This window comes from Ceratotherium simum, chromosome 15 (genome assembly GCF_057802395.1).
Source record: "Ceratotherium simum simum isolate JZ-2026a chromosome 15, ASM5780239v1, whole genome shotgun sequence".
Lineage (NCBI taxonomy): Eukaryota > Metazoa > Chordata > Mammalia > Perissodactyla > Rhinocerotidae > Ceratotherium > Ceratotherium simum.
The window spans coordinates 42,340,823-42,462,718 of record NC_141914.1 but is presented as its reverse complement, the minus strand read 5'-3'; the positions used below and the strand labels follow the sequence as shown (position 1 = coordinate 42,462,718).

The 121,896-nt window shown below is 38.0% G+C and overlaps 1 protein-coding gene and 1 long non-coding RNA gene across 2 annotated transcripts; one reads left to right on the top strand and one right to left on the bottom strand.

Moving 5' to 3' along the window:
- Window positions 1–5,201: 5,201 nt before the first annotated feature.
- Window positions 5,202–91,564, bottom strand: PEX5L (peroxisomal biogenesis factor 5 like). The gene is made up of 13 exons (XM_014783161.2): window positions 91,466–91,564; window positions 81,583–81,694; window positions 73,536–73,730; window positions 70,466–70,589; window positions 69,445–69,541; window positions 59,180–59,275; window positions 20,751–20,867; window positions 18,077–18,220; window positions 14,969–15,039; window positions 13,493–13,690; window positions 12,644–12,809; window positions 12,095–12,252; window positions 5,202–7,016 (listed from the first exon to the last, which is right to left on the bottom strand). The coding sequence occupies exons 1-13, from the start codon at window positions 91,532–91,534 to the stop codon at window positions 6,812–6,814; spliced, it is 1,752 nt and encodes a 583-aa protein (XP_014638647.2). The 5' UTR covers window positions 91,535–91,564; the 3' UTR covers window positions 5,202–6,811.
- LOC147915190 (uncharacterized) lies at window positions 50,865–106,961 on the top strand. The gene is made up of 4 exons (XR_015554495.1): window positions 50,865–50,950; window positions 56,196–56,277; window positions 57,331–57,489; window positions 105,880–106,961. It is a non-coding gene; the product is annotated as an uncharacterized LOC147915190 (long non-coding RNA).
- The last annotated feature ends 14,935 nt before the right edge of the window (window positions 106,962–121,896 follow it).

Below are 121,896 nucleotides of genomic sequence, written 5' to 3'. Positions count from 1 at the left end.
CACCTGTAGGTGGAGGCCCCAGTCAACTCATAATACCTGATTTGCCTTGTTCTTCTAGCACTTTGCGACACATGACGTTCTTATTTGTGAAAGCATTTGTTGGTCTCTCACAGAAATCTAAGCTCTTCAAGAACAGGTTTGATTTGATTTACTTACCACCGTCCCACATGAGAACAGTACCCGCACATAGTAGGTGCTCAAATGTGTACTGACCGACCCAAAAAGAAAAAATAAAACAGACCCTAAAACTGAAATATATTTTAATACTTTTATTCTAAAAAAAAAATCACAAAATCCAATTTCAGGTTAAATAATATTTTAGTCTTAAAAAATTAACAAAGGAGGAAGATTTTAAAGTTTTGTTTTATATCTAAAAATGCATTCCTGATTTCCAGATAACTCATGCAAAATCATATCTAGTGATATTCAATAAAAGGACCTTTTAGCCAGTAGTACAAATTGGATTCTATTTGATTTGAAGCAATTCTGATCTCCAAATCCCATTTTGAAAGATTCCTGAAAAGACCTTGAAGCCGCAAAGTTTATTTGAAAACATAGTTTAAAATTGCACAAATATAAATACAATTTAATAATGTGAAAAAGGGAAGGCATGCTTCAATAATAGTACAAAAATACTACCTTAATCTTGGTACTTTGCAAATTATAAGCCGACTGAGTAAATTAAACACATCAATATGATAAGAGGTTATTTTTATGGTTGTAATTTTATTTCAAAGAGCAATGCAGAGAAATACCAAGATGAAGCTTTAATACCCAATAGAGTTGTGCTATGATACATAATATTTCACTAAATACACAGATACATTATCACCTAGTATGCCAATAACTTTTATACCTCCTTCCCCCATTGCCATGAATTTACTATTGGTCACTTAATTTGGGTTGGTTTTAATTTAGAAACTCAATGTAAACATTTAAAGGTAAATTTTTTCTTTGTTATTTGCTTCAGCTTAAAAATGAAATCCCAAGATTTTAAACATTATTGAGCATGACAAGGAAGCATCACAGAAGAATTTGTCTCAAAACAACATTTTTAGATTAGACTAGATATGCAATATTCACAGATATACAAAATATATAGAAACGTCTTTTCTAAATAGTTAATAAATGCTTGTTATAGTTTGTAAAAAGTTTACTAAATTAATCAGGTTTTTTTTTTTCCAATCAATGTAAATAAACTTGGACAATGAAAATTGAAGAGTGTTTGGGTTCGATGATATGGGGGAAATCAAAAGGAAGTGGGTAAAAATTTAGGTTTGCTGTATTTCCTTTAACTACTGGTAACATATTCAATCATGAACACATTGCTCACACGGCACAATTCTTTCATAGTATCTCTGCAAAACTTTTATATATCTGAGCGAAAATCTAGCCAAACTACCTAGTTGAGTATTTGCTTTAGTCCTTTTTGTGTCACACCATTTCCCTCTTCAAGAAATTCAAAGAAAAAAAAAAACTGCACCCATTTTATTGTTAAGCGAAGAACTGGCTCCGTGTCCTTTTTTTCATCTTTGTTATTTTGAGTGCAGGTTTCTCACAGTGTCCCACTGAGCCCCTCAGGATTTTGCTGCGACTCTGCCACATTGCAAGTTAGTCTTCTCCTGGAGAGAAGGTCCTGAGAAAACAGCTCTGAGATCGGGGCGCTTGTTTCTAGAGCGTGTTATTTTGGGATTGCTGCAGAGGCTGCACATAGTGGAAACTTTATTCAAGGCAAAATGCCACATGAGAGTTTGTTAAGCCTCATACTTTAATTTTCTGTTCTTCTCCTCTTTACTGTTTAATGCGTCCACACAATGGTCTTGGCTGTGTCTTGGGGGAATCCTGTCCTTGAGCTCGTGTGTGTGTGTGTGTGTGTGTGTGTGTGTGTGTGTGTGTGTGTGGCGTGTAGGGAGTGGTGGCAAAGCTGGTAGTAACCTAAGACCCGCCCCGTCTTGCCGAGCTTTGCTCCTTCATTTCTCCTTGGGTTTGTCTTTGTTTTTCCGTAAAGCAGGGGTCACAGCAAAAGGCAATGAGAGGACTTCCGAGTTGGTTCTGAGGGATCATGAAGTCACCTCATCACCCCTGAATTTCAATGTTTTTAGACATATTGACCAAGTCAAATTTCTCAAGTTTCCCAAGAAACTCACCCACCATACAAATGGGACCGTGTTGAGGACAATGGTGTGACACCCACACTGTCACTATGTGACATTTGTGGAAATTAAGTCCCCGTGACCACTTTGCCTAATCATGGTTTTCATGTGCCTGACATTTATCTCCCCATCTTATTCAGAATGTCAGTGTTTCTGATTTATTCCTGAACTTTTAGAAAAATTTGAAATGCGCTATTCAGAATTTAGAACCCAAAAGTGTGCTGAGGCAGTCAACATGATTTTGTTTAGTAGCATTCAGACAGGTGGGTTTTGTTTTAGTTTTGGATCTGTTGTGCCTCAAGTGGTTTTTAAAAATCATTTGGAAGTCTAAGTACCTGGGTTCCTCATAGGATTAGTTCAGCACTGGCTGCAATACTGCATAAACCAGACGTGTGAATATCTGTAAAGTTCAGTGTGATGGCATGAAAACAATCTTAAGGATAGGATATTAAAAGCAAATAGAAAAACTAACACAAAGTTCATGAAAATGCTTCCTTATTCAGAAGCAAGGAAAAATAAGCTAACCTATGAGACTTAGTCATGCACTGGGTAAATTTACATTCAGTGAAGTTATCTTGCATGCTTTGGTTAATATTTGAGTAGGCAGATTTGCAAGTACTAATGCATGCATTATTTTTGTACCTGAGGTTATATGTTTTACTTTTTAAAAATCACCTTTTTACAAACCTTATGCCAGAGTTCATCTGCTAACACTCTTTAAAAATATATATATATATCTCTACTTCTTAGTTCAAAACAGTTTAATTTCAACCAGTTCTATAAATACTGAGATGATAGGGAAACTGCAGTAAAATCTGGAGAGGGAATGAATTTGAAATTATTTTACAAAGTTAAATCATGTGTGTGCATGTGTAATAATTTCTAAAATAGGAGGCCTCAAAAAGATGGCACATGAATTAAGCCTTCAGAATACCCTGTTTCTAGAATGCTTTTAGAAGCATTTCAAGGTATAAAACAACAGCAGCAACAACTAACTTAAAGTACAGTCCAGTCTTGTGGAACTGATTCAAGGCCAATGAGGAAGGGACCCAAAATGACCATCTTGCTCTCTCTGTATTCCCAAGATCATCACCAAATTTATGGTACAGAATTTGGGAGCTCCTGTTATAAGTGGGACGAGCTACAATTGTGTTCAAGTCTTGCTTGTAGAGCAAGAATATACTAGAAAGATTTATCTAGTATCAATATCTAGACAGGGACCTAAGATTCAACGTAATAGTTCCCTTTAAAGAAAAGAATAAGGGAAGTGGCATCAAACTCTGAAAGTGAGTGTGTCCTGGACCTTCCAACCCAGTTAAGTATCATGAGTTTGGTGTTTTGTTGAAATGCAGATTGGCTGAGAAAGCATGGCTCATAGTTTTCTATTCAAGTTTTCTGGTGGACAAGATTGGCCTTTCTTTCAAGGAGTCATGGGGAGTGATCTTGGGAGAAAGCAAAGGGAATGATGACTTAATACGACTGGCCGGTAAGTGGATGCTTTACTCCTTCTCCTCTCCCCTATCGCTCCACCTCTTCCTCACTGTTAAGGTACAGCAGCACGTAGAAATAGCCCACTAGATACAATTATAACATATTTTGAAATTTAGCAATGCTCACCAGCTTTCCCTGCATTTTCATCCAATCTACTGGTGAAATTGGTCCTTGAAAGTCACGTCTATGCAATTGAGTGGCCATTCTAGTAAAATAGTACCATCCTCTAAGAGATCTTTGGCTATTACGCAGTAATGCAAGAAAAAAGAAACTCAAAGCCTTCCCAGAGTGCCTCAGAAAAGAACCAAGGACACTCTACCCTTTTAAATGGAAAGAGTAATTTAAATGACAATTTCACAGCCAAAACCAGTTCTGCCTTAAAAAAAATGTGTATTTGCTTAAAAAAAAGATGTATACAATAAAGACCATTCTAAAATCTTGCTACTTAATTTCTCGTGGTGCTCTGATTTCTATAAACTTTCACTTGCTTTTTAGTAACTGTTTTTACTTAATTTTATTAAAAAATATTATTGAAAAATGTCTTGGGCAATAATTCTATACTTCCTGACAGGCAACAGCCTATGAAAATCTTGGTTCTGATGGACACTAGATGGATTGGAGAAAGTCCTACCAAATCCTCTGCAAATTACCAAAGTATGATGGGAATAGAAAATTGTCTATTCTCCTCTAACACAACTCTTTGGAGTTTAAAGTTACGTTGTATTTCAACAGCAAAATAAAACATAGGCAGCAAAATTTGCCACCACTTAGCAACAATCAAATTAAATCAAGGTATCCTGCATTTATCCTACTGTCAGGCTTTAAATTGTTACTGATCTCATATATGAAGTGCCAGCAAAGCTAAGAAAACAGCTTACCATTATTATTGCAAATTCAGTAACTGTTGAAAGTACAGAATGACATCATAAACAGAACACCTGTAAAGTTTGCTTTGAATCCTTTGTTCAGAGGCTCTTAATGGACTATGACGGATGCAAGTCAGCTGGCCAGCCAGTGAATGCACAGGGATTGGGAGGAGGAAGGAACATGCAGAGAATGGATGCTATTCTATCAGGAATATTCAAGCAGGCAGCTACCATGGTTGGAGGCTGGCCCCAAGAGTCCTTCCCAGACTGAGTTTCTAGCATTCTAAAATTCTAAAGAGTACCATTCTTGAAAATATTCTTGAGCTTTACTTTTTTTCTGAGACTGTAGGGAAGTAGGCCAGGACTGGGCTGTCACTATTGCCCAACGATGGGTGAATGCCTTAATGTGTCTGCCTCCTGCTGCCCAGCTGCAGGCATCACCTTGCCCACATGAGCTTTGAAAATGAATATCAAAACCTCCACCACAGTGCCCTCAAGTCTGTGTCTTTATAAACTAGAATAGCTTGTGATACATGTAAGCCTCAAGTACTTGTGGTTTCATGTTTACTTGAGGCTCCTTCCTACTCCAGGGACGTCAAATGTAACAGGAGAGGACTTCTACCTGAGTTCGATTTCTCAGCATGTGTGCACATTCCCGCCCCCCCACCGCTCTCCCAGTAGAAGCTAACTCCCCAATTAAACTGTTCTGACCCAAATGCTGTTTTGCTTGGTAACTCTAATCATGAAAGTAATCAGCTATTACTAACCAAAGAACATGAAGAAACAGTTGGGATCAGATTACGTTGGGAAGATTGTGGAGGAAGGAAGGAGAAAAGATGAAGGAGATTGGGACAACTTACTAGGACAATCACTAGAATTGGACATTGGTGAAATTATATTTTGATTAGCACTTTGCAAACAATTTTTCTAAATCTTTAAAAAATGAATTTTCAAATAATCACCAAGTCCCCAACAGGCACAAAACATTCTGAAGAACTGAGCGCAATGTAACCAATGAGATAAAACACCACTGCCAACAGAAAATTCCTGATATGTGATACATATGCAAAATGAGAGCCAAAGGGGCATGCATCTTTCTTATTAAACCACTGACATTCAGTGAGATTCAGCTAGAAAATATTGATCTTCTATCACTTAGAATGCAAAAGGGTGAGCAGTGCACATTATTATGGCCTAAGAAAACACATAATTTTTAGGAAAAATGTATTTATCACTCTTAAGAAATACTATTTAAAATATTAACAGTTTAAAAGGAATATTGGTGTGCAGGGCAGTTAGAAAGCAAGTAAACTATGACATTTAAGCAAGTTAATGTCAACTCCATAGAAATCACAATCTCATCAAACTTTCTCCCTGCAGAGAATGCATGAAGAGACGGTACCTCATCTCTTGCTTAAGTTCATACAGTCCCAGAAAGCACGTGAATAAGAAGCACGTGTGTTTGACATATTTACATCCTATGTCATATCTGCTTTAAGAAAAACACTCCTTCAAAACCCTACACTATGAAAACTATTTTCAGGAATTTTTATTTGGTCCATTGATCTAACAAGGCTGAGTTCTCAAATCTTTCACCCCCAAGTTAAAAATTGGAGCAACAAAACAAAACTCCAGCAAGGCATAAATAAGATATTAAAGTGCATATATACAGTCCCAGAAAAGTTTTGATTTGGGACAGCAGAAATTTCTAGTGCAAAAACTGCTTTTGCCAGCAAAGCTCCCTCTCTGGAATCAAAGAGCTACAGTAAAAGTTAAAATTGGAACAGGCTTAAGCAATGCCTCTCTTTAGTCAAGAGTTAGTATATGTGCATGCACCTTGGCCCAACCTATGGTCAATCTTGTAAAAGGGAGAATTTCAGGGGAAAGTTCAGAAATAGTCGGAATTCCCTGATCTGAGGCAGTGCTTTCTCCAGGGGTCCCACGAGCAAGTTCCTTAGATGTGCCATCTGCTGCAAGTGGGGACAAAACCCCCAAAGAACATGTTTTGCAATATGCTTGCAGCTTGTGAAAAGAGTATTCACAAACAGTTACTTTATCTTGGCTTGTCTTGAGTCTGTCAATTCTTCTTTCGAGCGCGACCTTGACTCTACAGACAACATTTTGTGCTTTTGGGTCTGAGCAGAGACTGGGCATTGTCTGTAGGAATTCCCTTGGGTTCTATCACCCTGGCCTTTTGAACATCTGGTTTATCCTTTTTGAAATTCATAATAAAATAGTTTTGCATTTCTCAGTACAATTACTCAGATGAGGGATTATTGTTTTTAATTTTTTTCTTTTCCTTCAAGGATCCAAGTTGAAAGCTCTTAAGAGGACATCCAGGTCACCGAGGTTAGCCGCCTGGAAGAGTTCTGGTTGGTCCATCAGAGAAAGTGCGATTCTGAGGGCAGCCCAGATATTCCCAGAGATGGCAGGATGAGGAACTTGCTGTTGATTCCTGCTCTTTCTTTGCAAACTGAGGGCAGTGAGGAAATTGCTGACCGCTTCTCTAAGAGGGTAGAACAACAGACATTTTAAAATGCAACAAACTTCACAGTTAGCAAACTTAAAAAAAAAAATGCATTAAAATCCTAAATCACCTCTCTGTGGTGTTTTGGATCATCAGATGAACAACTTTCTGATTCTCTCATTATTCTTTAGAGAAAAATCATTGTTAAATACAGAGAAATCAGAAAGAAAAAAGGAAAGCAAATTTTATTTTAGGAATGTCATGTGGGAGAGGAAGAGTAACAGCAAAACCATTGCTAACTCATTAATGCATTCGGTTTTCCCCCATTCCAGGAATGATGTGAAGATTTAATCCATTTGCAGATGTGATTTATATAACTAGAGTTGAAGACGAAGAATCTGGAGCCACTCAGAAACCAAGTGGTCTAACTTTTCCTATTAGTGATAGAAAGATAGGGAACAGCCAGGCCTGAGTTGAGTTTGTTATCAGGGCACCTCGGCTTAACTCCCAGTCATCTCACCTTAGGCAAATTTCTTATCTTCTCTGAGCTTCAGTTTCCCCTACTGTATAATCGGGAGAATAGAACTCATTTTTAAACCTTGTTGTGAGGTGCAGTTGAATCAATTTATACGAAAGCCCTTATCATTAAGTTAAATCAATAGTTCTCAAAGTGTGATCTGGGGAACCCTGGGGAGCAGTGAGGTCAAAATTATTTTTATCATTTTACCTTTTCACTCTCATTTTCTCACAAGTGTACAATGGAATTCTCCAGTCTCTATATGATGTGTGATATCCCAAGAGACTGAAGGCAGAAGGAGATAATGAGTCTGTCTTCTACTAAGCAAGATATTAAAGAAATTTGCAAAAATAACAAAAGAATGCCACTCTTCTCACTAAACATCTTTTTTGTTTGGAAAAATAATTATTTTTCATAAAATACATAATTTATATTAACCTGTAATTAGTTTATTATTAATTTTAAAAGAATCTTTGAAGCTTTTCTCAGTTTAATTTCTAACATGGTAAAAACTGATAGATCATAGCCCACCTAAACAAAAGCCCTTTGAGGTTCTCAACAGCTGTCAAAAGTGTCACGGGGTCCTGAGAATGCAGTTTGTGAGCCGCTGAGTCAGATGCTGTCCAAAGGCCTTCTAGTTCCTCCAGTTGGGGTACCTGCGGGGTCTGCCCTCTTCAGCACCCCATGTCACCTGAAGTGTGTATTGTGTATCTCCCAAACTGGTCTTTGCTAGGAATAATGATGCCACTTTAATTTGTAGCGGCTTCACTCTTCTTAAACGCTTTTCACAAACTTGATCTCATTTCATACTGCAAGGTGGTCATTCTTAAGCATCTGGTAAGAATCCTTAAAGAAAGTAAGGCTAGATTTCTGATTCCATGTACATGATCCAGGCATTTGCTCATCTATATAGTTTGATCTGCCTGGAAATGAAAGGCAATTGGGAAATGGTTGGGCTGTATGTGACAACTTCGGTAATGGAAGGGCGTGGGTGTTCTAATCACTCCCTCTTCTGGATGTCTTGTAACCAAGCAAGAGAGGAGGATTTATAAACAGATGCACATGGAGAGTCTACTTTAGAATCCCTTTCTGGCTTCCTTGTTACAGGGTGGCAGCTCGAATGCCAACCACTCCATTTCCTCTCATCATCCTAGGCCTGTAAGAACTCTGGGAGAAGGAAGATCTCGGGATCACCTCCTGTGCAGGCTGTTCCTAGCCCCTGAGTGTGTGGCGGTGGTCTCTGAGGGACATGAAGAGTAATAGAAGAATACTGTAAATGGTAGCCTCATCAAGTAACTCGAGGTTTTTCCCACGAAGATGGTCTTCACTTGTTCCCCGACTTGGGAACTCAGAGTCCTTTTGGGGGACTCAGAAGATTGTACATGTGTATGTGTGAATAACTTTCAAATGTTTCACATATATATGTATGAATAAGTTTAAATTGTTCGTGTATGTCATGATTAATAAAAAATACATTCATTTAAAAGCATTCTTCATTTTATAGTAGCTTTCCCTCATTATACTACTACTAAACGTGTTACTATCAAAGGGGTTGAGATTTCTTCTTTTATTAAAAAGTGGTCCTCACTTTTGAAATGGTTAAGATTCTTTGGTCAAAGTTCTACTCTGGAGCTCCTACTGACAAAGGGGCAGCATTTTAAGCTCTGCAAAGTTTCATGCCAACAGTTTCCTCTCCTAATTTCAATTGTATACAGGCCTAGGGTAGGACTTGCCTTTGACCTGTTATAGAAAACATGAGATGACAAGCAGCAGTGCTATAGCTAAGACACCTGCGGTTCTTTAGGAGAGGTCCCAAGACTTCGGTGGATACAGAAGTATTTGTACCAGCTCCTGGCTTTCTTCTGAGCCACATCTCTATTGAGGGTTGTTATTTCCTAAGCATACACTTACACTTCAAGTTAAACTTATTTTCAGAATTCATTTAAGGTTTATGTCTCCCTTGATGGTCTTTTATCTCAGGAAAAAAAATGCAAGATATTTATCACTTCACAAGATTTCCCACACCCAGCGTGACAATAAAAGACCCACAAAGCTTAGCTGAGATGTTCCAAAGGAGATGATTGATCAAGATGGACAGATATAGCAAATAAGAATACAGAATACACAGTTAAATTTGAATTTCAGATAAACAGTGAATAATTTTCAATACAGTTCTCCCTCCATATTCATAGGGCATTTGTTCTAAGACCCCCACAGATACCAAAATCTGAGGATTCTCAAGTCCCTTATATAAAATGCCATAGTATTTGCATATAATCTACGGACATCCTTCCGTATACTTTAAATCATCTCTAGATTACTCAATACTTAATATAACGTAAATGCTATGTAAATAGTTGTTATACTGTACTGTTTACATAATAATGACAAGAAAATAAAGTCTGTACATGTTCAGTACAGACACAACTATCATAGGCCTTTTGATCTGCGGTTGGTTGAATCCACAAATACTGAGGGCTGAATGTATAAGTATGTCCCATGCAATATTTGGGAGATATTCTAAAAACATTTGCTGTTTCTCTGGGATTCAAATTTAACCGGGCATTCTATATTTTATCTGGCATCCCTGAAATTGACTTTCTCCTGTACAAGAGATTTTCTGCTTGAGGATTAAAAATTCACATCTCAACAGAGTTGCCCATTGCTACCTGTCACAGACTTTCATGGCCTCCTGCAAATAGTTGCCCTACTGAGTCTTACATCTGTGAATGCCAAGAAAGTATTTTTTTTTCTGAGGAAGAGTCGCCTTGAGCTAACATCTGTTGCCAATCTTCCTCTATTTTGTATGTGAGCCGCTGCCACAGCATGGCCACCAACTAGTGGTGTAGGTTCATGCCCAGAATCCGAACCCAGGCCGCTGAAGCAGATCACGCTGAACTTAACCGCTAGGCCACAGGGGCTGGCCCAAGAAAGTATTTTATTGGCCCCTCAAGTATTGTTTTCTACGCTAAGAAGTTACAGTTAAGAAAAACTCATCCAGAAGCTCTATAAAAGACTCTTTTAATGGAATTCAATGTGTCTACACGCACATATGTATTTATTTACATCTCTCCTTGTTCCAAAAAAAGGACCTAACGTGTCTCATAAAATACACGTGCACCACATACCTAGAAAATAAGTGAAAAAAAGGAGTAATGATAAAATCAGGTTAGGGAAATCAGACGAAGCCAGGACTGAAGTTAGTGTACAAAGTGGACATCGTCAGGCTCAGACAGCTGGTGTGCAGGGAGGTGGCACAGATTCAACTCTGGCCTTTTGCACAGCTGATGTACAGAGGACCTCTGTGTCAGCGCATTTCACAATGTCCACAAAATAAAACAAACCAGTTGCTCAGGAGTCACACAGCTATTCCTGGTTTTGACCTGAGCAAGATCCTCTTAGAGGACAGAGTGTAATCCAGTGACTAATGTTCTCTCTAAGATCCTTTTAGCATAAATGTAGCAGCTCGTTTCTAAAGGTTCAATATTTGCCAATGGCACAAGGCTCTAATGCATTTCAGAGGCAGCAATTCTTCAAATGTCAAAAGAATGTGATCCAGTTATGTAGCTCTCTGATGACTTATCTAAATAATAATTATAATAAGGATACTGATGATGATGGCAATGATAATAATCATAACAATAATGCCTACTAGGTATTGAACATCTGCTCTGTGCTAGGCAATTACATTTAACCTGCACAATAATCCTGCAAGATGGATATTATTACCTCTTTTTTTTTTAAGCAGGTGAAGAAATTGAGGGTCCAAGTTATGTGCCCAGAGTCATAAAACCAGGAAATGGCAGAATGGTGATTTGAACCCAAGCTTGTCTGATTCTAAAAGCCTGTTTCTTTTTGAGTTATGAGAAAGGGTTTACATCTTTTGCGGGGTTTAAAACTAACATTTAGTTCTCTTTTTTCCAGTTATGAAAATAATACCTGTTTATTTAGAAAATAGAAAAAGAAAAAAATCACCCAAACTTTCATTACCCCAAAGAAATAAAGGTCATTTATGGTCCTTGTTGATGTGGAAAAGATAGAGAGGATATAGACCAGAATGATAATGAAGAATCACGAGAGAAGGAGAAAGACATTTCAAACTATAAACCCATCATTTTAAAATTAGGTTTAGAAAACCTGGATTCTTGGCTCTGCTTTGCCAAAGGCTGGCCTTGGGAGCTTCTTAAGCCATTTTCTGGGTCCTCCAGCCCCGCCCCTTAAGGTTCTTTTTCCCTTAGCTGGAAGACGAAAGGTTGGACTGTTCATGTTTCTCAAAGAGTTGCCTTTGGGGGTGTTAAAAACCCTGATAATTTCTCCCAACCCAAGTCAACTGAATCAAAATCTCTGGGGGAGGGGCCTGGGAATCTACATTTCTCAAGATGCCCATATGATTGCTGCTTTCTAAAGACTGAGAAACACTGAAGAAAACTGTTCCTCCTTCAAGAGGCCTCAAGATCTGAAAGTTCCAAGTTTACCCTTAACAGGAGGAGGAAGACTACTCCTACAAAAGGAGATAGTTTTATTGGGAAACCACCTATCAGGTTACTGGACCTCAGCCCTGAGCATGACTCTTGGCTCTCAGCCTGCTGCCATACGTCACCTGTAGGCGCCCAGGTTGATGCAGCTTATTCCCAGATTGTATCTGGATCGGATGAAGCCTGGCTGAATCTCCAGTGCTCGCGTGTAGGCCTCCACTGCTTCCTCGCTGCGGTCTCCATTCGCCAAGGTTGCCCCGAGACGGTTCCACAATGAATAGTCCTGATGACAAAATTAGAGCTCTCTAACAATCAGCAGAGCCACAATGACAGAGTATTCCTATATCCCCTGCAGAAGAAGGATGATGGCTAAAAATTTATCCAGTGCTCACGGATGAGGACTGTGACGTGGTGCATGACTCAAAAATCTTTATGGAGAACTTTGTAAAATGACTTTCATTCATCACAGAGCAGCTACCATTTGATGCTGTCAGGCAATTCCTGTTTCTATTTTAGGGACTTTAAGCATTAACAGCCACAGTAGCATATCATTAGAACTGATCACTTTAAACCATTGGATGCAGAAAAATAAAGTGTAGCAGAAATGTACAAAGTATAGCTTGTGAAAACTTATTTTTAACAGAGAACCTCATGGTTTCTTGCTGTGCGCTTACCTCTGGCCGAACAGTTAAGGCAGCATTAAATGCATCTATTGCTCTGTTAAATTCTCCGCTCAGGTGGAACAGTACTCCGAGACCTGTCTGCAGGTCTGGGTCGATCATATCTCCATTTTGGTGGGCAGCTTCCAGATACAATTCCTTTACTCCTTCCAGAACAGAACTACAAGGGAAAAAAATTAGATTTGTAATCCAAATAGTCTGAACATGACTGATGTTACTATTATGTTCTCTGTTCCAAGAGAACATTACAGACTAGAAAAATCTTGCTTAAAATATCTTAGCTTAATGAAAGGACTATTAATACCGCATGTTAAAAAATACCTGCTGATTTTCATGAAATATTTTGTCGCACACAGATGCAGACTGTGCTAAGTAAGGTTTCACAAGCAGAGTTCCACTGACCCTGAGTGCCAATGTCAAAAACCCCAGGGCTGAGTTTCCCAAGGCCTCGTAAGAAAGAATTTAAAATCATGATTTATTGTTGACAGAAACAAAATTCCCAGAAGAAAGGACTTCCATTTTTCCCCAGACCTAATTCTCAGGTGTTATAAAACTTGCCACATTGGTACTTAATTACAATTTATTTCAGGTTAATTATATGTGCAAAGCATTTGGCTTCAAAATGTGGTACTCAGATAAATGTCTGGGAGTACCCACAATGTAGACCACATGTCCAAAGATTGGCTCTGATCTCAGCATCAATCTTTTTAATCAGTGTTGCTCTTCTAGCAGACTGCTGTCCTATAAACCATTCTGGGATGGGTGGTGGTGGGGACCTGAGGCTCATTAATTCCCTTAAGGTGATGAATTGTGTCTATGGGTGTAATTTAAGGAGAAGGATACCTATCAACTGGAGATTTAGACATTCGCCGGCTGAGGCCTGGAGATCCTTTCTTGCTCTTCACAAGGTATTTGTACTTTGGATTTTGCTTAATCCAATTCTTTAGAGCTTCACAGGCATCCTGCTGATGGCCCGTGTTAGTGTAACTCACAGCCAGAGCCATCAAAGCTTTCAAGTTGTTGGGCTGCAATTCTAAGCACCTGAAAAAAGGCAAAAAAAAAAAAAAAAGAGGCAATTTCAGATTCTTTTGGAACCAGAGTCTGAACAGTTCTCTAGAAAATTCGAAATCTTTATTAACTAAATGGTGCAAAAACATTGCTAAGTTTATGTTAAGTCCCTGGAAAATACACGAAAATTGGGACCTACGCATATTTTTAAGAAAGTTAAAACTCATCCTATGAGTGCTAGGTTTGGTAATTTTAATAAATGGTTTTAAAACTATAGAATGTGGCTAATCCTTGCACATAATTTATTAGTAGTTAATCTAATGAAAAGCAGGGGATATCATTATTTTAACACTGCTCTACTATCAATATATTAAATATACCTTATCTGTAAAGCAAACTGACTTGAACTAAATTTGAACATCCAAAGATAAAAGATTGTACAGTGTTTGTAAAGGAGAGGGAAATTCCTGTGTTTGCAGACTACTGATATGGGTTTATAGGAGGCACAGGCTACAGCTGCTCCCCTCATGCTATTCCACTGTCTCCAGCAAGGGCTTTTCAAACTTCAATGTACGTGAGAATCATCTGGGGATCTGGTAAAATGCAGATTCTCATACGGTAGGCCCAGGTGGGCCCGAGGCTGTGCAGGTCTGATGAGCTCCCAGGTGGTGATGATGCTGGCAGTGCCTGGATAAGACTTTGAGCAGGAAGACCTAGTTAGTACCTATATCAGTGCTTTAGGAAGAGATTCTATTTATTTATTTATTTACCTATTTATTTATAAGAAAGAGTAGGGCAAGTGGAAGTTTATTTGGTAGGGGCTATTTTTCTAGGGTTTAAATAGGGGCTCTAATCAAATAAGATGTGGTGCTACACCCACCCAAAGTAATCTAGACCTTTTGTCAGGGGCTCAGAAGTTAGACTTTGAGGTTGCTGAAACTATCTCAGGAGATTCTTCAGAGACACAAAGAGCTAAAATTACATTGGAATTATTTTGAGTATGTTTTTTCCTGTAGAAAAGTCAGATGCTGCAGAAGGCTAGAAAGTTAAAAGGAACTATTTATTGAATGAGTCTATTTTATGACTGCTCTTGTCACACTCTTTCATGCCAATGAAGGTCAATTGATTTGTAGATGGCAAAACATTGCGATTTAGGAACATTATTTCCTCATAAGTTCCTGTTTTCCAGAGCTAAGTGTAAGTAATAAGTGGCATCTCAGCACTGATCCTGGCACAATTCTTTACAATGTACTTAAGGGTCAAAAGACCAGTGTCCACCAGGCCCGTGGTTTTGCACTTAGCTGCATCTACCTCTGGAGGGCGACAATAGCTGCTTGTTCGTTTTCGTTCTCTGCCTGGGTGATCCCGAGGAACTGCCATGCCTATGAAAAACAACTGATGTCAGCATTGCAAGAGGAAGCGGAATCACTCATGTGCTTTAGTTGGTTGCTCACCTGTGACAGATCTCTCTATGCAGAGCAACCTGTCTCAGAAGTGAAAGTCTTGTTAAAGGGAAAAATATCACATGCATTCTTCGTTCAAACTCTTGTGACACCTGGGTCAAGATCCCCTGTCATTATTTACAAACTCTCAGTATTTATTCTCTCATGCGACCCATGGAAACCTCTCAGTTTCTGAGATTTCATGGTATTAAGGATCTTCAAACCAAAAGATAAACATATAAAATTAAGCAATTGTGAGGAAAAGAGGTAGAAAAATAACCCAGAAATGTAGCTAAGTAGTCTAAAGTTTATAATAAGGAAACTCAAGACGTACAAAATGAAATTAGCTTGTGTAAATGAAAGTCAAGCAGTTATTAGAAGAGGTAACAGGAAATTTAGGAACTAGGGAAAACAAAACAAAAACAAAGCTCCTACAATGTGCTCACTGCTCTAATATAATCATTGTTAAAATGCATGAAACACATATAAATGCAATGTAATGTATATATATTATTTTACAGCCTACACTTACACTTTATATTGTATCATAAGTACTTTTTCATGTTTTTACAAAATCCCCCTACTTATAATTTTTAATTTAAATTTTGTTGAATGGATATCTCATTATTTACTCAACCAATTCCCTTATTGCTCTAAGGCTGTTTCCAAGCCTTTGCTATTGTCAATAATGTGAAGAATATCTTCAAGAAGATGACATTTTTCATATCTAGAATGAAAGTTTATAGTATAACAAATTTCTATTTGTATACTTATAAGAATAATAATTCTCACACCATTACAAGAGCAATATACATCAACAAAACCTCTCATTGTCCTCAGATTTGCTGGGGATGGGGCTGTATCAGAGTCCTAGGGATTTAAAAAGGTATGGGAAATGTATAACTCTCCCACATTTGAGAATGAATGCTATGGACATTTTAAAACAAAACTGTATGAAAACACATAGAGTCATCTCAAAGTGCTGTAAAAAAGTAAAGTGCTATATTGGCTTTTCCCCTCATGGGTTATTATTACACATACCATATAAACTCATAAAAAATACTGATTATTTTCCCCTAGAGTATCAAGGATTCTTTTTAATCTTTCAAATGTACATTTGGCAGCCTCTATTTTGATTTCACCTTCCACACACCTTAGAATGCTTCTTAAGAAAAGATAGATGAAACAATCTTTCTCTGGGGGCTTCTTCCTAGCCTTTGGGTGTGCTGTCATTTTCACTGTCCCCATATCTTAGCCTTGGGGTCGCCAGATTCAGAAGCCCTGGGTCTTTGTCTAGGATCCATTAGTTACTAAGTGTCCTAATTTTCTCATTTATGAATCTGGAATAATAATGTATACTTTTTTTTTTTTTTTTACCTCTGCTGGCTGTTACGTCAAATGATATAATATACATGAAAACACAGAGCATTTAGAAATGTAAGATGACAATACTATTTTTTGGAGGGTGGCCTGTAGTTTTCTATTAATGCAATGACTTTCTCTTCTACAAGATTCATGTATCTTTTTAAAAATTCCAGTATTTGGTTCAGAATTCCAGCTCTCAGTTCAATCTCATTCACTGTCAAGGTTTTGACTAACAGGATACCAGGGGCTTTAACTAGTGATAAGTTTATTTGTTCTTTCTATACAAACTAAGTACAACCAATAATAATAATGAAGGTTAAATATTGATGTGCCAGGCACTGAACTGAGCACTGTATTTGTATGAATTCAATCAATCTTCACAACACCCAATGAAATAGTTATTATAATCGTGATTTCCATTTTACATCTGAGGGAACTGAAGCTTAGAGGGTTGAAATGACTTGTCCTAGATCACAAGGGCCTTGGCTGACCAGCGGTAGAGCAGGGATTTGAACCTACACAGTTAGGACAGCAGAGTCTAGAAGCTTAACCACTGTTATGTACTGCCTTCTCAGCACTGTATACATCCAACCCTAAAATTCCTACAAATTACTCTGGGAATATCCCTTACAAGATGTTTCCTGAAAATTACTCACAAACTAAAAAAGAAGCCTTTATACCTGCCACTATCTTATTACAGGCCTTCGCAAGTTTGGAAACGTAACGTACACCAAGATAGGGTGGCAGAAGCCACTTTGGTGGTCTCTCAGCCTCTGTCTCCAATCACCCTCCACATCTCGGAGAAAGGGGTTTTTCTAACATGCAAATCAGATCTAGTCTCTCTTCCTAGTGGTTCCCCATGGCTTTCAGGATAAAGGTCAAGCTCTTGCCTACCTCTTCCTGCCTCCTCTCCTACTGTTCTCTCCTCCTCTCTCCCCACCAACCTGGTTTCATGCCCGTCTGCCCACCCAGGAACCAATTCCTCTTAATAACAACTGGACTCTCCTGCTGTCTTTAGTTAATCCTCTCTCCTTCAAAACAGGGCTTTGGATTCACTAGGAGGGGAAGGCTGGGTTGGGAGCCCTGCTCTCTGCTCTCCTAGCATCCTGTGCATTATCTGACATTACTTTTATTACAGTGCATTGATTTATTTACTTGCCTCTCCAGATAGACCACAAATGTGTCTTTTCAACTGTTTTATCTTTCCAGCTCTTCAATATTTTAAGCTAGTGCTTGGCACGATTCTTGGGACATAGTTAATGTGCTCTACAAATGTTGAGTGAGTCAAGGAAGGGTAAGAGATGTCGTGGCTGTAGATCCAGACGACACTGTACACTGCCCCCTGAACACTGGTGAGCTTCCAGGTTGGCGATTTTGGTTTGTCATTTCCTGTGGCCACCCTTTCTTTGTGGGCACCACAGATACTGCAGATTTGGTTAGAAAACAGGTACCTGTTTGTAACTTTCAAATGTCAGACTAAGCCAGGTTAACCCCTTGGGGAACCTTTACTTGATGAAAATGCAACCCAGCAGAGAGAGCTCTGTCACCCTCTGTCCCTCATTAGCACATGCAACCACTTTTTGAGCCTGGCAGGATGAAGGGGAAATGATACCTCTGCATCTCCGGGGTCCTGAAGAATCGCTGCCTCCATGAACAGGATGGTGACTGGCAGGTCCCCTTCCTTCAGCCTTTTTAAACCTTCTTCAAATGCTCCAGGCCAGTCCTTGAAGGGGTTTTCAGTGTGGAAGTAATAGCCCTACAACACAGAGAAGGGCCAAGACAAGATTCATGGACTTATCTCTTCATTCTTCCATTCAATAAGTTCTTTTTGAATTTTAATTCATTTATTTAAATTGTTTAATTAACTTAATTTCAATTAAATTTTAATTACTGTTTTTTCCTTATTATGAATGTAGTACATTTTCATTATATAAATTTTAGATAATGTTATTTTGTTATCAAATAATATAAAAAGAAACAAAAAGTTACCCATAACGCTGCAACCTAAATATGATCTCTGCTGATATTTTGGAGTTTGTTTTCCTTCTGATATTTCTTTTGTTCTTTTTGTTTTAACCATTTCCCCCCAAGATTTTAAAAATACTGACTTTTTGTGGCCGGCCCGGTGGCGCAAGTGGTTAAGTGCGCGCACTCCGCTGCGGCGGCCCGGGGTTCGCCGGTTCGGATCCTGGGCATGCACCGATGCACCGCTTGTCAAGCCATGCTGTGGCCGTGTCCCACATAAAGTGGAGGAAGATGGGCACGGATGTTAGCCCAGGGCCAGTCTTCCTCAGCAAAAAGAGGAGGATTGGCAGATGTTAGCTCAGGGCCGATCTTCCTCACAAAAAAACAACAACAACAAAACTGACTTTTTGGTCATATTTTTGCTAAGTGCTGCCACCCACCCCCTGAAATATTGATACCATGTACTGTACATCTGTTTTTGTTCTGTGGCCCTCTGGAGGGCTATAAACCATCTAATATTTAAGATTTTTTTCACCCTCCCATTCCTCAAACCAGTTTTTGCCTCATTGGTGGCTACATTGTCCCATTGAGAATGCATGTTTTAAAGTTATAGGTCTTTTATGGGAAAAATTTAAACAATATAGAATGTACAAATAATCTTCTATTATTTTTTTATGAGTATACAAATTAAACAAATAAGCTCTTACTATACATGCAGTTTTATAGCTTGAGCCCCACTTAGTTTTAGTTATTAAGATTATTGATATTATACTAAAATTTCTTTAATCAATCCCCTATTGATGGACATTCAGGTTACCTTCAATTTTTTTGTGATTATAAGTAAGCTACAGTGAAAGCCTCAAGCTCAAATCTTTGTCTGCTTTGATTATTACCTTAGGACAGAATTCTAGAGGGATTTATTAGGCTAAAGGCTATGAACTGTTTTGAGGCCCTTGATATGTGTAGCTGAATTGTTTTTGAGAAAGTGTGTCCCAGCTTAAACTCTCATCAGAATTATCTGAGAGACGTTATTTTTGCAACCTTACTAGCATAGATTATCATAAGATCCTTCTAATTTGATGGATACAAATAAGCTAGTCTGTTGATGACGTTACTAAGGTTTCAAAATAGATCAAATGGAGACCTTCATCCTCCACAGGTGCTTCGAGAGACAAAACCCTTTATCAAAAGCCACAGGGTGTGACCAGCCTCTGTAGTGGTGTTATGGATGTGGGATCTCGGGATTGAGGAGCTCAGGGCCCCAGCCATGCCTCAGGTGCATGGATTACAACCCAGAGTCTGACGATCTACATCAATGTTCTCTCTTCTTGCTTAGTTTTTATAACTTTGTGGAAAAGACAGTTATTTTTAATGAGATAGTTGTTCTGATTTATGAGATTGCCTGGCCTACTGTGGGACAGAGAATATTGAGAAGAGGAAGACATTTTAATGACTATGTGGATTGCAAATCTCCTAAGATCAGAGGCTATTAATCATCATTTCTCCAGTATCTAGTGCAGAGTAGGCACTCAATAAATATTTGTTGGATTGAATTAAATATCATGGAAGTTATCCAGAACCGAATATTATTGAGACTTCCTCCATCACAACAAGACCCATAATGTAAACATAGATATATATATTTTTTTCTCTCCTGTGTAAGAAAATTCCACATCTCTTTCAAGTCATTTAAACTTATTTCTCAAGTGTTTTTTTTTTTTTCCTAAGTGTTTTCAAAAGCGTAAATCCTATGGCAACTGGGACTTCACAGGTAATTTGGCTGATTGTTCACTGTACTCACACGTTTGCCGGGGCTCCTATCGGGGACCATCTCTGAGGAATCCTCTTGGGACTTGACCTGGCTGTGTGAAGGGTATCTTTTCCACCGAGTTTCTCTGGTAGCTGTGTAATGACCACCTATGAAATACAGTCCTAAGCCCTACTTCACTGATCTTGTTGCATATCGACATGGCTCATGCGACTGACTGATGAAAAGCATTATGGGATTAGCCCAGTTCTTGTTCCAATGTCAGTTAGTTCAGTAACTGGCCAGCAGTCAGGATCCAAACTCTCGTTGGCTGCCAAACTGTCTGTCTTAACATTGATAAAAATGAGGATGTTTCATTCCAGCTCTGCTGCCTTCACACACTGGAAGATGATATTATTTTTATCTACTAGAATTTCTTCTAGGTCAGATTGACATTAAATTGTCTCTTTAACTATTGGATGTTTTCACAAAATAGTTATCAACTAATTTATAAAAATATGATCCAAAGAGGCTGAGAAAACTGGTCAGCATATATAAGAAGAGAACTGGTCACCTTCTCGCTAGCTGAGATTGTAACTTGGTTCTGGGCTTCTTGGTTGTCGGATATCCAGTTCCTCCGCGCCATTTCTTCCCATTCTGCTTGCATCTTATCCCAAAACTCTGTATCTGACTAGGAGACAGAAGAAATGAAGCGAGATGGATTTAAGAACATGCTATATCATCTGGTTTATTTCCACAGAGACAGTTTTCCTCACAGATCAAGATGAGTTCTGAGAAGGAATAAAATGTTTAAACTGTCCACATTCAATGACACTCATGGTTGAAGAGTTTCTAGAGGGTACTCAGTGGTCAAAGTGTTGAAATGGATTAGTTGTGATTTTCTCTGGCAGGAAAATAGCTACCATCCGAATGACCAGGATCATGTATACCAAATTCAGCTAAAAATCCATTACATGAACAGTTTCAAATGGGAGTGCCAGGCACACATTTTGGGAAGGACAGCCTTTCCTAGAGTTGCTCCTAGGATATGAGGAATTAGAGCCACAGCTTTGGGTCTGGCTGCGCAGTGGCTTGGGGAGGCAGCTGGCCATGGACAAGGGAAAATAACATTAGTTGATCCTACTCTGTGCCAAGCACTGTGCTAGGAGAAAACTGAGCCTAGAAGGTTATGATCACAAAGCTAGGACTGCACATGACCTGACTCCAATCTGGCTTCTAAGCCCATGCTCATCACTCATGGCAAACACAGCCTCCGGGTGCTAAAGAAGGAAGGACCCCGGCTTTGGGTATGACCCTGACTGAGTCCTATTCAAGGTCTTTTCTATGGGAGGATGATCTTTTGAAAAATATTACATTGTGTTTTTCTCCTTATAATTTTCCTTTACATCTTCCAAAAGGGAAATCAGGCCATTTGCTTTCCTTTACTTCAGGGCAGTCCAGTTCCTGGACTGAAGCAGAATTTTTCTCTAAGACCTCTTGCTGGTTGGCTTCTATTTTATTAAGCCTGAAGAAAGTACTTTAGGTGTCCTGCAGGGAGGAAAAAGGGGCAAGTATCCTAAAGAACTTAAGAGAGGAGGGGGAACTTTCCAGGGGTGGGAAAAGAGAAGGAGGGTGGTGGGTTCTGATGAGAAGAAGCCTGGTGCTTAGCTTTTAGGTATTTCCCTGGCAAATTGGCCTGACCTCCAAAAGGACGACAAAAGGTGTGACTGAGGGGGCTGACTTGAACTCTGACTCCCACATTGCTGGGAAATAGAGAGAAGCTGGATTTCAAGGAACCACTTGGGGCTTGGTTGGCTCTTAGCAGTCAGCATGATAGACAAGAGGGTGGAGACTCTGCCCTCGTTTTCTGGTACCACATAAGCCTTCCATATTTGGCGCCTGACACTAAGTTATCTGCCAGTTTGGTAAGAGAGATACTTGGAAACCACTTCATTTTCTTTTAAGAAAGCAAAGAAATGAGTATTCCTTGAACACCTGAGTCTGAGACTGAGATTATACACTTTACTTGCAAATCTCAATTTCTATGATTATAAGTCCTTTTTTTTTTTTTTAAATTTTTTTTTTTTTTAATTTTTTATTTATTTTTCCCCCAAAGCCCCAGTAGATAGTTGTATGTCATAGCTGCACATCCTTCTAGTTGCTGTACGTGGGACGTGGCCTCAGCATGGCCGGAGAAGCGGTGCGTCGGTGCGTGCCCAGGATCCGAACCCGGGCCGCCAGCTGCGGAGCCCACGCACTTGACCGCTACGCCACGGGGCCGGCCCTGATTATAAGTCCTTGACTTGTTGACACACCATCAAGGTTGCCCTTCACCTTTTAATCCTCCCAGTCTCACCCTCTATACTCCACCCTCATGCCTGGGTGGTGGTTGTTCTGTGGTGAAAACTCTTCTTCAAAGTTTCTCTGAATGATAATTATAAGCATATTTCTTCTGGATACAAATGTTCAGGGAATAAGGGCCAGCCCAATGTGATTAATCCCAGGCTACTAAATAAATAGTAGGAGTGTTCTTCTCCTTTATGTCCAGGATACTCATTCCTACCACGAAATGGGTCCTGTCCCTTCAGCGGAGGCCTCCCCTCAATGAAGGCTCAGGGAAGCAGGCATCTTGACAATCTGTGTCTGAGATGCTAGAAGCACATGGAATGGCCACCACTTACCTAGGTTAAGGTTAGGAATAAAATTCAACATTTCTTTTTCTATGAGTCTTTCTAGTAGAATACCAAATTGTGCAAATAGAATGATGTCAGATGGACAATGGCTAGATAAAAGACTAGAAAGAAATATGCTACCATGTTAAGAGTAATCCGTCTTTGAATGAAGGGATGATGGGTGATGTTTTTCCTGCTTCTTTATGCTTTTCCATACATCCTGAATTTTCCTCGAGTATGCATTGCTTTTATAATTTGAAAAAAGGTTAAAAGCCACAGTAAAAAGAAAAATAAATTATCTTTTCATTTTTTGATACCATGAAATCTGAACATTTAGATACTGAGGAGTTTGGAGAAAATTTTTGGAGATTCATTTTCTTGAATAGCTTTACAAAGTCACAGGTTCAGCTTGTCTGCATAGAAACTAAGAGAAATCTATCAAGTGAATTTTATAATGTTTACTGACTTTCCCAAGCCCCCTGGTGTGTGATGTGAAATGCTAATGACTTCAAGTACTTTCTAAGGCAATTACATTCCCCCAGTGAGATTCCTTGGGATCTAAAGCTATTTCAAGTCTTCTCAATGAAAGAATGAGGAAGATTTTATAATGTGTACATCTGGGTCACCAAAGGACACATCACCGTTCCTGCAGTTTCAAATTAGAGCAGTAGATGCATAAATAAGACTGCTGCGGAAAACAGGCTGAACCTCAGCTGAGGTGGGGCTGCCACGCTCTCGTTTAATGAGATACGCCAGGACTTACTGTTACCACTTAGAATTAGTTCTGCCGACTAATTAATGTGCACAGCACAGTTTCACTTAATTACAGAAGACTATTTTTAGCACAATCAATTTTCATCCAGTCTCAGAATCCAGACTTCATTCACGTAACTGCAATTAACGCTGCTTCTTTTTTCTATTTCTAATCAATTTCAGAGAAACCTGAAACATATTTGAATTTTAAACATTTTAGACATGACTGAGGGGACTTTAGGTATTGACTATGTTCTTAGCTGTTGTGGGGTTTTGGTAGATTGTTTTTTATACTCCACAGGTAATAAGTTATCTGCTTTCACCAGAAATGAGCTATTGTTTGCAATCTATTTTCATTTTTAAAAATAGTTTTTTGATGGTAACAACGGTAAATATTTGTAAAAAACTTGGGATACGCAGTATTGTGGCTAAGAACAGCTGCTTTCTCCTCAGACAGACCTGGGAACAAATGCTGCCTCTACCACTGAACTTCCGCAAGTCTCTTACTTCTCTCGGTCTCATCTTCCTTATCTTTAAAGTGAAGATACCATAGTGATCTTGGTCGTCATTATGAGGAATAAATAAGAAAGCGTATCTGTGGCATAAAGTACATGGTAAATGCTCAATAAAAGTACGTGTGCGTATTAGTGTCTTTGTACCATTGAGAAAAATACAAAGAATGAAACAAAAATCACCCACAACCTCAAAGCTCAAATACACATCTGGAGGTATTTTGGTGTTTTAATTTGCTGTAAATACATATGCTCTTCCAGATATCTTTCCTCTTTTCATTTAAATCTTTCCCTCTACCAAATTATTCAAAAATAGGAGCAAAGTTAAAAAGATTATGGTGAAAATGGACTGTTATGTACCAATTAAAATGGTATTTATGAAGAGTTTATTACAACATGGAACAGGCCTTGAGTTATAATGTTCCTCGATAAGTAGTATGTTCACAATGATAGAAAACAACAACAAATAATGTGCCGGGGAAAAAAGGACGGCAGAGAAATGCACCAATCGCACTGCTTTCATGGGTTAGCATTACGAGTAATGGCTCCATCACCTTTCCTTGTACTTTTCAGCATTTCCCCAATTTTCTATTGCTAGCCTGTGTTATTTTGGTGACAAAGTAAGATTTGGTTAAAAAATGCTTACTTCTTTTCAATTTCAAATCCTCCATGATGTTTTCTCCAAGACCCCACACTACAGCAATCTCCCGCCTCTCTGAATTCCTTCAAAACGATATTCTGTATCAATGGTTTAGAAGAAGAGAGACGTGTGCTAGAAGCTGCCGTTATCCATGTGAACTTAAGCAAGTCATTTTAACCCATCTGTACATTATTTTCCATCATTTGTAAAGTGAGAAGACTGGGTTCATTGGACAGTAGCTCAGGCTTCTTTGTCTATGCAGATCGACTCAGAAAATCAGAATAAGAAGGAAGAAAGATCTTAGCCCAGGATCATTCTTCTTTTTTGTGAGGGGGCATCTAACCTGTTCACTGATCTCCAAAAATTGTACTTTAAAGCGTTTTCCCCAAAGTATATTTGACATTTTCCCTTTGCTTTTCGATTGTAAAACTAGAAAATAAAAATTTCTATAAGAATCATGACAAAACTAAATATTAATTAAAACATAAAGAATAAGAAAACAAGCAATTTAATTTAAACCAGGGAATTTTAAGGGCTAGCAGCATATTATCAGTTTCCATTCACCCATTTATTTTGGTCATCCTTGAGTTAAAATAGAGATACTTTCACTTTTGTGTCAAACCTAATTGTCGATTAGAAAGATCCTGGGGTTGTGTTGTAAAAGAACTGGCTAATGTGAGATTACATGCTAATTCTGCCTGTGAGGAGTCCGACTTTCCTTTGCCTCTTTAGACATCCATTGATTAACCATCACGGAATCAAAACTTCAAAAAAAAAAAAAAACCCAAACAGACAACCAACCCATTCCGCGTATGCAAAAGAAAAGAGAGTACCCCTTTACATGATGAGGAATGAAAATCACTATGCAAGTTTGGATGAAGTATTTGCCACAACAAACAATTTTTGTTGAAGTGAAGTTATGTGCAGATCAGTTAGCGACCTCATTGGCCGGGGATCCGGTACCCCAGGCTGGAGAAGAGTGGCTGAAATGTCCCCACTTACCACATTTCTTGTTGACTAAGAGCTCAATATTAGTCGAAGATTCCATGTGGCTGCCCAAAGAACATATTCAACCTGGGGCTGCAGTCATAGATGTGCAGCACCTTGATAAAGGATGTGGTTGAATTTTGATTGGTCAGAATTAGTTTGAGCTCTGGGCACAGTCTTGCGTGCCCCAGGTAGTGAGGGTCATTGACAAACTGGAGTCTATTCAGGCAAGAGTGTACAGGCAAGAGTAACCCTGTTTATGAAGCAAATCGCCTGGTAAAGCAAGGCTCAGAGGGGTGATGAGAGCTGAGCAAGCCAGCTTAGCCTTGTTTTGCAGACAGCAGAACTAGGATGAATGAATTGCAGTTCCAGGGAGGCAGATTTTTATCAAATGCAACATGAAGCTGCCTGAAAATGGAATGGATGGCTTCCTCCTCAGAAGGATGGGTTCCCCAACATCAGAAGTCTTCAAACAGACACAGAATAGCCAGTGTGAGGAGTGCTATATAGACGATTCACAGATCAGTTTGACCTAATAAATTCTATGGTCTCTTACAACCCTGAGTTGCAATGTTATTAATGAATTGATTTATTGAGTCAAACAGGAAGGCTCAAAATTAATAAAATCTCTATGAGATAAGAAATGGATCTGTCATGTATGCCCCTTTCTCAGTCTAAATGTATAGGGAAGAAAACACATGGGCTTTGGCATTAGGTAGAAGAGGCTGCAATCCTGGCTATGCCCTTTGTCACATGACCTTTGGCAATTTAGTTCACGTCTTTTAACTCAGTTTCCTCATCCGTAAAATGTAAAAAGTCTCTTAGGGTGGTTGTGTGGATTAAGTGAAACAATGTATGTGCAGTGCTTAGAATTTATAACATACAAGAACTAAGGAACTGGCAGTTAATGTCATTTTATATTCATAAATGAAAAATAACATTTCTCTGATAGACAGAGGATGCAATCCCACAAACTATAAATTGGTTGGTTCAGAAGTGTTGAAAAACAAACATATTGGTACTAGCACTCGACAGATTTTCCAGTTGCCTCTGGGTTAGACAGGCTTCTTGTTTAATGGAGTCACCCATCGCTGCCGAGGTTGGCAGGCACCTGGGTAAACAGCCTGAGGCTCTCACCAAACAACATACCAGCAGGTTAGCTGCAGAAACGTGGGAAGGAAAAATAGGAAATGATGGGAAGGAGAGGAGAGGGCGCAGGAAGCTGGAAATAATGCAATACAAGGCTTGAGGATGATGTCAGAAGGCAACCAAGAGCCATTTCTAACAGAGAATCTAAGATAGTTTCCCGTTATTTCCTTTCTATTCTTCTTCACCTGGCAAGTGGCAAAGAGAAATGGAGTATGAAAGCACAATGAGCAAAAGGTGTTCAAATGGGCAGGAGTCCTTTTTGAAAGGGCTCTCAGGATATTCATTAGCAAATGAATGCCTCTGCAGAACCTGAAATTTCACGTGATTATATGTGGGTTTGTGGCTTCAGTGGTATTTGTATTCACAACAAAGAACAGCTCTGAAGTGCACCAGAGTGAGGTTTGGAGACTAAGCCTGGGATGTGCTGCCGCTTTGGGGGTAAGGTTTTGTGGGGCCAATTTTTTAGAGGCTGTTTACTTCTTGCAGGCCTCCTGGTGCTCTTTGCAAAACTAGTGGCGGGAGACTATAGGGCTCCTTTACCACAGGCACGAGGAGATGGGGCTGGCCCTTGGGTTTGAGCCTTGTCTCATGTTCCAAATGACAACAAGTCATGTGATAAAGGAAGTGACATGTGGACAGTTGTAGTGTGAGCCCTGACAGTCAGCTTTTCTTTTTGTAAGGCAAGTGCCTGACTTAAGCTTTGCTTGCCAAGCCATCCACTTCAGAGAGGCATCTACTTCAAAGATGGCTATCTCGAATAAACACACTGCCAGCCACTCGACTAGACAGACCCCCTACCTTCCCCCCAGGATCCTCTGTTTTAGAGATCTTGGTTGATTTTGATAACTGACCATTGGACCCAATTGTTTTTTCTCTTCCCACACTTTAAATTCCCACTCTTAGGTTTTAAATTCAGCAATAAAGAGTGAGACCTCAAAACTCTAGGCCTCCACCTTCGACCCCAATAAAAGCAGAACCTCAGGCCCTCTCTCTCTCTCCACTCCTGTCTCACTGTGTGGCCCCAGGTGGGCCATGTAAATTCCAGGATTTGTAAGTAATAAACTTCTTTTTTTTTTTCAAAGTTTCCTGATGGTTATTGCTAAGGGCATCTTGCAATCATAATAAGAACCACAAGGGCTGGTCCAGCCACAACATTGGTTATCGATAGGCTGAGACTAGCACAGAGCAATAGTGAACTACAAGCAGTGTGACTCAATTTCAGAGGGGATTTCTTTTCCTTTAGCCATGTCTACAAGTCATGAAATTTACTAGGAAACTCCCTACTAGTTTTTTTTTTGGTGAGGAAGAGTGGCACTGAGCTAACATCTGTGCCAATCTTCTTCCACTTTATAGGTGGGATGCTGCCATAGCATGGCTTGATGAGAGGTATGTAGGTCTATGCCTGGGATCCGAACTCGCGAGCCCCGGGCTGCCAAAGCAGAGTGCGTGAACTTAACCACTATGCCACTGGGCCAGCCCTCCTACTAGTTTTAAAAAATAAGGTTTTAGAAATATTTACTAAACCCAAACTATGTGTTTGTGCTTTGCATTATAGGACTATTAACAAAACAAAACACCTAGATGTGGATGCTATTCTCAAAAGGCTCACTATCCCATGATAAAATAAAAATAGAGGCAATTGTAATTCAGGATAGGGTGAACAAATGATACAAAAAGAGATGAAGTTGCTTGCTCAAAGTCACACTATTATTGGTAAATAAAAGAGCCAGAATTCAAGATATTTCACTCTTTCCTTTTATGACAGATTGCATCTTCCAAAAATGGCTACAACAGTATTTCTAGTTTCCCATCCTCTTCAGAACCTTGCAACACTCCATTAAGAGATGGAGGCTATTGCCCTGTCTTTGAATGCTTGCCTTGACAAATAGAATACAATGGAAGTGACAGTGTGACTTTTGAGGCTAGATCCTAAAAGGTGATACAGATTCTGCCTGCCTCTCTCCTTTCTCTCCAGACACTCACCCTTGGAATCTAGTTCCCATGTTGGAAGGAAGCCCAGGCCTCAAAGAAAGGCCACATGTAGGTGTTTCAGCCATCTACTGCAGCTAAGGTCTCAGGTGACTACCAGCATCAGCCATCTGACACATGAGTGAGAGTGTCTTCAGATGGTTCCCACCCCTTGCCATCGCTGCTAGCCTTCAAGCCACATTGACACCTAGTGAAACAAAGATGAGCCATTTTCTCTGAGCCCTACAAATTACAGATTTCTGAGCAAAATAAATATTGTTGTTTTAAGCCACAACTGTTGGAGTAATTTATTACACAGAGTAAGTGGAACATACTTTAGGTCAGCGGACTGGAGCAGGGAAGGAAGACTAGGTGTAGAGAAGGGACCTTATGACTGGGGCGTCCTTAAAGGGTTGGCAGGATAATGAAGTGTGGTAGTATTTCCCCAAAGAGTGTTCTAGAAACAAAGAGTTCTGTGGTCAAATGAGCTTGAGAAACTTTAGGTTAAACAAAAGGCTGCAAATTGGTGGCCTGTAGGCCAGATCTAGACATGTTTCTCCCCCTGCATTCTGGATGCGAAATTTCACATCAAAACTCAGATTTCAGACATTTCATGAAGATCTGTTAATATTAGGCCCACATGTCTAGAAGCAGCAACTCTCAAGTGATAGACGTGGTCTCCACTTCATCACAGTCCCCACTAGATCATTATCTTTACCTGCCTGAATCCTGGTAACTAAGTTTGCAACTTCTGGACAAAAGTGGACAGATTCCTTACTGCCTGACTTCCCAGGATCTTCATATGCTAATGTACATTTTAAATCCCTAAGAGGAGCATATAAGCAATAGTCCCTAAATGTATTTACCTTGTAACTCTGAGTGTGTGTGTGTGTGTGTGTGTGGTTAGGGTTTTCCAGAACACAGCCTGGAAAATGCTCATATAGAGACCCAGGGCATGAGCATCTGCAGTTCCACAGAGCTCTTTGGTGAGATAAATTTGGTGCATCCTGAGAAGCTATCAGGGATAGGAATTTACCAGACATCGTTTGTTTCTGTATGATTGTTTCCAGTGAAACTCATCTCCAATTAGCCAGCAGGTTCTCTAATACTCACATCTGTTGTGTGAATCAGATTTCTTCAAGATTTTGTTGTTGTTATTGTTCCAGAAAAGGAAATGAAACCAAGAATGTGGAGGGTAGAATTAAAATAATTTTTGTATGTTTTTGAGGAGACAACTCATTTGATGTATTTATCTTTTCAATACTAACTAGTCATTTAAAATGGCCTTTGAAGCTATGTATAATTATGCATACAGATTGGACAAAGACTGAGAGAAACATGAAAAACTGATAACAGTTAATTTATTAGTGTAGTGAGATTTCTGGGTAGTTCCTGGCCTTTCCTCCCCCAACTTTTTGATTTCCCTTATTGTTGTTGGTTTTAAAATAAATAAGAGACAATCTTTGATAAAGGAATCATTTTCTGATGACCAACAACTTTGAAGTGCTATAGTTGGTTCACGGCCTGCAAAACATGCAAACATTCTTCATATTAGGAACAGCAATGAAAAGCAGGAGTTTTGGAGTTAGATCCGGTCAGAATCCCAGCTCCACCACTTAATCATGGTGTGACCTTGGACAAGTGACTGAATTTCTCTCTGTCCCAATTTCCCCACGTTAAATGGGAGTGACACTCACCTAACAGGGCTGCTGTGAGCACTGAGGGAAATGATCAAAGTACCGCACTGGGCTTAGAACATCAAGCCTGCCAGGGTAGCATTTATAGCTACAACTAAAGCAACCTTAGGATGTCTGGGCATGTAAACAGGTTCTTTCCTCCTCCCCTTTCCTTTGCTGCAGGGCAAGGTCAACAGAGGGATTGGTTTAGAAGCAGTTTCCTTTGTAACATTTTTTCCTGGTGATCAAGAATTTAACTTGTTATATCTAATACTCATGAGGACACCGCCTTCTGTGGTGGAAATCCCCCACCCCTGGGCCCATCCCTTAGAGGTATTTAAGAAGAAAAAAAGAAACTGGGTCAGTCATTTTGGCAGGAAAATTCAGATAGAAAAATCACTCATATTGTATTGAGCATATTGTACTGCAATTTTGACTTTCTCCCTTTATCTTTTTGACTATTTGATTGTCACCATGGTTGACCAGGTGTGAAGACAGAGTCTAGATCCTGTTTGTTATCTTATGAGGGTATTGGGAAGGAAACTGGTTGAAGCTGCTTTCTTCGACACTGAAATCAAACTGGCTAACTCAACGGCAAGGCGAGGATGCTGAAAAGCCACCGGGAGCTCCCAGGGTGGTGGGATCACGTGGGAAGGGGGCCATGTGCATGCTCCCTTGAGCTAATACCCAGCTGTTCATAGCTACTCTAGAGCTAGGTAGTCTCTGTTACACCTACCAATGCCTTAAAAAATTCCAGATGGTCAAAATCATCACACATTCTCCTTGTATATGGATTTATTGGCCTGTGAAGATTAATTTGGATAGAACTGGAGAAATATTTTCTCTGCCAAGAATGCTCGGCGTTGGATCTAGTTTCTTGGCAGCAGCTGCCTCATTCCCAGTATCAAAACACAGAAGAGAAGCCCAATAAAAATGCCAGGCCAGAGACTCCACCAGCCTGGGAGAAAATTTACTATAGGAGCGCTCTTTTCCACAGAACCTAGCAAACAATGGAGAGGAGGCTGTGATGGATTGGCATTCTTCTATTTTCAGTTATTGGACTATACTGGCAAGCTTTGCTGCACTTTCACAAATGATATACATAGCTTCACTGCTCTCAGGAGCTATTATGTAGTCAGGAACACATTGTGAAAGGCCAGGCACAACATTTTAAAAAAGAAATACTTAGATGTACAAGATAGCAATGCCTTTCTAATGTCTTTATGAAATACATCTTTATAAAATGCTGTCTTTATAAAATGGATTTTTTTTCATACAGAACCTCTTTTATTGAGGTGATTGTAAAATCTGAAGGGTAGTATCTTCTTAAAGTAATTTACTATATATACTTGCACATTTAATTCACTCATTTAGCAAAATTATTGACAAGCCTACTATGTAGCATGCAATGCTCTAGCCATTGTACAGCAATGAACAAGACAGATGCTGATCCTGCCACTGGAGTGTGCAGTCTAGTGGGGGCACAGACAAATGCAATACAGAACTGTAAGATAAGGCGAGAAAAGGTGCTCTGGGAGCAAAGAGGAAGGGAACCCAACCTAGCCTTGGGAGTTCAGGCATCTTCCTGGAAGCAGTAAAAGCTAACCAAGACTCTAAGAGTGAACAGTTAGCCAAGTAACGGATAACGGTGAGGAAAGGACATTTCTGATAGGAGGAACAGCATGTGCAAAAGCTGGAGGAAGATTACGTGGCCTATTCTGGGAACTGACAATTTATTATGACGTCAGTGTAGACATCAAGGTGGAAGTCAGAGTTGAGGATTAGAGGCAAGAATGGTCCAGATCATGAAGAATCTTACAGAGCTAGGTCAATGAGTTTGGACTTTATTCTAAGGAGAAGTGGGAAGTCATTATTTAGATCTGTGTTTTAGAAAGATTACTCTGACTGAAATGAAGAGAATAGAGTAAGTAAAGCATTCCATTCTCCACTCTGGAGGCAGCGAGATCAGTTACACGGCTGTTAGAGTTGTCTGTATAAGAGACGACGGTGACCAGAGCAGGGTGTTGGCAGTGGAGATGGAGAGAAATGGGTGGATTTAAGAGACGTTTAGTAGAATCAACAGCTCTTGGTATTTGACTAGATGTTGGGGGAGATATAGATGTTGCAGGGACAAAGAGAGAGAGAAAGAGACAGAGATATGAGGCTTTTCGCTTGGGGGATCCTATTCTTGAGGTAGAGAACAGAAAAGGCGCAGCAGGGTGATGGTGAAGAGCTCAGATCTGGATGTGTTCAGTTTGAGGCGCCTTTAGTATGTTCGGGCATAGATGTTGAGTAGGCTGTGGGCTACGTGGGTTTGGTCTCAGGAGGAAAATCAGAGCCAGAGATGTAGATTTTGAGTCATCAGCATCTGAGTAGTGACTGGAACCACACAAGGGGATGCGTTCAATCAGTGAGAGTGTGTCAGGAGAGGCGAGCAGGCTGCCTGGCGTTGCACTCCAGGGAACATCAGCAACAAGGAATAGGCAGAGGAGGAAGAACTCACTTGAGAGGAAGAAAATCACTCACTTGAGCGTGGGGTCAGAAAATCCAATGGGAGAGAATCCTTAAGTGGAGGAAATGTTTCACAGTGTCGAATGCTGTGGAGATGTTAAATTAGGCTGAAGCGCATCTGTGACCGTGAACGGTAGTGGAGATGTGGTGATTTTGTCCAGAGCAATGTCCATGGAATAGGAGTGGCAGCCAAACTGCCATGGATTGAGAGCAAATAAGAATAAAAAGACACACACACTGTCATACATTGTAACGATAAACACAACCATCTTTGGAGTGTTGTGGAGTTATCGAAACTACTATGAAGTAGCTGAAAAATCCTGATCTTCATTTAATTTGCTTTTTTCCCCTAAATTTCATGCATTTATACCTACCCACCCACCCATCTACCCACCTACCTAGCTACTTATCTATCTATCTCTATATCTATCTATCTCTATATCCATCTATCTATCTATCCATCTATCTATCTATCTATCTATCTATCTATCTATCTATCTATCTATCTATCTATCTATCATCTTTAACTGTTAAGCCAAATGCCTTATTTGAATCGTAGCCAAGGCTAAGAATGAGAGTTGGGGTAGGGAAAGGAACAGCTATGTTTTCTTCTCCTGTTTATTGTCTCATAGAATCTGAGCATCACACCAAGAAGGAAGAAGCCTTAGGAGTATCTAGCCCAACCCTTCCCTATGGGGATGAATTGTGGGGGCTGGGGCAGAACAGAGAGAAATTAGGAGGCTATTGCAGTAATCTGGGTTGGGATCAGGATGATTACAATGGGAATAGAGAGGAAAGAGGAAATCAGAGATTTTTCTAAGTGAAGAAATAAGAGGATTTAGTGACAAAACTGCATTGCTTCTTACTAACAGCAACAATATTGTCACCTTGAATATGTATAATTTTTAAAGAGCTTTCAAGTGTGTTAACTTATTTGACCTTCATAAGCGACTTGTCCAAGGTCACTAGCTTAATAACCGAATCAGAGCCAGACCCACATCACCTAATTCCTACTCTTACATCCTTTTCATTAATGTAATCTGGTTTCCCTCATCCTACTCTGCAGTTCTAACCTGTCCTTAGCATTAAGGATCAGTCAATGTTGCTTGGCAAATGCCATCTTGGTTGGAGGAAAAAGCAGAACAGAGCCCTTCTGCTTGTCTCTTGTCATTTAATTTTCTGAGACAAACCAAGTTCATTCTGTTTAGAAATATAAGGTCACTGATACTGCACTCAGCTTCTTTTCTATCAGGAATGAAGGAAACTACAATGGAATGTTAAAATGGGATTCTCTCAGTCTGAGTTTCAGCTGCAGTTTCAAAAAAAGGAGAGAAAAAACAATGAAACAGAAGGTGATTGACTACCTATGCAGGACTTGCAAAAGGAATGGTTATATATATATATAATATTTATTATATTTATATTATATATATATTTTTTCTCCAACATTTAGCCTATAATCTTTATACAAGGGGTAGAGTTGAAGGGGCCAGGGGAGAGCATTCTATGAAGTGAATGGTCAAGGACGTGTGTTTCTCAAAACCAGGGTTGGGCCACCCAGGGGTGAGCCAACCTGTAGCCATCTTGAATTTTATCCAAGAGGACTTCTTGGAAGGGTGAGGATTGGTGACTGTCTTACTGGAACTGTAGTTGGCTATTCCCAGTACGAATCTCTGAGAGACCCACAAAACCAGAACGTGAGAGAATGTACTCGTGTTAAATATTCCATGGAGCTCGGAGAACACTTATGCCAGGCCGTGACTGTACCTGCCACACAGGGCTGGGCTCCTTACTCTCCTCCTCGCTGCTCTGGTCCCACCCTGGAGGGCTCAGAAACTGTGACTATTGAGTGGAGGGGGAGGAAGTGGAGCCAGGAGAGAGAAGGTTCACCTGGTGGCTTCCCCACTACAGAGGATCAGGTCTAAACGCGCTCCTAACTTGGGGAGGTAAAAAGCTCTAAACTATGAATATGGAAGGAGTCATGTCATTATTATAGAGAATTGGATATCTCAGTTATTGAAACAACACTGTCCTTGAGACCAAAAGTATCTGGAGTACTTTGTATTATCTTAGTGTGATTAGAATAGCTATGGGACTCTTATGGGTTGAATTGTGTTCCCCCAAAAGATATGATGAAGTCCTATCCTCTGGTATTTGTGAATGTGATCTTATTTGAAAATAGGGTCTTTGCAGATATAAGCAAATTCATATGAGGTTCTTATGGTGCGCCCTTAATCCAGTATCACTGGTGTCCTTATAAGAAGAAGGGAATTTGGACACAGACACAAGGGGAAGACAGCCATGTGTGGATGGAGGAGAGATTGGAGTGACGCTGCCACAAGACAAGGACCACCTGGGGCTACCATAAACTGGAAGAGGCAAGGAACGATCCTCCCCTAGAGGCTTTGGAGAGAGCAAGGTCCTGCCAACACCTTGATTTCTGATTTCTAGCCTCCAGAACTGTGAGACAACAAATTTCTTCTGTTTTAAGCCTCGCAGTCTGTGGTGCTTTGTTACGATGCCGCAGGAAACTAATACAAGGGACCAACCTGTGATTTCAGTCAGAGGCTTGGATAAAACTAGCTCACAAATGGGGTTTGAATGGGCAGAAGAGAAAATGGAGTTTTCCTTTACACTTACCCTATCAAGTTCTGCCCATGAAATGAGATGATAGCCAAGACCCAGTGCCTGGCAGGTGCTCCACAAATACCTGTTGAAGGAATGGTTTCCCGAGCTTACTGGGATTTACACTTTCTTGCACCCTCTTTCATTTAATTCCTCAAATGGGCTTAAGCACAAGATTTTCATTTTTATAAATGAGGAAGCTGATGTCACAGAGATTAAATAACTTGCCCAAAGAGAATGGCTTATAGTGCAGAACTGAGATTTGAATGTAGGTCTCCCTGACTCCAATCTGTCCTTTTCCCCTCCATTATCATTAGATTAGTCCAGAAAAAATTAGGTAGATGTTCAATGGCCTCTGTCCTCTTATAGTTCACGTTCAGAGAACTATACCTCATTTGAAATGATTTCTTAGAATCTGGATGCAAGAATATATTTTCTTGGTAATTTTGGTTCTAAAAAGACTAAGTGAAAAGTCTATCTATAGGAAAACAGGCAGAGAATAATGTTGTGAAGCTCAAATGAATTCGACATGTATTAAACCCTACATTCTATGTCCGTGCTATATTCTTGGATCATGAAGCTGAAAAAGACAGTTCTTGACTTCAAGGAACTCACAGTCACCTGGAAGGAATTTTTGGGGGTGTTGAAAAGTATTCTGGACCAGAAGTTAGAAGACATGGACTCTTGTCCTGGTGCCGTTACTCCTTAGGAGTGTGGTCTCAGCCAAACCAAATAACCTTTTGTCATTTCCAAATGTTTGGAAAATTTTTCTGTAAACTGTGAAGAGTTACACCAGAGTCAAGTGATGTTATTGTTTTTCATAAAAACACTTTTCTTGTATGATTTGAATGTCCAAAGAGATACGACACAATTTATCAGTCAATAATGGATGCTGCTAACTAGCTGAGCACAAACAATGTTATTAAAGGTCTGTGAGGACAAAACCACATTAGGGACTATTTTTTTCCTTGGAGACAGAGCCTGTGATTTATTTTTTAAAAGGATATTTAGAATCTGAAGAACATTGCTGACTCAAGAGGAATGTAAAGGTCAATCGTTGCATCTAAGCTATGCTGTCATGACTTTTGAATAATTAAAAGGTTGTTTTCAGAGATAATTGCCGTCCCACATTTTAGCTAAGTATTTAATGACAATAAACTATAAACATGCTCTATTTTCATATGGGGAACTCCTCAGAGCCTATTAACTGTCCAGATGTAGGGAATAGAAGGATTAAAATGAATTTAAATTAGAGATCACCCAAATCTTTCAAACTATACTAAAGTGGGTGTTAGATCATATTTCAGAGACTTCCTAAAACCCATTCAAAATATGAGAGGAGAGGATTTTTATTTCATTTAGTCATTTTTATTTGGGTTGATATTTTTTGATAAAATATTTAAAAATTAAAAATTTATGTAAGGCTCTTCCTTATAGACACATTAGAAAAAAATAGATAAACAAAAAGAAAAAAGAACTCTCTTAATTTTACTACCTAGATATAATAACTGGGAGCACTTTGGTAAATCTTATTTTAGGCTTTCCTCCTATGTCGACATATAAAAACTACTGCTCAGGAACTCTGAGTCTCAGGGCCAGTTACTTTCTTCTCTGAGCTCTAGTTTTTTAACCTATAAAAAGGAGTTAAAATACTTACCTCATAGGGTCGTCATGAGGAGTAAATTTCTTTTTTTTTTTTATTTTATTTATTTATTTATTTTTTAATTTTTTGTTTATTGCAGTAACATGGGTTTATAACATTGTAAAAATTTCAGGTGTACATCATTGTACTTCTATTTCTGCATAGATTACATCATGTTCACCACCAAAATACTAATTACAACCCATCACCACACACATGTACCCAATTATCCCTTTCACCCTATGAGGAGTAAATTTCATCATACTTATAAAATATTTAGCAGAGCAGCTGGAGCATAATGAATGCTCAATAAATGTTAGTTATGATTATTTTATTATTTATTTGTGAAAATGGAACCTTACTGTACATGTGGTTGTGTAGCCTTTTATTATGGACATATTTACATGTCAATAAATATACAACTATTATATCATTTTAATGACCCCGTAGTATCCCATTATATAGATTTATCTTAATACATTCCACCTTTTCCTATTATTGCTATTAAAAAATTTGCGTCATATATCCTTGGGCATGTATCTTTATGCACATGAGTGATTATTTCTTTAGGATTATTAAGGAACTGCTGGGTCAAAAGGCACGAATATCTTGATGCCTTTGATATTTATTGCGAAATTGCCTTTCAGAAATATTTTACAAGTCCATTCTTCCACTATCGGTATTAATATTTTGAAAAATTCTTTGCCACAGTGGCCACTAATGAGGCAGAATATTTTTTTTTTCACATATGTATTCCTCGTTGCTGGGAAATTTGTAAAACTGTCTCTAGCTGGTGGGAAGACTTTCAGTGATTCAATTTATTTTATGGTCATAGGGCTACTCAGTTTGCATATTTCTTCTTGAGTCAGTACTGGTAAATCATATTCTACAAAGAATTTATCCATTACTCTAAATTTTTCAACTTTTGACATTTTTTTTTACTACCTTTAAATTGGTTTTATCATTAGATATGGCTCCTTTTTCACTTCTAATAATATTTATTTGTGCCTTTTCTCTTTTTTCTTAACATTATCAGAAGTTGGTCAATTTTACTAGTCTTAAAAAAAAACTCAAGCTTTTGGCTTTGTTGTTCCTCTCTATTATAGCTTTGTTTTCCAGTTTATTAATTTCTGCTCTTATTGTTATTGTTTTCTTAGTCTCATTTTCTTTGGGTTAATTGTTCTTTCTCTAACTTTTTTGATGTCTTAAGTTGATGCTTTATCTCCCAATGTTGAGTCTTCTCTCCAAATTAAGTATTTAAGAGTATCTAGTACCCTTGAAATATTGCTTTATCTACCTTCTACAAGTTTCGTTTTGTAACATTTTGGTATTATTCAGTTGTAAGAATTTATTAATTTCCATTATGATTTCTTTTGAGGCCAATAACATTCAGTTATTCTGAAGTGTGTTTAAACGACCAAATATATGGAGTTTTGCATGTGGTCAGAGAACATGATTTACATGAAACGAATCCTTTGAAATGTGTTCAGACTTGTCGTATGGCATGATCGAATTAGGTAACTATTCCAGGTGTGCTTGGAAAGAATGTATATTCTGCAATTGTTGTGTGCAGCATTTTATGTATGTCCACTAGATTAAATCTTCTGTATCTTTACTGATCTCTTTCTGCATGATATCAGTTTCTTAGAGAGGCATATTATAATATCCATTATGATGGTAGATTTATTCATTTCTCCTTGTAGTTTTGTCCATTTTTGCTTTATATATTTTGAATAGATCTTTTTAGTTGTACACAAGTTTGGAATGGTTTTATCTTCCTGTGCATTGAACTTTATTATATTAGTTAGAAATCCTTTTTGCCTTTAGAAATGCTTTTTGCCTTGAGGTTTTTTTTTTTTGCCGGATACCAATAGCTATGTCAGCTTTCTTTTGGTGTGGTGTATATTTGCGTAGCGTATATTTTCCATGATTCTTCTTTCAGACTTTTGGTGTCCTTATGTTTTAGGTGTCTTTTATAAATAGTCTAGAATTAGTTTTATTTTAAATCTAGTCTTCTAATCTTTGCCATTTAATTGGAGAGATAGGTTAATTTACACAATAACTGATATATCTGGATTTATTTTCCATCTTATTTTGTGCTTTCTATTTGTCCTACCTTTTAAAAGGTATGACTTTAATAAGTCATATATTCCATTTCTATCATTTTTGTGGTTACGCTTAAAAATATAACATGTATATTTAAAAGTCTAAAATTAATAAATGTATTTATATTCCTCCTGAATAACACAAAACTTTAGACTCTAATTGCAATTATTACTATAGTTTTTCTAAAAGTTCTATTTTTTCCAAGCTTGCCTGGTTACTTTTGATAGTCATTTGTCCTTTACTTATGTTTTCAATTCCTTCTTTTATTTATTTAAATATGTGAAACATTCTTCTTTTATAATCTATATCTGATAATTCTCAAGTTATTGAAATATGATCTTTTTGTTTGTTGTTTCTGCTGACTCTCATTCATGGTCTCCTTTCTTATGTGTTTTAGGATACCTGATTTTGAACATATATATTTTTGGAAATTTATCTGTGAAAATTTCTTGAGGCTTGGCAAGAAGCATTCCTTTAGAGAGAATGTGTGTGCGTGTTTACGCAACTGTGCGTATGCGTGTGTGTATGTATGAGTTTATGCATGTATTTTAAGGATGTATGTGTGTTTATGTATGTGTCTTAATGTACATATGTATACGTATTTCTGTATGTTTATATATGTATTTATGTGTATGTATGTTTATATATGTGTGTGTTTAAGTATGTGTGTCTGTTTATGTGTGTGCACGTATGCATGTTTGGCAGGCAGTGGTGGTGCTACCACAAGGGGCCACTTTACATTGAATTCTTGGCTTGATATTTTTAGGACTGTGCAGGTTGTGTGAATTACAGCCTAACTTGCATGAAGACTGCTTATTGTTCCAGATTCTCTTAGGAGACTCCTCCCTGCTCAATACTGTATTTTTTTAGAACTCCTCAAAGTTTCTGGTCTGTTAATGTATCCTTTTTTTAAATAATTTTATTTATTTATTTATTTATTTTTTCCCCCCAAGCCCCAGTAGATAGTTGTATGTCATAGCTGCACATCCTTCTAGTTGCTGTATGCGGGACGCGGCCTCAGCATGGCCAGAGAAGCAGTGTGTCGGCGCGCGCCCGGGATCCGAACCCGGGCTGCCAGCAGCGGAGTGAGCGCACCCAACCGCTAAGCCACGGGGCCTGCCCTGTTAATGCATCCTTATCTATTACTAATAACTGATACACATTTCCCTTCTAGTTTATCCTTCATTGAAGTGTGGCCCTTCAAGTTCCTTGCCTTTTTAAAAACTTAACTCCCCACTTTTTTGGGGCCCAAGATTTTATTATCACCGGTGTGACTGTTGAAATCCATAGCTGCAGATAAATGGGATTAGCAGATAATTTAAGGTAGCTGCTAGCATTAGTGCTTGCTCATACTCTGAATTTATGTTCCTACTTCATATTTCTGCCCTCTAAGGACTTCTCTTACTCTATTTCAAGCTAATCCACACATTTAAAAAGATGGTTTTAATATTTAACATTTTATTTAAATATTAGTATTTATAATACAAGAGTTGAAGGGTACCTATTCTACCATATTGCAGAACTTTTATTGTACTTCTACCTTTTCATTTTCTATGTTTTGAGTATATATTCCATGCACAAAGATTCATAATTATTATATCTTCAGTGTAAAATTTACCTTTAATCAGTATAAACTTTCGCTTATTCCATTTAACCCTTTTTGGTTTAAATTCTCCTTTATCCAGTAATGTGTCTTGTATAGCTTTGCCCATCTCATTACTATAACTTTTCTGGATAATTTTGTTTAATTTTATGTATAATTTTGTTTTCTGTATCATTTTGTTTATTTGTATTTCTTTTAAAAACACTTAGTTGTATTTTATTTTTGAAACTGTGAAGAGTGTCTTTGTTTTCCAATGGAATAATTTAACTCATATTTATTGTGAAAATTGAGATAAGACGACTTACTTTTCTCTTCCCCCCATCATTTGCCATATGGATAAGCTTCTCTTTCTCTTTGTCCTTTATTAATTAGGAAGTATTACATTAATTTTTATTGTATTAGTAGTTAATATTCAATTAAAAATAATTTTGACCTTTTATTTCTCTACCAATTCAACCACAAATATAATATTGAATTCCTTCATTTAAGGTGAGAGATTTATAATCCCTTTTACTCCTTTCTACTTCTACCTTGGCTTTCCGGTGTTTGCTGAAAAATCAAGTTTTTAGACTTCGATTGTTAATAAAGACATTATGTGTGTTTTCTTTCAAGAATAGTTTTAGAATATTTTTAGAAATTCTTCAAAGTTTCTGGCATTTTAGTGGTATCCATTTCTATTATCCAGTACTCATAAAGATTTTTTCCACCTGTGTTTTGTTTCTTTGATTATTTCAATAATAAGTCAGAACAGAGGAATTAAAAATAGGTTAAAATCAGAGAAATAAAGTTTGTAATTAAGAAAATTAAATTTCCCTTAAATTGTGTTTAACTTGGATGTACCAGGGCTGCCTCTACATATTGATACATCCTTAAAACACATGAATCCAACTTCGAGTGTATTAAAGAATAATGGAGATGTTTATCATAGCTTTTCTTGAAGAAATGTTAACAGTCTCTTTTCTTAAAGCCATAAATTCTTTTACTTCCGATGTTATGTAAGTTTCACTGGGATTTAAAAGATTTAGATTCTAGCTCCACTTCTGTTATTAGATTTGGGAAATTTTACTTAAAATCTCTGGAGAAGGCAACACTATACACAGAAAAATCTCTGTCTTGGAGCTGTAAGGCTTGGGTTTGAATCCCGAATGTACCTGCTTACTAATGTGTTACTCTGCGCTTTTGAGTAATTTCTTCATCTGCAAATGGATTACTACTATTTAGCTCAGGATTATTTTGAGAATTAAGTGAGATAGCATATGTGCAAAACCTAGTACAAGCTTGACAAATAATAGATGTTTAATAATGTCATAGCATGGTAGAATAACAGGAAATAAAGATATCTTGAAATAAGGGATTTGAAAAATAAATAATTGAACCAATATATTGATTCATTTCACTAACTAGAAAATACTTTATACATATTTTTTAAAGTATTATTTCCCTCCTTCAGTGTTGTGATGTAGCTTGCTCTCTAATGACAGGCTTTTAAGGAGGAAAAAAGTTTCCAACACAGGCTGTGAAATGTATTGGTTGTTATGGAGACCATAGTCTCTAAACTAATCAGCAAATCTAGAATCTGATAATCTTCTGGAAGAGGCTTTCTCCTTTAAGAAGAGAAAATCTCCTCTTTCTGGTAGAAGAGGTGGGGATTCATTCTGGCAGGTGATATATTATGATGTAATGCTACTGCTTTGTCTTTCTCTTTGGCCTTGAGGTAAAGAAACATAAACATTCAGGAAAAATTCCAGTTTCAAGAAGATTATTCAAATCTGTTTACAAAATCAGGTATAGATTAAAGAGCCATTGCCATAAATTAATAGTTTTTGAGTAAAGACTTAATTGTTCCTAGGCTTTTGTACTGTTTTTTTTCTTTGAATATACTGTAAGTCAGCATCATGGTTTTGAAATGGTGATAAACAATACTGGCTGTATTCTTTAGCTAAAAATTACATTAAAAATATAAGTGGGACACACCCCCCAGTCGAGCTTTTGCAAAGTCATAAACATTGCCACTTGGTCAAGTTTTCCTAAAGCAAATGGGGCAGAAATGTCCAAATGAGTGCTAAGCTATCAAATTATGCTATTGTGATAATAGCTCTATTGTGCTAATGTCTTATACTGAAGACAATAAATAGGATTCACTGGGTACATTTAACTGAAGGTTGAATTCTACTTTTCAATGCCACATAAACTCACATAACTTCTATACTTTTCCTTCATTTGCACTGAGCACAGTTTGTGATTATGTATCTGTGCACCATTTTAGAGAGTGGAGACACAACAGTAGACAAGACAAAGTCCCCAATCTCATGGAGTTTCCAGTCTAGTGGAAGGCTATAATAATAAAAAATATATAAATAATGAATACTATAATTTCAGATAGTTATTAGCACTGTAAGAAATATATAGGATAATTATAGGAGACTTCTTTCAGCAAAGGTGATCAAGGAAGACCTCTTAAAGAGGGTGACATGTGAGCTGAGACCTAAACAACCCAGGTCAGAGCATTCTAGGCAGAGGACATGGAGATGGGAATGAGATTGGAGGGGTGAAAGGGGAGAAAACCCAGTGTGGCTGGAATGTCCTATGGAGTTGGGAGGAGGGACGAGAGGGAAAGATAGCAGGGGCCAGATCATGTCCTATGGGCCATAAGTAAAGACTTTGGATCTCATTTTATTTGTGATGTGAAACTATTGGCAGATTTTAAGTGCCATTATTGGCAGGGAAGTAATAGAATCGAATGTATCCTTTAAGAAGAGAACTTGGTGTTCCCTGGGGGAACAAGACTGGAAGCAGGGAGACAAGGAGGAGGCTGTGGCAGTGGTTTGGTCCAGGGATGCTGCTGGTGTGGAGGAAGGGTTGAGCAAGGGAGATAATAAATGCAGTTGGATTCCTTTAGTTTGGACATTGTTCCAACAGGACCTCCTGCTGGATCAGCTGTGAGGCTGTAGGGAAAAGAAGGTTATCTTCTAGGATTTGGGTTTGAGCAGACTGTGGTGCTATTACTGAACTGGGGGAGGGACTGGTCTGGGATAGGAAATCAAGAGTTCGATTTAGTACACAATGGATATTAGAACCCAAGTGACAGCATCAGTAGGCAATTGGATATTCAATTTCAGGTCTCTGGGGAAAGGTCAAGGTTGAAAAATCAGACTGAGAGCCATCAGGGTATAGGTGGCATTTAAATCTATGGGACTGAAAGAGATGGCTATGGAGAAAATGTAGATGGAGAAGGGATTAGGAGCAAGGGCTGTGTCTGAGGCTCTGTATATTTAGAAGACAGACACAAGTGGAGCAGCCTGCAAAGGAGACTGGGGAGGAACGGCCTGGGAGGCGGCAGAAAATCAGTATCTTACACAGCCCATTGCTTGGTACACGGTATACATTCCATACAAATCTGTTGAAGGAAAACATGAAGCATCTGGCTTCTGCCTCCCCTGCATGTCTCTTCGCCTCATCTCCCAGCACTCCTCTGTCCCCACCCTATGTTCTAACCATACCCAATGACACCTGCAGGTCCTCAGATACAACAGACACTCATCTATGCCTCTGTGCATTTGCATGTATTCTTCCCTCTGCTTCGAATGCCTTCCTCCTTCTGCTCCCACTCCCTCTTCCAACTGTGAGTGTGATGCCAGCTCTTGGGAAACCTCTGTGCCTGCCAGGCAGGGTTAGCCCCCTTCAATATGCACTCAGAGGACCAGGGGCTTACTTGTATTATAGTACTGATTACATTGCATTAGGATTCTTAGTTATCTTTATCTTTCACTGAATTTTGAGCAAGTTGCGGGCAGGCATGGTATCTCTCATTTCGATATCTCTATTACCTAATGTAGGGTCTGACAATAATAGTCACTTAACAAGTGTAATGTCTTTTAAACAAATAAATGAATTCATGATTCGATTTGTGAGGATCAGTGCAACTTCCTAAACAACTTTAAGTTGAGTTAACCCTCAAATTCTACGAGAAGGTTTCTGGTTAGTTTACCAACCCCACAGAACAAGGTGGCACAATGCTCAGAGCTCTTTACTCGTGCTTATTTTACTGAAATAGAAGATGTCTTCTGTTCTGTCTGTATCACATCCATATTTTATACAAGAGAAGCCTCCTTTGATAGAGGTTTAGAAATGTCACCATTTCACCGCAGAAACAATTTAGGTATCACTGGTGTAGAGGAGATAAAAAACATACTGCATGGTTCATGTCATGTCATAAAAGTTCCTTAGCAGTCAGCATCATTCAGTGGATTTATGTAAAATGCTGCTGCTCTTTTGAAAATATTTCAAAGATCCTGTAAAAATCATGAAGAAGTCCAATGAATTGGAATAATTTTGCTGGATCACAATGCTGTTCAATCAATCTCATGTTTAACAATGAGGCAATATGACACATGCACCATCGACTTTTCAAAGCTGCTGCATTCTTGCCTGCTGCTGCTAAAACACAGATGTGACACAGCCGTGATGTGGAACCAAGACCTTCCATGCAGTCCAGATTTCATTAGGGCTCTGTAACCAGAGTTCTGTAACCAGGACAGGTAAGTACTTCTGTTTTCATTTGCAAATAAATGGGCATAGCAAGACGTCAGAAAGGTTCACACTGAATGGAACATATACAAAGAACAAATTGAGCCTTGGAGCTAGTGTGAAGAGCTAAAAGAGGAACTTATTCAAGAAAAATTAAATAAAGGGCTCATGTTCATGTCATTCATCCTTCCTAAATCCTGGTACAACTGTAAAGAGCATCAAACCATCTTTTTTCAGTGTGGGAAAGAATTATTTTATAAATGGCACAGTGTCTTCAGTTGTTTTAGTTGAACCTTGGGCATCCACCCAGAACGTGTCTTGTGATATGTCCCTTGTAATTAGTTTTGTTGAAATCTGTTAACTTCAATAAGTATACTAATAAAGGGAAGAAAAACACTGAGGAGTGATAGAGAAAATCTGGGAAGAGGCTAAGGAAAGCAATAACAAACATTAAAGGATTGAAAACATATTATTCTTAAGAACTTCACAGGAACTTAGATCTAGGAATGATTTTGGCAGAAACTGGAAAATATACTCTAGGCAATATACCAGTAAGAAATCTTGCATTTTCTCCTCTCTATTAGAACCTTGACAAGGAATTTGTTAAAGAATTAGGTAAAGATTTGTAATGAGAGAATTTAGTTAAGAGTGAAAAACGAGTGAAGCTGGTGATGTAAGTTCATGCAAGGAATTCAACAACCAATCCAATCTTTTCCCATCATGGCCTAAATTGCTGCAGCAGGAATTTAGATTAGACATAAAGAAAATATATTCTGATGGGAATGATTTGAAGACATTGAAATGGGTCACTTGGGAAAGTTTTGGAATATTCTTTCTTAGCAATTGCTAAAAATAGAACTGATACTTAGGCATGGCCCTAGGCAAAAGCGAAGAATCATAGACTCACAGACCATCACAGCAGAAGACAGCCTCAGAAATCATCAAATCCAGAGGTTCCCAAATTTGTCTGCATATCGAATCACCTGGGGATCTTTTCAAAATTCCAAAACCCAGGCCACAGCCAACACCAACGAAATCACAGTCTCTGGGGGTGGGACACAGGCAAGAGGATTTTTGGAAGCTCCTCAGGTAGTTCCAATGGGCAGCCTAGTTAGGGTACCATGGTTCTAACTGAATAGTCTCAGTTTACAGATGAAGAAATTTGAGGCCCAGAGAGGGCAAAAGACTTTTCTAAGCCTGTCAGGGCAGGAAGTGGCAGAGGAGAACTAGATCCCAAGTCTCCTAACCCTGATCTGATACACGGCATGTTTGGAATTAGCCTGAGAAACAAGTGCATTCAGGATGGGCTATGTAAGTTCTTCCTGAGTGCTGATGCAAAGCCCAAGTGTAAAAGGCCTGCCGTGTGGAGTTAGTGTCACCAACAGCTGCACACCCATAATAGGGACTCTAGAGGAAGCTCAACAGGGAAGCTGTATCTGTTTCCACTTGTGTGGCCACTTCACCTCCATCACGCCTGGGATCTTTGCCTGAATAAGTCAGGACCTCACCTAAATTTATAGTGGTCTCTGTATATTTCTGTGTATGTGTGTGCACGTGTGTGTGTGTGTGTGTTCTCGCCCATCCCAGGCAACCTGAAGGATGCAAAGCTGTTATTTTAAATGGGATATATCTTTATTATTGATCCAAATAATCACTGTGATTTGGTGGATCCATAAAATCAAACTTCACTAATGAAAGAAATAATTCCAGTTTTGAAGACCATACTGTATCATTGCCACTTGGCCGGTTAAAATTAAACCTATTTTATGAGGTGATTCTTAAATCTGATGCTCACAATTCAGTGTCTGTTCACCATAGGTAGAGAATGAATGCTTTATATCACAAAACAGCTTATTTTGAAAAGGAAGACTATCTTTAGAATACCAAATGAGTCATACGAAATGATTTAGACAAGGAAGTGGTGAATTTCAAATGTAGCTTTCTCAAGTGTGGCCTTTACTTTGGGGGCTACATCAATGGCTTCAATAATCACCCTGTTACCACAGCAGAAAGACATCTGAGTTTAACTGGGGGAAACACACTCAGATTGGTTTTATTTATTCTGTGAAAAGGAAATCTTTTTTCGCATTTAGGTTTAAGGATAGAGTGATTGATCTACTTCCCCTCTGCAGTCAGATCAGGTAATCAATCCTGAATATGTCTGCATTTTTATTTCAGAGACGTGCAGGACACAGAAATAGAATATTTGACTATTCATCCCTTTTCTAAGACTACCCAGGCTTTTTTTCTTTTTTTTGCTTCTTTTTAAAAATTTAATTAAATTTAATTTTTTTATTGAAGTATAATTGACATACAATATTATATTAGTTTCGAGTATACAACATAGTGATTTGATATTTTTATACAATACAAAATGATCATTATGCTAAGTCTAGTTACCATCTGTCGCCATACAATGTTATTGCAATGTTATTGACTCTATTCCCTATGCTATACATTACATCCCTGTGACTTATTTATTTTATAACTGGAAGTTTTTACCTATTGATCCCCTTCATCTATTTCTCCCATTCCCCCACTCCTCTCCCCTCTGGTGACTACTAGTTTGTTGTCTGTATCTATGAGTCTGTTTCTGTTAGGCTGTGTTTGTTTGTTTTATTTTTTATATTTCAAGCTTTTTGAATGTAGGAAGCAAATGGATTTAACAAACATAATATTCTGATTTTGCGGTTTGACTTGAGGTTTTTATTTATCCATTTTCACTCTTTGGATACAGGTTAACTAAGATAGGATATCCCTGTAAACCTTTTATTCTCAGATTTTAGCATGCAATTCAGCTTTTCACAGGAAATCAAATTAGTCTCCAATTATTTGCACGTGGCTCCCGTATGGTACTGATAATTTCCAGCTATGTTTTAATACCTCTCTGCCTTTTACTTACTCTCTCTCCATGCCACCAGCCCTCTTGGTCCATTAAAGGTAGCTGCCCTTGGCAGGTGTTAATGTGTATTTCAAAGAATACCAAGTAATTTTAATATAAATTAAAATCAAAATATTAAGTAAAGAAATCTGATGTAAGGAAAGAAATACACATCTCCAAACCAAATTTCAAGTTCAAATAATTTTCAATATTGTTTACTATCTGAATTCAGAAATTTCTGCCTTTATCGACAGCTCCAAGGGAATGTGCAAACGTGGGTTCTAGTTCTGCATGCCAGTAATCCTCAGTGTGTGCTTGGGCAAGTCCCTTAGCATCTCTGGATTTCAGCCCCTTCTCTGTGGTGATGCGGTGGGTCCTATGAATCCCTGGTATAAGGCACAAATTCTAAGACGGCCTGCGACATCTCTTACAGGACAGTACCAGAGGTTGCAGAGAAGACTGGGGACCTCTGGGAATGTCATTAAGACCTGTGATGGTTAATTTTATGTGTCAGTTTGACTGGGTCATGGCGCGCCCAGAGATTTGGTTAACATTATTTCTGGTGTGTCTGTGAGGGTGTTTCTAGATGAGATTAACATTTGAATGGGTGGACTGAGTAAAGCAGATGGCCCTCTCCAATGCGGATGGGCATCTTCTAATCTGCTGAGTGCCTGAGAGAATAAACAGTCAGAGGAAGGGAGAGAGAATTCGTTGTCTCTGCCTGTCAGCTTGAGCCAGGACTTTGGTCTTTTCCTGTCCTCAGACTGGGACTTACACCATCGGCTCTCCTGGTCTTCAGGCCTTTGGATTTGGACTGGAATTACACTACCAGCTTTCCTGGGTCTCCAGCTTGCAGATGGCAGACTGTGGGACTTTCCAGCCTCCATAATCATGTGAGCAAATTCCTTATAATAAAAATCAATCTCTCTCTGTCTCTGTCTCTATCTCTCTCTCTATCCTTCTCCACCTATATATCCTACTCACTCTGTTTCTCTGGAGAACCCTGACTAATACAAGATCTACGAGACTGACAACTGATCATGTGAGAGGAAGAGGTAGAACTGGTTACCCTCATGGAAAATGACCACTTTCTTAATCAATAGGAAGTATTTCTGTATTGAACGTCAACTATGTACCCATCACGGTAAGGTATATTATATGCCCTAGTCAAATGAATAAAGGAAATTCAGGATGCCACTTTGCCCACAGGGAGTTTACTGATTCTCCACTGAACTCTGTACTATTGTGTGTTTGACATTTTACTTATTAAACTAATGAGCAGTTTGAGTGTTTGTCGTCAGAAAAGAGATGTCTCTCATCATACAGTATTTTGATTTTATTTTATAAAAAGTCATTCAAAACCAAAGTAGGCAGATAGCTCTACTAACTTGAACTAAAGACTAAAACTATTTTAATCCCTGACTTCACTATTTGACACAAATAGGGTACTTAACCTGCAGATCTCATTGTTGTTCCTTTTTAATCAACGGGGAATAATAATATTTAATATTACAGGAAGTTTTATAGAATACTGATGATTGGTTTATATGGCACAGCATTGTTAATTAGGAGATGGGGTTTTGAATGCTTCAGATAAGTAGATTTATATCAGAGCTGGAAGGTGCCTGTGGCAGAGACTGCTAGCTGTCAATCAAAACACACTCTCTCCTTTCTTCTGTGGTGATAGAGCTGTGGCCATTTCCCAGCCTCCCTTGCGGTTTGGGGCAAGGGCAGTGGTGGTGGTGTGATATGCTTCACTAAGCTCCAGCCAATGGAGTATGAGCAGCTGAGATCCGGGCCAGAGCTTTTAGGAAGGCGTGCCTGCCTCCTGTAAGCTCTCTTTCCCCTGGTGGGAGCTAGAGCAACAGCACACTAGCAACTTGGCTTCGACCATGCAGGTGAGGATAACACTCTAAAGGATAGAGAACAAGCAAGTTGCAAGGAGCCTGGGACTCTGAATGATGGCATGGAACAGATCTGCCTGCTATTCTGGGACTTTTATTATTACACAAAGGAAACTATTTTGTTTGAGCAATTGCATTTTGGGGAATATTTTATAGCTGCTAGTGTTACCTTAAATAATCCTGGACCTCAAAATCATCAATCCCAGTGTTTCCTAAACTTGAGTCATTTGATCCTAACTATAACTTTTGTCATTTCTGTGCTTCTATTATTAATTACTTAACATATCTTATAATTGATACAATGCTTTTACTTAAATAGGTGAAGTCTACTCTAGCCTTGCCTAAATTATGTCCATGAAATCACCAGTTTGAAGTGCTAGTTATATTTTTCTACTATATACTAAAATAAACGCACAATTATTAAAATAAAATATTCATTCATTTTCCACCTAATCTTATAGACCAAGTACATCAAATTTAATCCCATTCAAATTTCTCATTTTACAGATGAGAAAGCTGGGGCCCAAATGGCAAGATAGTGGCGAAGTCAGAACCAGGACCCCTGTCTGGTTGGAGACTCTTCCCATATATGTTATTATGCTACCTCGCTTTTTTTATGTAAGTTTAACATGTGATTCCTGGGTACAGAGCCTTCTAACAAATGGTTTAAATTACTTCCAACTATAGTCTCATGATCTTTAAAGAATCTCTTTGGAGAGGAAAGGATAAAAATTATTGTCTTGGTCTTGCCAGTGGACAAAGAGATGCACAGAGCAGTCTGTAACTGTTCAAGGCTGGCTCAGATAGAGTTTACATCTCTTCATGTTCACCTTCCTCTCCCTTGATTTGCTCAGTATGTGTTTGTTGATGAGATCATGTCCAGAATGCAGACCCTGTATTTCCCAGATTTGAAGTTAATGGAATTTATCCAAGCTACTTTTTGGTCTGGAGCTTGTCTACAAATATGATGGTCTAGAAAACTGATCTGTGGATAACTGAGGTTTTGTTCAAACGGGTCAATTCAAAGATTTTATGACTTTAGTATTTATACAGTGGATATCAAGGGACAGTGAAAGACTTTAAAAAATTAGAGTTGGACTCTAAATATCTCTCTTCCTTTAAGTAGATCACTTATCCATAAATTTATCTAAGGCTATCTTATACCTCTTTATACTTTCACCCATATCACCTATGAAGGTTTATCACAAGTCACATTGATAATTCTTATCGCTGCTTCATATTGTTTTTGGAAATCAATTTTTGTTTGTTTAAAATGGAAGGAAATTGAATGAAGATGAGAGTAAAGTTGCCAGTTTCCCAATGAACTCACAACACATCTTTATGTGATCTATCTACAATTTGATGTGGGAAGCATGTTAGCTAGCATGACATGCTAAGCTTTAGGAAATCTGTATCTTGAGCAGTTAACCTCAAGATTCCTTCAATATTGCCCAAAGAATGTTTTCATATATTTTCAGAACATTTTTTCTTTTTGGGATGTTGAATTGAAGTCAGAATGATTTAAGTAGTGTTTAATCCATTAATCTCTTCCACCTACTTCAAAGAAGTGACACTGTCAATAGAAAGCAAGAGGAAATGTGAGGGGGTGGTACAGACAGATAATCTTCTTGGTAGGAGGGCACCCAAATCATCAGTTTCTTACATAATCCTATATTAATAAAAGCAGCTCAAGAATGGTCTCCAATTTCCTTCAACCATTTAATATTTCTGAGGTGCCTATCAGATCTATGGTATATACACAGAGAATAACTTCAGGTGAAAACAAAATTTCTATATGGAAACAATTTTTAAGCTTATGTCACCAGAGCTGGGTTTATGTTGTGTTGTTTTGAATATGACATTTCCTAGTTAAACTTAACAGAGGGATACAGAAGGTCACCCACATTTCCAGAACAGGAATTATTAGTATTAAATTCTTTCACCACCCATGTTCTCAAACAGTAATTACCAATTTGCCTGTGATGTTTCATATGGTGCTGCTGGAGGGAAAGTTAGCCTGAAGCCTGAAGAGGAGTTATCTTGAGGGCTGACTCCTTTGAGATTGAACATAGAAATGGAAAGTTAGGAGGTAGTTTTCAATGAGGCTCAATGAAGAGAGGTCTAGGTGTTGTGAGGAAGAAAAGGCAATTCCTGACCAGATCCTTGGTGAAGGGATGAATGTGCCCCTAAGGAACAGGGATTATCACAAAAAGGTCTTTCTTCATTCACCCTCGGGGATCAGAGAAGGTAGACTGAAGACCAGTAGAAGTGGGAGGGGGGATAGTTTGAAAAATTACATTCTAGAATGAATGAATACCTTGTTTCTGTGCTGCTAGGGTAATCTCCCCATTTTTGTAGTACGTGTTGGGGATGGAGACGGGGAAGAGAGTAGTGGAGTAGAATAAGTCTGGGGGTGGCAGAAGCAGAGCAAAGCAATAACTATGTATCTGCTTAGCAAATTACCCCAACACATAGAAAACATTTAAAAAAACAAACATCTACTATTTCATGCAATTTCTGAGGGTCAGGAACTTGGGAGTAGCTTAGCTGGGGTTCTGACTTGGGGTCTCTCATGAGGTTGGAATTAAGCTGCTGGCTGGGGCTGCAGTCATCTCAAGACTCAATGGGGTTGGGGGACCCACTTACAAGATGGCTCATTCATGCGGCTGTTGACAGGAGGCCTCAGGTCCTCGCTGGCTGTTGGTAGAAGGCCTTGGTTCCTTACCTGCTAAGGGTTCTTATGACATGGCAGCTGGTCTTCCCCCAGAGCAAGTGATCCGAGAGAGAGAGCAGCAAGAAGGTCATAAACTACCTTTTGTGACCTAATCTGTAAAGTCATATACCGTGACTTCCACTTTATTCTATTTACTAGAAGTGAATCACTAAAGCCCAGCCCACACTCAAGGGGAGGAGAATTAAGCTCCGTATTTTGAAGGGAGTATCAAAGAATTTGTGGACATTTTAAACTACTTACAAGCAATATCCCAAGTGAAGCTCAAACGGAAGAGAACTGGGGCATGAGAAGAGTTCAGAGCTCCAGAATTTAAAGGTTTTAGTAGAATTTAATGGGCTCAATTAATTAGCCAAAAGGATTTAAAGTTACACTTCCTATTCTTTTTCTTGCCTCTGACCACTGCAGTTACCTTTGCCCATGCAAGTTCATTTTTCCTCATTCATATATTTTATTGTGTCTTTTCAAAATCTGCTCACAGGAATACCGCCCACAGGGTGAAAGTCGGTCTGTGTAAATATGGATTAAAATCCACACGACAAGCATTATAAGACTATTGGAGCCAAGTGAAACGTGACTTTGATTCCAGGGACACAAAGTTCATCTTCTATTAGTCAGAAAGTTTGTGATATTTCTTAAGCACCCGTTAGAGAAGAGATGCTTAGATGAAATAGATGCATTAGAGGAATAAATTGCTAATTTGTTCTTTTATTTATCCAGCAAAAATTTGTGGGGCCTTGTTCTGCACCAGCCTCTCTGACAGGTGCTGAGAACATAAAGAAGAATGATTCACGGTCCTGCCTGTCAGAGGTCCAAGTCTAGTGGGGAGGTGGATGTGTAAACCCAGACTACGTGACAAGCTCTACTTGAGTGATCTCTGAGCTGTTTATACCTGTGATTCTTCAAGCTCTTTAAGGGCAGACACCATCTTATTCAATTTTCTATTCTTAGCACTCAGCACAGTGCCCAGCCCATAGAAGAAGCTTAACCGTGTCTGACGAATTGGTTGCTAAATCCAGTTTATTATGAAGGCCGAGGCACCTAGAGAGACTAACCAGCTAAACATAACACCAGATGCTGGCGGGCTCTCTCCCTCCCTGCTAACGGTGATAAAGGAGGTATTTTTGGTGTGGGGTTGCAGGTGTACTGGCTGCCCGAGTGACCTTCTCTGTCCTCTGCAGAGGCAGCATTGCTCTCCCTAGGGAGCTCGGTTCCTGGAAGGCAGTTTCAGGCCTCACTGAGCTCCGGGGCTCCTTCCCTGCTTCTCACTTCTGTGCCTCCCTGTGCATTGCTCCTAGGGGCCCCTTGTAGCTGACAGTGCATTTAGGATGCTGACTTGGAAGAAAATCCAGGAGGAAACATGGAGGAAGCTCCTCTCCCTTCTTGTTCAGAGAAGATGCATTTTTTTTTTAAAAAGCCCAGAATAGGCATATTTGGCTCTTTGTCCTAAAATTATAACACTTCAAGCAGAGATGAATTTGCAGTGATTTTTCAATAAAATGTAAGCTATGGAGGCAAAGAGCCTCACCTAGCAAGGCCTTGCTAGATCTAACAGTTCAATTTGAGCTTGAGCAATGTCAGCCTTTGCACATAAACAGATTCCCAGGTCATTTACAATATGCAATAACTGTGCATGTGGTGTTAGTTGTCTTTTGTCCAGCAGAAGATATTGTATTTTAGGGCATGTTAACTCAAACATTAGTTGAATTGCATGTTGTCAGGTATTAGTATAAGTAAAAACTAGTTCGTACCATGCAAAATACAAAACATGCCCATTGTTACTCCATGGCAAGATTGGCTGGTGCTGCCTGCATTCTTATAAGTGTGTTCTTATCACTGACTGACATTGAGACCAAGACAACCACAGAGGACACTTCAGCACAGTCCCTGGCAGAAACCTGTATGCCATAGACAGAATTGTTTGTTTACAACAGCTATGAAAATGCAGATACTAAATTATATTAGGAGGTGATATGGCACTTTGTATGCAACAAGAGATAGAAACAAGTGTTGCCCATATTAGGTGATTAACAATCAGCCAATCATCCATTAATTCAACAAACATTTATTGAATACTTACTAGGTACCAGTCATAGTTCTATATATTGGGTTACAGTGGTAAATAAGAGACAAGGCCCCTTTTCTCATGGAGGTTATATTTTCAAGTGGAAAGACAGACAGCAAAAACACAAATAAATAGAAACAGTCAAGAAAAGACCAAGTGATAAATATAAGGATGAAAAATAAAACTCCAGGTGCTGTGATAGCAACTGGGTGGTCAGGGTCACCTTTTCTGAGGTGTCAACGCTCAAGCTAAAACTTGAATGACAAGAAGGAACCTGCCACATGAGGACCTGGGGGAAGAGTGTTCCCCGCAGAGGAAAGACAGAGTGGGGACAGCGGGCAATGAGGTTGTCATGCGAGAGGAAAAGAGAGAACGGCAGTGCCCCTGGAGCTCATGAGGGGACTGAGGAGCAGAAGGAGCTGGAAAAGGGACCAGGTGCCAGGTCATGAGGCAGGATGAGGACAAAAGGAATTAGGGTTAAGAATGGAACAGAATGTGAAATAGAAGAAATATTGGAATCAGAGGATATAAAAATATAAGACGGAGACTTTGGAAAAATTCAACTTGCTCCAGGCATGATTTTCATCTGGGTGTTACTAGTGTTTAGAACTGTCTCTGACGAAGCCAATCTGCAGTGCCATTCCTTATTTGTCGTGAAGTGAAGAATGAGGCACTCACAGTTCTTTTAAGAGTCTTATATCCCACTAGTGTGTCTATTATTTACCACTTTTTCCTTGATTCTCAACATAATACATGTTTATGATGGAACATTTGGAAAATACAGATAAGTTAATGGAAGAAATAAAATCACTCCAAATCTAGCCACCCAAGAATAACTACTGTTAACATTTGGGCACAAACTCTCTTTGTGCTTATATAGTGCAGTGATTCAGAATATGGGCCCTGGAGTCTGAGGGAAAATCAGGCTTTGTAACTTGCTAAATGAGGTTGTTCATTTTTCAATCTATCTTAAATGCTTATAAAATGCCACATAACTGTCTAAAATCTCTTTAAGCCTCAATTTTCTCATCTGCAAAATGGCAATACTTATACTACCTTCTTCACAGGACTGTTGTGAGGATTAAATGAAGATCCATGTAACGCTCCTGACTTAGTGGCTGGCACACAGTACATACTTGAACATGCGAGGTATTATGCTATCATCATTTTACGAAGTTAGGATCATACTGTAAAGCTGTCAGTGTATAAATTATTATTCTAATTATCACTAGACATTTTTACATGATCTTAAATATTTTTCTATATTTTAGTTTTTAATGGTTATATAGCATTTTACTGTAGAGATATAATTTAGTTAATTCTCTATTATGGGACACTCGGGCTGTTCCCAAATTTTCACTATTTAAAAAAATTCTATGGATAAAACATTGTGAATTTTCATGATTATTTCTCTAGGACAAATTCTAATAAGTGGCTGAGTAAAAGGGCATGTATATTTCCAAGACTCTTTGATGCATTTTATTATGTCTTCTACTATGAATTTAGATTATACCTGCATAAGAAGAATGTTGGGAAGTAAACAGCCCACATACATGTGCAGTTTTGTAGGTCTGATTTACCATCAGCTTAGGGAAATATTCCCTCCCCTCTACACACCTTTTTTCTTCACACCTGTTCACACCTTCTGGTCTGCATCATCCTCCCTCATTCCTTAAGGGAGCTTCTCAGTTCCAGGTTTCCGGCTGAGCAAATTTGCTTACCATTTTCTGATTTGCTGGGAATGCTGTACTTACTATTTATTTCTCTTGAAGCCATACACTCATAAGGTTTTAATGTATTAGAAATCCAAGGCCTTCACCTTACACATGAGGAAACAAAAGTAGAGGGAGCAAGTGGGGAGCAAGTGATTTGTCCATGTTGGTCCTCTGGCCCATGCTATTGTTAGACAGCTAATCAAGGCTAGCTCATTTCTTTGTCTCAAGGCTGGCTCATTTCTTTGTCTCTAGTACCTGGTTCATGTACATGTACCTGCACATGACTACATGTGCAGTCAGCACATGTAGGCAGATAGCAATATTTGCTGAATGAATGACCACTTGAAGTAACTTAGAGCCTCCTAGGATTTTGTAGCTGGAAAGGACAATAGAGTTGAGGAAACTGAGGCCTATATTGATTGATAAGATGTATGTTGTCATTTAGCTACTAGTGACAAGTTGGAATAACAGATCTCTCAATCCCCAGAAGAGACAAGGAGAAGCCAGGAGAAGACAAGACTTCGTGGGGTGAGGTTGGTGTCATGGAGAGAAGGCTTCCAACCAATTCTGCCTTGTTCCAGAGAGGGCAAAGCCAAGACTAAGCAAAACTGGAAGTTGCTAGTTGGCCAATTTTAGGATAATACAGGTAAGAGCTTCTTAATAGGTAGGATTGTCCAAAACTGAAATAGATTTTCTTGAAAATAAGTGAGTTTTCCTTAGTTGGAAGTCTTCAAGTAGAAATAAGGTATGTTTGAATAGAAAAAAATTTTGCTTTGTGTGCCTGGTTGGGATAGATGATTTCTAAGGTCTCCACCAAAACTAAGATGAAATGATTTGTGAATATATATACATACACACATACACATGCACATAGATAGACAGATAAATGCATAATTTTTTCCTTGTTGATATGTTACTTTGTAATTCTTTTGAGTGTGAACCCATTGTCTTTCTCATTATAAATCAGACTAGATAAATTCTAATGTCTTTTCTGACCCAAGATTCTATGATTCTAAATAATCTTCTTTTTAGCACTAATTCAGTGTGCTACACACAGTAGGAAGTCAAAAGATAAATTTAAATCAGCTGTTATGTCTGGAAAAAATTACATTTAAGATAAATTGAACTGCAGGCTCCATGCAGTTGAACAATTGGATTAAACTCAGCTGCGCTCAATCAAATATATCAGTTGATCACATTCAAGATCACTAAATATGCATTAACTTTTTTTTTTAACTAAAAAAGGCTAAAATTAAAAGAAGAAATTTAGGTGGATTGTATTGTGATGAGATAAAACTGTTCCCTTATTGGGTTTCTGAATAATGATATGAAATTATGGCTGAAATTATTTCCTAGAATATGAAGAATCCTTTTAATAATATACTGCAAATATGATTTAATTGCACTTCAAGTATGAAGTTACTGAAAGACTGCCCATAGTACAATAATTTCATCCAAATTCTAGTGGTAAGAGAGACACATAAATGAACCGTATTACAGGAATACTTTCAATTTTCAAGATTTCATATCAGTAATAGAAATGGAGGTCCTAACAAGTTCATACTTAGGTTCAGTGAAAAGCTTCACTCTCAAATAGCAATCAAGCAAAGCTTTGATGAGTATCATAGATGGCATCTGTGAGGGACTCTGCAATTCCAGCCAGGAAGGAAATGGATAAAAAATAGCAAAGGTTACTTTTTTGGGGGCTTCCCTTTCTCCTCTCTTTCTTCTTCTATCTCTTTCTCTTTCTCTCTCCTTTCTTTCTCATTAGAAGGCTAAATAAGGAAATTAATGTTCAAATTAAGTATTTCATTTGATTTATCAACATTGTCATTGTTTCGGACACTTTTAACAGTGAAAAATTATGGCTCAAGTCAAGATGGGCTATCCATTGGCTAGAAATCTCAGCCATGCCTTTTCTCCCACCCAGTTAGGAAAATGTATAATATTTTAGAGGCAGCAAGACCTTCTATGTTTCAGATATTGTTCTAGATGCTAGAGAGATAAAAACGTCAGGCATGAAGCTTGGCTCCTCACAAAGGCACAGCAAATGCATAGCATAGGTTCCTCATGGAACCCAGACAAGGCTCAGAGTTCTCTCTGACCGAGGACTCCAGTCACTGCTAGTCTATCACAGAATTGGCATACAAGGGAATCTGTCAGTCACCCCTGGTGGGTCGTCAAATGCTCTGGTAACAAGTCTCATTCTAACCATCATAATCATGGTTATTTCATGTCTGTAAAGTAAGACCCATTTCATATGTATCCTGCTGAAGTCTGATTTCTTGAATTCCCCTCAGAAACATGACACAGGAAAACAAGCAAAAAAAAGTTACCTCCACTGCTGCTTTTGCCCTTTCAAATTCCTCTTCTAAGGAGTGGTTTCTGGAAAGCAATGCACTTCCCCAGCGCTGTTCTTTGGTCAGTCGAGCCTGAAATAAACCAAACACATGGTGTTATAATATTGGAATCACATAATACAGAAATACAAATATTTATCCTTTTCCCATATTCCCCTAGATTTAAAGACATACCTACAACTGATGTCATTTTTGGAGTACTTTGCAAGCATGATGTTGCCCAAACTGGGATGGTGACAAAATGTGTGTGAGCGCACATGCATGATTCTTCTAACAGTGGGTCATAGTAAAACAAATGCTCAGGCCTGACCTGAGCATTTAATTGGTCATGCTTCCAGGCGTTCATATTTTAGTATGCCTCCTCATCTGACTCTAATATGCAGCTAGGATGAGGAACTTCCGTTAGAAGCTAGACCTAGAAACTGATATTCAAGCTTTCAGCTTATTAGGAGGACCAGCCTCAGGTAAAACTGTGAAAGCTGCAGAGATGGAAGGTGACTGTTATGTCTTTCTCCTTATAAATGCAGCAGGTCCTCATGCTGAATTCTCTTTCCTTTGTCTTCCCTCTTTGGCACACGCCTGTCTCATATACCATGTCCCATTTCCTCAGGACATTGCTTTCCGTTAAATAATAGTCAGATAAAATCATGTCTGATAACGCCAACTGCTTTGTCACAATTAATAGGCAATGTGATATACATCTTAATTTAGCTAAATGCAAATATTTCCAGAAGATCCTTCCCCCAGCAAAGAGTCTGCTGGAATTTAAAAAATGTTATTAATTTTTAATTTCACAAACAATACATACATTCTTTTTGAAAAAAAATTAATCATGGAAAACAAGAGGTGTGCCTCTAGATCTTCTTTCTTTGCAGTTGCATATATATTTATGCACCCATAGCTAGAATATTGTAATGTGTTTCAAAAATTTTTTGAAACATAAACCTTATGCTGTTCTGTAGTTTACTTTTTTCTACTCAACAATCTATCTGGAAGAGTCTCCACATTTAGTATTTACAGATCTACCTCATTCTTTTCCCCGATTTTCCTAGTAAGTATATACTGTAGTTTGTTCAGACCTCTCTCCATGAGCATTCAGAGTGTTTTTGATTTTTCTCTCTGTAATTGCTTATTTTCTTGTTTACCTCCCTGCTTTACTGTGGGATCCATGGCGGTAGGATTTTGGCTGGTAATTTTTGCACTCCCTTGTACCTAAGCCCATGGCCTGACAGGTGATGTGTGCCTCAGTGGTGCCTACAGACTAGGCACCACTCCCACAGGATGAGCGAGTGCACTGACAAGGCAGCTAGGCCTCGGGGAGTAGCAGGAGAGACGCTTGGGAATTACGCCCCCCCGTCCCCGCCCCCATCTTTAATTGCAGAACAGAGCGTGGTTCCTTGGCCCATGTGTTAGATTGCTCTCCTGTAGGGATGCTCAACCTGGCTTCTATGGGGATTACTTGAACAGGCCTGGGCCCCACCCCAGATCAATTAAATAAACATCTCTGGGTATGGGGCCCAGACAAAAATGTTTAAAAGCCTGGAGTGATTTTGAAAAGCAGTCATGTTTAAAAACCACTGTTCTATAGCAACTTTGGCTTTCACTCAGCACTTACCATCTACACAACTCAGCTGCTGTTCATTCTTTCTCCACCATCACTGGTCCTCAGGAGGACCCCCCCTCTTTATTATTACACAGTGGTAATACCAGGGCTCACGACATGCCAGATGCTGCTCCAAGTCCTTTAGATACTATAACTCATTTTGTCTTTTGAACAACCCATGAGGTAGGTATTATCATCAACCCCATGACATTGAGGCACAGAGACATTAATTAACTCGCCCAAAGTCACCTAGCTAGTAAGTAGTAGGGCTGGTGCCTCGAGGCCAACCTCATAACCACTGCACCATACTGCCTTTCACTGGGTGGGGGTGCTGTGCTCAACTTGCCATTTTAAGATGTTGCAAAATATAGAAACGTTCTTCGAAGGTTCATGCATGTTGAGAGAGTCAACCAAGAAGCCCTCAAGAATATTGTGGGCTGAAAACAATAATGAAGTAATTATTATGAACACGTCTGAGCATAAACAACAGTCTGAGACTGTGTCTTGCGTTAATGAACGTAGAAGGTTAATTTATTGAAACATTAATTTATGTATTCTCCTCCATGTGTTCACTGCTGTATCCCTGCTATCCCCTGCAAACAGTAGGTGCTCTATAAACAGTTAGTCAATATTTGTTGAAAACAGGCTGTCAGGGTATATGAATGAATGAATGAAAGGTGTTTCTCTCTCCTACACCCAGAAGGTAGCTATGTTCTCAGTCAAGGTTTCTTGGCCAATCCAGGATGCTAACGGGGGTTTACAGGAATTGAGGGGGGACTTGTTTTTTTGTCCTGTGCCTGGAGTGGCAGAGGTCTATGCTCGCAAAGCCCTACTGCCCTGGTTTTGGGGGTGGGGAATGGCTGCTGGATGCCTTAGTGGGGTGCCTAGTAAAGAGCAAGACCCGTGAGCAGCACAGGGATGAGACCCCTGGAGGGATGCCCACAGTCAGAAGAGGGAGGGCGATGAGGACATGTCCAGGCCTTAAGCCTTGCTCTTGGGTCGGCCAGGCTTAAGAGCCACCATGAACAAGCATCCTCTCTTATTCTCTGGGCCCTGTGAAAGCTACTAGTTTCTCTCAACCCAGACATTAGAGAGAGGGTTGCCGGGGGAGATCTCCAAAAACATAAGTGAGATTGACTATCACAGGTTCCAGGGATTGGGATGTGGACATATCTTTTCTGGGGATACCATTCAGCCCACTACAACCCTCATCTGACACTCTTGTGTCACAATATATTTGATCAACAAATATAAAGGTGCAGATGGTTTACAACCTTTTAAAATTGTTAAGTTGTTAGGATGTTACAGCCTGGTAGAGGACTTAACCCCAAAGGTGATATGATCTTATTGTCTTGTGGAAAGTTAACCAATCTTGTATCAAACTTGGCAAACTTATTTCGGTAGTTCTTTCCTAACTGGCTATATAAATCTCTGTTCCTTAATCTTTTGCTTTTGGAACCAACTCTTTTGTTTTCTTGCTGGTTCACTCATTAGTGAAATAAACAAACAAATAAATTTTAAAAATGTGGACAGGGTAAGAAATAAACTTTGTGCATTTATCTAATAATGTCAGGAACGACCCATGAATGGCATGAGGAGAAGAAAGAGAAAGCACTAATTTTCTTGTCCCAAGGCACCACCTTTCACTAGAGACACTTATCACCAGTGAAATACGAGCTGTCTTTCCTGTGAAGCCTGACCTAACAGAACTCCATTACTGTCACCAGCTTCCCTTCATCAATGTTTCATGACCCAAGTGGATTATGAATCACAGGATGCAAAGGGCACCATATATCAGGAAGAAGAAGCAAAATCTCTCTCACGATTCTAGACTACAGTTCATATTCTCTTTACCGCTTAAAACAGCAAGTGTGAATAGAATCTTACTGTGCAAATGAAATTTTATCTTGCTAGTTCAATTACTCTAGGTAAGTGCTATTTTCCCTGTTGTTAGAAAGGCCCTAGGTTATTACTAACTCAAGCGTTATCTACCTCACATTTTAAAGACATTGATTTTGCCCAGGAAAGCATAAGATAAATGTTATAAAATACGGGTAAATATTGAATGTAAGCAGAGGCAGTTTTCAAACTGAGGGTAGTATGCAACTAAAGATTCTGAAACTTTTCAGCAGCACAGCAGCGTGCTCAGACATGCTGATTTAGAACTGAGGATGAAATACAGATTATAATACGTAGTAAAGATCAGGCTTCCTTTCAACCAAGATATTTTTTTTTTACATCTAATTTCATTATAGGCAAAAACTGTAATATGGGAAAATATATGAATGCAGTAATGCCTGTAAACTGCAGATATTGCTCAGTACTTGAACTAGAGGAATGGTCAACAAGACAATTACACCGGTAAGACTGAGTTGCAGCTGTTCTGGCAGCACAATGGCTCTATCAGTAGTTCTCAAGCTTTAGTGGGCAGCAGAATCACTGGAGGTCTTGTCTAAACACAGATTGGGGGCCCCACCACCAGAGTTTCTGATTCAGTAGGTGGGCCCCAGAATCTGCATTTCTAACAAGTTCCCAGGTGATGCTCCACTGCTGTCTGGGGACCACACTGTGAGAACTTCTAATCTGGTATTGACATTACGGGTGTGTAGGTGGAACTCCGGAGCTCACGAATGTACTCTGACATAGGCATTTCTTTTCTTTGTTGCATGATTTTAAAAAATGCTCCACAGTTACAGCAACCCTGGAAGTTCCTTGGCCTTAAAAACAGCATTTTAATTGGTATTACACAACAAAGAAGAAAGCATTTAGTTTCCCCAGCTGTTGATTATTCTTAGTGATAAGCACTAGGTGAAGGGTAAGAAGAATTAAATAACTCTTTAAGAAGAATATTAGGTTTTATTCTCTTTACTCAAAATTATGATCGTGATCAAAATTATGATTTGAAAATTCATATTTGTGGCTGTGGTTTTCCTAGCATAACTCTGTTGGCTAACTTCTATGTCAGTCATCCATAGCTTCTCATGCCATTGCCTTTACCTTATTGCTAGAGATCTCCCACCAAAACACATTTTAAAAAACCTCAGTATTGTTTTCAAAAGAAATCAAAGGGGAAAAGGGATCTGCTTAACTGTAGAAAAGAAAAATGTTTGTACGCCTAGGAGACCTTGGGTGACAGTATAACGTAGTCATTAAGAGCATGACTTCTGGAGTTAGACTGCCGGGGGCCAAATCCTGGCTTACCATTTACCACTGGTGACCTTGGACAAATTACTTAATCTCTATCATCCTCAGTATTCTTATCTGCAAAGTGTATATTCACTCATAGAGTCTATATAGGAACTGGGTACAATAATTCATGGAAATACACACGCAGAATGCTCAGCACACAGTAAGCGCTCCATAAAACTTGGCTTTTGTTATCATCTTTCTGGTTAGTGCTTATCAGGTGTGACTTTAGAAATTCAATAAAAATACATCTGTGTTTAGAGCACTTTTGTTTAGTGGTTAGTGGAGGCTAGTTGGATACTTATATTGGAACAGATAAACACTTGCCTCAGGATTGTTTTTTTTCTTAATCAATCAAGAGACATTTACGGTTGAAGGTACACAAAAAAGCTGTACCTTATGTGTCAAGAGCAAATTCCTAGAGCTTTGTGTTAGGTGGGCAGCATATGGTTCCCATCTCCATCCAACTATGAAATGCTATGATGTAGAACATCAAGGCAAGTCAGTGATGATTTTGAAAAGAGATGGATAGTCTATTATCAGGCAAAACTAAAACTTATTTTTGCAACTAGCTTCAAAAATGATAAATATTTCATTACATTTTACTATTATCTATACTCTTGAGATTATTTACATCTATTGCAGCTGTATGGTAGAAATATATATAAAGGTGTGTTACCGTGTATCTCTTTCTCAACAGTGAGATTGAAATTGACATAGTAGGAGTATTTCCACCACAGAAATTGGAAAATGCAAATCAGATCTTGGTTTATTGTTTTGTTGATTATCCAGACTTAAGAAAGTGATGGAGAAAATGGTAATAAAGGTGACTAAACTTAAAGAAATGATAAAAGAATTAAATTTTGTCTTTTTAGTTTTTCTGCCCTTTAGTTAACCATTAGTTAACCATTTTCTGCCCAGCGTTAACCGTAACTCTGCTTTCAAATTGTTAAATTTGACAAGCATTATTGTTTCTCCTTTTTGTTAGTATCCTCTTATATTTTCACTTCAAGAAGTATTTGTTGAGCACCTGCTATGTGTAGATTTCCTACTATGCTGAAAGTGATCTTTCAGATTTCTTTCCTTCCTTCTTGCCTTCCTGCTGTCTTTGCCTTTCTGCCTTTTCTTTTTTTTTTTTTTTTAAAGATTTTATTTTATTTTTCCCCCCAAAGCCCCAGTGGATAGTTGTATGTCGTAGCTGCACATCCTTCTAGTTGCTGTATGTGGGACTCGGCCTCAGGATGAACGGAGAAGCGGTGCCTCGATGCGCACCCGGGATCCGAACTCGGGCCACCAGCATCGCAGCACGCGCACTTAACCACCAAGCCACGGGGCCGGCCCCTTTCTGCCTTTTCTTTGTTCCTTCCTTCCATCTTTGCTTGCTTCCTTTTTCATTGGTAGCTCACTGGAGGGGAAAATGGATGTTTCTGTGGCTCCTGTACTGTCTTCCAACAAGCAAAACTATATTTATAGTGTACTATCTAATTGTTTCTATTAGACATAAAGGTCTTGATATTTCTATAATCAAACTCCTCTTTCTAACTCTTTCACTGCCTCGCTTATGGCTTTATGGATAGTAGACATTTAACCACATCTGTTGAATTAAAATGGAAGCAATCAGCATTTCTAAGAGTAAGAAGTTGAGAACAAATTTGGGAGGGGAGGCACAAAATTTTGTATGGCCTCAGATCAGACGACAATCCTAATTTATCCTACAAAGTTTCTGGAAGGAAGTGATAAATATTCTTTAAAATCATTTAACTCATATTAACCCTAAATGTAAGTAATAATCAGGGCTTGTAATGAGAAGGGAAATAGATGGTTTGTGAGTTCTTTCAGGTGGATAAGCTTGATGTGGCTGATATGAGGTGGTGCGTGGTTAAGGACAAGGGCATTAGAAGCTGATGGGTGTGATTGGAGGACTGGATCCTCTCCTCCTTAGCTGCACCATCTTGGGAAAATTACTTCTGCTCTCTAAGATGCATTTTTCATCTAAGACATGGGCATATTAATTCCCAAGATTATTATAAGCATTTCAAATACTATGTTAGAAATATCTCATATTACATATATGAAGTATGTAATATGATAGCCATTAACATGTATTTCCTTTTATATTACTCCTTTAAAAATTTAGAAAACATATCTTCACTTATATCTTAAAGTTTAAACCGTTCTGGTTTGGGATACTGCCAACTTGATGAAATTATGTCCATGTGGAAGGAAGCATTTGCTGTGCCAAAGTCAGCAAAATCAGTGAGTTCCATGATTGCAACTAACTATTTGGGGAGCCCGGCTGCCACATATTCTCTTGAAGTCCAACTCAAGTTGGCAAGAGCCTGTCTTGGAACTCTCCTTCCAGTGTCCAGATTTAAAAAAGAAATGCTTGAACCATCACTCTCCAGCAGAAGTTGGGTTCTTTTTCTTTTGCCTCATTACTATCTCAACCCATTTATGGAAAAAGCTCATTTTACATCATTGCCTTCTGTGTTTTTCTCCAATTCTTCAAATGTTTTCTAGTTTTTCAGATTGCATAATTTCTTTAAACCATTAACTCCAGGGAATACTAATTACAGAGTTTGCATAAGTGTCAAGAAACTTTACTCTTAAATATATAGAGATTATATAATTTCTTATAATCTGCCACTCTGATTAGTGTTTTCAAAACACTATTTGAAAGGGACTAGTTTTTTCCTTTGCCCCATCTTGAAGAGAAAATAAACCCACAGAATTCTTCTCATTGTGAACTTCGATTCTCTTTGTGACCCTGAAATATGATTTTTAAAAAAGGCTTGTAAATAGCTCCTCACCTGTTGAACCTAAAATTATTTATGTTGACTTAAGAGAGAAGAAAACATTTCCTTGATTTTCCTATGAACCATCTGAGTGATAGTGGAGCAGTAACAAGTTTCTGTGAGCTGAAATTGTTTACTGGAATAGTTTGCGAGTCAGTTTTAAGTTGAATTTTTATACCACCTTCATCACCTCATCCATGTAAAGAGATCATATATTTAAGAGCAGTATGCTATTAACAGTAAAAACTGTTACTGTCTTCCATTACTAATCTGTCTTCCATTACAAACAGATTAATCAGTCTATTCTCTTGCTGCTCCATTTGAGTGACATGGTATTTTAGATGATTAAATCCCAATTCATGAAATTTTCCTAATTTAACCATAGGCTGGACTTAAAACTAACAGATTAGGAATTCCTTAGTTTAGGCAAATTTTTTTTTTATAATTGATTTTTTTTTTTTTTTTTTTTTTTTGTGAGGATGATCAGCCCTGAGCTAAAATCCATGACAATCCTCCTCTTTTTGCTGAGGAACACTGGCCCCGAGCTAACATCCGTGCTGATCTTCCTCCAGTTTATGTGGGACGCGGCCTGAGCATGGCCTGACAAGCGGTGTGTTGGTGTGCGCCCTGGATCCGAACCCGGGCCACCAGCAGCGGAGCGCGCGCACTTAACCGCTATGCCACGGGGTCGGCCCCTGGGCAAATCTTGACAAGTAAACATGCAGTGTTTTTAAAAAAAACAAATTAAGGGGTAAATGATTTACAAATAATTGGTAACCATCTAAAAAGATTTGCTATGATTTATCTGGACCAAGAACTGTCACAGTGCATTTTAAATTATGTCATGGAGGAAAATATTGGGAATCTCGTACAAATTTTCCAAAGCACATCGTTTTTGCTTAAAGGCACACTTGTGGGTAAGTGGAAGGACAATGTGGGGGGATGAAATCAGACAACCAGCAGGAGAGTAGCAGTCATTGGAATAATAAGATAAACGCATCGTGGGTCTTCATGACAACCAAGGACCCCAGCTGATCTTCCGCCCCCTCCAGCTTCCAGTAGAACAGCCCACCTGTGCCAAGTCTCCCCCTGCTTCAGGAACAAACATTCTCTTGTACATCAAATTGCTCCCAGGATTCCAGTTTATGAAAGAGTACCAATTACTTTAGCTGAAGTCTAAATCTCGAACGCACTTATCAAGAAGTGTTCCTCTAATAAATATTATCAATTTTCTTTTTAAAAAGATACATTCAGAATGAACACAGAGAAAGAAAACATATTTTCAGGCTATATTTACAATTCATTAAGCTCCCCAGGGCTATTTGTTCTGGAAGTTAGTTGACTTGTTTTCCAGCAGAGTTCTGGGAGCAGTAGTGTCCACTCCTCTCTTGTGGAGGGCGAGGTGTATGTGGGGGTGCTATTAGTGGTCTAGAAAGGTTTCCAGAGACTCTTCATTTCCTCAGCATTTCCTCTCTGTGTCCTCCTCTCTGCTACTTACAAGTTGTGGGTGCATAGATGAGTTTCTTAATCTCACTGTGCCTTAGTTTCCCCTTTTATAAAATGGGAGTAATAGAGGAACTTACCACATAGAGCCATTTGTTAGGATCAAATGAGCTAATAAATATTAGAAGACCTTATCATAGCACTCAATAATATTTGCTATTATCATAATTATCCCTTTATTTCACCTCAAGCAATATATCTCCCCTCTTCATTTCGATTTCTTATCTAGTAAACTCAAGAAAATTTCTCTTGCTCACTTCATCTCACTTCTTTTCAACGAGACTGTAGAATGCACGAATATGGACACATTTCTTAAGAGATCTTCATGGTTTTAGATCAAGGCTATACCTTGTAAAGTGTTTGAGTGAAATGAAAAGACTGAGACAGACTTTGGTCTTCTTGGCACAGTCTTAACCATAGGCAATAACTAGTTATAGACAAGCCAGTTATCCTGGAGTCAAGGATCAAGTAGTGGACAGACAGTTCTGGGTCACACCTTACTTCCACCAGTGATTAGTTGAGTGCCCCAGAAAAAGGATTTTTGACTTCACTGAGACTCTCTGAAGGATCTTTAAAGTGAGGCTAATAATAACTCACAGGATTATTTGAGTATTCGATATAACATACGAAAAGTACATAGTAGAGTCCCTAATACTTAAGTGGGCACTCACAAATGGTAGCTCTTAATATTATTACTGCTAATACTATAATTATTTATCCCTTAGCATGATGTATATTTTAATGTGACAGTCAGGATCCTGATGTGTAAGTACCTTGTTCCACAGGCCATAGATGTGAATGAACACTCAGAATGTAATTTCTTCCTCGTGTTCTGTTACATAAAGAGTGCTAATACTGGAGTAGAACAGATTTTGTATTGCAAAATAACGGAACGGTAAATGGAAGAACAAGGAAAAAGTGCTAAGTACACAGTGAATTCATTAACACATTTTCCAGCCAAATATATACATATATATATAATATATATCATCAGTTATTTTAAGCATTGAGACAGATACTGAGTGAGAAAGCATACAAAATACAAAATACAGAAAAAGCACTTCAAACTTTTTTGTGCAAAATTTAAGTAAAATATTTATGATATAAATTATCTATCAGAAAATACAGGTTCATTGAAGAATCATTTTTGTTACCTGTGTCGGAGGCACTAATTCCAACTCTGAAGCTGACTCCGAGTTGAGGGCGCTTTTCCCACCACTCAGTTCTGGTTGAGATCTGTGCTCTGAGGACCTGTGAGGGATGAATGCAGGAAATTAGTGTCCAGTGAGAAAAAATTCAGCTAGAAACCCAGCCAAGAAACCTAGTTAATTTGGATCATTGAGAGCCATGGTAACAAAGCTCTCATCAGAATTTTGATGAAAAAGATAAACTTTATATATTTCTACTATAATGACTAGGTTCAGAATTTAAGTGGCTGCAGTGTACTAGCTGTTATCGTCTCTGGTTGATTTAGAATTTAGTTCAATTATGTGCAAAAAGCAAAGAAACGCAATAAAAAGTAAATAAATGTTTTTGTTACAGAAAGTTACAGAAAGTTCTGCTTTATTAAAAAGTATTTTTTGGGGGAGAGGAGCTTTTCATAAAGTGCCTCAGGTGTGATTTGATTTTTATATAGAATTTGAAATATAATAAATGGAGATGTGTGAGGGGCAACAGGAGGCTGAAATAGGCTACCCTTTAGGAAGCTTTAAAAACATGGTAAACCTCAGGTGGTCAAATTTTCTCGGGGGCATCCATGGATTATTCTTAATTAGTGCTTTATCTGACAGTGGATGATTAAGAAAGTCAGAAAAGGTTACCTGTGTAACCATAAAAATTTAATTTAGCCGTCTTTCGTGTAATACATTGAATACGCACGCATATGTAAACACACACGTACCTATTTTGATTGATCAGCTCAGTTACACATTCAGAAAGTTACCGACCAAATATTGAATTATGAAACTACCAAAATCCTTATTGGCTGACTATTTGACAATTCAGATGAACTAATTTAGTTTGTAGATACCACAATAATTAATATTGACATATAGGGGGTTATACATGACACCAAGTGTCTGGATTGACTTAACTCATTGGTTACTTCAGTACATGAGAGAAATACCCATATAGTTGACACATAAAAGACTATTTTCTGATATTAAAATATCTTACCACAAGAGTTCTTTTGATCCAGTTCTAGATGAGCATGATTTTCTCTCTGCCATTGGGTGCCCTTTGCTATTTCTATCTCCATGAAACTTAACATCATCCCATTTTTCCAGTTGTGTTTGAATGTCTGCTAAGGAGAGAGGAAGGGGGCGAGGGGGAAGGGGGAAAATATGAGGTGCAGAGAGAAAAAGAGAGATTAATTAAGGCTGAGAAGTCTCATACAAGTGAACTTTACTCAAATGATGCTCTCAAACCCCAAGACCAAAGGTTGCATGAAAAGTCATTCAAACATGTGCAGCTAAATAAAAATGAGCCCTATTAGGAGAAATTGGATTGCTCTTACAGTTAAACAATCTTGAATTTATTTCAAGAGCTGTGTGCATTCTGAATTCTGCATATGAGCCCGGGGGATCTGGTATAGACTGAGCATATGGACTGCTATCCTATTGGTCTCCAGCTAAGGAGGTGGCTTTGAGGCATTTCAGCCATGTTTCTAGAAAGAAATTCTGTTTAAAGAGATGAGCCTCGTTGTTAAAAGGAGGTGGGAAGAGACTGGAACACTCTACACAGCTTTGTGTAGACTGCTTAATTTTTCACCAAAGGAGGGAATTTATAATGGGGATAGAGAGAAAGAAGGCAATGGAGAAAGCCAAGAGAATGCTAGAACTATTTTTCCCCTGTGGCTTAATTCTTGCAGACAAAGAACCTGGCTGCATTCTCTCTCATTAACAGGTGTGTGACTGTAAACACACCACTTAAAAAACCTTGAGAGTCAGTGTTTTAATTTATAAAAAATGGGTTTGCAGTCCATGTGCTCTAAAGTTCTTTAAGGGTTTTTTTGACTTCTTCACAAGGTATTTTTTCAAAAGCAGAGAAATGAAATTTTCATTTACATGTTTATTGTGTTATAATGTATTTAACAATATATCCTTATACTAATGTAAAAATTTCATTTATTCATTTGTACAGTTGAATAAACCTAAAACACATTAACGGTAAGGAAATGTTGGAGATAGGTATAAGGTTTTCCTCCAAAGAGACAGGCCTCAAAGAGGGATACGGCAGGGGGAGAGGAGATCCTGTGTATGCAACTGGTTTGAACAATGTGTTGGTTCTCTTCCCTTTCTCTATGATCTCTTCTTGGGTGATCTCATCTACACCCATGATTGCCACACGCATTCATAGGCTTCTGATTTTCAAATCTCCATTTCCCGCTCGGCTCTCCTTCCCAAGTTCTAGATCTATATATTTAGTAATCTATTGGACATCTCCACAGAGAAGTCCCACAATTTCCTCAAATATAACAAGGTCAAAATTGAACTCAATAGTTTCCATCCTGACTTCCTCCTTCTCTCCTTCCCCTCTTGTATCCCCATCACAGAGTGTGGCACCTTCTCTATGTCTTCCTTGCTGGCATACATATCCACTCAGTCCACAAGTCCTGTTTTAAATTTTTTGTGAATCTGTCTCCCTCTCACTATCCACTCTGTCACTTTCTTAGATGTGTGTACTGGTCTCCCTGCCTCCACTCCTTCCTACACACATCCACTAGAGAAGAATTTTTCTAAAATAGAATCTGTTGATGTCACTCCTCTGGGTAAAATCCTTCAACTCCACCCTCTCCCCAAACACATGCATGACATCCAAGAACTCCCATTATCTGGTCACTAGTGACTTGCAGACTTATTTCTCACTACGCTACCATTCTTCAATACTACTGCAATACTTGTATTTGCTTGAAAAGCCATCTGTCTGTGTTTGCCTATTTACGTGTGAATCCCTTTCTCTTCTGCATCAGGAATGCGCTGCCCTTCTCCCCACCTTGCTCTGATCCATATTTTTCATCTGGCAAATCCCTACTCATCCCTCAAGACTCTGCTCACATAGTACCTCCTATAAGACACCTTCTACAACCCCCTGGCTGGGTCAGGGGCTCTATGAAGGTGTTCGTGTAGCAACTAACCTGGGTTTCTCTTTATTGCAGCATATAGTCCACAGTTTATTATAATCACTTAATCATTTTTCTATCTCCCCACTAGACTGTAAACTTACTAAGGGGCAGAGAGCTTATGTGCTTTACCTTTGTATTCCTAGCACATAGTATGGAACACAGTAGGTATTTAGAGAAATGTTTACTGAACAAATAAATTAATTAATTCTTGACGATCTAACACATACATATTACAGTGCTAAGCGATTTCACATATATATCCCATTTAATCTCCAAAACCTTATGGATAAATTACTAATATGCTTATTTTATGAATATTCACCCACAAATATGTATACATGCACACATCAGTCAGTCACAGCCTGGAGAGATACATGTTCCCCTTGGCTTTCTGAAATACTTGCCATATTCCTTTCTCTCGAGAAAGGAGAGTTTAATTTGACTGCTTCCATGAGCTGAGGTTAAGGTCTCCTTTCTCAGGAAGATATATAGTGGATAAAAGTATGGGCTTTGAAGTTAATTATAGCTAGGCTCAAATTCCAGCTCTTCCTCACGCTAACTGAGACCTTAGGCAAGTTATTTAAATTTGAAATCTGGTTACTCAATTATATCAAAGAGTTGTGATGAATTAATGGGCTAATATATGTCAATCATGTAGCACAGTCCTGGACATTGTAAGCCATCAATAAATGGTAGCTGTTATTATTGTATCAGACGTATCAGCATGCATGTTACACGTTACTGTTCCATCTGGCTGTTTCTGGACCTTGGGTTAGAGTTTTCTCTCTCTCTCGACTATCTCTCTTCCCCTCTAGACTGAATGCTCCTAGAGAGCAAGATTCATTAATTTTATCATAACTCCAGTACCTAGTATAATGCCTGCCATCTATCAAGAACTCAATACATGTGGGTTGAATAAATAAATGAATGAATCCACTTCAGTTATGCAAAGTTGAGCTCCCCAACTGCTGTTTAATCCAAGCACAAAGAAGTGTGTCCTGCCCAGTTTCTTACCTGGAATTAACCTTTTCTACTGCTTTGCCCATGGTTTTAATGTCATTTGTGGAACTTCCTTGTTTCAAGGCGAGGGTGAGCATCAGCAGACACAGGCTATTGCCTTACCTAAATCTAAGGATGCCGTCTCTGGGCCTCGGAGGGGCTGGCCTCTCTGCTCAGCTTCTGCACTGATGAGGTCAGATCCATCAGCCTTTTTCTTGAGGGATGAGGTTTTTGACGAGGCCTCCAACTTCTTGGCTTTGGTTTGGGTTTGAGAGACGGGTTCACTCAGGTCAAGGAGATCTAAGCCTGTGGTCAATACTATCAGGGATGGAAAAGGTTAACATAAGCCCACTCACTATTCTGACATTATTTTTTAAAAATAGGTTTCAGTTTGGTACAGAAGGATTTTGTGCTTGTAGCGCAGGTTAGAAGCACCAAATTAAGTGACCATTGATTTATGAAGACAGTTTGTACTTAGACTGGGAAGTTTGCTGCATGTTCTCCTTTATTTGGCATGGTACAAATCCACAAGATAGGACCTAGGCCAGCCTCACCAGTGATGAAGGTTTGAATGAAATTAACACCATAAAATTGAACTTGAGTTCAGGTACTATTTACTTAATGGCTTTGCTTTATTTATAGAGAGGTTTATTTTAGATTGCAACTTTTCCAGAGAAGAGTCAATCTATCATATTCAGAGATATGCTTGCAAAACAGTTATGAGGAAGATTTGGTGAAGTTTCTGAATGTCTTTCTGTATTAATTTTAAACCACTAAAGTATACAGAGTATAAAAGAATGCTGTTAATCATCTTTTATTTAATTAAGCAGTTCAATCAGAAAATGGCTCGCTGTTTAGTTTCACACTAGAGAGGTATTTTATAATCTATAGTTGATGAATAGGTACACATGTTAATGCCTTTGCTGCTTAATATGCAAATTTAAATTTCAACGTAGCAAACCATAAAATGGTTACACTTTTATTTCCTAGCAGGCTGATTACATTGTGTTAAATACTCTAATGAAGGCAGAAATAATAATTTGTTCAAATGCAAACTAGGCGAATGAGAATTAAAAAGGCAAGCTTTGTAACTCTTCATTCTTCTTTCTCTTACCGTGCAAATAACCATTGTTTGACTAGCCCATTGTGAGAAATGGAAAATTCCAATTAGAGAAGGCCCTCCAGCCCTACCTCTCCACCAGCCCCGGCGCCTGAGGGGCTTGCTTCTGAACTGGCCTGCTGGCTTCCTGGCCTAGGATCTCTTCACCCAGCTAGCTTTGGAAAGCCACCAAAGTGACAGAGAAACTCTTTGTGTTAACCCTCCCTGGCACCATCTACAACAACCACTGCCCCACTCCTCTCTCTGATCTCCCAGCTTTTCCTCTTGGAGGGAATGGATTTTTGCTGATGTCTCAACACTCTTCCATCTGCTTCCCTCTTCCACTCAAGGCAAGATTAGGGCTCATTTGAGCTCACAACCAGGATTTCTTTAATACCTTACTGTCCTCACGAGCTAACCATCTCCATGGGATCCTTGCGATAGTATGTCAAGCTTTATGTCAATAATCTTGTTCTCTGATTTCAACTACAAATCACAGTGGTTGGATGTTGATGGTGAAGTGGAAAGACCTGGCTCTAAAATTGCTTAGCTGTGTGACTTGGAGTAAGTTTCTTGACCTGTCTGAGTTTAAATTTCCTCATCTGAAAAGTGGGGAATTAATAGTCTGTCTTTTAGGTATGATATATAAGGTTAAATTATCTAATTTGTAAAAAAGTGCCAGGCATACAATAGGTACTCAGTAAATGTTATTTCCATTCTTTGCTGGCCAATTTGTGATGCTTTTCTTTCCTTTGCTTTTTGTTGATCTCTTCCTATTTTCCCTGCTCCTTTCTATTTTTGGCAAGAATCAGATCCACACACTGAAAGAAAGAGGAAACACTACTGGGAATAAAACACAGGATGAGACAAAGATATTGGTTCTACAGAAGACAGTATGAAGTAAATTTATCATAAAATGGCCTGAAAGTGTCAGCTTATCTCATCTGAGTCTTCCTGAGGAGATGGAAGCCACTTTCCAAGGCTAAGATGCTCTGCCATATGAGGAGTGTTCTGTGGCCAGCATGTACTTGAATGTGGGAAGAAAGCAGTGGCTTTCAGAGCCAAGCTGCCTGGATTTATGTCTAAAATTTAAGCATGGCAAGCAGCCAAGACAGGCTAGGATGCCACACATTTCATATCTTTTAAATGTTTACAAAGAAATTTCCAGGCCACTGTTACATTGGCAGAGATTCTAGACCCACTGTGACTTCCTTATAATAGATAGAAAAAAGTGGATAACGGTCTCTGGAATGCCATATATGTCTTTTTACTAATTGTACAAATGATTAGGAATCAGTCACTTGCTCCTAGACTTCTTTTAGAAGCAAATTATATAGAAATTGTCTACTTGTATATAGGAAGTACATTTGTTACGTAATAATAACTGGTGAGTATTAATGTAATTCTATATCTGCTTCTCACCATTCAGAATAAATTAATTACTAAAAGAGTGAATTGTGAATTCAAACTTGGCTCAGTAATGTTCTTTCGTCCTCCAAACTGTCCTCGGTATTTCCTGTGTTTGTTCTGAGCCCTCTGTTCCTTTGTTCTTTTCCCAGCAAATCTGAAACAAATGCTTGGCACACACAAAAGGGCTTATTTGTTACCCAGTTGATGAAGGGGTGGCTTGGAGGTTGAATGGCAGGCTTTGAAGCTGTAAGAGTCCTTGGGGACCACAATTTCAAAAGCATGGAAGGATGGGTGCAGCCTTTTACTTTTGGGAGGAAGACAAATCACATTTTAGCGTGTGTGTGTGTGTGTGTGTGTGTGTGTGTGCACTTTAGTTAAGACTTGAAAATAAAGGGTCTCACTGTTTCACATGGGCTTCAAAAATAGCATACCTTGGCATGGAAGGGGGTGTCTGCTCTGCTGATTTTCTTAACCCAATTTTAAAGACTCTCTTAGGCACATGAGGTTTGGGTTCCAGAATCTGTGTGTTTAAATTAAGATAACCTCTTATAGTGGATGTGAAAATGTGTGTGTGCAAGTGTATATGCGTGCATGTTTGTGTGTGTGAGAGAGAGAGACTTGAAGATGTTATGCGGCTGGCTTTGGAGATAGAGGAAAGGGCCACAAGCCAAGGAATTCCAGGTGCCTTCTAGAAGCTGGAAAGAGTAAGGAAACAAATTCTCCTTTAGAGTCTCCTTTAGAGAAGGAATGCAGCCCTGCTAACACCTTGATTTTAGGACTGCTGACTTCCAGAATTATAGAAGAATAAATTTGTGTTGTTTTAAGCCACTGAATTTGTGGTAATTTGTTACAGCAGCAATAGGAAACTAATACAGCTGCTAGGTTGTTGTCCATTCCAGGATTCACATACAGGCCCCATCACTCCTAAGCTCATCTTTTTCACCACTCCTCTCTAGACTTTATCTGAACCTGGAGGCAATGTGCTGACTCTATTGATGTGGCTTTGATTTTTTTGTTTGTTTGTTTAACTCCCAATTATTTGGCAGTTTGGGTAGTCTGAGGCATAATTTAAATAGTTGGCAATCTCAGAAACTTCTTTTTTTTTGGATAACCTAATTCCATTGGGTAGAATTTCCTGAAGATGGAAGGTGTAATACATTATGTATTTGTTTCCATCTATCTCAAGGACACCTGATTGAAGATCACAACCTATTGAGCTGGAAGGCTCCCACAGGGCACTGAAGATGTTTATGAATACTAGATTACCTGGGCCCTGGGAGGTGAGGCTGCTTAAAACAATTAGAATAAAACAGCACCTACTTTGAAGCCTTGATTTGATACTTTGGTGGTAAACACGATGCCATTAACGCCACTACAGTATAATGAGCCTCAGTTTTTTAGGGAATTTCTCTAGAGGAATAAATCTACATGGAGTGGTCAGAGAGGGCAGATTGTGGGAGAATCCTGACTGGTGCAGACACAGTATGTGCCACAAGGAACTGATGGGATCTCTGTTCTGTTTTGTAAGCTACCCTGGCATTCCAGAAAACATGGTATTCTTTAACGTAATGGCTACAAAGCGAAGTCCTTTAGGAAGGATATTGTCAGTGACATCAAATAAATAAATTGGACTTTAATAATTCACCCAACTTTGCCTTTTTATTGGAATATGTAATCAAAGCTACTTCTCAAATTTCTAAGTTCTCTCAAGAGGAATGCCATTGGGTTTATGGCTACTTGGGCTTCATAAAAATGTATTTTGTAAATATTACACTAATTTTGCAGTTAAGATATTTAATTAGGTGGCTGTGACGGGATTGTGAACTTTGTTAAGGGTAGCTCTTCCCTTATATATAGGGGTCTCATACAGGTCCCATTTCAAGGAGTGAGATTATTTTTTTTAAACCATGAAAAATTCTTCTATAGTAACTGTCAACCTGATGGCTCAAGTTTATGGATGAAATTCTTTTAGATTATGTAGACTGATAAATGCAAACTAAGTACTCCTGTTTTTCTTGCTCTTTAGAAAAGATCTTTTCCTTTACTTGACGTATATTAGATTTTTTGAGAGATTACAGACCAACAAGTTATAATTGCAAGTTTTATAGTAATTACTTGCCCTATAATCTAATCACTATCTTAAAATATCTATTGTCTAGTTACTTTCAGAGCATTTGCTCTAGGCATCTGTGTATAATATATATTTATTTGCCATTTTAAAATCAAAGATGTTTAATCTTGGCCTACCTACCATCCAGGGATACAGTTTGAGAGGGCAAAGGAATTAGCTATCTATCTAGATTACTGATGAATTAAAGATAATTTAGGATATTAATGGCAAAAATATGGAGAACATCCTTATTTGATGGCTTGAAGTTATCATCATTGGATGACAAAAAGTTAATTCTAATGTAGAAACAAGTAGAAAGTAAAAAAGATAATTGAAATATTTAAGAAAAAATATAATTTAGAACTTCTGAGGCAGAAGATTAATATGTTCTTTTAGGTTAGCAGAGAAAAAAACCTCATCATTTGACTGACCTTTAGAAGTGGTAAATATTTCCTATAATGTTTACTTTGTGTTAATTTATATAAGAAGTATATTCCTTAAACATTTAAGTAAATGTCAAGATGGTGGCACACTGGCTTTATTTTTCCATTGGAAGAAGATGCCAAGTATAAATGCCTCTCATCTGAATACAAGATTTGTCAAATTTCCCCTTGATTGACTTGGTACAAACTTGAAGGCGGTTTTCTTCCATATTTTACAACAAGATTGTTTAATATCCATTTCTTATGTATAAAGATATACATAGTGCCTGAGATGTAATAGACACTTAATGTTCAATGACTATTCTGATATCTCAATGTAATTTCATACTATTCTATAAAATGACAATGTTCCTATGAAAGTTACTATTTTTTACTAAAAATTTGGACAGAAAATGATAACTATACTGTTTGCCCAGAAATCTTAGCTAAAAATTATTGGACCAAATTAGAATTCTTCCCAAGGTGTTTGTATGCTACAACTTTTCCTATTTAAAGATGTGTAATAATGTGAATTATGTTGCATTTTGAGATAGAGATTGTGGGTTTTGTAATAATTTTAAAAAACTATATTCTTTAGGGATTAAAAAAATATAGTGTTTCTGCCTTGAGATATACTTTTAAGGTTAAAAACCATACTATCAAACAAGAGTCTTCCTTTAGGATAAAAATCTGTGTGACCCAGATGCACCGAACGCTGAGGCTGAGGAAAGAAAAATCCAGAGTCTCAAAATACCATTTTTCCTGACCCCCTACTTTGGTGGGTGTTGTGGATTGGATTGTATCCCCCAAAACTCATATGTTGAAGGCTTAACTCCTGGTAGCTCAGAATATGACTTTATTTGGAAATAGGGTCGTTGGAGATGCAATTAGTTAAGATGAGTCATATTGGAGTAGGGTAGGCCTATACTCCAGTAAGACTGGTGTCCTTATAAGAAGGGGAGATTTGGACACAGAGATTGACATGACCACAGGGAGACATGCACATCGGGAGAATATCATGTGAAGATTGGAGTTACGCTGCCATAAGCCAAGGAACTGCCCGAAACTAGGAGAGAGGACTGGAATATCTATATCCTCCCCAAGCACCTTCAGAGGGACGATGGCCCTGCTGACACCTTGATTTTGGACTTCTAACTTCCAGAATTGTGAGACAATAAATTTCTGTTGTTTACTCCACTCAGTTTGTGGAATTTTGTCATGGCAGCCCTAGGAAACTAATACAGGAGGCAAGACTGTAGGTATTGGGATCGCAAGAAATTACACATTCTTTTGACTTTTTTCCTCCAATATTTCACAGGTCTCTCTTTTACAGGTTAGAAAAATCGAGGTGAAAAGTAGCTTTTGAGTCATATATTATGCTGCTCTCTCTGGTGGGCCTTTCCTAAGTGACTTAGTTTTAGCATCAGTGAGAACTGGAAAGTGGAGAGGGTACTAGAATAAAGATCTGAGAATTCTATGCTTTGTAGCTTTTTCCTAAAACAGCAGAAACTTCTCAGTGCATCCAATTCTCATGGATTTTCCTGCAATTAGAGACACAAGATTCCTCTGTATTTTTCTAGGGGTGGCTCTCCAGTTTTGGAGGGGTGAGCTCCAGTTTCATAGATAAGGAGGATGAATCTGATCTGATAGTATCTGAACTTGTTTAATTTCCTGCCTAAAATGTATCAAGTAGAATTCTATTTGGTTGATTACTCCAGGTGATAGTTGAATTTAGAAAATGATTGCTTTGGTCTGATATAAAGAAAGTTCATGCATTTGAAAAGGGAAGTGTTGGGTGTACTGTTTTTCCCGCCTGATATCTGACAGTAATGGTAACACCTGTTAGAGCTTACATGGTGTTAAGCACTTACATAGATTGCTTCATTTAATCTTCCCAAGTAACCTATGAGATACAGATCTTACTATTATTAGATAGATGACGAAACAGACTTAGTTAAGCAACTTGCCCAAGGACACAGAGCTGCTAAGTGGCAGAGCTGAGGTTTGAAATCACTAAGTTTGATCCCAGAGAACGCAGACTACGTTCCCCCGTAAAGTGCCTCTGTCTTGTCTTGTTGTTGTAATTTGTGGCATTTTTAAAAAATCACAATTTCCTTCATCAGTGATTTTCTTCACTTACTTAAAAGTATAATGAAAATATGTCAGACAACAGCAAGCTGACATGATGGGAAAATGGAATGAATTGAACAAGACAGTATATGATTATCCTCTCCTTTTTCTGTTAACTTCCCTTCTGCAATCCAACATAACCTTTGTCCTTTGATTCTAAACATCATTTTTTCATTCTTATTTAAACAATGTGCCTTCAAATGTGACTGTTGACTGAATGAAATCAATGCAGAAAGGCTGCTTCTGATACAGAAGGTGAAAAGTAGCTTGAGTCAAATCTTGTGTTGCTCCCTCAGGAGGGGCCCTACCTAAGTGACTTAGTTTTAGCATCAGTGGGAACTGGAAAATGCAGAGGGTACTAGAGAAGGTGTGATTGATACCAGTGGCATCCTGCATTCACTCACTGGATGAGTGAGTGCCTATATGGGCCTATACAGATAATAGTTTACTGTTTGAGTATGTTTAATTCCAGAAGAATGTTGAAATAAATTGTTGTAAGAGGGAGCAAGTAACACATTTACACGACAGAAAAATGAAATTGGCTCTATAATAACCCAAGTCTCTAAGACATTTTGATTGTCATTTCAATCCGCTTGAAGGGGATGCCTACATTTTTATTTTACTGGACTTTTGTCATACAAAATATTTCCAGCCGGAACCTTAAAAACCTTGCTCTGAAATAGATGCTTTTGTTTTAAAAATTTCCTAATGTGATGTGACTTGAGATGGGAGGATGTAAATGTGAAAATACGCATAAGAAAATGATTCATTGCTAATAGTGGTACACTGATGTTCAGCAAAATTGGTGGGATAATATACATCACACTTTCTTGTATAATGAAAAGTGATTTATTGGTATGCTGAATAGTATATGCTCTAAAGTTTCATTTGGTTGCAAACATTATTCTCCACTTAAAATGCATTGTGGAAAGAAAATGTGCATTTTACTATAGTGAAAATGAACTCCTCTTGAGGATCAGTTAAAAGCGAAAGAATTACCGGCTGTGTTGGACGTTACTGGCCTTGCTATTGCCTCCGATTTGGTTTCACAGAGAAAGTCATCGATGGAGGGACTCAGGAGGGGTCTGCTTTCTTGCTGTTCATTCACCAGCTGAGAACAAATGAACACAGGTGTCAAAGGGCTTTGTTAAACTGCAGAATCAGATGAATTAAAATGCAGCCTTGCAACAAAATGAGAATAGCAAGCCTACCAAAAAATAAATAAATCAATAAATAATGGGGTAGGGGCAAGAAAAAAAAATACTAAGGGATGGGGAATGAGCCTTTTAGCACTGTCAACATATTTTTGATGCAGCCAACTTCACTTTTTATAGCTTAAGCCTTTTTTTTTCGCTTCTAGAACAGTTTTAGAATTATCCTTTAATTTCAATATGTAGAAAATCACAGCTATTGAATCAGAGTTCCTAAGGGCCAATCTCACTCTTCATTTGGACAAAAAGCTCCTGCCTGAGACCTGTAACAGTGGCTTCAGACGTTCCGGTTAGGACAGGTCAGCCAGTGTTACGTGGGAAGTGCACACACATGGATCCGTGTGTGCATAAACACTCCTTTGCTCCCTCTCTTAAAAAGCTCAAGTCACCTACAGGCACACACCCTTCCTTACATTTCCTTGGAATACTTTTGTAGTGCATAACAAACATTATTTTGGGAGAGTGGAAAATATTGTCATGTTAACAGCACAGATATCCAGTAGATATGTTTGTGAAAATCTGCATGTAAAATAGATTTCTGTAAATTCAGTTATATTTTCCCATTGGCTTGCTCTCTAATTTCAGAAATCTTTCGGATTGATTTTTAGTGGGTCTCTAATTATCAGTGGCAGACAACTATTTACTTTCAATTATTTCGCACCTCTTTGAATCCAGACTTCCTCAGGTTCTGTTTCTATGGTTAAGGGAAAAAATACACTTCTGATACACAAGTGGTTAATCCTTCAAATAACTTCTTAGTTTTTCAGGAGTTTTCATATTGGCCTTTCTTAAAACGGGCACAGTCATCAGTTTTCTACTTGTTGTAAGAAAAATGATGTGCCTAAAAATCTCTAGATTTTTAAATATTTATTTGCAAGGCTGTATTTTAAGAGACACAAAATAACAAATGAAGTGTTTGGAGTATTACCAAATCAAAATATTTTCTATGACTCTACTCACTTTCACTTCATTGTTTCTTTGGCACAATGTCAGTGGTATTATAGATTAGAGCTTATGGAAGATGGCAAGAGACCTAAATAATGGTGAATATAGAAAGAAAAAATGCAATTCTATTATTGCTGAAGGAGGAATATGGAAACATTCAGTGATCATTTGGAGATTGAAAACCAAGAGGCACATTTGGTACTTTTACATATTCATGTTACTGTCCAAACATGGATAAATCTCAGATCTTCACTAGTGTTTAAGATTTTGACATGGAGTTGGCAATTTGATTTTCATACATATTAATTTGTGGACATTATTGAGGGATAAGCATTGAGAGTGTCCCTTTTCTTTTAGTGTTGAAGTTCCAGTGATAGAAATGTCTTCACTTATTATAAGTTTTAATGTTACTAGGAATAAAGACTCACAGATTTCTCTAGGAATCAAATTATCCAAGATCTGTTTTAGTCTTAACCTTTTTTAGGATGTTCCTTTAACCATGAATGAAACTGTGCATTTTGTTTTCTGAATTCGAACATTCCTGGATATCATCCATCCTATTTATATTGAAATATTTTTGAATGTAGAGGGACTATGAGCCTCCCATGTTTCTGGGATAAAATAGATTTGAATTTTTGTAAATGCCATGGTCTATTTGAGTTTAGGAGTGATTTATAGTATTTTCTGGCATGAAAGTCAATATTATTATCCAGAAATGTAGTTGAAAGCACTGGTATAGAATATAATATACTAGAAAATGAAGAAATGGCTAAACATCAGTGATTCTGTGAGCTCTTCTGAAAATGTGATTAGTTTTCCAGAATCTGTATTTCATTTATAGTTAGTTCATGTAAAAACTATGTGTATGCAACAGTTTCCAAAAGAGCCATACATTAATGTATATTTCCTGGTAGAACTTGCCCTTTTAACCATATGGACTTAGAGTAATGAACCCATCTAGTGTGCTATCACCATAGTGATGTGGTCCTGACTTAGCAACAATGCCCAACCTCTAGGCTGTGGCATTCTCACAGCTGTCACGGGACATCTGAACTCTGCTGTGCTATAAACATTCATGGAGGATGAAGGTCACTACCAAATATGGCACCACACTATACTCACAGAAGTTCTTGCAACAGGCTTGCATTTACTAAGCAGTGCATTCTGTGCATTCTGATTACTTGGTCTCTGGTTCTAGGTCTTATTGACATAGTGGCTAGAGTGTGTAAGGTGCAAAGATTAAACACAACCAATACAACTATGACTTTAAAAGTATAAATATGTATGTATGATGTCATAACTATCTCTTTAATAGCCATTATTTCTCCGAAGAAGCCTAATTTTATTGATAGATAACTAAGAATAATTTAGTTATTCTCTTAGTCATGATTTTGAGAAATATCAACTGTTATATAAAAATAAGTATGAATTATATTCCACAAAAGTCCCCTTGTACTTTTTCTTTACTTTGGATACAATTAAATTCCTTTGTAAAACAAAGTACTAATAATTTATTTCCAAATTAGAGGTCTGTGACTAGATGTGTGGAATTGGCTTAAATTTCTATAGATACTTTTAGTTGTAAAGGCTGAAAAACTATAGTTTAAATTTGATAGAAGAATTCTAGCAAGTGAGGCCTTTGTCCACATGAACATCTAAATCGAAGAACAAAGGAAAAGGCACAATTGAGAGGCCCATCCTTTTAGGCAAATCTATTTTATCAAAGGTACTGGGATTTTTTTGACGTCTCTCTCCTCATTCAAACCTCAGACCTATTTTCTGGAGAAAGTACCTCTAGTGTTCTCGATTTTCTCAGCGTAGGAAGAAAGGAATACCAAAGAGGAGTTTGTTCAGAGAGACCCCAGGGAGCCTAGGACTAAGATGTGGCCTCTCCAGTCTTCTTCTAAACCTCCGCCTCACAAGGTCAGTGTCTCTTCCAGACCTACTATCTTGTTTCTGACCACAGTTTACACCTTGACTGATGGAGTTGTTATGACTGCCCAATTCCCATAACCGAGCTGCTCCTGTGGCTTTCTTCCATAGATACAAATCAAAGAGAAAGTTACAAACTACTTTCTGAGTCAGTGTTTTTCAATCTGGAGCACAGTTTAGCTGCTGGGAAATGCTGGGGTTGGAGTGGAGATAGTGGCAGGGCTCAGAGGTGAAGAAGATAAAGGGCCAGATTTCAGATAGCATGGAAAGGGAATTTTGGAACTGAAAGTTTTTTGGTTTTGATTGAGATACGGAAGATGAAACAGGAGATATCATGAAGAAATCTTTTCTTATAAGCTCTGAGGTAAGAGGCTATGTCTTACTTGTATTTATATCCTTCACAACTTTGAATAGAATGTCTTTATATAAGAGGGGCTCAATAAATGGCTACCAAATGGGACAGTGACTTTGCAGAAACTGCAGATATAATAATGTCTATCTCAAACAGTCCAATTTTGAACCATCTTCAGTTGGATGAATTTAGGAATCATTATTTTAGCCATACTAAGTCCCATTTTATTTTGATTTGTATAGCTTAGAATACCTTTTCACATGCCCCCCTCCATGTTTTCAAAAAAGTTTACGGTTTTCCTATGGTGACTTGAGAATAAATAAATCTTTTAGGTCATAAAAGAAAATTACAAACTGAACTGAATCCCCCAAATAGTTCCCCGAAGCTTTACTTCCAACCTGTATGCCATTTATTCTCTCCCTATTCATTGGAATATACATCTTATTGACTTTCTATCAGAATTACTTCTTTCAGTTTGAAAATACTTTATGAACTTACCTCATTTCATCCTTCAGGTACAGAGTACACTGGTGTCATAATAATAAAAGGTGAGTCAAAAGGCTTCCAATTTTTTTTGAATAACTGAGTTGGACTGATTGCCATTTTGGTCCAACCAGATTATCATAATTGAGTTAAAATGACTCACTTCATTAGGTGCTAAGGCCTTTGTCTCACTTTGTTTACATTTTAAATTTTCATTTCTTATCCTCTTCTGTATTCTTTTCAATATTTGGATCAGTTCAAAGCCTTTTCTAATGGTGACAGATTCTTATTTCTCTTGCAAGCATTGTCTGGGAGCCTTCTTCAGCGCCAGGCAGTGTGTGCCTTCTTATGGCATCTCCACGTTCCCATGCTTTACCCAGTTTTAGAACCTTAGTCTTACCGGTTTTCCTCCCACTAGGCTACAACCTCTTTCAGGGTAGAGACCTTATCCAATTAATTTTTGTATCTCATACTAGCAGTTTAATAAATGTTGAATGATTATAGAAGTTATATAGTCTAACTGAATGGCGAATTGTACAAAAGAATGACTGCATGGGCATCCTCAGTTTCACACTGGGTTTAATCAACTCACAGAGAAGCCAGCAGCCCTCAGAAATGTTTACCAATTTCCTGCCAGATTTTACACCACAAATCTAAGTCCATTTTCCCCCAGTGTCACATCATTTAAATGTTTGGAAACCTATGGGTACCTAAAGGAGCATTTCCAAATGCATGGCTTCTACCAAGAAGTCAAGGATGCGACGAGTGAATACCTAATGAGAAAAATGGAAATAAAGGCATAGGCCTGCCCCATGCCATCCTTGGAAACAGGATGTGGACCAATGTAAATGGGAGGCCAGCGACACTTCAAGACATAGCACTGCTACCTCACTCAGGGATTTTAAATCAGAGATTTAAATTTGGAGACTTTGAGGGAAAATCCTTATACAGTCAATGGACATGGAAACAGTAGAAGTAAGAAGACAGGTGAAGACTTGCATGTAGGGGCTTCTTGTCACTCAGAATTCAAAAGATGATTGAAACTTTACACCTTCCTTGTAATCATGGGCTGCGAATGAAATATTCAGTCAAAGGTCTTTAATTTGCTTATGACTTAGTCAGACTGGTCAGTTGATGTGGTTAATATTGGCCACCACAGGACCAAACTGGTTCTTATTTTATATCAATACTGTGTTTTGTGTTGAACAAAATGCAGACAATATCATCCAGCTTTAATGAATTATTGTCTGTTTTAAAACTTTGTCTAAAAATGTATTTGCCTTAGTTCAACTTCAATTTCTCTAATTTTAATATTAAAAAAATTAATTATTATATGATCTAAGCTATAGGGGAATATTTAACCAAGATGAGAGGAGAGTACTTTGGTTTTAAATACTGCCTGTTACTTAAGCTCTAGTGTATGTTTATATAGATTGTTTTGTGACTTAAATCTGTTTATTTATCTCTAAACAATATATTGCTTAGGTGTTTCATTAAAAAAATATAAAGCTAAAAGTTTGTGATAACTTATATCACTAAGAATTAACTCCAAACCAAAATACTTTTTAGATGATAAACCAAGATCTATAAAGGCTAACAATCCATTATTCCATAATTTTATACTTCAGATTGATGATCTCAAACTGTTGTTTTAGTTTAAAGTAAAATATTCTGTTTTTATTTTAAACATTTTAGTACTTAGAGAATAAATTAAAAAGTTAAAATATTGAAGCTAAGTTAAAAAACAGTTGACAAATATCTCATATTTGTAATGTTGATTTAAAAAATTTTTAATAATATACTATGTCTTTTTATCTAATCTAAATAATAGAAAATATCTGATTGTAATATGCTTTTAATAGATATATCTTTATACATTTTGAAAATTCCTTTATCACTTGTGACATTGTTTGTTGATTTAAAATATGTGTCATTTGTTAAGTAGGTTTTCATTCATAATTCTGTAATTGAACTGTTTATGGCTTTATTAGTCCTAGCCAAGATTAGAAAATTGTCAGTGCTCCTCAGAATAGTGACCACATCAAAACTGAATTAACTGACTCAACCCATTGAAAAGACAAGACAGCTAAATCATTACCATGCATCCCTTAAGTATTCAGACTTTGAGAACTTTGTCATGGTAACTCTGACACCCGACAGAATTAATTTCTTATGAACTAATAGTAGTAATGGTTCTGCCCCACTCCCCTAGTTCCTATATATGGGTCCCAGTGGATCTTCCTGTAAAGGATAACCATGTGACAACTTTCAACTCTTTGACTGGATCTAAATGTCAGTCAACTGACTACAAATATTTTCCTGACAGGATAGTTAGACTTATAAAATGTGAATCTATTTATGGGGAAATGAACAGATATTACCATTTACAGCTTGGGTAGTACTAACACTAAGGCAGTCAGGAGAATATAGTTAAAGCAATTGTTTCAAGTTAGTAACAGAAACCCAAACAAGGCTATATTTAGTAGTCTTGAGAATGTTCTTCAAATCAAGGACATTACTCTTTTTATCTTTATCAGACACAAAAATTAAATCAATATGGAGGTATAAGGGCGGGGGTGACACAGAAAAACAGAGGCTGAGTTTGCAAAAAAAAAAAAAATTCCCTTAAGAAGAGGTCTGGAACACCTAGTTTTAAGATACTGTGCTCTAGAGCAAAAAATGAATGGGATACACCTTGCTAAAAAAGTACCAGGAGATGTGGTTAAAATGAAAATTTCTGAAGGCTCCTTATGAGAGAAAAATATTCACTAAAGTCATTTCATTCTCATAAAGAATAATAATTTTTTTTCTATGAAATAATCAACCTTCCAGCACACAGTTTTTCCTTCTATTCTCAAATTGGATTTATTTATACTATCACAATCTAAGCAGGGCTGTTCAATAGAAATATAATGAAAACCTGGTAATATTAAAATTTCTAGTAGCCACTTTAAAAAAGTCAAAAGAAACAGGTGAAAATAATTTTAATAATACATTTTATTTAGCCCAATATCTAAAATATTATTTCAACATGTAATCAATATAAAAATTATTAATGCAATAGTTTACGTTATTTTTCTTCGGACTAAATCTTCAAAATCTGGTATGTATTTTATACTTATAGCACATCACAATTTGAGGTAGCCACAAAGTACTCAATAGCCACATGTGGCTAGTGGCCACTGTATGGGACAGCACAGGTCTAGAGAAACTTCTTTTCTTCAAAGATTTGATGATTTACGTATTTTTTTCCTTCAAACCTTTCATCAATGCACACTTGTCTACATACTGTTTGACTTAAAGTGTTAGTCTAGGACAGCATGAATTTGAGCTTCTATGAAGTACTTGACATATTTTTTGTTAACACAGAATTAATAATTAAATTAAACAAAAAGAGCAATTCTCAGGGGCCCAGCAATTTCTGAGTTCAGGTCACCTGGCCAACTCTTCTGTTTTGTTCAATTTGTTCAACGTACTATTAATGACTTCACTGGAGTAGGTTTGGCTAAATCTCTCTAAAAGTGATCATAATAATGACATAATACAAAAAATGCTTGAATATAAAGTATTTTACAATCCGTCGAATGAACAGTTACTAAACAAGTTAGGGACTCGCTGTTTCAAGGACTTATTTTGTATTTTATCGATTATGATTGTCCCAAAGACATTATTGAGAGAGCAGCAATTAGCTTCAGACATATCTGGAATCTATGAATGAGCAGCTGGCATCGACATACTAGTGGTGAAGATGAGTCGATGTATTCAGCAGTACGTAGCACTATGTCAGAAGGGGCTTTACAGGAGACACCGGGACAAACGTTTCAAGACACTAATACATTCACACAGGATAACGAGTAAGAATGTGGTATGGTACACGGACTGGATGCTGAGGTTGCCATGAGAAGTACTCACTTTTTCAGATCATTCTGCTGCTTTTTGGCTTGTGCATGCCACTGGTGCATAGCAGGGAAGAAGCCACTTGTGTATAGTGGAAAAAGTATATAAACTAATAAAACTGCATTTGACTGAGAAATAATTGTATCACAGCTGTCACTGAATTAATTCCGTAAAATTACCAATACAACAGGTGCGTTACATTTTATGAATCAGAACTCTGTTTGCTGATTCATAAACTAGCTAGTATGCAACAAGAATACGATGCATCAAAGAAAGCATTATATAATCTTCATGCAGTAAGATTGCAACTAGACCTCAAAAACACTTAATGCAACATTAGACAGGAATTAAAGAAGAAACTTGGTACACACAAATGTTCTGAATATGAGTAATGGTAATAATCACAATTTATTTTCTAAATTAAAAAATCAACAATATTATTTTGCATTAAATTTTAAATCCAAGCTTAGGTTATAATGGTAATTTCAGACATTTGGAAAGGATTATTGGAAAGCACATAGCAATGCATGGTTTTGGAAAAAAAGAATTTTGAGGACTGGAGCCTGTCCTAAATTGTGATGTCCTGAAATATGTTGTAGCACAACTGTGCCAACTGCAAATTTGTATAAGACTTATCTACCGACGTATATGGCTCTGTCATTAGCTGAGAACTCCAAGTAGTTCTCTTCTTCCATAGCATTCACCTGAGGAACTGTGGACTGAGTATTCTGGACGTGGATTCTATAAAGGGCAGGAGATCAATGTAAAATCATGAATGTTTCACTATGTAAATTAACTAAAGAATGGAGACTTTGGTAAATATCAAGGAAATTTCTTTCCAACTACTACTATGCGTCATTGGGAAGAAGCATCTCTTCTTTATGGATAAAAACTCACAATATAAAATTTATCCCAAAGTCCTGGGAATCTTTAATAACTCTTTTTATTATTCAATTTTGATATGTTATAATTTTCATTATTTACAACATAGGGTTTAGAATAAAATAAAACCACACATGTTGGCAGCAGCTGGGGATGTGTTCTGATGATATTCTAAAAATAAGTTGCCATAATTTAGCTTTTGATATACATGCCTTTCATGAGGACTGTAAATGGACATTTTTCTAATTCTAGACATGTTCATATAATTGGAACTGAATCACTGCATTTACTATTGCATTACAGAAAAAAAGAAATGTTTAAGATAACAATCTAATCTAAATTATAAGATAAATGCAAGTAAAAATATTTTTCATTTAAGAATTTAAAACTGATAGTTCCACAGAGTGGTGATGAGTATATTATACATATTTATGTGGATTTTACAGGGTGTTTCAAAAGTCCCTGAGGACATACAGGATTCAGTCTCAGCATGTCTTTGCATACAAATGCAAACTTTTTTCTATACTTATTATAATAAATGCTGAAAATGGCCCTCATGTGCTTATAACAGAGATGATACTTTTATTGTCAAGGTCACTAAATATCAGAGGGGTCACAAATGCCATTTTCTGCATGGGGACTCAGGGACTTCTGGCTCATTCCTGTAAAGTAGTTATCCACATAAATATGTATAGACATATATGTAGTAAGCATAGTCACAACATAAATATATTTAACATTTAAGAAAATTTAGATATTCTACTGGTAAACTGACATATGTATACAATATAACTTGTATTTATTCATAGGAATTTGATTTTTTTTTGGTTGTTGTTATTCAAATGTACCATTAGCTTAATTTTTATTTCTTTCCCAAAGTTGTTAGCAAGACTCCTTTATAAAGAAGCAACATGTTTTACTTGCATGTATGTTTTCTTTTTTTTAACTAAAGTTGAGTAATGAAAATTAAAATCCACGAATAAATAACTAAATGATGCAATTTGCCTTTTTTAGCAATTTTGGTTTTCATTTTATATTGTATAATTGTTTCACTGAAACTGTGTTTTTTTAAAAAAATTGGTTCGAGTTAATTTTTTTTTTTTTTTGCTAGTTAAAAATCACAATGTCTGATATATTAACATATGTCAGCTTCCTACAGGAACCCTATGGGTCTGCCCACCTGTGATGTCATAGTAAGGAGGGGCTTTTCTTCAGCAGACTCCTCCCTCGGTATCTCCTTCATCACCATGGCAACAGCCTTATCTGCCGCCCTAGAGCCTTTTCCCTATAACAGTGAAATCAACAATGACTTGTGTCAGGAGAAATCTTTAACTTGTTATTTATTACAAGATATTCTAATGTTTAAAGAGCAATCCAACATAAATGAAGAGGTAGGCTGCTGCAAGTGAATCTTGAGGCTTTTGGCTGAGGAGAAAACACACAAAATCTGAAAAAAGATTATTTGTGAACTTTTAGTTAGCTACTTTTTCACCTTTACAGCTGACATATTATATTTAATTTTAACATAGTATTTTATATGTATAATATATTTTAAGGCAATTTACATGACATGAACATAATTTTTATAGTATCAATTTATAAACACTATGGATTGCCTGTTATGTTCATTTATAATTATTCCTATATGATCCCTAAATGTTTTGAATGACAGTGAGGAGCCTGGGATAGGGATTAGGATCAGAGTCTGACTCCCAAAGAGGGCTTTTGCTGGGTGGTCTCTGGAGTCTGTCATTTTTGAGTGGATTTGGCATAAAAAGAGGAAAAGTGTCATAAAACCTCTAAAAATTCTTCAGTGGCCTAACATCACAAGAATTCACCCAGCTTGTTTAATTTGTGGTGTTAGTATGAAAAAAATTTGCAATTCTCAATGTTTTTGAGACAAAAGAATTTTAATAAAATTTTAGAAATGTCTTTTAATTGGAGAATCCCATAAATCCAGATGTAAATAAAGGATGATTAATAATTGAGGCACTGATATATATATATGTATACCTACATTTTTTGTCTCATACAAGCAGAATTATGGACTGTGAAATGCTATGCTGGCTTTCTGTCTTTTTAGTTTACCAGATTACTAAGTTTTTGAGAGTAGATACGGCATAATGGAAGAAACAAAACAAAATATCACCTTCCCAACCCAATTAGAAACATCTCATACTATGTAAAAATTAAATAATCTTTAAACATTTTAAAAACAAAAAACTTTTCCATTTTCTTAGGTCTCTGGGCAGAGCCTCCCTGGAGAAAACAATTTTATACTAAGAGCACACATGAATATCTGTGTTGTAAATCTACTTAAAATACAAATGTAGCATACAGAGATATCAGAGGCAAAGAAACCAAAATGGACATGTGGGGGTCCGATGTCTGAAAGGGAATTAAGAGCTAGGGTCAATAGTAAGTCCAGAGGTTAATAAATCTTGATGGTTTCTATGCAACAAAAAAGGATAGAATTACCTTATTAGCTCGGGCTTGCACAGGGCTTTAAGTATTTAGAAGGTAGGTTTACTCTAGGAAGCAAAACACTGTCCATTTTCTCAGGCATTGCCTTTTTGAAATGTAATGAGTGGCAGCTTTTATTTAGGAAAACAAGGAAACACTTTCTGCATAGTTACTTCATTTTAAAATGTGTGACTCTCTTTACAATGCTGAAAGTTTATTTTAACTTAACTAGCACTATTGAATGATGATGTGTTATTTCCAGAATGGAAAATCAACTACCAGAGATTTTATTCAGTAGAAATAACAGTAGTAATTTTCATATGTGTTCTGAAAAGTTTATATGGCCACAATCCTTAGAATAACTGACTTCTGTAAGAATAAAGGGCAACAATGATTCACTGCATAACAAATTAGGGTACATAATGATCCCAGGTTTTTTTCTTTAAAGAAACAGTTTCAATTTCCTAAAATATAGATGCATACAATTCTGAATTCTGGAAAAATATTTATTATGGCACTATTAACTATTTAACATTTTTTCAAAATATAAAAATTATTTGTATGAAACATTATAGACTACAAGCTTTGGATAGCTTTATAGGCTACACTCATTTACAGACTAAACATAGTATAACAAATATTTTTGCAGCTTATTTTTTTCAAAAGAGCAAAATCATTGTGAAGAATTCTTTCCATGCTACAAGAAGTTCTAATAAGATAGCAATAAACAAAGTGGCATGCTTATATTTAAATTCCTACTATATTTAAAAGAATAAATCTAATATTACAAGGTATAATTTTTAAAAATAATAATTCAGACTCTTCTTGGGCTAAGAAAAAAATGTCAATTGATAAGCATCTCAAAAAATTTCAGGTCAATATTTCAATACACCATTTATTTGAAATGCTACCAATCCATAAACTACATATAGATATTTTTCACATGTGCAACTATAATAGCTAGAATTAGCAACGGACATGCCATTTCACTAAAACAAAAACAAAACAAAACAAAAATTAGTCCTTTCATGCTGAACTCTAGAACAAAGCAGTGGTCAGCTAGAAAGGATGTATAATAAACACATGCGGTGCTTTTTATTTCTTGCAGAAAAACCCACCAAAGCCAGGGTCAGGTCACTTTTTTGAAGACAGTGCCACTTTTTCTTCAAGGTTACACCTACTACCTGAAAAAAGTCATGACACCCATGTTAGTGCTTGCTAGCAACTTTTTTTCTTTATAGCCTTTTGAGTTATTACCCCATGAGCCTCACTGTTTTACCAGTGTGGTACAGTCCGAGAACAAGGGGTAGGTCTGCCACAATGACGTCTCCATGGTCCCAGATACAGAGTCTAAAACCACTGCCAAATCAAGTGAATACACTCATCTATCAAAGCAAGATTTCCCTCAGATCATATTGCCACCTCCACCTCGTATCTTAAAATCAAGCTGTGTTATTTCTGATTTGTCCATTTATCTTGTAGGATAATGCTTCTCGAATTCAGAACCTGGCTGATAATTGATTTGGCAATTCATGAAACTATACAACCGTGCTTATCAGCAGCTCTGCAGGGCTGACAGTAATACAACCATGCAGGGTTTTTTATTTTTCTTTTATGAAGTCAGTGGCTTAAAATGTTGTAAGAAATACATATGCATAATTATCCAGACTTCAGGCTCAATTTTCCAAATATGACTACACCGAAGGGCCAATATTAATCTATTATTTGAAACAACATGACAACGGGAAAAATGAAATATACACTGAATATACACTCAAGCATATAAGTGGATTTAGATTACAGTAAGCCGGTATGCTTCCACATCATTCTCAGCAACAACAGAAAAGAATAGTGAAACTTTACAAGTTGATTATCACATTGCAACACTCTTCAGCAATTATTTCAGCCTATTTCTTTTCAAATAATACTTGAAAATCACCTTTTCCCACGTCCTTGATGAATTTCTCAAGATATTTTTGATTGTGTGGAAAACAATATCGGCTTAAGGGGAAACTTCTATTTTCCTTGGTGATTTGCTGTAGAAAATTCTTTGTTATTTCTTTTTGTTTCTTTTATCATTTTGTTTCCTCACCAATGAAATATATAAAACGATAGCTTTTCTAACAAATAATAATTCTTGAGAAAATCTTTTTATTAACTTTTGTTATAAGACCAAGCATAAATGATTGATACACAGGGAGCATAGCAAGTGACATTGACATTTATTAAGAAAAACTAATTTTGGCCCACTTCTCTTTTTTAAAATATAGAATATAAGAAATAGAGTAAAAAGTATTGGAAGTCACAGGATCTTCTCAGGCTGGATACCAGGCTTAAAGCCACTAGAGGTCTTCGGGACACCTGGAGGAGGTATTGGCTCCAGGCCCGTCTCACAGGGAGGGAACTAAACTTTGGAGGAGCTATTATGTGCTGGGCACTCTGCTAGGTATTTTACATATTTTTATTTATTCCATCCCGTGAGAGCTCTGTGGGGTAGATTTTATTATCTTTGCTAGATAATTTGGGGCATTGAGGATCAGAGACGGTGTGATTTGGCCAAGGCCACAAAGCTAGTATGTGGCTGAGCCAGGACCGGCACCCAGACCCACCTCCCAGCCTGTGTGCTTCCTTCTCCGCCTCACTGTTATCTCTTCATCTGGCTTCATGAGGCTGGAGCGCTCTCCCACCCCGCCCTCACTGGCTGCCATAAACGCAGGTTGTTTATGATATCATTCAAGTTTTGGGCAGCAACCACTTCTCAGTATAATCGCACGGTCTGGATCTAAGCAAACATTTCCGAGAAATATTTCCTTCAGTCTGCAATGGTCAGTAAAAATCAGCCACCCATAACTTCACTCAAAAGCACATTTCTAACAAAACGATTTTGCTTCTTCTACCTTCATGGAAAACTAACCTAGGCATTCCGTGTACACACACTTCTTTTTATTCTGTAGATCTTGTTAGGTTTATAAGCTTTAGCAGCTCTAATTCTTATTAAATGCTAACTCAATGCTATTAATAATTTTATTTATTTATTTTTATTCCCCCAAAGCCCCAGTAGATAGTTGTATGTCATAGCTGCACATCCTTCTAGTTGCTGTACGTGGGACGCGGCCTCAGCATGGCCAGAGAAGCGGTGTGTCGGTGCATGCCAGGGATCCGAACCCGGGCCGCCAGCAGCAGAGCGCGCCCACTTAACCGCTAAGCCACGGGGCTGGCCCCCTCAATGCTATTAAATGCCATTTTTACTAGGATTTTCCTGAGATGTATTTTGTGTGCGTGAAATACTTAAAGTATGCAATTCCACAGTTACATGGTCCATTTGTGAACAATTTTCTAGTCACAGATTCTATTACTGCTACTATGGAGTTTGTAACTTAAAAATTATTTTTATTAGTCTTAATCTATCAATAATAATCCAGAGTCTCTTTATCAGAGATATTCAACAGAAGAAATGGAGATACATTAAATTAGAGAAAAAGTAAAAGATTACAATACTAGACATTTCTGCTTACTAGACATTTCTGCTAACTCTAAATTATCTAATGTATGAATTTAAAAATTAGTCTTTTGTTGTGATTATAAAAATTAATATATGCTGTTGTCAAAAACTGAGAAAAAACAGAAAAGAAAATAAAAATAGCAATCCTGATATTTTTGTACATTTTTTCCCCAAATTTTATATTTACAATATTAGAGATTAAATAGTTTTTTAGGATGAATGTTCTAAGGATAGACAAAGTACCATCAAGCTTACAAGTATGAATGAATTGAATATATTTCTTCACATATACACAAGTAAGCAAATACCTGCCATCTATATCATTTTAGCAACATCATTTGAAATGAAATGATATTCAGTTTTCCATATGCTAAAAAGTTATATATCTCATAAATTCTGGACCCTGGACTTAAACACACCTGCAAGAAACTGGCCACAAAAAGGCTAATTTCTGATGGTTGTTCTTGTCTCTCATGTGCAAAGCCAGGATAACCTTCTTTTACTCGGGAAGGTAAACGTCATGGTAAGTGTCATGTACTCTTCAAACTCCCCTTTCAACATGGGAAAACGTCAGAGCAGTGTTTCCCAGTGTCCTCTGAATGCTGGGGATCCCTACCTACCATATTGTGTGCTTTCCCACTTGTGTTCCTGTAGACTTCTTCCAACATAGAGTAGGGTTCATTCAGACCATGCTGGTTCTATCATGGTTACATTTAACTCGTTTCTCCCTCAACAGAATATTTTGTAAATTTAAAAAGTGGTGCAAATAGAACTAAATCTGGGCATACTGGTCAATCCTTGGTTCTAAAGATCCTAAAAAGAAGGATCTAGATGTAAACAATCAGGAAGCATGCACAGAATTCTCTTAACTAGTGATTCATATGCGGAATTCACAAATCATAATGAATTCACCATTGGTTCAGCGACCTATTTGTAGCTGGAAATAATGCGATTTCCGATTCCTTAATAAGGGTAGTCAAGTTGCAGTAAAGGAATTGATGCCTCACTATTTAAAATAATGACACAGGGCATTTAAAAGGATGACTTCCAATTGACCCTCCATATATTTCTTCCTTACTATCTTTTTTTCACTTCAGCATTGTTTTTTCCAGATGACACATGCACTCTTCTCCAAACCACTGACTTCTCTAGGAAGTCTTCCGGGAAGAATGAGGCGTGACTCTATTTGCATTCTACCATATAACTACCATACCCTCAGTTTGTGTTACGCGCTAATCACACTTTTTGTTGTACCCTTCCAGACTGTGTCTGTGGTAGTGAAAGTCACGGATAACAATCTCTATGGGCTTTAACTCTAAATCTCTGCCCACGAACGTCACTGGGATTCCAAGTCCACCACTTGCACACTCACTTTCCTTGGCATGAATGATTGATGCAAGAGGACGTTATGACCTTCATGGGCCTAGCATTTTTGCCCCATGGGCCCCTTCCTCCACAAAAAAATGTTGAAAATTGTATTTTATGACTGCGTTGCTATAAAGAAAAATATAATACAGACTGGATTTATTATTTCCCATTTATTATTATAAATCATTTTGGGGGTTCTGATTTTAAGAGAGATTAAAATTAAAATATTTTTATGCATAAGTTGACCTGGGGTTGGTGTCCTCTCAACAGTCAGTGTGGTGACCCTGGAGCTGTTCTCTCTGTCACCTCTGGTGGTCTATTTTGGCCGCGGCTGCTCCACCACCCCCGCGGCTCTTCCGTCTTGGCTGTTTCTGCCCTAACAGGCCCCTTTGCTACTCCTGCTGCTCTCACTATTTTTGTTAGGATTCAGGGAGTCTCTCCTAACAGTACTCACAAATCTTTTTGGGTGCCCAATTAGTAGCTTTCATCTTGTAGTTCTTAAAACACGCTCAGAAAACCTGAAACATTTATGCCTGAGGCAGAAAACATTGGTGAGTAAAATCGATATGACTTGCAAATGTAATCTTTCCACCAGACATCAGGCCTACACACTTCATTCTGGATGTGTTCCTGACCATCCAGGAGCACTTCTGAGGAAGTTGAGTCAACCTGTGTCTCTTCTATTAAAAAAAAATCAGCCATCGGTTGGTTCCAAAACTCTCCTCACCATTTTTTCCAATCACACAGTGGGTCACTTGAGGAACAGAACTTCCCAGTACCCACAATTCCTGAGTTGTACATGCAGATTAAGCTCCTCCCAGGGACCGTATTATAATTCTTTATTTTGTAAAATATTCTTTGACTGTGTCTCATCAATGAAACTGCCTTGTGTGAGCAAAGATTGTGCTTATTTCTTTTGAACCATTTTGCATCATTTGGTATAGTAATAGACATTCAAGTTTACTCAATAAATACAAGTATTGGATACCTTTTTCAAATTATTTAAGATATGAAATCACATACTGCGGCCAACTTTGATAGAATGTGATTCTGAATTAGATAAAAAGTCTTAATTAGACATTTAAAGAAATGAAATAGTTTTAAGTTATCTAAATAAATAAAAATTCATTAAAATTAATAAAGTTTTGGTAAGTAAAGATGCTTAAAATTTGCTCTGAAGGACAGATCAGACTTCTTTTTAATGAACAAGATCCATTTGTCCACAATTTACCATTTGTTTGTTCTTTTGAGAAGGTTAAACATTCCCCCATCTCACTCTTATGGTGTCCCCGATGTTTATTTACACTGTTTGCATAGCAAGCTTTCTTGACAAGTGGTCAAGGTAACAACACTCAGTTCTCATTTATCTATAACCAGTGCTGAATTAGTGAAGCTTTACTATCAGGCTTACTCTGATTAATGTGGCTCTAAATTACTTGGAACCTTTTTTATCTTAATATTGAGCTTCTCTATTATGCACCTGAAATTTTTGCTACGTAGGGTGGTCTGGCTTAAAAAAATTGTTTTCTTTTGACCTTGTTTTGCCTCATATTGAGGATGACACAAATAATACATATTTGAAAATTAAGAAGTAAATGTAGAAGGAGATGTTAAGTTTTCTTGTTTTGTATGATAAATCCCAAATTGGTTATTTGATAATCCCAAATACGTGGCCAAGACCATGAAACAATTCCCTTGGATTGATATGATTACCTGTGAAACTCTTTTACTTATGAGTGGTTATATGCATCCCCCAATTTCTTGCCCCTAGTAATGAAAATATATATATCAAGTCAAAAAACAAGTTACAAGAACGAATTTCCTTCCCCTACCAAATTGGAGGCCTCTAAGTGCTGACAGTCATTATCTTAGAGCAAAGAGATTGAATTCCTACCCCTTTTAAAAAATAGATGGAAAGACCATATGGTAAATATATTGTTACCAAATTATTGAATTTGAGATAGCAAATTTGTCCAGATGTCATAAGGTAGAATTACACTGTATCCATTTTCTTTCTAGAGGAGGACTATTAACTAGTGACCTGGAATTCGTCCCCCTTATGAATGTTTCAGGCAAATTCTATTACTAATTTATAAACAAGAGTTGTGGCCTTGGAGCCTGACTGTTCAGTAGCCTTCATCATGGCTTTCCTCATTTTCTGCAAGTGTTCTTACCAGCTTACCCAAATGCCCCAGTTTTGTTGATATAACTTAGGAAAAGTAAATTACAGAAACTAGGCCTAATTCACAAGCTACTAGCCAAGAAGGTCTGAGCTAAGGTACTCCATCTATCTTACGTCCCTACCTGAAACAGCTCTAAGAGAGAATCTGGGGCTTTGGGAATTCCTATTCTAAAATTTGGGATCAGACTCTGGCATCTCTGCTTATCTTGATAGTCCTCTAGGAGTCAGCGGCAATGTGTGGGTTGGCTCCTCCTAATACTTCCCACTTCCTTGAAAGGGATGAATAGTCTCTCTCAGCCTGTGGAGAGGAGTTAGGGAAAGCATGGAGAGATCTTGGAGCCGAGAGCCTCAGTCAGTGTGTGGCCAGGTGTGGTCAAGGGGACTGCCGGGTAATGGAGCCAGCGCAGCCTTCATGGTCAGTGGAAGACAAAGAGGATGGCCATGTGGCATGTTGGCACCAACACCAGGACTGGAGTCAGAAGAGAGGAGTTTCAATCTCAGCTCTGCCTTTTATAAATTATTCTACCCAAGCCTTCATTTTCCCTTCTGAACGTAGGACAGAAATACCATCTGTTTCATAAATTTGTGAGAATTAAATAAGAGCATCTACAAAAGCACTTCCACAATGCTTAGCACGCGGTAGGTACTCAATGAGTATTAATTGATTATAAACTGTAACTGTGACTGAGCTCATGGACTCTGTGGCCTAATTGTCCTCACGAGGTAGGTGGCCAAAGATGCAATATTATGTTTGTGAGATTCATCCATGGAGTAAGCAGTGATAGTTATTACATTCTCACCACTGTATAGTATTCCGTCATCTGAGTATACCACAGTTTATCCATTCAACTGTTGATGGACATTTGGGTTGTTTCTAGTTTTTAGCTATTAGAAAACATGGTAATGAACTTGAGTTTAAAAGCCATAGGGAACATAAGAGGGGTGAACAACTGAAAAATAGATGTGAAAAGAGTAAAGAGAACAGCAACAAAGGCAGAGAATAGCCACAGTACGGATAAGAGGTCTTATCCATGAGCAAACTAAGAGGAGGTCTGAGTCTCTGCAGCCAACAAGCAAAGACGAAAGTTGAGATGACTTAAATCAAAAGAGACTAATAAGGCACAGAAATCAAGGATCAGAAGCAAGACTGGGATGCTGAATCTAGTCACCCGTAGATCATGAGAAACCAGTTTCTAATGAGTGGGGATTAGTAACGGAATCTATAAGCCAAGGAGAGAGGCTTCAGAAGATGCCAACCCTGCTAACATCTTGATCTTGAACTTCCAGTCGCTAGAACTGTGAGAAAACAAATTTCTGTTGTTTAAGCCAAGCAGCCTGTGGTATTTACTTACCTAGTAAACTAATACAGTGACTAAACAACTACCTATGAAAGATTACAAAGTGGTCTTACTTTTGTACATCAGTAAACTGTTTAGAATATCCAAAGATAATTCAGTTACAAGGTTATTTTAAGTCTTCTCAGCTAATTCCTTTAGTGATTTCTAATCTGATCAATTATTTTGTATTCTCAGCTAATTCCTTTTGTGATTTCTAATCTGATCAAAAGGACTGCATAGATATTGAAAACTAGAAACTCTGAACTTAGGTGGCCATAACTGGCCAATATGGTAGTGTCCTGTCAGGGACTGTGACCTACTTGTCAGAGATTGCTGCCTAAAAGAAATTCAAATGAAGATTGTGCCTGGAGTGGTCAGTCAGTGTCAAGAAGAGTTCTGTGCTCTCAAACTGAGTTGAAGTTTTAGCCACATGACCTCAGATTATAGTTCGGAACTTCTTGAAAAGAATTTTCTTCTGAAAAAACAAATTTCTTTTGATTTTGAAATCTGAATGTTCCAAAGAAGTTACTTATTCCCAACTAAAAGTTTATTAAAGTATATACATTTTAAAGACTTCAATTATTTAATAAACACATCAGTTAAAATATATAATTGACATGTACATAAACATAGAACAATTGAAAAATAGAACAATTGGAAAGTAATTGTACCATAGGTAGTTTTTTAATTTTCCAAAGCTCTTGCTAATACTCTGTGGCTGATTTTGGGGCAGAGCCTACAACTTGTCTCTGGCAGTCAAATACAGTCTGGACTGTTCTGTATGAAGATGTCACCTTGGGATGATGTCCATGGGGGACTTTACGTGAATCAGGGCCCCTGGAATGTTTTACATAAAGCCAGTTTCCCTTTTTTTTTTTTTTGTGAGGAAGATTAGCCCTGAGCTAACGTCCATGTCAATCCTCCTCTTTTTGCTGAGGAAGACTGGCTCTGAGCTAACATCTATTGCCAATCCTCCTTCTTTTCTTTCCCAAAGCCCCAGTAGATAGTTGTATGTCATAGTTGCCCATCCTTCTAGTTGCTGTATGTGGGACGCAGCCTCACCATGGCCGGAGAAGCGGCGCGTTGGTGCGCGCCCAGGATCCGAACCCGGGCCGCCAGTAGTGGAGCGCGCGCACTTAACCGCTAAGCCACGGGGCTGGCCCCCGTTTCTCTCTTTCTAATGACCATAAATCTGTAACTCACATTTGTATTGTTACGCAGATGATGTACCAGTTCATTTTACTCTTCTGTCAAACTTTCTGGCTAAAATCACAGTCCTAATTAATTCCAAATGTAGGACTGTTATAAATATCAATAGATGTATGAAATTTGGTTTTGAAGCTACCATTTAAGTGCTTATTAAAAAAACAACCTCTCAATTCTCTCCACCATGGTGTGTTTTGACACCCATGAACACGAGAGACTGGCCTAGGAGGACAACCCGGTAGGCCATTTCAGCCAGTCAGTATTCTAGTGGTTTTGGAGCCAGTGTCTGTACTGTGCCTAGTCTCATGTCGCACACGCTATATCACATATTTCCTTTTTTGGAGGTTCTTCTTCAACTGACAAACTAGAAGGGGAAGGAACAATTGTCAAGTTTCTGCCTTTTCTTGGATATTATTCCATTTGCCTATCTATCAACTCTAAGTTGCCAAGGGATACCAAACCCAGTGGTGTGTGGCAACATGGCTTTATATACACGTGGTTACCGAGGTTAGTTAGTGGAGTCTGTGTTGACAGAGCATGGGACATGAAGTTGGAAACCCAGGGTTTGAGATCCAGAAACAACACTTTCCACTCTCATGTGACCTAAGGCAGAGAACTTAGTTTTCTCTAAGTGGGAGAGTAAGAATGGTACTAATAGCTACCTCACTGACTTTGCAGGGTTTTTGTGTTGATCAAATAGATAGTATGTAAAGTGAGCACACACTATGCTCTAACAATTCGATAAATCAGCAAAATCCCATTAGCTGAGTAAATTATTTTCCATATGTACCAGGGAGTCTATAGTATCTGAAAGAACTATCTATTATTTTGAAGGAGTAATTTGATAATGCTACACTACAATGAAATGAAAAAGTTAATGGACTTCCCCTAACAATAGAAACTCAAGGCAAGTCTGGATCTGGCCCATTCGAGTAGCAGTTGTAAAACTCCAAGGTACCATTAGATTGCCAATGAATTCACAGACTGTTTATGTGCTCTAGGACTGACAAATATAGAGCCATGTTAGGAAATCCACTCAACCAGAGTTATATAATTACAATCAAAAAGATGACCTACCATTAGATTGCCAATGAATTCACAGACTGTTTATGTGCTCTAGGACTGACAAATATAGAGCCATGTTAGGAAATCCACTCAACCAGAGTTATATAATTACAATCAAAAAGACAACCTTCAACATGCAAAGTCTAAGAAAGGATTCAACAAGAGGACCTTCAGATTATTGAAACATTTCCAGCAGTTCCAAAAGTATATGTTTCTATAATTAGTTTACTGATTTGTCTGAAGAATTACAAATAGGCACCACATTCATATCTTGTTCCTAATTGTGAAAGACTAGGCCAGTTTGGTGGGCCATTTCGTTCACAGAGGTGTCGGGTCATTTCTACACTTTGCTTCAGGCAGATTGCCTATCTCTTACACTAGAAACATGTCCATAATCTGTGTCCCAAGTCACTATAAAAGAGTAATTTGATAATATTAACTTTAAGTTGCCTATGATGTTTTTCTCAATCTTCTAAAAAATGTATTCTCTGCTATCCCCTACATTTTCTTCCTCCTAACTCTCAGATATATATCAAAAGAGATTAAATTCACATTTAAAGGAGATTTGGCCTAAACTCATTTCAACCTGCTAAGTAATGCATTATGGTCTTTTAGGTTTAAAGGTAAAAGCAACTACATGATACTGATATTTCATTAGACAGATTGAAATTGCTATTCATTCTAGATCCACGTTATGTATACAGAAAAAAATTTAAATTCTTTAAGATCCTAGTTGTTCCCATGTCACATATGCCAAATTTTCTTAAACTTTTAAAAGGTTTCCAGAAAGTGTAAGAGGTCTTAGATTTTCCACTTAAGCTATTCCTATAAACACTGAATTGAAGAAAGCTCAAAATGGTTTAAAGCTATCAAAATGTCTGAAAATTTTACAATTACTTCTCCCTCCCCACACATTAACAATACCACACTATTTCCTTCTAGCCACTTATAATCTGCTCAGGTACAATAAAACAAAAACCTAATTAACCAGTATCCTCAACTAATTTTTCCAGAAAATTTCATGTTTAGAAGAAAAAATTAATTTACAAGCCAACAAGCTCATTTGAAGGATTCTAAAGATTTCAAGTTATGTCCCACAGTCGGTATATATTCAGCCCATCTCTGACAACTACATCTGGGGACCATTCCGTAAGGAAAGATGCACTGAGTAACAGCCCTGAGGTCTGTAATCGCTCCATTCTTCAAAGAAAGAATTAAGTACAGTATATCGTACTTAGTAATGTAGAAAGAAGCATTAATACATTTTAGAAAGATTTGCCAGTAAAAAAGTTTCGTTTTTTTTTCCCGTTAATCAATCTTGATGTGATGAAAAATTTCCATTAATTACAACACTCAAATGGCCTTGAGTGTTCTGGTTAATTGAAACCTTGTGCTATTTCATTAGACTTAAAAAACACAGACTTCTTTTTAATTTCTTATACTTAAACATTGCTTTTCCTCAAATGTTACCATCAAGGTCATAGAAGTTTAGCTATTTTAAAAGCCTACTTCCTGTTTTTCCCTTATTCCATCACAGATCACAGTTGCTTTTAGGTATAACATATATACATATGTTCTGTCGTACCTAAATATATTTATAATCTATCTATCTATATCTATATCTATGTCACGGCTAATTTATTCAGCAGTATAAAAAAGTTAGATTCATTTTCTAGTCTTATTTCCAATCTACAATAAACGTTCATAAAGACCTCATCACAAATGTGTTTTAAAGGATTTTAAATTTCAGTAAAAATACAACATACCCTGTTGTAGAACTTTCTGTATTAAAGTCATAAAGATTTAGAAATTCCAGAAATATTTTTTTCTGCCTGACCTTTCCAACAACTTAAAAAAAATTCTTTCAGTAGGCTTAGAGTTACTCTGACCTTTTCTTGGAAAAGTAAAAATGAAGTAGTTTGCATTTTCCCCCTCATTTAAAAAAATGCTTATTTTCTTAGAGAAGATTTAATTGGAAATAGAAATGTATTTCTTGACTTTGGATATTTTAATATCAGTGGTTTCAGTTAGAACAATAAAGCAAACTATGTCACAGTAAACAAAGAAAGTGACTGAGAGTTTTTGTAAGAATTTAACTTGGATTCCTCTATTACATAACTTATTGTCTGTTAGGTCTCTTTTAATTAATGCCGTACAATTTTATTTGTTTGTTTGTTTTTAGTTTAAATTCTGTGAAGGTTTATAGTTTTATCTTAAAATCATATCATACCATATCAATATTTTTATCTCTTTTCCTTTCTCCAAAATGAACAATGAAATTAGGTACTTCAGAACTCTGGGATCTTTTGTAAATACGGTTTCTCTATATATGATATTTGTGATTTCAGAGGCAAGAGAAACGGCTGACAAAAATACATAGACTGGATCTCTCCTTTGACTAACCTGGGTTTCAGAAAGTTGATGCCTCATTAAGTGCAAACATGGCTCTTATAATGTCAATCTTCCTACAGGGCATCCAACTTCCACAGAGGACAATCCAAACTATAAGAGTTGCCTGGCATCATGGAATTTGTTTGAAGGAAGGAGTTCCTCATGCCTGTATCCCTGCTTAGGTCTGCAGGATCCTCTTCCATCACTTCCTCTCCTGCAGCTCCCCACTCATCAGCTCTTCTGCACCACTCACCATTCCAGTTAAGGCTGGATGGATGCAAGTTTTGGGGTCTCTGCAGAGACTGTTTCCTTCACTTGGAATTCCCATCTCCTCATCTCTACCTGTTGAATTCCATCTTCTTCCAGCTCCAGCTCAATCACCATTTTTTCTTTCTTGAAGTCTAGACTGTAACCTTGAAGATGGACACTGAATCTCACATTCTGTTTTGTTTTTGCCACAAGCACAGTGTCTTGTGGGTACAGAGTGTTAAATGAAGTCTCATTGAATGAATGAGTGAAAGAATGAAGGTATGGATGGTTGGATAGATAATATATAGTCCTGCCTGCTTAAGACTTCTTGAAATTTCTTCCAAGCCTAGGTTACAGAAGCACAAAACCATCTCCTTCCCAAACCCCTTCAACAACATCCCAGGTGAAGACCAGGAATGGCTCCTGGCTAAGAATTTAATGGAGTTGTTACCACAATTTAAAACCTTTCTATCTCATTTTAGTAGCCAAGGAAAAGCTTATTCTGAATTTATGGCTCATCCATGGGCTCTTTTCACATTTTCTGCAAAGTCCTTTGTGAGGGCGGTGGAAATCACATTTACTTTGGATTAAAATATAGTAGCAATTTGGAGAGGGAGAAAAGAGAGAAAGAAGATTGGCTAAAAAAAACTCCGCATAATTAAAAAATTTTTTAGGTGCCAATTTAGTCTTCTTCTCCATCTCCTTCCCCTTCCAGTTATATCCCCAAACCTTCAGTGATATCTGCTGGAGACACAAATACCTTCCGTAAGATGTAGACTTTTTGCTTGTAATTGAGGAATAGAGCCAGATTCCACATTCATATTGACAAGGTGTGGAAGACAGAGAGAAAACAGAGAAATGACTTTGTATGTTTTGCTCGGTGCCACATATGAAGAGCCCAGAACAGCGATTGGCACAGAGTAGGTACTTCAATATTTGTTGAATGAATTCTAAAAAATTCACAAACAACCCTGATAAGGTAGATGCAGGAGCTCAGAGCCAGACAACTTAACATCCCTCAAATTTGCAGAAATCTTGTGAAGTGGTGCTGGGATGGAGGGGTGTTGAATTTCAAAGTTCAGGAGTGCTTTGAGCCAATCTTTTCTTACTCTAAGATTCAGGGAGACCCAGGTGACACAGAGGTTAAATAAAATAAAAGGGAAGAAAGTATAACTTTAATCAAAGATGCCTTAAGGAAGAACTAGTACATTCATGTTCAGTGATATTGAAACCAATGCAAATTAACTTCGTGTTGAGAGATATGCAGAAAAGTCACCCAATTTTTGAAGGTTACTGGAAGAAGTTGAAAATTGCAGTGATGTTTTCTGTGGAAATACAGTGATTATGTGTTCTGCCTGGAGAAAGGTAGACATTTTCTGACTTTCTGAGTTAAACAATTCCCTGAACAATAAGAGAATGAAGGAGGCACAGGGAGAGTGTTAGAGAGTCGCTCCTGGAGAAGATTGCTGTGTGTATCAGATGTGCCCTTCACTTTGAAGCCTCCAAGAATAAAACAGTTCTTTACTTGATGTGTGACAATGAACACAGCAATTTCTACTTCTAAGGAAACTAGTCAGAACTGTAAACTTATTGGAAGAATGTCATGGTCCAAAGAAGAGATGAACACCAGAGAATCTAGCTAATAAAAATAACTACCAAAATGGTATTAAGCACGTTATAAAGTTTCCAATTGAAATCTCACAAACACCTCTTTGAAATGAATATGGTTACATCTTCATTTTACAGAAGAAATACTTAAAGCTCAGAGGGAATCACCTGCCCAAAGACAGGTACCTAATAATAGCAGTAATAGTAATAATAATAATCACTTATTGAGCATCTAAAATGTACCAGGTACTGTGCTGAATACTTTATACATATTTCAATAGTGCCTAGGTCACAGCAAATCTTTGAAGTGTATACCTTTATTATAACCACTTTACAGATGAAGAAACTGAGACAGAGAGAGAGCTAAGCAGGAAGAGCTAGTAAGTGTCAGAGCTGGGACAGGATCCCAGAGTCTGGCCTCAGGGTCTGTGTTTTTAGCTACTACATTTTATTGTCTCTCATTAGAGCTGTGATGAGAAGTCAAGCCTGTGTAATACTGGGGCCTACACCCTTAGCCATGCCCCTCTACTACCAGTAGGTTCTACTTAGCAATACTTCAGAATTTCCATTGCAGTTAATTTCCTCCTTGGACAAAAGCATATGGATTCCAAGTAGCCGTATGTGGATAAGTTCCCATTGTTATTCAGGTCACACAACTGGTGAGTAAGGTGACAGCCAGGATTTGGGCACAGGCACGTTCCACCCCCAAGCTCATGCTCTCTCTTCTATGCTGCGCTGGATAATTTTATGTGAAAAGCCCTGAAGACATCATGGAGCAGCAGCTTTTGTAGTGTCACTGAAGTGGTTCATTAGTAAAACTCCTTTTCCACCTCCCTCTTGACCAAGAGGCAGAAAACATACGTTTAAATACCAGCACTCCCACTTATGAGGGTGTAACTTTGGCTAAAGTTGCCTTTCCGAGCTTCTCCGTTCTCCTCTGTTAAAATAGGAATAACGATACCCACTTCACAGTACTGTGTGAAAGAACTTAGCAAAGGCAGTGAACGTCGTGGGCGTTTGATAGACATTAGTTTCCTTTCCTTTCTTCCTTGCTCCTTTCTCTCTCATCTCTCTTTTCTCTTGGGCAAGACAAAAGATATCACTTTTTTTATGTTTGTGTGTACTCATCAGACATATCCACAGACAGTAGAGAAGAAAAGGGGTCCTATGAAATGAAAAAATTTGAGAATTTTTTTCAGTCTTCAGGTCCTACTGAATTCTCTAATGTACTCTGTATTTCAGGCCAGCTCACTACTAGCCATGGGTTTGGAAGCACATTCCACAGACACTAGGACTTGATCAAGTACCATCTCCTCCTAAGCTTTCAGGGCTTCACATCTATGCCCCCTGGATTGTCCTTTGTGTGCACCACGGTTGCCAGCACAGAGGGAAAGGCAAGGTCAGAGAAGTAACAAGACACTCCCAAACTCTTTATGTTGGAGATCGAACAGAATCTGTAAAACACTTCAGCAAAGTAGGTCCTAACACTTCCTTTAACAGTGCTGAAGGTTAAGGTGGCAGTGGTGGGATTTAATATGGGTTTGTTTAACTCTGAAGCTGAAGAACTTCCCACTACTACAGCAAGCTGCCTTCCTCTAGGTCCTTGACAAGCAGGAGCTAAATGGAGATAGTTTTTAGGCTTGTGAAAACCGTTCCCAGACAGGACTACCTGTTAGGGGAAAGATCTCCTATTTTGGTGAATGATTATGGGGATCCTTCACAGGTACCCTTGAGTCACACTTGATGGAACTCAGGGTCCATGCTGCTTACATGTAAAAGTTGTAGGGTCAGCATTTTGGATGATGTTTATTTCCTTTGGGGTAATTTGTCTGCAAATCGGATAGGCTGCCACTGGGTGAGCAGCGGCTGTGCCTTGAGCAGGGGTTCACAGTCAGGACATATGTGCATCGTATTTCTGTGACAAATGGGAAGGCAAGCTTAGCAAGGGCTTTCACTCAACTCTCTATCTTTGAAATGAAAAAAGGAAAAAATCAAAAAACAAATAACTTCCTTAAAATAGTTAAATGTAACTTCCTTAAAATAGTTGAGTGTTAGAAATGCTTGCCTTTCTTAGCTCTCTAGAGAGAGACCTGACAAAACCTCCATCAGAAGAAAGAATAAGAAACTGTCTATCTAGGTTTCCTGCTCCCAGATTTATTCCCTGGAGGCAAAATATAAAGGATAGGAAAGAGGGTGCCCCAAGCTTCCGATCTGCATGGAACTTCCACAATGTCTGTCTCTCTCTTCCTAATCAGAACCAGCTCTTTCTCCTTCAAATGGCTTCTTCTTTCTTAATCTTGTTCTTTTTAGAGGGAAACTCACTTAAGCTTCTTCCTTCCCTTTTCAACCTCACTTTGACTTAGTCAGGTTGGGTCATTAATAAAATTAAATTTGTGTTTAGGCATCCATTCCCTTAGCTTAAAGAGAGAATCTGAAACATCCATTTTTCTGAAGCAGAGTTTAAATCAGAAGCATTTAAACAAAACTTATCATGGTTTTAAGTGGGAAAAGGGAAAGGTATTTAATGGAGAACCTGTTATGTGACAAGCATACATTACATGTTTGATCTAATTTAATCCTCACAAAAATCTTACAAAATGAAAGTATTATTTGGCCCAAGTTTACTAAAAAGGAGACAGGCTCAAAGATGTTAACTAAATTGCCCAAGATCATTGGGAGAATATATATCTATTCTCTAGACATGCCTTAATAAACTTTTCATGTCTTCACAAACTTAAGTTCCATGAGTATAGACAGGAACCATATCATTTGTCCACTATGGAATCCTCATCACCTAGGAGAGTTCTTTGCATTTAATAGATGCTCAGAAAGTATTTTTGAATGAACTTATCTGCATCTGCTATGTAAATTGATATGTTAGCTTTCAAAATTAATAAAATAGAGAAAGAAAACATAATATACGCCTGTAGACTCAAGAAGAAAACAATGGTCGCTTAACATAGAATCAAAAGTAAGTCTAGTATGAGAACGAATACTATGAGTTCCATTTTCCTAAGATATTTATTACTAGCTAGGAACACTGAATCCTAATCAGTTACACAATTTCTAGTTTCTTTAAGATAGGAAACAAACCAGTTGCTCAGTACATGTACAGATCTCCTAAAAAGAAATTTCTTCCCTTCTAGGGAATTCGACCCTAAGAGAGGGTACCGGATAATATAAGGAATAATGTCCTAAAAGATATCTTTAAGGGAGGCATGAAAACAAATGCATTCTATTAGGCTGTTTCTTACTGTGTTTTTTCACATGGCCAATAGCATCACACTAGAGCATAATCCCACAAACATTATCATGCAATCGCACATGAGCTTAAGGAACTTGCGGAATGAAGGCTTTTACTTAAGGTCTCAGTCTGCACAGGTGGTACTCATCTCTCTGATGTTGGCAACTCAAACTGGAACTAAATTTCAAATCTATTCTGTTCAATTGGAGTCCATCTAAAGTTTTTAATATTTACTCCCTCAATCTTTACCACTATTCTTCCAGTACTTTGCAACCCACCAAGTATCATCATAATCACAATGAGAGTGAAGAGAGACATACGTGACCTAAGAATCTGAGAGAGATGACTTAGCATCCCCTCCTTGGTGTACAAGGGTAGGATCTAGAGCATGACAATGAGAAAAGTTACTGATTCTTCCTGATATAGCTTACAACCCATCTGGGCCTCTAGACATCCATTCACATTCACTTTCATGCACATCCCCTACTACTCCAACTCCTACACTTTTTGGCAAGAAATGTCTACACAGCTGGATTAGATTCATAAGATGTTTTTATTTTTTGCCTCATTAAACTGTAGCTTTCCTCAAGCAATGTGTATTTTCTTTATATTTCAGCCCAGAAATCACTTAACAGGAAGAAGACATTTCAGAGAAGTGCTTCAGGAAAAGGCTTAGGAATGGGGAACAAAAACATGTTGTTTCTGTTTTATGGAGCATTCACACAATTTCTCCTCCTCTACCCCTACAATATACAAGTATTTATTGTATATTCTTTAATAAGTTCTGTCTAGAGCTAGCCAGGCAGATTTGCAACTGCTGGGATAGTGATTTGTTGCTTGTAAGATTATGGATTAGAGAGCAGTAAGTCAGCCAGTCAACAAATATTGCCAGGCACTCTCCCAGGCTGGGGAGATAGTGGTAAACAAGACAGAGACATGCAATCTTTACAATTTGGAAGAGATGAGCGATATTACACAAATATTTTCAAGTGTGATAAATGCCATCATGGATAAGCATAGGGTGCTAAGAGAAGAAACAATAGTGGATGTAAGATAAATTCCTCTTCGTTTATTTAGGTGTGCCAAGAAAATATCTTCCTCTTGATTGTCTGGTGCTGCCTTTAGAATTTGAGAGCTTCTTTGCTTTGAGTTTTCGTATTATACCTCTGGTTTGAAGGACAAAATATTCACTGAAACTATTATAAGCTAGTGATCAGAATGCTATTCAAATAATTTAAAAATCTTCATAATTCATGTAGGAAGATCAACCTTGCCCTTAATGAAAAGGAATTCCATATTCATTTCATAGGAAATGAATCATTTAATTAGGAAATTAAATATATTGGTTATTTGCTTTAAATCTCTATGAGGCAGTCTATTCAAAGACTTCAAGTGAATTCTTGATTATTACAATAAAGGGAGAATTGGCATAAATATTTAGCCAGTGAGATTGGGTTCAAGTCCCTCCATGGAACACTGGGAAAACTACCATTGGTGGAAATGAAGCAGGGTGCAGTGATTCTCAAAATGCAGCACCTGCATCAGCAGCAGCAGCATCACCTGGGAACTTGTTAGAAATTCAAATTCTTGGACCCTACTCTCAACCCACTGAGTTAGAAACTCTAGGGGTGGAGCCATCAAGCTGTGTTTTATGCTTGCTAAAGTTTGAAAACCACTGGCAAAGTGGTTAAGATCATGGATTTGGAATCAGACAGATCAGGATTCAACTCCTAGCTCTACCATTTAGTGGTGGTGTGACTAAAGAGAACTCTCTCTTTAAGCCTCCCTTTTCTCATCTGTATAATGAGCACAGTAATAATAGTGTCTAACTTGTAACTTTGATGTAAGGATTAAAAGAAGCAATGCTTGTAAAGTAAGCAGAGTATTTAAAAAGTGTTGGCTGTTATTTTTAATGAAGTTTTAGCTGTTTTTCATCTATGTGACTGGACTAATGGGGTTATTGACCTTGTTTACTTGCAGGACAAAGTGGGGTTATAAAAATTTATTTCTAATCATGTGACATCATGTTCAAGTAGGCAATGAATATCAAAACTATCATCAGACCTATCAATACATTTCAAAGACAAAGAAAAAAACCCAAACTAAGATACATAATCAAGAGATATCCTTTGGCTACCACACTGGGAGTATTGGGTACAGAAGCCTCTCTCAGACTAGAAGGTTTTCACAGGCTTCAGTGTTATCTGGGGTAGGTCTGACCCGGACCACATCAGAGTGACCTCTTCCTGGGCTCTGAGATGAAGTCTTCCTTATTGCCTTGCTAGCACAGCTGACACCTGTCTCTTTAGAACTCTTTCTCTGAGCCTCTTCCAAGGCACTGATCGTTTCTGCCGTGTATTATAGTTCTTTCCGAGCATGCCGTTACTCCCCAACGAGATGTCACCTTCTTGAGACAGGCCCTAAATCTGAGTCATCTTCATACCTCCCTCAGCTCCTACCATCATCCCTAGCCTCTGGGATGGGATTGATGTCTTTGGAATGAATAAATGAGTGAATGAATGAGTGAATTAATGTTTTCAAACCTAAGTGCAAAGCTGAAATAATGTCCTTCATATTCTTACCACAGTAGATAAGACTTACTGTAATAAAAGAGACAAGCTGACTTACCTTTCCCCAAAGTGAAATTTGATCCTTATTATCACCTAGAAAAGAAATGGAAGCAGGTGGATTTTGCTTCCTAGACCCAATTGGCAAATGCATATCCTGTTCTTATTAAGTACTGTGTGATTTCAGGCCAGTGACTTAATCTCTTAGGAGCATGGAACTATCCTCACCTGCAAAGAAGATGGTATTTCCTTGCCACCTTATACTTTAAATATCTTAAGAGGATCAGTAAAAAATCAGATTAATTTTTGTCTTTTAGGATATAGGGCAGTACCCTATACAGGAGATGCTCAATCGATATTTATTGAATAAATGAATGAAAGAAAAAGGGCGGTAAAGCTCTAAACTTGGCAGAGTAGGAAGAAAGCCATCAAGCAAATATAATGATGACTTATTTATCACTTTCATCTTAGAAGCCAGACATTCTGGCTCTTTCTTACTCAAGTTGGAAGGCTACGTGCAGAAACTGAGCAGTAAGGATTGGGAAGTCCAGTACTGGGAAGAGTTCACATTAGAAACTCATCTTCTCCGTCCCCAGGGAGGATGCTCAGAGGCCAGAGGAAGTGCCTTGCTTAAAAAGGTTTTCATTGGCAGCAATATGTTTTCAATAACAATCCTGGTCATTCTTTGAACTCTGCCTATTGTTATGTTTCTTGTCTTTTATTTTGTGAGGAAGATTATCCCTGAGCTAACATCTGTTGCCAATCCTCCTCTTTGTGCTGAGGAAGATTGGCCCTGGGCTGACATCCATGCCCATCTTCCTCTACTTTATATGGGACACCGCCACAGCACGGCTTGATGAACGGTGAGTAGGTCCACACCCAGGATCCGAACCTGCAAACCCCCAGGCCACCAAAGTGGAGCACGCAAACTTAACCACTACACCACCGGGCCGGCCCCTGAGTTTCTTTTTTTTTTTAATTTAATTTTTTAATAGGTGTTACATGGCTCAAAAATGAAAAAATAAAAAAGGTATGCAGTGGAAAATCTTCACACCTGATTCCCCATCTTCCTAATCCATCCATCCACAGTGCCCATTCGTAAGTAATCACTGTGGTTAGTCTCTTAGGTATCCTTCTAGAGTCTTGTTATATTTATACAAGCAAACACAGATTTTATATATATTTTTATTTTCCCACCCTTTTAGTGATGAGGTAACATACTATACCAATTATTCTGTACTTCGCTTTTACCACTTAATATGTCTTAAAGGTTTTTCATATCAGTACACAGAGAATTTCTTCATTTTTATTATATATGTACAATATTCAGTTGTAAGGGTATACTTTTATTTATTTATATAGTATCTTACTAATGACTATTTAGATTATTTTCTATTTTTTGCCATTATAATTGTTGCTATAGTAATAACCTTGAACACAGTGCTACATATTTTCAAGGAGCAATATTAACTCACTATCACTAAATTTAGGAAAATTATCTTGATTTTAGGCCAGACAGAAACAAACAAAAAACTATACCAATACTCTATAAAATTACTTGATTTTATTATTCTATGTAACTTTGGCTAAATCTTCTCTTACATACTAATTAAATTATAGCACAAAATATAAGCACAGATAAAGTTATTAAAGAAAATGTCAGCATCATGAGGTTTCCGACATATATTGAAAATTGTTTTCTCTCTGTGGTCTATACTGTGTGTCATTTAGTCCACACACGGCTTTACTCTTGATTTCAAACCAATCCTCATCCTCCAAATATTCCTCCCAGGTCTTCTAACATTCCTGTTTTGGGCACTAGTGTTCACTCAGTTGTTGAGGTAAAAAACCTAGCAATTATCCTGAGTCCTCTCTTTCTCTCACCTCCAACATCCAATCTATCAGCAAGTTTTGTCAACTCAACCTTCAAAATAAATCTTGAACCTGACCACTTCTCAACACCACCACTGCTGCCACCCCGCTCTCATCTTTCACCTGGACTGCTGACAGCATCCTCGCTGATGTCCTGCTCCCACCTGCCCTCCATGGTAGTCCCCTTAACAACCAGAGTGGTCTTTTGAAAAGGCAAATCAGATCATGTCACTGCCCTCTGTCCCAACCAACCACGACTGGCCCCCCTTGACCTTTCCAACATCTCTCCTGCTCATTCCCTGTGCCCGTCACACTTCCTGATCTTGGAATGGAACCCAACTCATTCCCACCGCAAAGCTTTGTGGTTGCTGTCCACGTTGCCTTCCACCAGACCTTTGTGGCTCCTTTTCATGTTTGGGTCTCAACTCAAGTGTCACCTCCTCAGAATGCCCCCCGATCACATTACCAAAAATAGTACCTCCAACACTTTCTATCCCTTTATCTTGTGCTTATTCTCCTCAAACGACTTATCACCAATTATGGGTATTTTTCTAGGTGTTTGCTGCTGTCTCTCCTTCTAGACTGAGACAGTTTAGCAGAGCCTGGGCTTTCTCATTTGCTGCTACATCAATAACATTTAGAGTAGTGCCTGGCACATGGTAGGTGTTCAGTCAATATCTGTGGAATGAATAGATGGACTATAAAATAAAATTTTGTTTAACTGTGCAAATTTTTTGGATATTTTTGGAAATGGGATAGTATTGAAAACCAGGCTTCAACTCATAGAAATGCTATCATCCAAAACAGCTTTCATAATGTCTGTGTAATGTCCCATTTTAGTATGTGTCATAAAAAAGCAGTGGCGTGGAAGTTGGCAGATCTGGGTTTTAGTTTTAAATATATATATATGTCTGGAAATTTTGGGCAAATTGCTTAAACTCTGTAGCTCAGTTGTCTCATTTGTAAAATGGAGATTTGAATGGTAAGAACTCAACTTATATTTTAATTGTCTATTAATTGAACAAGTACGTATTGAACATCTAGTATGTCCCAGACACTGTGCTGGGCATTTGGGATCCTTGGTGCACAAGACTGATGACAGCACTCCATTCGTGGAGCTTACAGCTTAGTGAGGGAGTTACATTTTTCCAAATGTTGATAAGTGTGATAAGGAGAGGTACATGGTACAACGAGAGCACAGAACAGGGGCCCTGGCCAAGTCTAGGATGTCAGTATAGACAGAGACATGTGACTTGAGATCTGAAGGGTGGTTCTAGTTAATTAGGCACAGAGGGATTGGGGAGCCTTCTGGGCAGAGAGAACAGCCCTGCTAGTGCAAGGAGGGTGGCACGTTCTAAGAAGGGGAAGCAGACTAGTGTGGCTGCCCGCAGAATGACAGGGAGAGGTAGGCAGGGGCTATGCTGTGTTACTCAAAATGTGCTGTGTAGACCTGTGAACTGTCTGCTACTATACTGTGATGAAATAAGTATAGAAATGGAAAGTATGTGTTTAGAAATTTCACAAAATAATTTTATGCTTGTTAAATCTAATAATAGAAAAGTTGGTCTTGCATTTTGCATGACTTTTTGTTTTCATTTCATTTATCTGAGTAATTAATCTTTATTGTAATTATAAAAGTATCGATCTGCAACCGACTGGACATTAAAAAACAAAACAAAACAAAACAAAACTGGCCCTTCAGCAAAGATAGTTTGTGCAGCTCTGGGCTGGACCTTGTGAGTCAAGTTAAAGATTTTGATCTTCATCTTGTGAGATACAGCTGTATAATGCAGCAAATGCTCATGTAGCTGGCATACTAATCAACAGTTTGAATGGGGGGAATAAGTTTCAGCCACCAATTTCCTTTGCTTAATAATAGCTGAGTAAAACCAACCTGCATGCACTTATGGGAAACTAGACTGTGAGCCTTTGGATGGGACTTATTTGTTCCGTTGTCTCCAGAGCCTACTTAATTACAGAGAGAAGTTCAATAATATTTGCTGAATTAAATTACAATATAATTCAGAATAGTCATGCTCAAAGTTTTCAGCCTATGACCCAACTGGGAGCACCTGTACCGCTCCCTTTAGGGCCCCTGGTTTCTCCAATGCTCACTGTTCAGGAGAGAGAAGGGCCATCTGCAAATGGAGGAAGGAGACAGCACTAGGGCCTCATGGGGACACACACCCTTCCCATCCCAAGCTTCAGAAATAGTGTGTTCAGTGGCCTTTAAAAACAACTAAGAGCAAACGGTGAGTGGGGAGGGGGTGGCATTTAAACAGAGTGTATCTGAGTTACAATTTCCACTTTCCAACTGATTCTGGATTGCATTTTAAGCACTTCCTTCATTTCCTGCAAGCAACCATCAGTTACCACGAGCAGCACAACAGTTCTTTCTGTTAGATCTAAAACTCGGTGATTCTTATAAAAACTCAGCAGTCCCTTTTGATGTTACGGAGAAGAATTGAGGGCAAAGGAATGGAGCTGGCTTACATTCATTCGGTTTTATCACAAGTGGAACAAAACCACCAGAGCATAAACCCCAGTTTTTGTTGAAGGTAATTAAACGCAAACTCACTCCAGTAAAATCACCCAGATCCAGGCTTGACGCCCCTTTATTCTATTACCCTTCACTATATCCTTTTTGGCAAGATGATTGAAATCTGTAAGGAGTTGTCCCTGTCATTAGTGTGAGTTATTGAGCGTCCAACTATAATTCTATCCTTCTTTTCTGACTCCAAGTCATATCCCAAAACGAAATATGTCGTGCTCACATGATAATGACTTAACCCACAGAGTCTTAATAATCTTATAATGGAGAAAAGCAGTGGCAAGGATTATTCAAAACAAGGGATAATCCTAAGTGACATGTTTAGAAATCCTGATTATTTTTTTAAAGAATAGCTCTAGCCTCCGAAATACAGTTAAAATCAGGTTGCTTCCCTAGCTAACAGCAGGGGGCAGCAGATCAGAGTCGGCTCTGGCTCTGTGAAAGTGGTTTCAAGGATGGAAAACTTGCGGTGAAAAAATCCTCAAAGTGCTTAAATCTAAATAAGGAAAATCCAAGAGTTGATTCCTCATTTTAAATCTATTTTTTTTTAAAGAGCTGAGTTAAGTATAAAGAATTTTGCATTTATTTTCAGTTCATATTCTAGTTTGTATTAGGTTGAACCTCATGAAATTGCTATTTTTATGTGAGTCAAAAGCTATTAAATATTAGCAATTTCAAAGTGTTAAATCTAATATTTTGGAGCAGAATTTAGATACAGAAGTACTCTTCAAGTGTACACGAAAGATAGGCACGTGTTTGCATGTTCAGAGCCCTTGCTTCAGAAATGATGATGAATTCTGGTGGACAATGAGGCCAGTTCCTGTCTAACCCCCCGCCCCCCGCCACCCCCGCCCAGTACATCTGGGATCATGGGTATCACCCATCCCCCATCCATGGTGTCTGTTCCTGAACCAATCACGTCTTCAGCTTCAGTCACCCTACCCATGCCCACTTTGCTGACTGTCCCCGTACCCAGTTCACCTTGCTGTCCCCGTCACTCTCACTGCTCATCAGATCAGGACACAGCTACGGCTCAAATCACAGGCTCCACAGCGCTCCCCTTCTTTTCAGAGCTCCCATTTGGAAAACAAGGTTTCTATGTCTGAGTTGCTGAGCCTTGAGTGAGTTCTTCTTGGTCTGTTCTGTCAGGGATTCTGAACGTGTGGTCCAGGGCCTGAACCACAAGCGCCAGCATCACCTGTGACCATGTTAAAAAAGCAGAACCTCCACCCCATCCAAACTTACAAACATTCTCGGGGTGGGGTCCAGCAATCTGAGTTTTAACAAGCCCTCTGGGTGATTTGGATGCATGCTAAAATTTGAGAACCACTGGACTAGATCATAAAACCGAGTTTCTCCTTTGATCTTTGTTTTCTGTTATCAACAGCCTTTTACAACTGTCTTTTTCTAGACAGTTTCTAATTTCCTTTCTACCGGCTTCAAGTTCAGCTGAAGCCCAGCTTGCAGCTGGGCCCTTGTTATGCATGGGATGACTTCCCATTGCCAAATGGCACCCTCCAGGGATGCTGACATCACCCACTCTGAGTCCCACAATGTTAGCTTCTGCCCGCCTGGTGGAACCCAGGAAACTGGCCATTAGTGTCAACTGCAAGTGGAGTTTGTGCCACCCCAGGACTTGCTGCTTTGCTGTCCTACATGAGCCTCCTGTGGGCGGCTCTACCCCCAGACCTATCCTGCTTTGGTGGGCAGGTTCTCTACTACATCTCATTTCTCCAACTTATTAGGACCAATCAGCCATCTTCAGATTTGAAATATGCTAAACGCTGTCCAGACTGTTTAAAATGATATTTGAGCAGTTAAAATAAGAGGAAATGTTAGGATCTGTTATCCAAAGTGGGTAATTTAACTCTAAAAGATGCCTGAATTTTTCCTTTTTTTTTGTCCCCAAAGACATTTTATGCTTGCTGAAACCTTTCATCATTTTCATCTGCGTAGTGAAATGGAGGAAAAGGAAAATGCCATCTCAGACAAATGTGAATTTTGAGAAAGATATGGTATTATTTAAGCACAACTTCAAGTTTTCTTTCAGACAACACCTGCTTGCTTATTTGTCCATTTCCCCACTAGATGTTGAGTTCCTTGAGGAAGCACATTTTTCTCTTGTTCATTCTTGCGTTTCCAGCACCAGCCTGTAGGATGGTAGATGCTCACTCTCACTGCATGTTTGAGAAATGAATGAATGGAAACACATACGCACACTCGAGTGCACAAATAAAACATATATTTCTCTAGACTGTCTAGATTATTAAACGGTGCCAAAATAAAAACATTGACCAAGATTTAAGCTCAATATCTATTGTCATGTTCAAGATGGGGAGCTAGAGTTGAATTAGTTAATGTCAGGGTTGGGTATTTCTGTCAATAAAAGCCCTGGAAAAGCTACTGTCCTTAGCATGGATCATCACATCTTAGGCTGTAAAGACCTCCAGGAACATCTATTCAATCTCTTTTCACTTTTTGAAGGAGGAAACTGAGGACTATACAGTTGAAGTCAATTTTATAAGGTCACGAAGTTGGTTGGTGGCAAACCTAGAATAGAGCACAGGCTTCCTGACGATCAATTTTTTCCCAGTCTGCTTTTGAAATCACTTTTGGCAATTATTTATAATGATAGAACTAAATTGGAAAGGATGACTTTTCCCCAAATACTTTTTTCAAGATTATAAATATCTTAAAAAATGACAAGATGCCTGAAGCCTTATGCTCTGATGTATTTAAATTATTCTTATCTGTTTCTTTTAAGAGAAACTCGCTCTGTGTTTTTCTCCTAAAGAAGTTCAAAGAAGCATCGTTTCCAAGCTTATAAATGAAAAATTCCTTGGATACAGCACGGTCCAATTAAGTGAAATGCTAACCAGAGGGGTCCTGAGATAGTCAGATAAATTCACTTGTATCTTAAACTCAATTTTCTTTAACTTCACTTGTAATGAAAGACATAGAAATAAAAATGAGATGTCAATTTTCATCTATCAGATTGGCAAAGATTAAAGAGTGACACCATTTTGGTTGGAGTATAGGCAAATAAGAACTCACACACCGCCAATGGGAAGGAAGTGGACTTATCTTTTGGAAGGTAACTTGCTGATGGAATCAAACTTTTAGATGCACACGGTCTTCTACCACCAATTTTGCTTCTAGGTATTATGTTAATGATATAATCAGAAAATGCAGAGATGGTCATATACAAGGATGTTTATCCCAATATTATTTAGAATTATGAAAAACTGGGAACAACCCAAAGTCTATGAATTGGAGATTAGTTACATACATTATGATAATCCATAAAACAAAATTCTACATAGTTATTAAAAAATATAAATCATACTTATATTTACAGAGATCGAAAGATCTCTAGGACATAGGGAGGGGGAGGAAAATAGGGTTTGAAACCTCAGGTATAGTATGATCACATTTATGTAAAATTGTGTGTGTGTGTGTGTGTGTGTGTGTGATTATAAGGAGGCAGGTGTAAAGATAACCCTCAAAATGTTGAAAGCGATTACTTCAGGATGGTGAATTTGAGCTGCCTTTTGTTTTTTCTTCTTCTTATGTTGGCTTGAATTTTATACATGAACAGATACACGCTTTATAATTAGAAAGAAAAAAAAAACCCAAAATCGATCTTCATATTTTAAACAAAATGAAGCTCAGTGTGTTCTGGTATTGTCAACTTCTGCTCTAGGATGTTACGAGGAACGAACACTAGGCAAAAACATTTAAGAGACTTCAGAGCCACAAGTGATAGAGTTTCAAATATAATTTGATTTGATTCTTATTCCAAATTGGAGAAATAAAGGTTAATTTCGGCTCCATTTATGTCCTTAACTTTTTTTTTCAAAGACACTTTTGATGAACTAATTCACGACCCCAGACTTTTATCCACATACATCTTGTATTGTTTCCAGCAGAGACGGCCATTCTGGACCATGTATGTTCTTCCTGCTCATGTACCCAGTGACTCTGGTTACCAGGAAATCTACGGCCA

Excerpts from the sequence above, each read along its gene's own strand:
- PEX5L (XM_014783161.2), bottom strand. The coding sequence starts at position 91,534 with ATGGTGATGAAGGAGATACCGAGGGAGGAGTCTGCTGAAGAAAAGCCC. Across the intron at positions 13,691-14,968 it reads GCTATTGTCGCCCTCCAGAG|GTGCTTAGAATTGCAGCCCA; the intron begins GTAGATGCAGCT and ends GCCTTTTTTCAG. Across the intron at positions 12,253-12,643 it reads CCTTAACTGTTCGGCCAGAG|GACTATTCATTGTGGAACCG; the intron begins GTAAGCGCACAG and ends TTTTGTCATCAG.